The following is a 133,378-nucleotide window of genomic DNA, read 5'->3' as shown; positions in this document are numbered from 1 at the left end:
GTGCCACCATTGGGAATTCATTCACACACCGATGAACGCAGCATCTGGAGCAATTTGGGGTTCAGTATCTTGCTCAAGGATACTTCGGCATGTTGGCAACCCTTTGGTTGGGGGGCAACCCGCTCTACCAACTGAGCCACAGCCGCTTGTGTTGTGTTCAAAGTAGTGCTACAAATGTTTGACAGGCAGCACGAATTGCAGAAAAAAACCTTTTGTTTTCCTGTTTATAAGTTATTTTAATAATAAATTAATATAGTACATAATGTTCATCTCAGTGCATTTTTTTGTTATCAAAGCCTGAAAGTCTATTTTATTTGTTTTGGTTGTAGTTTATTTATTTATGTTTTATTTATCTAGGATATTTTAATATTTCTTTTCATCATTTCAATTCCAATGTTTAATATTCTCAAGATTTAAAAATTCATTGCTGTGGAAAAGGATGTACTTATTATGTTCTAATATCGTTACAAAACTAACACAACATCGATACAACAATACTATTGTTTATCTTGATAGTTTCTGGGAAAATATATCATCCTAACAAGTGTGTTATCATGACAGGCCTAAGCAAAAGTGTCAGTGTTTTGGCGCTAACACTGAGCTAACTGAATGAGTAATTTCTTGCTAGTGTTAGACAAAGTCTGAAAGACTTTGTAAAGACTTTCAGGCTTAAACAAACCTACAGCAGGGTATCATCTGCATACAGACAGCCATTATTGAAATGATAATTTAACCAAGGCAAAGTTTTTTCAACCAAACTGAGATAATATTGTCTTTGAGTGTGGGACCTTTAGTATCAAACATGAAACAATCAATCTTTTTTTTTTTTTTTTAAATTGCTGTTACTTCAGGATGGATTTGGATGGCTGGTGGTCATGTAAACACTTGTGAAATTGTGTTTGTTGTGATTTCACTCAGGTTTAATGTATCACGACAAATGGTTCAACCCTTTTAAAAGCTCTGCGCCTTTTCCCTTTCAACAAAATCCTGTGCAAGTTAGAATTCATAGGTGCAGTAGATTCTCAGAAAACCAACAAGACCCAGCATTTGTGATATGCAGCTCTTAAGGCTGTGCAATTGGAGTTGAAAGGGGTGTGTTCAAAAATATAGCAGTGTCTGCCGTTGACTTGACCACAAAACTATTTTGTACAAACTTTTTTGTTTCTAGGATTTAGCAATCCTGTGATCACTAAACTAATATTTAGTTATATGACCACAGTTTTTTTTCAACATGGAGTCAACCAACTTGTGGCTCCTTTCAGCTTTTATTCCACTCCAAGATTCTTTAACAACATTCCACAATTAATTTACATTTCTTGGTTTTGCTTCAGAAACACCATTTTTGATGTCACCCCACAAGTTCTCAACTGGATTAAGGTCCACTCCATAACATCAATGTTGTTGGTTTGGAACCAAGATTTTGCTGGTTTACTAGTGTGTTTGGGGTCATTGTCTTGTTGAAACACCCATTTCAAGGGCATGTCCTCTTCAGCATAAGGCAACATGACCTCTTCAAGTATTTTGACATGTGCAATCTTATCCCTGGTATGAGATAAATAGGCCCAACACCATAGTAGAGAAACATGCCCATATCATGATGCTTCACTGTCTTCACTGTGTACTGTGGCTTGAATTCAGAGTTTGGGTCTCGTCTCACAAACTGTTTGCGGCCGCAAAAAGAACAATTTTACTCTCATCAGTCCACAAAATGTTACTCCATTTCTCTTTAGGCCAGTTGATGTGTTCTTTGGCAGATTGTAACCTCTTCTCCACATGCCTCTTTTTTAACAGAGGGACTTTGCGGGGGATTCTTGTAAATCGATTAGCTTCACACACGTCTTCTAACTGTCACAGCACTAACAGGTAACTCCAGACTGTATTTATCATCCTGGAGCTGATCACTGGCTGAGCCTTTGTCATTCTGATTATTCTTCCATCCATTTTGATGGTTGTCTTCCGTTTTCTGCCACGTGTCTCTGGTTTTGCTCTCCATTTTAAAGCATTGGAGTTCATTTTAGCTGAACAGCCTATAATTGTTTGCACCTCTTCATACGTTTTCCCCTCTCCAATCAACTTTTTAATCAAAGTACGCTGTTCTTCTGAAAAATGTCTTGAACGACCCGTTTTCCTCAGGCTTTCAAAGAGAAATGCATGTTCAACAAGTGCTGCTTCATCCTTAAATAGAGGCCACCTGATTCACACCTGTTTTTTCACAAAATTGATGACCTCACTCATTGAATGCCACACTGCTATTTTTCTGAACACACCCCTTTCAACTAATTGCCCAATTGCACAGCCTTAAGGGTGTGCATATCACGAATGCTGGGCCTTGTTGGTTTTCTGAGAATCTACTGCACCTACTGGTACCTTGTTTGCAATGTAGCAATAAAAAATATACTAAAAACCTGACTCAGTGGAGGCACAGAGACCAACAGCCGAGCAGAGAGACGGCACAGGCAGATACCATGCAGAGTCAGTACACGATGTGGCCTGCCACACCCATCGCTCAGCCAAATCAGGATGTTTTCGTACAGAAACGGCTCCATTATCACCACAGCACACCTATCCATGTTCTTCATAAGTTTTCCCCTCTCCAATCAACTTTTTAATCAAAGTACGCTGTTCTTCTGAAAAATGTCTTGAACGACCCGTTTTCCTCAGGCTTTCAAAGAGAAATGCATGTTCAACAAGTGCTGCTTCATCCTTAAATAGAGGCCACCTGATTCACACCTGTTTTTTTCACAAAATTGATGACCTCACTCATTGAATGCCACACTGCTATTTTTCTGAACACACCCCTTTCAACTAATTGCCCAATTGCACAGCCTTAAGGGTGTGCATATCACGAATGCTGGGCCTTGTTGGTTTTCTGAGAATCTACTGCACCTACTGGTACCTTGTTTGCAATGTAGCAATAAAAAATATACTAAAAACCTGGATTAATCTGGTTAGTCACATTGGACTGATATTATATTGAACACTACTGTATGTCAAACATGTCAAACACATCAAAAGCAGATCAGAGGAATGACTTCCATTCAAAAATCCTCAAAGAGTGGAGAATAGTTAGTTTAATCAAGAAGACTATCTTTTCTGTTAATCTCTTTTTATATTTGGGTAATTCACTTTCACTCCTATGGGTTGCTCTGTTGGTCGGTCAACAAAAATTTCCCCTACCCTTTGGCCGCCAAAGTTTTTCGCCAAATTTGGCATGGAGGATAAGTAAGTTTGTGAGAAGATGTGTGTTTGTTTTAACGCCAATTGGCTAAATGTTAGTGTGAATATGGGAGCGGCCTATTGCAAAATGTTGCATGAATTCTAACTTGAACAGGATTTTGTTGAAAGGGAAAAGGCGCAGAGCTTTTAAAAGGGTTGAATCATTTGTCGTGATACATCTACTGCACCTACTGGTAACTTGTTTGCCATGTAGCAATAAAAAATATACTAAAAACCTGGATTAATCTGGTTAGCCACATTGGACTGCTGTTATTTTGAACACTACTGTATTTGGAGCTGAGTCCATTCAAAGGAATAACCCAAAGTGACAAAAGACAAAGTCATAACTCCAGCCAGATCTGCCATTCAATGCCTTACGATGCTAAACCTGCAGCTCAAAGAAGACACCAACCCCACATCTTCATATCAACAGCAATTTGTTTGAGCAATTCAAAAAAACACCCCCAGAACATTTAAACACGGGTCACTTCACTGAGAAAGCTTTGGACTGCATTGATGCACAATTTTCACCAACCACAAAAAGAAACTGCGAGGGAAAGTGAAGAGAAAAGAATCTAGGGGAAATGCAAGACAAAGAGCCCAGCGCAACAGATCCCAAACTCAGGTTCAACACACTAGCTGCAGCCAATCCACTGCATCCATTCAGCCCACTCGAATTCAGCGTTTCTTTTATCCCCATGTGACAATTAGTCTGGTGTCCGACAAAGGGTGGTATTTACATTCACAACAATAGTGTGACAGTATCAGATAATGGTATGAGGGTGTGATAATTAAGCTCAAGTCACAAACATACACGTGTGCATGCATATACACAGACACACACACCAGTACACACACACTCTGACCTCACCTTACTGAGTCCAATAGCTTTCTCTGCTTGGCAAGATGAGAGCATTGAGTAGCTACCAACCAGGCCACCCAGTAGTGACTGAGACCTGCCAGAAACACCCCCATCCACATGCCAATAGAGCTGAGAAGGCTGATATTGGTATGCTGAATATTAATACTATTAGAGACTGGTGCTAGTGTACCAGCATGCAAAGCAGCAACACAGACAGACAGAACTTTACGATTTGAATCTCAAAAAATGTATATTATTGGGTTCAATTTAATACCAAAATTCAAGCAATTCAATTGTAATTCTGATGTGAAATGGATCTGCAAACTGTTTTTTATTCATGCATTAAAAACATAAGAAAGTCTTACATCACATCGCTGAGTACTTGACACTAAACAAAGCCTAAAGTCATCAATAAATTCTGCAGTAAGGCTAATAAGTGCTGCAGAGGGAGCTGTTCGTTTGCTCATTTGCTTTGGCTGAGTCAAGCAGTCAACTCAATCAGATTCATCTGCTGTTCTGTTGAGTTGTTGACAAAGTACAACGTGTCTGACTCTCAAAAACTGAACATTCACACTGATGAGAACTTCCTTCTGCATGGAGCTGACTGAGTAAACAAGGAAAAACAAAAAGACTCATGCTGCTGCACATTTAAAAACATAAAGGCACTGCAGATCCCACAGGTGTTTTAACTTTTGGCTGATTAGACAGTGTCGGATAGAGCCAAACTTCATGTACTACATACAAACAACACACACTCATTTCATACACGGTCGCCCATAAAGTTGGGATGATTTTGTTTTCAGATATAATCCTCTCTTATTGTGGTTTCATTTCCATTGTGATATGTTTGGATTAATAAAATGTTGAGAAGAAAGTCACAATCACTTCACGTAAAGAGGTAAAAAGTATTTTATCCAACTTTATGGACGACCATGTAGTTTGGAGGACATGTTGAGTGAACTACCAGTGTTAAAGTCACAATACAAAACAGACACTGAGCCTTAAGGGAATATAATCACAGAGGCAAGCATAAAAATGTGAAAAGGAATGGACTGGTGAAGAGAGGGGCCGAATGGATGGGTTTCAAAACTGACATTTGGTCACAGAAACTTAATATTATACTGCTTTTCTGAAAGCATTGAGTGGTTCTATAAAGTCCATTTTCTCACAGAAATGCCAAATGCAGATGCAAGTGTCAGTATTGATTACTGTCACTTTCATTCACAGTCACTGGCTTGATGAGCTCTAAGGTAATGATTTCATTCAAGCCCTTCACCTTGCAAATTTCTCATGGGAGGCCGATAATATTAAACTTGATGTGCAATTATACATCCAGCTATTCTTAGCTCTATCTGTCTCCATACTCACCTGCCAGACAGCCTTTTGATGCACGAGCTGTTAGTACATCCTGGAGAGCAATGAAGCATGGGTGATGAAGACAAACTGGAGATATGGTATGAATGAATGGCTGCTTGTGGTCTCTTTCTCTCTCACTCCCACTGTCATCCATCCACCTGCCCCTCCCCAGCTCATCTGTACCTCAAGAAATGAAATGTCTGGGATATATGACACCCCCACGTCTTCCTCTGAATTTGTCATTTCACTTATCGCTGGCTGACATCTCAGTATCGACACAATGAGCAGGGGAATGTGGGCTTTTATACCTGTGAGGTTTAGAGGTGGGACAGTAATCACACACCTGTCCATCTGCTGTCACCAGAGGATTGAGTGTAATTGTGTCTCTGGGCGTTAGAGCATGCAAGCCCACATGTTTGTGTGTGAGTATGTGGTATGTGTGTTCCCAGGCTATGCATCTTATTTCATCTTATGACTTTGAATATATCTTTTACACCAATGGTGTTTAAGTCATGTGTCATCAAAGCCCAAGAGGTTTTCATTTTAATCCAGCATTTTCACAATTCTGCATTTAAGAGACTGTTGCAATAGAAGGGTCCACGGAGAATCTATCTCCATCCTGGTACACAGTAAAATCAGCATACCCAAATTAACACTGTAAGAGTTGATCTTAACACTTTTAAAGTGTCTATATGGGTCTACACCTCAGAGTGTTAATTTAACACTTTTTCGAGTGTTGGTACCTTTACACTGAGTTAGTGTAAATTTAACTCTTTTTGGAGTTAAAATTTAACACCAAAAAGAGTCAAATTTACACTACCTCACTTACTTAACAGTGTTAAGATCAACTCTTACAGTGTTAATTTGGGTATGCTGATTTTACTGTGTAGAGAAATAGACTGACTCAGTGGAAGCACAGAGACCAACAGCCGAGCAGAGAGACGGCACAGGCAGATACCATGCAGAGTCAGTTCACGATGTGGCCTGCCACACCCATCACTCAGCCAAATCAGTATGTTTTCGTACAGAAACGGCTCCATTATCACCACAGCACACCTATCCATGTGGTGGTTGGTAATCTGCAATCTCATGTTGTCCTCCTCTGTCACTTCACTTCACTTTAGTAATCTCCACCAGGATGGAACTGGATTTTCCACCGACCTGTCAATTGCAACAGTTGCAAATTTTATTATACAGCTCACAATGCAAGCAAACAATAAAGCAGAGTCAGGCAACAGTTTGTAGCCATGTTTTAGCACATGCAGAGCAACAATAAGCAACAGGACATAAATAAAATACAGCAATGATGACATTTATTGCATGCCACAGAGTTTTAGTCCTTGTTAGTAGGCGGGTTTGAATCCGGTTTGGAGCCTTTTCCTGCATGTCTTTCCCTCTGTTTCTCCCTTTCACTCTATATTTCTCAACTATCAATATAGATGAAGAACACCCGAAGAAAAAAAAATGCAGTTGGCCAATTCTTCCTCTCTTACGTCAGAACTAACCACATTTTTGAATATTCATGCAATAAAAGGTTTTGCAGGAGTTTTCTGACACTTCATGGCCTTCATCAGCAGACGGCATCAATATATCTTAATTTAGTTATCATGCGACCTCAATATGGACTTTAAGTTGAGTGATAACAGGTGAATACATGTGGAGAGAGACTGTAACCTCTGTCTATTATCAAGGATGGTCTCTGGCTTACTAAATGCCTGACTTAGGTCAAGTCAAACTACAACTTAACCATCTCCACGACAACTGAGACACTAGCTAAAAGCTAAAAGCTTTTGGAGAAAAAACAGGTAAATGGAAGTTATGATGGAATTTCTTTTAGTCAGCAGCCGGTATTCCCAAGGTCAAGAATAAATATTTACAGCACTGAATCACCACTGAACATTATTTTGGGGGGAGCAGGACATGGAGGTCAAACTGGAGACGTTTAAAAATTAGAAGTACAACACTTAGGTTTTGTTGTCCCCATCTGAAATGAAATGATAAAGACGTTTTTAGATCAGCAGGAAGCCTTAAAAGAAAGCAGATTCAACACCAATAATACACGTCTTATGTTTTGTGGTGATTTTGTCATTATGTCTGATAAGGATATGATTTAAGTTAAGCGACAGTGGTTACCAATCTGGGGTTCACAACTCTCAAGGGGTCCAAGTAAGAAGAATATATACATATCAACTGATTAAACTTCTCATTAAAGATTTTTTTCTGCATGTAATTCTTTTGTGTACACTGAATATTTCCCTCTCTTTGGGCCTCATAAAATCCTATAAATAAATTAATCTGAAACTCAAAGTCTCTTTTAGAGCTGCTCATGATCTAAATGCACAGTAAGGCTTGTCACAAGAGGCCACAAGTAGAAATTAATTTGTTTTAAAGGGTCACAAGCCCAAAAGGTTGGGGAAAACTGAGATACTATAGCAGGCTTGTTAGCATGAAGAGCTTTATGAATATTACACCGCAGATGACCCCTACTGGTCAAAACTCTTCATTGCAACGACCCCGCCAGCCCCCACTTCACTAATCTACAATGTCACTTCTTGCATTCTCCTTACATGACCTGTAGTTTTGTATTGTGTGAAATTACCAACATCAACAAAAAGGTTGAAAAATTTTGAACTATGAATGAACTCTAACATGAGCTCATGAGTCATTACCTGTTTTGATCGTGGCTGTGTTTTGTTTTGTAAAAAAAAAAAAAGTTTCAACCCTGCCCAAAAGGGGTGTCATATCTTTTTTTAGCTTGTGTGCAGAGGATTTACAGCCCCCAAGGTGTATTTGGGAGATAACAAGCCACCACATATCACCTTTGCTTTGGATCTACCGGCTACATAGCTGTGAGTGCCTTGAATGCAACGTGTGTGTGTTTTCCCATGTCATTCCCACAGTCCCATCCCCCCAACAGGAACCATAGTCTCCCCTTATCCCATTAAGACAATTGCCAAGACTGGCATTCAAAAGTGTGCACGTGTGTGTGTGTGTGTGTGTGTGTGTGTGTGTGTGTCTCTCTCTCTCTCTCTCTGTGTATGTGTGTGTATATGCGTGTACACACACACAAACTCACATATACGGACGAATGCACACAAATATACCAACCCATGCACACACTGGGCAGAGAAAGAGTAATTTCAAAATCAATCCTTTAGGAGAAAAAGAGTGAAAAAAAAAGAATGAGAGCCCCAAAACCTCCACCAGTGTTGGCTGATTGTAAAGGACTGTCAGTTACTGCAGCCTTCTATTGGGCCAAAGGGAAGCAGCAGGATTCAACTTGGGGCCCAATAAAGGGCTATTCTTCCTGGAAATCGGCCCTCGCACATGGACTTGAATGCACTCGGGCGCTAATCTTCCGAGCTGTGGGAGCCCACTCTAAATTCACAGGCTGTGCCACCCCAGCAGGCACAGCCGCGCATGCTAATGCTATTACACACACTACCAGGCTAATGCTAAAGCTAACACAGGGTTAATGCTAATGCACTGAAATCTTTGGATTTGGGTCGTTTTCCTTCAATTCTTCTTCTCGCACTGAATGAAGAACGCCAGTATTCATTGTGCATGCATGTACCTCTGCAGCAGCAGCATTTCATTTAATGATGTTTGTAGGTAAATGTCTGCTTCTGCATTTCTTACATAACTGATTAAAAGGGCCAGGACACACAAATTAAAAAAAACAAAACAGGTATTAATGTTGTTTTGTTGCAAAACTTTCCTTGAAGTTTCTTGAAAATGAATCTAATTTTGAATAAATTGTAGGGAAATCAAGAAAATGCACAATCAGTACCTATTAATTGAATGTAAATGACTGCTTGCATACAGATTTAGTCGCTGGACAGCAAATCAGCTGAACATGCAGAGAGCTGATATTTGCGCACACGCATACACACACACACACACAGGCTCAGTTTATAACTGTGGTTATGTGGTTCAAAGCAGTGAAAAGTGATAATCGACACTTATTGACCTACAGACAAACGGCATTCATTATGGCTGACCCTGTTTCCTCTACCTCATTAACAATGTTCTGAGCTGGTATCTATTTCTGCTCAGCGTGTGTTCAACCGGGTGGCAGTAAATTTATAACCCACATCTTATTTTGCAGTCATGGCTCTAATGTGAATAAGTAGCCTGCCTCTGAACCTTGGTCACTGCAAAATTGATCCTGATTCATCGAGCATTTAGTACCTGCCATTTGGGGTGAAAAATACAGTACGTGTCACTGGAGAGAGACCTTTACCTTTTTTTTAAATCGCCCTTCTGATGTAGTTCTAAGTCCCTGCTGGTTTTGGGATTTGGCGCTGCTGCAGCCGCAGCTCAGGCTGGATGTCTGCTTCAGGAAAATTAGCCCGCTGACAAACACTGGAACATTTAAAGAAATATTGATTAGTGTGTGTTACTTTATAAATAAAAAATAAAATGGCAATAACATATCACACTGTAGAGAGTAACACCTTAAGTTTTATAATAAAGATAATTTATGATTTACTTACTTACTTTAATACTGTTCATAAAGGTCTACAATGAAACTACAGCCCCACATTTAACTTTAATGCCGAAAATATTTATTTAATAAAAAATGTAAATGTATATCTTAGCATCATGATGTTTATTACTAAATGACCATTGTTCTGCTGAATCAAGCAGGTTTTTAGCCATTAAAAAGCTTCTTTTTTTTAAATAAATGATATAAAGTATTAACAACAATTAATGATGTTCTTTAACTTTTATTACATTGGCTTAACTTCACTACATTTAGGATACAAAGACAAACAACTAGTTTGTTAGAGCATCATTTCAGAAAGTTATTGACCCTTTTAAGGCCTTTGTGTTGTATCGAGTTACATAATTGTGTTCAATAAGACCTCTGAAACTATATGTTGAAATGCCTACCTTTGAAAATTCCACCAAACTGAGCTCTTATGTCTGGAGTGACTTTTTTTTACTAACTTCCTGTAAGGAGGGAAACTGAAATTATCCTGTTTAAAGTCACAGCGACATCTAGTGGCTATTCTTAGCACAACATACCTGCACCGAAAGGTAGATTTGGCTCAGTCAGGTTAAACACATTTTTTAACTGACACACATGGACCCCCTTTGCTTCAGTTTTGGACGTGTTGGGGACAGTGTGTCACTTTCTGCTGCTTACATGCTCAGTGGCTTTTCAAAATAAACCTCAGTGTTCACAGGATGCGGTTCACTTTAGGCAATGTAACCAATTCTATATGGTTAGGGTAAAATAATAAGATAAGGTTTAAAAACAACTACTTCTGCACTACCGGATGAAGTAATGCAGGTTGTCTCCAAACAATAACAATTCTGACTCGTGGTTTCACAAACTAGGTCTCCTGGGTTAGATTGACCCATCCATGGCGAAGCGTCGGTATCTGACGGGTTGGGAGTGAGACCGGACTGTTTCCTGAGTAGATGAAGATAATGGAATATTACTTTTATCGGCTGTTCACTGTTCTTCGTTATAGTTACGTAAAGTTATGCACTGTAATACATAGATAACCTACGTTATTGTGAATGAGGAGGCGCAGCTTTTTCTGACCTATAATGACAATTATTGTTCAGCGGCGACCTCTAGTGGCCGCAGCAATTATGACGTGAGTAAAGCAGGAATTGATAAAGTGAGGCGAGTTGAGAAAAAGACAGAGAAGCTCCATTGAGAGTGGATGGGAGGGTTAAAAAATACAGGACTTTGACCCAAGAGGCAGGTGTTTGTGCCCTTCGTGAACAACTTTCCTTTTATAAGTCAGTTAACTTCTCCAAGTCGACACATCACTGTCCATGTAACTGCTTATTAAAAACTCTAAAGTTTAAATTTTAATAATTTTAAATGGTTTATAAGGCTTTAAACATGGCCACTGCTACATTGAACTGATGTTTCACACTACAATGATGTCACAATTTCAGACACATTTCCCATTGTTCACTTCAATTTCAGTTTCTAACTTGTCACAGACAGTACACTATTTTTAAGTCTTCCCATTTCTAGTCTTGACCAACATTGATGTGCAACCTAATCAGGTTCTGGAAGCTGAAATGCTGCCCCGGATCTCTTATTCTATTACCCGTTCTGTTTCCTTCGAACCACTCTCTTACAATATAAGACAAAAGTGATGTTTGAGAGACATTTCACATGGATGCTCAGGGATGTAATGGTGTTTTCAGCTATCTCTAGTGAAATACTGCCCTCCAGTGGACATAGACATTTAGAATAAATGTCTTCTATGACCTTTCTATTATAAAACAAGCCCTATCTATCACTCAGATATTCAGTAATCACGTCTTCACACATTAAATTGTTCTCAAGAGGAGTCCATCTCTCGCTGATTTGCAAACAGTTTGGGCTTGTCAACACGCTCGAGTCTAAAAATCACACTGATACCGGCAGGCATAGTCCCATTTCAAATTAAATGGAAAGGAGATTAAGTCAGTGCTGTGATGTTATTCAGACACCATCACCCCCTCCCCATTAACACTGAAAGGGATCAAAATCTGTGCAAACCTACTTTAGCATGCTGCAGGCAGCAGCAGTTTTAAAGAAATTTGTCATGTCGATGTATTTAACCCAACGACAGCTCTTGAAAATCTCAGAGAAGCTTGCAAACGTGGCACAGGAAAAGTATAGTGAGTGTCATGATCACTAAAAATGGAGTCGCTACGCTGAGATGTGCAGCACAGTAACAGAAAACATGTTTAAAGAACAGAGCTGATCAGATAAATTAGTGATGAAAAAGTGCCCCTCACTCATTATAAAGATCAGCCTGTGGGTGTGAAATTATTAAGAGGATAAAAAAATAGAAAATAAATGATTTTGCTCCATAAAAATGTACAAATATTTTTTTCGCAGTGCAACTATGGACGGCAATGATGGTAATCATTTGGTCCATGAATCTGATCTAACTACAAATTTTCGATGAATTGCCATGAAATTTTGCGCAGACATTTATGGTCTTTTTGAGTCGCGACCCCCAATTTAACATGCATGTTGTCTGCGACCTGGACCCCTGCTGCTGCTGCTGCTGACCCAAGTCTGGAGCTTTTCTTTGCAGCCATCGTTCCATTTTTCCAGCATCAGTTATAGCTAGCAAACTGCAGCTGCAGTAAAGCAACAAGCGCCAGTTTTTTCCCGCTGTACTCACTTAAAAGAATCTCATGCGCACAGTTCAGATAATACAAACTCAGTTGATACGACGAATTTTGGACAAATAATGAAGCTGACAAGAACTAAAACATCTCCCTGTCTGAAATTATGTAATTTAATATTAATTTTGTGCATTTATATTTTTTCTAAAATGATTTGGCGACCCCCAGAAATCATCTCGCGACCCCAATTGGGGTCAGGACCCCAAGGTTGAGAATGGTTGCTCTAGAGGACAAATAGTCTGTCTTCAGTGATCCTCATTTAGTGCCATTAAGTCAATTTGTTTTACACTTGTGTTAAACACCAAACTATGAACATCCCCATCAGCCTCAGTTTTTCTTTGAGTTTTGTGCTAATAAGCAAACACTTGCATACTACAGTAACCTAAGATGGTGAACATGCTGCACACAAGCATCAGCGTGTTTGCATAGAACATTACAGATCCAAGACAAACTGAAAGAAGGGCGTGACTCAGAGGAAAAAGTCACAATTACAAATCCGTCTGCTACTTCACCTAACACATAATCAAAAATTCACAGCACAGTTCGGCTAATGATATTTCAGAGCCAAGAGATTCTAACTTTCATAAACCTCAGTCAGATAACGGATCAATGAACACTCTCACTCTCTGAGAGTGGAAACGGGCTCATCAGTCCTCTACTGTAACCACTTTACCTCCACACTTTGCTGGACTCCTTTTAAACAGTTTTTATACCAGTGTTGTAAGAAGACAGTACAGACAGAGAGAAGGGTGGGGAGGATAACATGCAACAAAATTCCTCAGCTGCACTTAATTCAGTGATGGTGTAATTACTGTACATGCCTCAAACCTCTGGGACATCGGGATGCCCCAGTAGTGCCTCATTTAAAAGGGCCATAATGTAACAAGATCGGGACACTGGTTTAAAAGGATAGTTTGGATTTTTTACAGTGGGTTGTATGATTTACCTAACCACAGACAATGTATTACCTACAGTCAATGGCAGCCAAAACAGCCCCATTTTGGAAAAGAAGTTAGGAGCTAAGCAAGCCTAAACTGCCATCTACTGAACACTGACTATGGATAAGTACAGTGGCGGACTCAGACTGTTAGAAGGGCAGGGGCGAAAAAATAAAAAGGGCACATTCTGCACAACATGGGGCCCCACCAGCATGCAAAAAGTTATGATGCATCATGTATGATGAAATATTAGCATTAAGTTAAAAGGAGACCCAGATCAAGGTAATTAATGATACGGTACTGACAATTAAAAGTATCGAACTAAACCATCTAGGGGGGTCCGGGGGCAAGCCGCCCGGGAGAAAATTTGTACATTTTTAAGTAAAATGCATCTATTTTGTGCACTTTGAGAGCTAAATGAGAGCAAACATCTCACATAACATTATTCACAGTCGGTGATACCGTATTATAGAATCTCTAGAGGGCACATCATCATAATTTATTGTATAAACGGGCACCCTAGAGGGCAATCAATACGTTTTTTCATGTGTAAAGGGCAGCCAATAAGGCACTTTCTCGCATTTTCACCACTCTAGAGGGCACTTTCGCGCGCCTTTTCAACCACGGAGGGACCAAACAGGAAAAAGGGCACTAGAAGGGCACTCATTAAGGCACGTTATCAAATTTTATTGCGCTAGAGGGATCATCATCATTATTTATTATATGAAGGGGCACCCTAGAGGGCACCAAATCATTTTTTGCATGTGTAAAGGGCAGCCAATAAGGCACTTCCTCTCGTTTTCACCACTCTAGAGGGCACTTTAGCATGCTTTTTTTAACCATGGAGGCATGAGTCCGCCACTGGATAAGTACCTCATAAAACCCCAATGTAAAAAATCACAACTATCCCTTTAAGGTGTAAGATATCAAGAGCTTCCTTTGCCAACCCCACACATTTACTATCAGCAGAACCTTTTGAAACAAACCAATGAAAATGGAGAAACAGTCAAAGTGGACACTGAAAGGTGAAGCACAACGAATCAGAACAGGACATGTCACACGGGGCCAGGACACACCATGCTGGGTCATGCTGCTCTGGGAGATTTATTTAGTGATTTTTCGTTTTTTTTGTTTTTATTATGTTTTTCACTTGCGCTCCTGTCAGGAGTGTGGTAAATGGGACAGTCAAGCAGCAAGAGTCACAGTTCATCATCATCATCATCATCATCATCATCATCATTATCCACATCATCATCATCATCATCATCACTGTCACCACCGTTATCATCACCCTCCTCGTGGTATCATAATAATAATTTTCATCATCATTTAACTTTTTCCTCAAGCTAGAAAATAATTTACATCACATTGTTTTTACTGACTTTTGAGACCACAAACATTCCAGCAACACACTCTAGGATTAAGGGTGGGTAACAATCAGAAAAGCATGACTTTTTGCATAGTATTAAATGAACAAAGACATTGAGTTCTTTATTTACAATTATTGTATAGATAAAAAAAATATCATAAAAACAAGATGAACACTTAAATCACTTACCCATAAATGGCTAAGTATGCCAAAAAGTTATCTGTTGGCATTTCTCTTTTTCTTTGTTCCACAAACTGCATGCTGCTAAATACAGTACATCGAGGCAGGTGAGAGTATATTGCAAGAAGTATCATTGATATCATCATCATCATCATCATCATCATATCATCATCAGCATCACCGTCGGTGTTATCATCATCATCATCATCATCATAATTATTGGTTGTTACAATACGTGTTATCATTTGGATGTAATCAAGATGTTTCTGACAGGAGCAGTGATTGATTACATACAGCCAAACAGCTGCGTTGGCAGTATGACTCGTTGTGGTGCATGATGGGAGACGTAGTCAAGAAGAGTTCCTGTTTTCACACCAGTCCGCATGGAGTTTCTGTCCTCAGTGGACTCATCGCTGTATTTACAAAGATTATTTTTAAACTTGTCGTCTTTGCGTCCTCTTAAAGCTGAATGTCCTCCTGGATGTGAAAGTAGTTGGAGAATGTTGGCTTAAGTCTTTTTTATATTATTACTGTTATTGAAAATGCTGTTGTTGCTGTCGTTATGTTTTTGTTTTGTTTATTGTTTTTTTTTATTTTTACAGACAAATAAACAAATAAATTGTCAAGTTAAAACACTGGAAAGGAAACAAAATAAATCAACAGCTTCTAAGCAGAATATCAGAATCCAGACTGTTTTTTTTTTTTTTTTATTCCCCCAACTTAAATAAGACAGATTTTTATATTCAAATGGTCCATGTGACTGTTTCAACACGCCTGAGCTGACTGGTAAAGCTTGTGCACCCTCTCCAGATGGACGGATCGACTGGGAAATGACAGAGGAGGAGGATAGAAAAAAGAAAAAAGGAAACTGTTCGGATAAATGATTGTATATACTGAAGTAGTGTATAGGATTTTTTTTTTTAGTTTAAGTAGAAAAATCGTCAATTTTTTTCAAGTTGCATAATGAGCCTCTCGCGTCATGCTTGCTTGACTTCGGTTAGTATTAGAAATAACGATATTACAGGCTAGTTAATTGGCCTTGTCCTTCTGAGTGCAATAAGACTGGGTAAATGTGCCTTCTGTATGTAACTTCTCTCTGGTAATGTCTGATTGGTCAAAGCACAATAAATAGTTTACAACTAGTGAGTACAGTTGAGATGCTAGAGTACTGTATATTCTGTGACGGCAGGAAGACAAGCTTGGTTAAAACACACAAAAGCACATCTAGAATTACACCACAGAAGTTTTCATTCATAACCAGATAGTGCAGAAAAGGATCGTCTTTTTTTATGTATAGAAAAAGAGTCAAAGCAACATTCCATGTTTGTTGTAATTTGTCTTTTTTTTTTTTGTCAGTTTTCCTTTTTTTTTTCTTAGATGTTAAAAATGCCAACAGCTTCATGGGGCTGCGTGTGTCTCTCTGCTAGAGGAAACGGAAATCCTTTAAACAAAAAACAAAACAAAAAAAATCAAAATTAAATAAAAAAAATAAACAACACAATATATCCCAAATTTTCAACAAAAAAAAAAGAAATCTGATTTCCATGCGGCACAGATAAGCCAAATATAACTCTTCTAATATGACTCGATTGCAGCCTTTTTGATGGTCACACATATTTTTAAAACATCAAGTCCTTTTGAACAAGCAGGTTTATCTAGAAGACAGTTCACTGTAAAGGTCCTGATATCAGCCTTTGACTCGAGCCCTGACCCCAGGCCAGCGCTGAAGCACAGAGGAAAAAAACACAATAAAAAAAAGAAAGAGAGAGAGAAGAAGAAGAAGAAGAAGTGAAAAAAGAATTAAATATTCCCCCTCTGTCACAAAAAGGAGGCCTCCGTTTAGAAAAGGCAAGCCACTCCAACTTGATCCCAACAATCATATAGAGTAATACTAAGATTCCACATTTACTACGTATCCGATTATATTTTGGTTTCTTTTTGTTTGTTAATCCTCTAAAAATATCTACAATATTTGAAAAGATAGCAGGCAAATTCCAGCACATGGTTTTTCAGTAATAACACACCAACAGAGCTCTGGCCCTTCTGAGCTTCAGCTTCGCCTCTCTCCTTCTACAAACCAGGAAGTTTATCTCTACGAGGTTGTAAACAAATTACATTCTCTTGAAGACATAAATAAGTCAAAGTATTTTGAGCCATTGAAGCAGGAACAAGGCAACATGCCGACAAACAAAGATAAACTCTCTCTAAATATATTTATATGTATTTATATTTATAGAATATATCCCATAAATGCTATCATCATCATTATTATTTTGCGTTCCTCTTTTCCGACAGGTGCAAAACTACTGTGCAAGTTGAGCCCTACCACCTCGTTACACATTTCTGTTTATGGATGAAATAAATTTTTACAGTCGGTTACATGTTCATGCCACACAGAAGAGGGAACTTTGCAGGCCAGGAACTCAGAGAAGCCGTCTTTAAAGTAGTAGTCCGCCGCGAGGCCTAGCCCATCAGAACAAAAGAACTCCAATAAAATTAAAACCCTTTTAAATAAAACTTGGGTAATGTACATTCATGCAGGAGCAACAATAATAATAATCAGAATCAGAATCATAATAATAACAATGTTTTTCAATTTAATTTAAACTATTATCAGTATTGACAATGTTATTGTTGAGGAGAGGGAGTGTAAGGGGAGTTTAGAGTCTGTCCTGTTTTGTGATTTCTACCACTCAGCAGTGTCTCTCTCCTCATCATCCTCCTCCCGGTGCCACTAAAGACGCAGTTCATACATAATGTGCAGTCAGCGGCACGCTTATACAGTACATGCTAACACGCATATAGTCATACAAACCACCACCGCCGCCGCCACCGTACACATACAACCACAAAAGCAGGATGGCTGTGTAGGTTTTGTGGCTTTGTTTGCGCTTTTTTGATTGTATGTTAAGTTTTCTTTTCACCTTGCCATATTACTTTAGATTTCCTCCGTTTCAAGAGGAGTGGAGAGCTTTAAGAGCTCAAGGTTAAAGGGGGTGGGGTGTGTGTGTGTGTGTGTGTGTGTGTGTGTGTGTGAAGATTTTGCCACAGGACCTGTCCTGTGTAGGTGAGTAAATGGGGGTGTTGGAAGATGACAATTGAGCTGAAAACTGGGTGACATTTTTTGGAAGGTGACAAGGTGTAAGGGCGCAGTTAAAGGTCTGGAGGAATCGGAGAACCCCCAGACTGCAAGGAAACGACTTTAGAGGTTAAAAGCTGAGGTTAGGATCAAGGTTAGAGGCTGGTCTCCAAGCTGTGAAGAGGGCTGGCGGGGCTAGAGGAGGCGGCTGATTTACTGGTGTCGATGGTGAGATTGATGCCACTGTCGATGGCGTTGTTATTCTTGTTGGGGGACGAGGGCTGGCTGGAGTACTTCCCCCTCCTCCGAGCGGAATCGTCGTCTGTGTCGTCGATGAGGGGGATGTTGGGCGTGGAGTCTTCTATTCTAAACTCGGGGTGTGTCATGAAGTTGTGGATGGATGATCTGGAGTCCGGTTTTTCCAGGCCTTCATAGAGGGAGCTACGGAATGCATTCACAACGCGGATCTGTCGTAAAAAAACAAAAAAAGGGGAGGAAAGAGAAGAAAAAGGATGAGAGACGATGCCAGAGATCAAATGGAAGGGTGGGAGGGACCCTCGGGATGAGAGAGAAGAGGGAAGAGGAGGAGAGAGGGACAGAGGGGAAGTACAGGGAACCTCTTATACTGAGGATAAAGAGGTGAAGAAGGAGGAGAAGGTGAAGGAGCAACAAGAGGAAAAGCAACCGCAGTCTGTGTTCTGCTTTCACAAGATGACTACAGTTCACAAGTCACTCAAGTTTGGCGTGCACTAAGAAAAGCCGTGAGGAACACAATCGTAAAAAAAAAAAAAAATCATACATTTCAAGAAAAACAAATACCAAAAGCAACACAAACGCTCGTTGTAAGTATACGCTTTAGTCCAATGTGCTGTATACCTAGAAACAAGCCACGTTAATAAATGGAATGCTCACAGAAAAAATTAAAAGGAGAATATCACATGCAAGTTTGAAGAAAATCTGGTGGACGAGGTCAGTAAGAAGGAAGGAGGTTAGATCTGAGAGATCCAAATCAGGTGGTTTAAAAACTTCTGGAGGTACCAGAGCACTGTCTGGGACAATATCCACACAGACTCTGAATGGGACACACAAACACACAAATATAGCACAGGGTGGGTAAAGCATGGTCCCAAACAGGGCAATGGAGAGAGTTAAACTCTGCATGAGGAGGTTGGTTCAACACGAGCATTGCAGTGTAAAACTCACAACGAAACAACACACCAAAAGAAAAAAAAAACAAAAGGAAAACGGTGGCTTTAAGAGCGAACACAGCAGGTTAAGATATTATGACCACGGGAAGTAAACAAGAGGTAAACACAAACTACATGCAACAAGACAACAGGACGGTGAAGAAGTGGACACCGGCACACAGACTGTGGACACGAAACAAATGGAAGTGAATGATGAAAATAATAAGTTTACTGTCAGAGGTGTGACAGCTTTCAACTCCATGCACATCTAAGTAAACACTCAAGTATAGGCCCCAAACAACTACAAGAAGCTTTAGTGAGGATGTTAACATCTGCATGTCAGTTCACTCAATTTGAGGGTTAAAGGGAAAATAATCAAAACCTTATGTGCACATACAGCCAGCAAAAAATGTTGACATTGTATATTTCTGCAAACCACAGATATGTTGATTTGTAAGGTTTTGTTGTCCAGTGACAAAGTAATATGAAGCTGCATAGTTGGCAGGAGGATGAGTGGAGGGGACAAACTAACTCAGGAGACTGGATGTCCATAATCAGTGTTTTTTAGTTTTATGCAAGTAGTTTTGGTTTTTAAAGTGCTATAAAAGGAAAATGCTTTTAAAAGGAATCTTAAAACCCATTTTTATTCACTGGCTTTTAACTCAACATGAGCCTTTGCTCTGTTTTTTTTTTTGTTTTTATTTGTTCTTTGTTGTTTTTTCAAATTAAGATTAATTTTAAAATTGAGATTAATTTCAAAATCCACTTTTATTTACTGTTTTTTTTTGTTTTACCCAGCATGAGACTCACTTTGTTTTAGTTGTTTTTGCTTGTTCTTTGTTTTTATTGTTGGTCTGTCCTGCCATGTACCGCACTTTGTATCAGCTAACACTGTCTTAAAGGGCTATACAAATAAAGTTGATTTGATTTGATTTGATATAATGGTCACATTTTCAGTGTGTTGAGTTTTTTGTCACTTTTGCAACATGTTTAAAGCAGCAGCCGTCACTTGTGAGAACATTTTCTGTGGTTTGAAGAAACGTACAATGTTAACATTTACTCTCCCAACTGGGTTGGCATGTGCAATATCAACAGATGCCAAATTTTAAGGTGTACATGTAACTTGATAGCTAATAAAGGACGTTGACTCGTGTCAGCACACATATTTAAAAGTTACAAAATTGCATCATCATGGTTGCATCTATAATGCTTTGTTACTTCTGCTGTATTATTCTGAACATTCTGCTCCCAAAACAAATACACGATATCCAGATACAAGCGTTTTACGTTAGGAGGCGGTGGTGCTACTGCTTTCATCTGCAGGGGCCGCTTAACTTAACACGAAATTGCTCATAGTGACTTTAAGTTTTCAGATGACCTGAAGATGAAAAATGCTCATTATTGTTTCCAAAATCTAAAACCTCACAGCACTTATAAATAATATAAATATATAAATATATAAATATTGATAGAAAACAGAGAAACACAATAAATCATCAGATTTGCAAAGTTGTAGCGAGTTAATGTTTTGTGTTTCTGGTTGATAAATTACAATAGCAATTAATAAATTATCAAAATTGTTTCTTATGAGTCCATTTAGCACTGAATAATTTGAATCCAAAGTCTACCTAAAATACTTTAGAATGAAAAAACAAATCTGTTAAGTGTTAATACAGAACAACATAAATATAGTATTTACTTTTCCATGGGAAGCTGCACTGAAAGACATTTACAGTGCCAATAAAAGCTACAAATACGCTTCATTTTTTTAAAAATGTATGGGAATACTGTATATACTGTAAATATTGTAGTAGCAACTGCGGTAGAGTTGGGTATAAGGAGACAAAACAGATAAAACAAATAATAAGAGGAGCCTGTCGGGATGAGTGCATGTGACAGGATGTCTGACAGGTAACACTGATGGGGTGTCAGAAGAGGGTGGGGGGAGGTTGAATTTACGTCGCTGGTGCTGCAGAGGATCTATGTCCGTAACTATGGCAACATGACAGTCAACTACACCGACAGTATGAAGCGACAAGACGGGATGAATTATTGGTGCAGTACTGCTTTATGGTGATTCTCCATTCCTGTCCATACAACCCTCAGCAGAGTTTTACATCTGACTTTCATCAGGTAGATAAAGATTAGAGACAGAGTGTGTGTGTGTGTGTGTGTATGTGTGTGAGAGAGAGAGAGAGAGAGAGAGAGAAGAAGAAGAAAGAGAAGATGGAGGTGGACAAAGCATGAAGCAGAGATAATCTCTGATCCTGGCAGTGCCCCCTTGTGGGTAGAGTTTAGTTGCACCATTTGAAATTCCCATTTTGTAAGTGGCTATTGCAGGTTTTTCTAAAGTGTTGCACACAAGCTGTTGCTCCTTTTGTGTTATTGCAGATGAAGTGTCAGCTGGAGAGTACATGAAATAGCATGTCAAATTTGCTTCAGCTCAATTCAGTGTGGTCGGCCTCATCAGCAGCAAACCCACAGATAGAATAAGACAACATTGCAACTTATACTTGAATGTTTACTCAGTCCCTTGGTGAGTTGATTGGATTTAGTTCACACTAACGTCTGTCAAGACATTAAAATGGAAGGGTTGGAGGATGGTATGATGGATGGGGGGATGAGCAGAGGGAGACAAACTCACAACCTGAAATGTCACGCCGTGGGTATCACCCTTAGTCCTGCGCTCCTAGCACTCTGAGGAAACAAACACACATTCACCAATGAGACGACAGTACACCCAAGCATGGGAGGAGATATCAAGATGAATTTGAAAACCAGTATGAACAGCAAAAAGACAGAAGAAAGAGAGGAAATGAAAAAAGCAGAGAGCGAGAAAGAAAGAGAGAGAAAAAAAAAAAAAAGAAGAAGACGAATCTTCAGAGATGCCAACCCCAAAACGGAGACTGTCATAGTAATTAGTTTTTAGGATAACATGCCAGATAATGTGCAGAGAAAAATTTGAAACTGAAACTTTTTTTTCATGACATGATGGCACCCCTGAAGCAAAGAGAGCAGAGAAGCAGACTGACAGAGTTCTGACTCACGGCCAGTAGTGGGAGGAGCAGTAGCAGCAGTAGTGCTTGTAGGAGAGGAAAGGGCATTGGACAAGGACACGTGACTAGGACTAGAAACATTGGTTACATCCTGGGTCTGGCTGGTGGTGGACGATTGGCGTCTCAGAGCCCCGGCCCCCTGAAAGGAGGTGCCACTCTTGAAGGTGTTGACTACGTCAATCTGTGGGAGGAGAGCGGGACAGGAGAGGACAAATGGCTGCTCAGAGTGACAGAGACCAAATGGCAACACAGGTTGACTGGCTGGTGACTTCGGTGGCAACGGGAGAACAAAGTGTCTCAATGATGACACGATGGCGGGGACAGCTAAAGGTCAGGGTGCAGGTTCCCCTCAAAAAATGGTCAATTTCACTCAAGGGGTTAGTTCGCACAAATTACAAAAATCTCATGTTGTCTTGAGATTTCTGCTCTCACCTAAATACAGCGGAGGGGAATTCATTTTCAGATATGGTGCTCACAGATTCCTTTAAAAAAAAAAACTAAAAAAACACAGGTGCTTCTGCCCAAAAAACAATGTCCCACTCTGCTTAACAAATAATTGACGGCCCTCATGAACTGTGAATTGTTTAACAACTATTTTGTACTGAGGGAGTCCTATGACACTACTGACAGTATACTGGATAGGTTTTCCAGATTAACGGGACCATTATTTCTGGAAAGATGTGTTGCTGATGAATATTTCAAGTGTAATTTTTCAATGTAATGTCTGCACCACAGAACAAAACTCCTTCACCTCCTTAGTATTTGGGTGCACAGAAACCAGACAGTAACCTAAAAACTAAACAAAACTATCTCAGGGCTCTTTCACACCTATAGCATTTTGTTCAGACCTTTGATCCCAACCAAAATTACAGGTGTGAAACCTGTAACCTAAACCTGATTTTTAGTGTGAAAGTATTTTTTGTATCTGTATACTGTATATTTAATGTATACAATAACAAAAAACATGAGCTGTCTTTTGGACTTTCAGGTGTAAAAAGACAAAATTAGTTTGCTAATTTGTGTGATCCAACCCTTTAAACGACTGGCTAATTATAAAGCATACAGATGCAGCCATTTACTTCATTCAAGGTATCTTGTTTTGTGGCATTTCCACCAATTCTTCAGCAATTAGAGAAAAACTACAGTTTAGAACAACTTTTATACAACGTTTTACTTTTGAAGCTCCGGCAATTGGTTCTGTTGATAATGATAAAATTGTACTCTCTAAATAAGTTTTGAAAATTAGGAGGGTGGGGACATGGAACAGGGCAACAGGCACAAGTGGTCAGATGACAGTTTGCCGTTTTATTTAAAAGCACTTTTTTTAAGTTAAAAGTGAAACTGAGTCAATCTACTGTAGTTGCATGTTGTTACTAATAATGTGTCATTACATTAGAAACAAATAAGTGTTCAGATCTACAGCAAGTTTAGTAGATTGAAGTTGTAATTAGTTGATCTGGAACTTGTGATGAATGTTTACAATGAACAAATTTTATATTTTGTCTTCTTTCTCTCTTCCAAATAATTCTGATGGTTTATTTAAAACCTGTTTGATCATCTGACCGCTCTTGTCTGTGGACCCATTGGACCTATTTTTATTTAATTCAGCTATTCTAGTTAAAACGAGCCATAGTCTTCCTTTTATTCTGAAATCTTGTATTTCTACTTTTTCTTTCCTCTTTATCTTTATGTTTGGCTGCCTCTGTAAGATGCTGGCCCCTGGTTAATGTCATGGGACGGCTTCACCCTGGACCATTAGTGACACATCAGTGAAATGAAATCAAATCCAACACACAAGCAAAACTTTCTTGAATATCACAGTGATAACGGTGTGCAGAGTTGGTCACAGTGAGAACAATTCAGTGACTATGTCCAGTTGTATTTAACCCCCCGAGGTGTGATCATCGATCTTCCACAGGTCCACACAGCTGATCGCCTCCGTCCAGCAAAAGAAAGCTGCATCTTCATGTACCTAAATAAACCATCTTGAGATAAAATGACTTTAAGACTATTACTGGCTAACATGAGGAACATATAAGCATATAAGCTCAGCTAATGTCTGAGGTGCTGGTCTTACTTAAAATGGATTATATGACAAAGATAGACAAAAAGTAAAACAAAGAGCCATGGTGTTTTTTTGCTGCTTAACAGACTACACAACATCTCACATTTTGATAAAGAAATGGTGACTAATGACTAATGAGAAGGACCCCATTTGAGTTTAAAATGACTATATATTGTTTCTTTTCAGACAGAATCAGCGCAGAAACATTTCTGTGAAATGAAACAACAAATTGCAAAATAGGAAATGTATCCTCACCTGAGTTTGAATGCGGTTGAGTCCTCTGAACCAGAGGATCTGTCCTCTCCTCAGCTCTCTCTCCGCGTGGTCAATCTCCTCATTGTCTTCATTTACGTCCTCCTCTGGTGACTCATCTTTCTGAGTTAACTGGCCTGCCCTCCGCAGGAAGCGCAACCTGCTATTGGGTATGCTGGCAATCACCTAACCCATAGAGAAGACAGAGCACTGGGTCAAAAGAGAAGTTGACAAGCAGAGAGCAGAGTAGAGTAGGAGAGTAAAACATGAACTAGAATAAAAGCAAGAAAACAGCAGGAAAGCAGAAAGAAACGGATGAGTTCGGATGTTACCTGTCCCCAGACAAGCTCTCCCAGCCCGAGGAAAACACACCACATCCACTTTTCCAGGTCCAGAGGTTGACAGCTGAATGGCTTCCCTCCAAACTGCACAATCACAATCTACAAAAGCAAAGCACAAGAAAATGCATCAAGAGAAAAAAAAAGAATGTACAGTACAGGCCAAAAGTTTGGACACACCTTCTCATTCAATGCGTTTCCTTTATTTTCATGACTATTTACATTGTAGATTCATCAAAACTATTAATGAACACATGTGGAATTATGTACTTAACAAAAAAGTGTGAAATAACTGAAAACATGTCTTATATTCTAGTAAGCAAAGGGTGGTTACTTTGAGGAATCTAAAATACAAGACATGTTTTCAGTTATTTCACACTTTTTTTGTTAAGTACATAATTCCATATGTGTTCATTCATAGTTTTGATGCCTTCAGTGAGAATCTACAATGTAAATAGTCATGAAAATAAAGAAAACGCATTGAATGAGAAGGTGTGTGTCCAAACTTTTGACCGGTAGTGTATATGTAATAACCAACCAAAAACAGACAAATAATAGAATCTAATATTTTGCATCTGCTTACCTGCATAGCAAAGGTGCCAAAAACAATAGTGCAGAAGATGGGGTTCCTGAAGATACCATCGAAGACGTTTCTCTCTCCGTGGATTTTGCGGGCATTTATCTCATTAAAGAGCTGCATCATGACGAAGGTGTTGAAGATGATGGTGTAGTGCTCGGATGGAGGAGAGTGAAGGGGAGCATTACGGCCGCTGTCAATGTCAAAGATCTTCTCACCTACAGGGGGATAAAAACGGGCAGTTAGTATGAAGCCATTAACTTGGAACTCAGTTTGTGTCACATCATTAAGGTGAAGAACACCCGGTGCACCGCAGAGCAAAATTATAGTCCGCACCAACAAAGAGCAGCGTGAAAATGATGATGAGCTGATAGACTCCATGTCCCAGGATGTTCTTTGTCATTGTGCTGGAGATGAGAGGCTTGTTGCGACCATATGGCTTTCTCCTCAGCAGAGACTCTGTGGGAGGCTCTGTCGCCAGGGCCAGAGATGCAAAAGTATCCATGATCAGGTTCACCCACAACATCTGCACGGCCTTCAGGGGAGAGTCCTGCAGAAATGCAAAGGAAATCACAATTAAAAACTGATGACTTAATACAACCAGGAATGGAAAGTAACTTATAACCAGGGGCTTCAGTACAGGACATCTTGTCTTTTAACAGACTGTTTAACAGCAGCACCACATAATACAGCACTGTTTGTACCACCAGGTCACTTTACTGATTTATTTATCTGCACTATCTCTGTTAGGCCTATATTAGGCCTTCTGTGTTTTTTCCAGTATCATATTTGTCATATACCACTTATACTGTACTGTCTTTATCTCTGCATTTATTAAATATAATTATTCATTGATTTTCATAGCCCTAAATGCAACAACCTATTTAACCTATTTAACATGCTAAAATATATTTTCTCCAATGTGCAATATCTGAAAAATGCAAAGTACTGTCAGGAAAACAAACAACACAATAATATACATTAATACTAATGCCAAATATCAGAAATGTATGTAAATAATGTGTATAGAATGTATGTATATTTCATATTTTTTATATTCTTATTCTTATTCTGTTCTGATATCTATGTGTCTGTATCTTGAGTTGCTGTGACAACTAAATTTCCCCACTGCGGGATAAATAAAGTCTTATCTTATCTTATCTTATCTCAGTTAAAGACATTTAGGTTGTAGGTTCCTTGTCCCAAATTGAAAATACCGGGACTGTTGTCGAAAATGCCAATGGGAAACAACATGAACACCAAAATATAATGACTGATCGGCTACTCACACTGTATGATAATACTGTACATTTCCAGGTTGAATTAATAAATGTATTAATGGGTTTATACTGAATTTGATGGAGGCCTGTTTCATCTACATGAAGCACTATGCTCTGAACAGTTTTTGAATGACAGAATAGACTGCAGTTATGCTAATATAACCCACATACACACAACGAATGAGCTCCTGACCTGTGTGATGCAGGCACCAGTGAAAGCCACAATGACGGCCACAACGTTGACAGTAAGCTGGAACTGAAGAAACTTGGAGATGCTGTCGTAGACATTTCGGCCCCACATTACTGCCTTGACGATGCTGCTGAAGTTATCATCAGTCAGAATGATATCTGACGCCTCCTTGGCCACATCTGTACCAGCAATACCCTGGAGGAGAGCAGAGAAGAGGTGCAGTCAGACAAAAACTAGGATCCATTACTTCATATCGGACTATTCCTCAACAAACACATAAAAAAATGAACTGATCTGTTTAACCCATAGGAACCCAGACCCAGTTATCCTTAAAGGATGTGTTCTGTAAGTGGACCACATAGAACACATTTCTGATGTTTAAAAAAAAAGAATACTACCCCTAAATGTCAAAGATCTGTAATGTGACATATACGTTACATTGGGCGTTTATGGTATTTATGTTTATGATATTTCTTATTTTAAAATAGAGAAAAAGACACATTTTTTGCTTACAGAGACAAAAATTTGAGTTTTTCTTTTGCATCTCCATAACATATATCAAAATTTGACTTTAATTTGTGCAGGAAATTTGGTCAGAACAAGTTAAATGCAACAAAAACAAAAACAACCTAATAACGGATTAGAATTGTTAAATGGGTTTAAACTTAACCTCATAACAAAAAATAAGCTTTTTGAAATTTTTCACATTTCTGTTTCCAGTCACAGCCATATTTTGGAGAAGTCACTTCTTGACCACCACACCAGGGTGTTGAATATACGTCATTTAGGGATTTAATGAGTTAAGGTGAAGCATAAAGCTGAAGATTCTAGAAGATTTAAAGTGTTTGTTACACGGGTGTCACCATGGGTTCTTATGGGTTAAATCAACTCTACTCTACAGCCACTGGAGAAAAAAATTGACTCTGGACACGACTCAGCTCTGTTGATGGATAATGATGATGCGGACTAATTAAGGGGTCAGTGTGTGTGTTGCTGGTTTGATGACGGGAGGCTCCATATTTATGGGAGGAGCAGGACAACCTCCCTCATATTCTCTCATGTTTTGTGACATTACGAGTGGCAGGGCACAGCACCTCATAAACAGAGCTCAGTTGTGGTGAACAGAATGCTACACGTGAGAACATGTTTGTCAGTTTGTTCTACTTAATTAAACCATGTAAGAGTGTTTCAGTTGGGTTGAAATATCAGCCTGAGGCAACAGAGTAGATGAATACACACACAAACATCAGGACAACACACTCTTACAACTTGCATCGATGATTCCAACCCCAGAGATACGATTAGGAGGTTCTTCTGCAGTTTCTAAAGGGTTTGTGGAACTGTGGATTAGCCAAGGTAATTAATAAGAACCCAATTCAACATGTGTTTGAATTATAATTTGAAATGAGGATGATCTTATGTACATTTATTGTAACATTAGCCAATTAAGTTGGGGTAGGCCATGTTATTTTGGCATTATTGTGCAAAAATTCCAAAATAACCTTTTTGCATATGGTAATGCAGTGGTCTGAGAGAAAAATAGACATTTGCACCTCCTCTTGGCCTCCTCTTTTTTTCCAGGCCAATCACAGGTTATTTCAGAGACAGGTTGTTTCTATTGGCTGTTCTACAAATGCAGATGCAACTGCACATCTCTTCGAATATTAAGAGCTTCATTCAATTGTGGAAAATCCTGCAGAAAAAAAGTTCTTATTCCACCTTTGGCAACAACTACTACACTGGAAAGCAACACAAAGGAAGATGGACTTGTCAAAAACAGAGTCTAAAAGAGCGTCTGATGATAAATGCAATAAAACACGTGCCACTAACAGCGAGCCATTTCAATCTCCCTAACAGTTTAGCATTTTAAGGCTAATGCAGCTAATTCATGGGGCTTTACAGGCCCCTAATGTTGCAAAGACAACAGGATGGTTAATCTCATAGTATTGCTGCTCTGTAACAGCATCTGGATCACAGTCACGATCAGGATGATTGAAATGAATGACTAGTCCTTGTACAGGTTACTGTATGAAGCATTGTATGAAGCACTGGAAGATGACATTTCTTTTTAATGGTTAGTAGACAAGTGTTATGTACTGCAGAGAAATTGTGTAGAATAATAAATCCACTAGGGGGAGCTCCTAATCCACACAGCCAGAGGCAAAGTGCCTGAGAAAATACCCTCAATACTGCAGAGGTGAAGAAGATATCTGCAGATGTTGACTGAGATCAATCTCAAAACAAAGCAAGCAAGGAGGAAAATGGTACAAGCAGATAAAAAGGAAAATAGAGTGTGCTCACCATGGCAAAGCCAACATCAGCTTTCTTAAGTGCAGGTCCATCGTTGGTCCCATCTCCTGTCACAGCCACCACCTGCCTCTGGTCTGCCATGGTGCTGTCAATAATGCCTGTCCAACACACAGAGCACAGACACTGAACACAGCATCCGAAATACAACGCCACCCACAATATGTGATATTGTGTGTGTGCAGTAATGGATATAAAATAGTGTAGTCAGTTCACCTTTGACGAGTGTGTGTTTGTCGGTCGGGGAAGATCTGGCCAGAACTCTGAGTTTAGGCCAAACCTTATCGATACGCTCCTGCTCCACCTGGACACACACACACACACACACACAGAAATAAAAGGACAGGTATTTGTGATTTAGGTTTAGAGAGGTATCTTCAGCCTCTCTCACTCTCTGGCTCACTCTGACAGTCGTTACTGTACCTCTCCTTTCTCATTGCGGATCCTCCTGTTGAACTCTTTGCCGTCGATGCAGATGAAGTCCTCTCCGGGGTGGATGATGCCACACTTGATGGCTATGGCCCTGGCGGTGTTTATGTTGTCTCCTGTCACCATGCGCACTGTGATGCCTGCACGCTGGCACTTCTGGATAGCATCAGGCACCTAAAGAGTGGTGAACACATCTCATAACATTAGTTTGTAGCCATGTTTGGGTCCTCCTCAGAATCAGAAACAGAAAGATCTTTATTGTAATTAACTTCAAGTACAATGGAATTGTGGATAGTTTCTCTCCATGTATCCTGATAAATATAGGTCCAATATTAACTCTCTTTTTAGCTCTATTTTACCCCAGGTGCTACACCATAATCCTAAAATATGACTAGCTGTCTGCCCATGTGATCCATTGTTATATAGTCGCTTTGTGAACATACCAGTAGCAAAAATACTTAAAAAGACGTGCAAAACAAATCTAACTCTGTTATACTTTTATGTTATGAAAACAGTTTTCTGTTGCCTTTGTGCCTTTTCGTATTAACGAGAGGCATATTATCTGAGCTCTTTTCCCTCCAGACGTTCGTCTAGTAGAATAACTGGGAGAAGTTACTGTATGGAGATTGATCTGCGGTCGAAACCAGCTGGCAAAAGCAGAGTATTAATTCAGAAACACATCATCTTCCTGACAAAGGTCAGTGTGGGCGAGCACTGCTCTCCAAACCCACACACAAACAAAAGTGTGTACATACAGAAACAGCAACTCACATCCATTTGCACATACACACAGGCCTGGGACTCGATCTTTTTCTCGCTGACACACACACACACACACACACACAAACACACACAGGCATACTGTACTTTTCACTTCACACTCGCAGAAGCTTGGGCTTATTGCACATACACATGGGAGCATGTTTGTACTCATAAACACACACACACACACCTAAGCAAAGTGCAACATGTGATGGGAGACCAAATTATTCCACCACAGCCATGTGTAAATATATTGGACATAAAATCCAGCTGCTCAAGCGTGTATATCACAAAAGATTTAACTCATTTGATGGGAGCGGATACAAAGTAAATCTATACAGTGGAGGAGGGCAGGGCTTTAATGAGTTAGAGGTTAAACAAACACAGACATGTAATTTCATCCTACTTGTTCTTTCACATTATGTAATTATAATGTATGGCTCATGGGCAGGTTTAAAGTAGGACTATACTTTTGCTCAACAGCAGCCATGTGATATACAGCAAAATATATATAGCAAACGCCATCATAAGCCATAAACCCGAATGTATAGAAGTGAGCATTGGTGTGTTTTATTGCTTTTTAATTCAACTTTTGTATTTGTAAAAGAAAATGAGTAAGCTCTACTTTCAAAAGTCACATAATCTCACTTTAAAGATCAGAAGTGCAAGAGTTTCAAAAGTACTTCAAGTTAATCGAACCGGATCAACTGCTTTAAAGTATTTCAATTTTCAGTTGATACCAGCAAAACCAATCAATATTTAGAAAAATACTTTAGAAAAATAAGCAGATATGCTTCAACTTAGATAATGACCAACAGCTAAGTGTTGAAAAAACAACAACAATGAAACCAAATTAAAACACTACATCAAGAAAATTAAATACTGACTATCATTTTTATTATCTAATTTTTCTGATGAGTAAAACGTCAAGGGTGTTGAACATATTCTGAAATTGACAACCACATAGATTACAAATGTGCACTTTTAACGTCAGTATATATATGTGTTGGGTTGATCATTTTATTAAAGTGGCAAATTTGCGCGAAAAAAGTCGAGAAGAGAAAAGAGGGAAAAAAAGCAACTTTTTTCTCCCAGATTCACCACTTTAAATCTCATAAATCTGCGCATTTTTTTCTCGTAGATTTGCCACTTTAATCTCGTAAACTTTTTTTCTCAAAATATTATTTTCGTTTGTTTTTTTTACACATTCTTGCGGTATGTAATACCAATATTCTCTACGGTTGAAATTTGGAATTTGCAAGTATTTCAATGAGTGCCCTATTAAGGGTTAAAGTGGTGAATCTGGGAGAAAAAAAGTAGTTTTTTTTCTCGTAAATCTGCGACTTTTTTCGCGTAGATTTGCCACTTTAAATCTCTTAAATCTGCAACTTTTTTTCTTGTGGATTTGCCACTTTAATCTAGTAAATTTTCAACTCTTTTCTTGAAGTTACTTAATGTTAAAAAAAACCTAGTTCTTTGCCTGATAAAGGGTTAATACAACAAAGAGCTACATTAATTCATTAGAAGTCAGTTTTGAGTAATACGATCTGACAAAATAAAGACGCTCTCTCAGTAAATATTGTGGTAAGTGGAGCAAGTTATTACACCCTGCCTTCTCTGCTCTCACCAAGTCATTGTTATCAAGATATCAAGTTCCCGTCTGCCTATCTGTCATCCCTGCTGTCTGTTTTACTCTTTATTTTTCTCCTTTGGATTCCCACTGCTCTAGTTGATTGGTCATCCGAAAGAGGAGGTGGAGAGAGGAGGAGAGGAGAAGAGTGGAAGCTTATTAAAAATACAATCGGGCCCGACAGAGGAAGAGGGTAGAAGGCTAGTGGGTGAGACTGGAAAACAAGCCTCTCGTGTCTCTAATACGGATACGGTTACACTCTCGTTTTCCTCCGTTTCTCCCCTTACCCGTCTTACTTCTCCTGTGGTCCGACATCCCTCTGACATGGATCTGATTTTGAATCTGTTTATCTTTCTCTGCTTCTATCTTTCCTTCTCCTCCTCCCGTCTCTCTCGGGGCAACCCTGGAGAACCTAGTTATTAAAAGAACATTGCATTCTGGAGGACGAAACTGGAGACTAATAAACAAACCAAAAACATGTTTACCACTCTGTGTGACCTTTTTAGCAGAGCGGAAAGTCATCTCATTTCCACTATTAGCCAGTCTTACGAAGAGACCTGGAAATATGTTAGTGGAGTGCTACAGTGCACTGCTTCTCCACACCAGTTATTGAAAATGTCAGATGTTAAGTGACTTCTGTGGTGGAATAAAAGGAAAATGCTGCAAAAGGGACAATTTTGACACCTAATGTGTGAATTAATAGATCACAGATGCTGTGGCATTTGCAGAAATCTGCATTCGTGCATGTCCAATAGGCAATATTCAGCTTTTGTTATATAGTTTGCAAAAATATACAATATGAAATAACACTGTGATACAAAAGAGGGTTTCTAGTTGGTTTGTCTAGTTGTTCCCATGGTTGTTGCAAATTCATTTTGAGACGATAGTTTCTCTTTTCCCCTTCTTTTTCTAAACCAAACTCAGCTTCAGAAGAAGAGATCGAAAAAGGCGTAGTGAGAGAAGAAGGTGAAAAGAAAGTCAAAAGAAAAGAGGGCAACTGGAGAAAGGCGAAAGTCAAACCCTACGATACGGAGAGAGGTGGAAACGAGAAAACACGGTGGGGAGAGGTTGAATGAGAGCTCTTGTTAGAGTGAGGAGGGGGATGGAAAAAAAAGATGAAAGGAGGAAGTTGAATAATGCAGTAGTCAGTTAGCTTCCTGCTTCCCTCTACCTGCACAGGAGCTGTCAAGTGAGGTCAGTTTCCTGCTGTACACAGGTATCTCTTTCCAACCGATTTTCTTTCACTTCTCCAATTATATTTCTCCTTTTGTTCAAGGAAAAATCATCACAAAAGACTTGAAATAATTCCTTGTTGTAGCAATTCTTTATATATTATAGAAATGGACAAACCGCTACAAAAAAAAACCTTTGGTAACACTTTACAATAACCATCTAAGTGATGTTTATAGATGGTTTATAAACCAATTATTATTAACCATTTACAAAATTCTATACATATTTATATATATGATATTTACTTTAAATGGTTTCAAGCAATTTCTTAAAGGTATAAGAATAATTTTGAAATCATTTACATACTTAATATGGTGTTAAAAATGTTAGAATGAGTGTAAAACTATTAATAAACTAATAATTATGTTTGTTTATGGTAAAGTAATCTATTTGGCATTTATAAATTTTAGTTCAACCGTATTACATTTTCTATTCACTATTCTAAATGGCCTACATATGGTTTATAAATGATGATTAAACATTAATAAACTATCTGTTTACCATTTATAAATGGTCTATTTACCATCTATAAATGATGGTTATTGTAAAGTGTTACCAAAACTTCCTTTACGGAGGTAATTAAGTCTCATAAAATATAGTAAAAGTATGAAATGGACATACTCAAGTAAAGGGGCAGCTCCTGTATTTAAGTTACGTGAATATGCTTGGTGACAAGGCCTTTTTTCAAGAAATTCTTAGTGTTAGAACATGTTCACACCTCAACATCGAGTACAGTATCTTACTAGCCACCTGCACAGTAATGTCCTGGCACTGTGTCTCAACCAGAAGGTGCACATTCGAAGATGTAAGGAATCAGTGTATTAAAATATCATCTATATGAGACAGGAAATTCAAGTAGCAAATGCAGCGTGCATTCTGTTTTAAATCAGGAAAATCTGATTGGCCCAGACCGAAGTGTGCATTTCATGAATCAATAATCATTTAGTGAAGCAATTGATCACATGCACACGCACACACACGAACGCACGCATGCACACTAATGATAAGCCTTTCAAATGATACATGATCCCTCTCTGTGGGATCAATGTGCAGGCTGCTACTGTCAACAGAGTCTTCCTACTTTGTTCACTCTTGTCCCCACAGCTTCACTTCTTTAGATCTGACATTATAATTTACTACAAAATACTGATTACATCAATAAATGTCTAACCATAAATAGGTGAGTTTTCTTAAGTTTGATACTATATACTACTACTTGATACTATGTTATGGAAGTGGATACAGGAGGGGAGCTGGTCTGATGTAACTGAAATCCATACAACTGTTCATGTGTTTAAATTCCTGGAGTTTTCCAGGAATGGATTAACTTTGCAAACTAAAAAGAGGCTTATTAACAAGGATCCCAGGATTTAAAATCCAGGAAAATTCAAGGAAAACTGCATTAAAGAGGCTGTTAAAGGTCCAGAATTTCATATTAAAATCTTACTTTGAACTGAGTAGTACACAGTAAACATCAAATACTTCCTATAATGACTTCTTATCCAAACTGTATATATATATACTGTATATAGTTGGGCAGTGAAGTCTTAAAATAGTAATTTAATTATTCAGCATCACACACATAGAGTTCTTTAAGAAGTTTATCTAAAGCAATTAGAAGGTTCACCTTTTAAAAGTAATTTAACGTTCTGCATGCTTCAATTTCCTCATTACAGTGGTTCCAACATTTGATTAAATAATTTTGATATTTTGCTTTCGTCCTCACTTAATATTGAACATATGAATTCCTCTCAGTGACACTCTCGTCTGTATCTATCCCTTTACCCTAAACTCTACCATTTCCTGCCACACACATTATTTATATGCTTTTGAACAGTTTGCAAAATATGTTCTATACTAATACTCAACAAATAAGATTTTCTTCAGGCCGTCTGACATACAGGATGTAATTCACTTCAATGTGTATTATTTCTTGGTTGTCTCTCAGATATTACTGAACTGTATGTTGAGAAGTATGAAAACTGTGAGCTCAGTTTAGATGGTGAATACAGTTGGATGTCAGAGGATAGATGGTTGATGTATAGTACTTATTAATTCCTGGGGCAGCATGCACAAGTAGCACAGTAGAGCACTTGAAATCTTTAAAATATTGAAAAGAATAAAGTGTTGAAAGGACAGAGGAGATCTCATAAATCTGTAAAACCTCAAGGTAAAAGTTAGGGCACACCAGTGTGCATGTACAGCCCACTGCTTTCATAATGTCACATATATATGTCACACTCTCCTACCTCTGGCCTGACTGGGTCCTCTATCCCAACCACACAGATGGCCGTCAGCTCATTGAGGATGTTGTTCTCTTCGTCCCAGGAGGGCTCGGGGTCACTGGGGAAGTCACGGTACGCCACGCAGATGGTCCTCAGGCCATCACAGGCCATGGGCTCGATCACCTTCTTCACCATCTCATCTTTGTCCCGTGGACGGAAAACCCTGGACTCACCCACCTCGTTCAGAATGAAGCTGCATCTGTGATCAAAGGTGGAGCGTTGGGATGATGGTATTTGGAATTTTGTAATTGTAATTTATGTCAAAATATAACATGGAAACCCCAAAATACTGTAGACGAACCCTTGCCTATGCACCTACTTCTCACAAAATGATCACCATCAGTGAGGACAATTTAGGAAATACACTAATTAGTGAGCAACCAATACGGGTTTTTCAATCGTCACTGCTGATATTTAGGTAGAAAATGAAGCCAAAACATCATGATTACCCCCTTGTGGCCGGCTGTTGGTTTAAGAAACGATTTGATTTGATATGCAGCAGAGTTTTCTATTAGCGAAGCACATGTTTTAACCTCAATATCACATTCAGTCCTGTTCATTTCATTGTTAGAACCGTGATCAAGATTAATATTCATTTAATTGTGCTGCCCTGGTATAAAACCCTGCATACGATGTTGAATTAAGCAGTTTGTAGCTGTATCTGTATGTTAAATGGGTTAAGTCCTCAATGTTTATTACAACTGAATGTTTCATTTTAATGTAAGTTTTTTTCAAATGAGAATTCTCCCCTCTTCCTTCAGAGGCGGCAGTAAGCTTTATATCCGTTATTCACTTGTTACGGTTCGGTTATTGTAATGTTCTGTAAGTTTCTAGTGGAATCTCAGCCCACTCTCACTGCCTGAAGAATAATCAATAAGTTATACCCTTCAGTACATTAAGTCCTCAAAATAGATTAAATGTACACTTGGTTAAAAAAGAAAAAAAGAGAGAAAAATCAGCACTTGAGTTCATCATATTACTGTACAACAAGGTTATGTGCTACTACTGTATCTAATTTAAAACCAGACTCACTTTTTGAGGACGATCTCAGACGCTCCTTTGCTGTACATGCGGAAGCTCCCATCCGACAGTTTGACCACAGTGCTCATGGACTTCCTGACAGAGTTGAAGGTGTAGACTTTGTAAAGCTTCTCCTCTGGGATCTGGTTTCTTATTGGCTGGTAATCGCGCTTCAAGTCCAAGACCAATCCCAGCAGGCCGCACTCTGTCTTGTTGCCCACTTGCTTCGGCAGGCCGCCTTCCTTATCTGGGGGCTGGAGAGGGGGAGAAGAAGAAGAAATTTTCGGATGTTCAATTTTATTTTAGGCCAAATATTTGCTGCAGTACAGTGATATATGTGCTTCTTTTCTACCTGTGGCTGTTTTCTCTTAACCTCTCATGATGGGATTAGATGATTAAAAGATATGGTAACACTTTACAATAACCATCATTTATAGATGGTAAACAGATAGTTTATTAATGTTTAATCATCATTTATAAACCGTATATAGGCCATTTAGAACGGTAAATAGAAAATGTATTAATGTTGACTATAATTTATTTTTTTAATAGATAGTATATTAATGTAAATTGATAGTTACTTTACCATAAACAAACAATTACATTATAATTATTAGTTGATTAATAGTTTTGCACTCATTATAACATTTTTAACACCATATTAAGTATGTAAATGATTTCAAAATGATTCTTATACCTTTAAGAAATTGTTTGAAAACATTTAAAGATTAAATATATATAGAATTTTGTAAATGGTTAATAATTGGTTTATAAACCATCTATAAACATCACTTAGATGGTTATTGTAAAGTGTTACCAAAGATATTTTATGATTGCTTTACCCCTAATTGTATATACTTTCATGCATATTTGATATAATAAATGGATAGTTGTGTTTTCTGATATAGCAAAAAGAAGAAAAATATTGGTACTGAGACTCTAAAGTCTTCAGTTGAATACACTGTTTGTTCTGTGATCCATTCAATCAGTAAGATTCTCTTTTCTTCAGCGCAGTGCGACCAATGTAAGGCTTGAAATAGCTGGTGGTGGTAATTAACTAGCTAGCAGGTGAAAGGGTTGCTCTGTGTGGGAGGGTGGGAGATGAGATAGATGGAATCAAATTTGGATGTTCTTATTTCAGGCATACGGCCCAACCCTTCGCAATCTGTAATTGTACATTTGGATCCGTGTTTTTCTCCGCTTCAGTAAACATCTCAGTATCCACATTTCTACATGACTACATGGACTGTGTGTGAACTACAACACAGCAGCTGGTGACATGCATTTTGCATTATTTTTAAACATAAAATGTGAAAAAAAATGGTTTGGATTTGATTGTTAGATTAAATATATTGCCAGTTTACATGCAGATTATTATTTTTATTCAGCAATCAATAATCAGTTTATAAAATAGCATGCTATCACATATCCCAGAGCCCAAAGAGACATCCTTTGATTACTTGTTACCGTGATACTAAAAAAATGAGCAGATTTTCTTTCTTTTTTTAAAGCTGGAACCACAGAATATTTGTCATTTTTGATTAAAAAACAATCTCTCTGTCGTCAAAAGTATTGCTGATGATCAATAAATGTGTTTTCACTGATAAACAGGGAAATATTATACAGTTTGTGATGTCAGAGGAGCAATTGCTCTCCCTCTATAAGCTAAAGTGTGTTCATTATCAGCCATCAGTGGAGCTTCTCACTGTGTGTGTGAATATCTATTCAGATCTCAGCACGTGGCTGTTCAGGTGCTACAGTATATACGTATGTGTTTAATTTGCATACACACTCACTGTATGTAAAAGTGGGTGCGTGTGGTCAGCTTGTGGAAGACTAAGCGTTCCCATGGTAACACTGGGCAAAGCATACTTGGAAGGAGAGACTTGGGAAAAGAGAGGGTGCTCTCTCTCTCTCTCTCTCTCTCTGCCACTTGGGGATTCTTACTCTTTGGCTCTGATTCTCTGACAGGATTTTCACTCATCTCACTTCACACATGTCCTCAAATCTTTCTGTGTCTCCCTTCTCATCTTCTCATCTTTTCCCAGTCCTTATTTATTAGTATTTCCCGCGCTCCAATCCATTTGTACACTCACTCTAATTTGTCAAATCACACAGAAATGCAAGCAATAAGGCATATATAATGTGACAGTGACTCTCTCTCTAAATGTTTTCTATTTCAGCACTGTGATAAGACAAATCTCATTATCGTCCATATTCTACACTCCCTCTCTCTCTCTCTCACACACACACACACACACACACACACACTTAACACTAGTGACACTGATGCTCATAAGTCCAGACACATATGAGAGTGTGCAGTCCTCACTGTCATTATTCATAACATGCGTCTTCACATAATCACACGCTCTTAAGCTGATATTCATTTTTATTTCATGACAGACGTGGAGATAAAAAGATGTTCGACTTCACTCTTCAGAAAAGCTATTCAATGAAAATGAGGCTGCAACTAGTAATTATAATCACTATTGATCAACCTGCTGATTATATTCTTAATTAACTGAATACTTGTTTGCTTAGAAAATGTGAGAATACAATGAAAAATGTCCTGTATAACCTAGGGGTGGCCATGATATTGATTAAACCATATCATGACGTTAGACAAGATATCGTTTTTAGATGTTAGTCATATCGTAACATGGCATAGGTGTTGTCTTTCTTCTGGTTCTGAAAACTGCATTACAGTAAAGTAGTTTTCTGAACTTTCCAGACTGTTTTTGACTATTATTATTCAAGCTATTATTTGCCTTTGACACTTAGTCATTATATCCACATTACTAATGATTATTTATCAAAAATGTTGTGTAAATAATTTGTGAAAGCGCCAATCGCCAACCCTACAACTCCACAATGTTGCAACGATATCAAGGTATTTGGTCTTATTGGTACAGAACTAAGGCTGAGTCTGACCCAGGACTCTTTCCTACATGTCTTTCCCTTTTCTCTCTGTCACTATCAAAATAAAGCTTAAAAAAGCAACAAAAAAAAGTGATATTTGATTTTTTTCCATATCGCCCAGCCTAAGAATACTTTAAAGCAGAGCTCAAGGTTGCATCTTCAAATACCTTATTTTATCCAAACATCACATCTAAGACACAAGGATATTCCTTTTACCATCACATATGCAATTACAAGAAGCAAATCCTCACTGTTGAGGAGCTGGAACCAGATGCACAAAGCACTTTACAATAAGGAAACATGACATGTCATAAATGGATATAAAATGAACATAAAAACAGGGTTATAATTGTTTCAGCTCTAAAAATATCAGCACAACTCGGGCACCGTGAATCAGATTAGTTGTATAACTAAACAATAGCAAGTAATAGTTATGTTGTGTTGTATTGTATATGTTGTTGATAATCAGTATTGTAGAGAAGTGTCCTGTTTGTTCATAGTTTGTTCACTATTAGCTGGCACAGAGCAGAAACCTTGTGTCCCTGGGGTCTCGCTATATAGGACCTTCAGTACACTTGACACCTACACTCATAGCTAAAGAACGGCATGGGTACACTCTCTTTAAAACACACACACACACACACACACCTTCAGGGACGCACACAACAACACAGCATGCCAAAAGCACACTGAACATAATGCATCTGACTTGCGGCTAAGCAGACACCTTCAGTCTGCGCTATTTGCCCCAAAATAGACTGACTGCAGGCTTTCTGTTCTATTTCTCAACAAGCCTCTAACCAAGATTAGATTTAAAAGGATAGCTTGTCGACTTTTCGACTTCTTGAATTTAACTCTCTTGTTGTTTTCTTCACTCAGCACTCAGCCGAAAATGTGTTGAGAAAGATTCTGTATCGACAGTGTAGTTAATCACATTAATGGCTTGCTGGAATCGGTGGCCTCGCACTCTCTCCGTCTAATGGACGCTCTTGCCCACCTGCTAACGAGGTTTTGATAGAGAATGCTAATAATGTGTTAATGTGCCTGACAAAGGGTAAAATATCTTTCCATGCAGTGAAAAGGACAATATTAACAAACTGCAATCCATAATCTGAACCGGGTCTCTAAGGAAGGATTGTACTCTATGCTGTAAAACCCTTTGAGGCAAATTTGTTATTTATATAATTTAAAATTGACGTAAGTTGGTTAAGGTAAAAATTGTCATGGTTTCACTTTTCTGTGTGTTTTGTACTTTTAGTTTCAACAAGTCAAACATTAAATCAAATACAATATAATGACTCAAAGAAAGAGGTGAACATGTGTCTGAATATTGCACACATCTTTAAAAGCTCAATTCATCTGTCTAGTGAATGATGTATCAGCTTTCAATGTTTGCTTTAGCAGCTCAATATTTGAAAACCACAATTTCTTGTGAAACAATGAATATTGATTCATTCAGGCTCAGACATACTTTACATGCAGCTGCTTTGAGCCAGGGTTTCCAGCAGCGAGAGGGTTAGAGGGAAAAGTCATCTAAAATCTCATTAATCATTAAAACTCAATCAGAGTACTGGACCATGTTCACCTAGTAATTGGACATATCTGGTTAATGTTCAGCTGTGTGTCTCACAGACACAGACAAGAGTATAAATACTTTATACTGAGTTTGTGGTAAATAACAGAATTAATGCCTTTTCCTAATGACCAATGATTACATCAGGAAGACACTGCCTGTCATTGGCTAATGAGGGACTGGAACAAATGGTGTCATCTGCACTGTCTGCTGAGTGTTTGGGAGAAGAGGCTCCCAGCAACAGAGAGACATCACACTAAATGACCGGCTGAAACCCATACAGGATGCATCAGAGTTTTATTTCATTATTTATACGTACGGCTTGAGTAAATAAAGGGGTGTTTGCTTTATAAAACATATTAAAATGATGCTAGGCATTGTTTTGCATTGTCTTTGCAGATATTTTTCAAACAGTTATTCAGTAGATTGTGGATCTACTGAATAAAGAAAGAGAAAAAAAAAGAACTTAAGTGCCAAACAAATGTATCTAAACAATAAATTAATAAATAAATAATGATAATAATAATAATAATAATAATACATATTTATTTGACATTAAGTGGCTATATATAGAGATACAATTTCTTATTTTTGAAGTGTTGAGTATCAGGGGATAGGCCTAGATAAGTATTTTATACTTCAGCCTACTCCCTTTTTTTTTTCGAACCAAAATGATATAAGGAAATGCATATTGAATATTAAGTTAACTGGTTTTTATTTCTATCTTATTACTTAAACGGGGCAGATGCATGTATATGTATAGGGCTTTATATACTGTATGTGTGTAAATGTTTATATGTTCATGTACATCTGTTTAATGGTGTCTATGTGAGTATGTGTATGAATATGTATATGCATCTAGCCTACGCTGTTGTAGTTTATGTTGGTTTTTTTTTTTCGGTTCGAAAAGAAGAATTAATTAAAAAAAACAAATAAAAAAACAAAACAAGAAGGGGTGTAATGGTTCTGAGACCTATGCCGTGTTGTGATCAAATGTGATAAATGCTTCACAGAGACATCGCTGCAACTGCACACATATTGCAGATGCAAATGCAACAAGTGCCGGCTTTAAGACATTGTGGAGACCTCGGGAGAATCAGTAAGAAGAAATAGAGAAGGGGGGAAGCATTTGTGAACAACAGGTGGTGTAACCTCAGGCACATTGCTCGTGTAATATGTCCATATGGTTTCTCTATCCGTGTTACAGAAAGCATCTTTAACCTGGATATGAAACTGTTAGCTGTGATTCTCTATCCCTATTATCTTCCTATGGAGCGTACATGTGATATCTTTGTTATTGTTTACATCCTATCGTCAGCTGGATTGTGATTCAGAATGATTTCTAAGAAGAGACATTGCTGTTGAGTTTCTCAAATGTATTTTTTGGTGCTTTGAGCCCCACCAGCTGACTGCCGTCTAGTTACATTATTGAGAGAGAGAGGGCCGACATCTCTACAGCAGATATCTCCCAACGCTCACACCAAAGCCAGATCTACTGATTAGCGCTACAGCTAAGGATGTATTTTGGTTTTGGAGGTGAACTGTCACTTAAAATTCCAACAAGAAAACAGATTTTGAACTACACATAGAAAGCACATGACTGTGTAGAGAAACCCAGAGACCCATAGCTGCTGCAAAATCAAAACAAAGATGGAGAAAATAAATAAAAAGCAGAAGGCATCACTAAATTCTCAGAGACTCCGTAGAGGTTTAGCTTGACATGAGTTTCTACGCAATAAGGACGTTGCTGGCATGGGAAGCCCAACGCTGGCATGAGCGGGCTATGGTTGGCACGTCCTGGCCTGGACGTGGCTAAGGACCAGCTGCCCTCTCCCTGGTCCTTGGGTGCTCCCGCAGGCAAGGACATATGCCAGAGGGAGAGCTGGCAACTTTACTTCCTATTCCACCTGGGGCTCTCCTTAATCCAACCCTCCTGTTCCTTCCCGTTCTCTTAATTTTCTTCCCCATTTCCTCCTTACACTCAACCCCACCCTTTTACTCCTCTGTCTTTATCTTTCTGGCCCCTTTATTTTTATACTTTCTGTATCTTTTTCATTCCTTTCTATCCATATCCTCCTTCCCCATTCAAGAAGACTTTCTCCTCTTCCTCACTATCAGTTTCCCTAGCGCTTTATACAAGGCAGCCCACCTCCCCCTTCCTCCACCTTCCTTCTCGTCCCCTCTTTGCATGTAGGAGTGGATGATATTCTTACACTCCACATGACTGTACCAGCCAACTGGGCTGAGGCCTGGAGGTATGCTGGAGGGCAGTAATACAGTCTTTCAGTCCATGATGAGGACACTTGTCACGTGAGTGTGGTTTGTCTCTCGTCTTCTTGTATAATTTTTCCATCTCCTTTCATCTTTTTTTGCCATTTATCTTTGCTTCCCTCCCCCACTTCCATTTGCTTTCATGTTTTTCCTTTATTTCCAAATAATGTTTATTTATGCCCTTTATTTGTCCTTCTACTGCAGACTTACAAAAATAATAGGACAAGACATAAGTCTCCAATTTAAATTCAAACTAAATCTAATTTCAAAATGTGAACAATCAGATCAATTTTTACTTAATAACATCTTTATTAAAGTATTGATGTTATCACTTTTAGTACAATTAGACATCCTGTTCTTTTCTGATGTGCTATCTCCTCTATACCAATGAGTGAGAGTTTTCATACAGAAAAGTGATCTAACCTGTCAATAATGCGAATAACAAAGCTAATTGTGTTGGTCCGTTTGCCTCAAAAGGGTGTGTGGGATTTAGTGACATCTAGTGCTGAGGTTGTAGATTGCAGCCACATGAATGCCCCTCCACCCACCCCACCCTTTTCCAAACCTACTGTTGCCTTCAGGTAACTTAAAAAGACGAAAGGCCCTCTCCTGAGCCATTGCTTAATTTGTCCATTTCTGGCTACTGGAAAACATGCCGGTGCAACAAGGTAGACACACATGCAGACACATGGAAAAGGACCCACTCCCTATATCAATATGAAGGGCTCATTCTTAACTAACTATGAAAACATAGATATAAATATTACATTCCATTTCTCCCAATAGGCCAGTTAAGCTTCCCTGCATCTTACTTTAACACCTTTATTTTGAAAAAATGTCAAATTCCGTCGTCACAGACATATGAAGCTCCACATACGGAATATTGCTTTATCCTGGATGTTGCCTATGATGTGTGATGGCCGTGTTATTAATTAACTAATCTGAGTTGATCATATCTCAGGCGTACTGATACCTTGTCAGCACTATTAGGTTTCATGTTGGAGGTGGTGAAGCTGCTCTGCCTTAAGGTGATTTCTGGTACGTTCAGAGGTGAACACCATGGTTCATGTGTTTTCATACCAATCACTACCACATGGATTATCCATGTGGGAGTTTTGAGGTTGTTTGAATTTAACTACAGTATTATTCCTTCTTTACTTTATTCTACATCAAATAGAAACTCCCACACCATCTGACATCTAGACTTGCATGAAGAAAATCTTTTCTTGTCTTTGCACGGTACATCACACGTGTATTTATCTACTGATATACAAAACTTTTTGCCTGGACTTGTGACTTTAATTCAGCTTTAATGAACCATTTCATAAATTCCACTTTGATTTATTTCTTCAAAGTAAACTCTTTCATTTACTTCAGGGGTTAGGGTTAGACTATCAGAGGTGTATGGTCACAAGGTTTTTAAAGGCAACAATTAGTCAACTAATCGACTGGTTGATTGACAATAAATGGCAACTATTTCAATAATCGTTTAATCCTTAGAGTAATTTTCAGGCAAAAAATTGCATGAAATGTGGTTTTCAGCCTCTCATATATGGACATTTCCTATTTTTAATTGAATATCTTCGGACTGAAAAAACAAGCAAAATCAAAGACATCACCTTGGACTTTAAGAAGCTGGGATGCACACTTTTCATACTTTTTATAAACGATTAATAGAAAAATATAATAGAGATCAATCGATAATAAAACTAATTGTTTGTCGCAGCTCTAATGTTTGATAAAATATTTCAACAGATTACACACAGTTTATTGCCACCGACCGCACATTCTTTCATAAATCTTCTGTGTATTAAATTTACACCCGTTCAGAATAAACTAGAAATACAGTAACTGAAAGCATGAAATCCATCATGTCATGTGTGAGGGAAATGCAGGGAGCCCATTAAGCTTTGTGCCTCTGAAACATCAAAGCATTGTCATTCTAATGTGATGACGACTTATTTTTCACTGCCATCTCAGCAACGCTGTCAAGTCTGCCAGCAAGTGCTGAATGCAGAAAAGAGGGAACAGGAGAAGAGAAGGACATCATTCTGCAGAAGATGTCTCTGTCTCCGCTTCCACCACTGATTCTGAGCCTTTTTCTCCTTCGCAGTGTCCAAAACTATTCCATGGGGACGCTGGGTGCTTCAAGCTAGAGACCTCCAAGACAGTCTCCTCTCTCCTCCATGTTGTGCAAACAAGCACGCAACGTCCAGATGACAAAAGCACTGTGAGCCAGAGCCAATTATAGCAGGACCTCACTACTAAACAAAAATGAGGCAGTTTGTTTTAATTACAAACAATAAAGTGCTCATTGTGAAGGGACAGATGGCCATTTTTTCCCATTTGACATAAACTGAATCTTGTTTTTCTGATGTCTATGTCTCATCAGATTAATTCTAACCGGTCTATTTTATTAACTACATACTGAGCTACTGTAACTTTCCTCAAGCACCTATCCCTCCCAACTGAAGCCATCTGTGTGCGTATATGTGTGTGTTATCCACCTCTCTTGTCCATGACCGGAATAATGACCCGAGCAGGTGGTTGAAGCAACATGAGGCCGAGCTCCCAGGACACTCACACAGCCATGCTAAACACATGCCACTGTGCTGCAAGAACATACACCTGTGATCTGAATAGCTCCTAGAGTGGGAGTATGCTTGATATGACAGATGTGTGTCTGTGCGTGCAACTGAGCAGTCTTCTAATAGATGCATATAGCATGCATCATACAAGATGAAAAAAACTGAGCGTGAAGTGTAAGCTGAAAGAAAAAGACAGAACGTACAGCTAATTCTACGGGCGACTGCTTGTTTCGGGGCTCTTGCTGCTGACGATGACGCAAATTCCTTAGAAATGACATCAGTATATTGACGTCACTGAATTCCGCTTACAAATTGCTCTGCAGCATGCTTGACTTGTCGGTAAGAGACATGCGAGGCAAACTGGTGTGCTTATTTGTATGCACATGTGCATGCACCCTTTTCAGAATATATGAATAAGTGTGCGTGTGCACATGGATACAGTATCTTAGAGCAGCATGAGTGGGCTTATACTGTATGTGTGCATGGATTCATTGTGTAAATGTGTGTGAATTTCTCCCTCGAGGATGAAGCTTCTCCACTTTAGAGTCGGTATATGCTGACGGAAGAAGCAGAGCCATACCACTGGCTGTATTATGAAGCCAGAGAGGCAGTAGGGGGACTGATATGGGTATCAAAGCCTGCCTCTTTGCCTTTGTGCCTTTGTGTGGTGGCCATCAAAGACTTCCATAGCCATCCTGGCATCCCACAGGATTGGCCTCTTATATAAGAACACACCAAGCAGCATACTGCAGGGCTGGGGTAGCGCTGAGGGAGTGGGGGCGGCTGGGGGAGGGAGAAGGGGATGAACCAAATATTCCTCAGAAATTTCCTTTTTGCACCCTGCTTTTTGGGTTCACTTCATTCCCTAATTACCCCTGTCCTTCTTCGTCTTTCCCTTTTGTGCCTTCCCTTCATTCTAATAAGAGCTCTCAGTAAATTAATGCATCCATGCCGACATGTTCTGTACGCTCTACAATTTATGGTCTAGATTTTGTGTTCCATACTCTATTATTCATCATTCATCATGTTCTGTGGATATATGCATGCACGCATGGATGAACAGATTTGGACGTATATATTTAACTGCAATGTCGTCAGCTGGGTAGCTAAGTACAGTACACATATGTTGTCAGTAATTACTTATGAAACAGGACAAGTATGTAAGCTGATATCATGTGAAGTTCACCCAAAGTTTAACTTCTACTTTGGTGCATGAGGTAACCTCTTTTATGAATGAAGAGATTATAAAACAGACTGAATGCGCCATTTAATCCACCAAGCCTAAACTCTGCTGTTGCTTGATTCCATTGAGCTAAGCAGCTATGAAGGTACAATAGTCTGATGTAATGCTGCAATGCATTCCTCCAGGTTTTTCACAAGGGATAACATCTTGTTAATGGAGCACAGCTTGGTAAAGACATGCTGTGGGAAGAGGGAAGCGGAAGTTACCTCATAACCTCCACAAAAACTAAACGTGGTCCGGTTGATATGGACAAAATCTTCTATCCCAATATATGTCAACTTGAAGGCATATTGCAGATACTGAATGGGTGCTGTTTTGTTTATTAGGCCACTTGACTAGGACTCAACCCCCACATTGACTCTATCTAACTTCATCTCAATACACGTTGATGTGTGTGTGATCAAGTCCCAATAAAATGAAATACATTTAACCAAGTTTTATTCCTGTGTCCCTGTTTTGATTTCCATTTGTCTTATGCCAAATATATGTAAAACATAATAACAAAAATAATCACTATCAGAGAATTTATAAAAAAATCCCTGTCTTTCGTTTCTTGCGCTCATGAGCAAAAGGTAATGTCATTAAATGAGAGGATGGGATCTCTATAGTCATATACAGTAAAATCACACCTTTTATGGGTAATAACAGCTCATAAGCTCATAATAACAGCTAAGAGCTGATGAAGAGTCACTATTTGCTATGTGGCATGTGGAATATAATAAATATGTCCAAAAGACAATATTATTTATCCTGATTGCAGATAGAGACTGCAGTATGTGTGGGGTCCAGTCAGATTTAACCTAGCTTTGACAATACAACCTCTATCCAAACATTTACATCCTCAGATGCTACAGATCTAGATGTTTTTCAAACAGGGAGAAGTAGGGCTAAATGGGAATAAATGCACTTTGCTGAGGAATTAAATGAAATGTGTTGCTGTTTTATATATTTAGAAATATGCTCTATGAGCAGACATTAAAATTCGATTTAAAAAATCACTATGCAAACTGGCATAAAGCCTGGGAGACAATTATGCTACGCGTGCAGTAACTGCATTGCTTAAGTGTATCTACTGAGCCTCAAAGAAACCAGCCTTAAAACTAGACACAAATATGTAGCTCTCCATCTTAGAAACCCAGTGAACCAACACTCTGTTTTCACCAAGACTGTGATCGTGCCTAGAGGGGTAGGAAGTGAAATCTGTGGGATCCTTCTATCGCAGATGTCCCGCCTGCTCAACTCATTCCCCATGCAAGTTCCATAAGGGCATTTGTCAGTTGGTCGGCCATCAATGAACACACTCTAAAGGGGTTTACAAGGATAGCGACACAGAGACAAGCACAAATGGTGTGTGTGGGTGTTAAGTGTGCAGGTGAGTATACATGGTCATGCCAGGAAAATTATTACTGAGGCATGTAGCTCTAACAGTCTGAAGACATCCTGATCTTGGCAATCTTTGCTTTGAGGATATTCATGCCAAACACTTTATTGTGAAAATAATGTTTCAGACCTGTGGCCTGAAGGAACATCCCTGCAAACAGGTTTCACATTCTGTAATTAAAACATGTTACAGTCTGTGAGTGAGTCCATCTATCTATCTATCTATCTATCTATCTATCTAACTATCTATCTATCTATCTATCTATCTATCTATCTATCTATCTATCTATCTATCTATCTGTCTATCTATCTATCTATCTATCTATCTATCTATCTATCTAACTATCTATCTATCTATCTATCTATCTATCTATCTATCTATTGCATACAGGTCTAATTGGCTTAGAAAAATCTCTCTTCGCTGCATTCACTGTAAACAAGAGACAATCTCCAGCACTTAGACAGATTGGATTCAATTACAGTCTGCTATGCTCTGAATATCAGATAAGACAAAATTACACAACAGTTCTCAAGGTGACAAGTTGAGTGAATGCCTGATGAATCTAAAGCAGCAGCCAAGGACACAGACTGCCAGCTTCGCCAAGAAGAAAGCACTGCAGAGCTGTCTCACTGTTTCAGGGCTGCTCTCGTCATATGGTTACACCGCTTACACACACAGGGAGCTGAGCTCTACGCAGATAACCCAAGATATTTAAGTTTCACTAAAGATGGTTAAGTATAAGGAATTATTGTAAATATTGCGATATGGGTTCATTGAGAGTGCCACAATTGATGTAAAGTGGACATATATAGTTTTTCAGATTCCATATGAAAGACTTAGAGAGATTTATAAAGTAAAGCTGGAGTACGGTAGTTTTTGTGGACAGTTTTGGCAATGGCTAGAAAGAGATGTTAATTTATATTCAACATTTTCTCTAGCTTTTATATATTTAGGATTTATGTGTTCAGATGCAGTAAAATATGCCCCCTTACTGTCATTTTCACTCTAAGGCCTGAACACTTGTTACTGTACTGAGTAATTTTGACCAGAGCAGTTAAGAACTGCTGCATGAAGTGGCTTTACAGGACTGACACACCACGAGCTATGCCACTACTTTTAGCAGAATTGGATCATATTTTATGGAGAACATGTTTTCTGGTCTTCCTGCTGATATCTCCGGCTGCTCTGCTTTGACTCTTTGTGATTTATGGATTCTCCTGATGGACAGAAAGCTTTACTTGTTACTAAGGTAAAGCTAACTGCAGCAGCGGTCAGCTAGATAGCACAGTTAGCCACGCTGTCAAAACAGAAGAGGACATTGAAGGAGGAAGCTAAGCAGGAAAAGTGAGAGATGAAGCAGGAGCAAATCACAGACTGGTTTTTAGGGACCTTCATTAAAAAAAATACTGTAAGACAGAACTGGACTTCTTGCTGAATATTTGCTGGCTTGCTATGTCTTGTGGTGTTGCACTTGCTTAATGTTAAGCTGTGCTATAAAAGATGAATCCTAATGTAATCCTAACTAATGGACGTGTACAGCTGTACACATATATGACAGCGTTATGGAAGTGAATTGCACTCTTAAACTGTAGAGGAGCTAAGTTGCAAAAATATGTGACGTTGCTTAAACATTCATGCTTAACCTCTAGAGTAAAGGGCCAGAAGTAACTTACAATAGCTTCCATTGGAGGTGGCTTACCAGTATCTTGGTGGTATAGGCGCTGTTGATGGAGATGGAATTGACCAGTAAGTCCAGTGATTTTGGTGGCAGAGTTCCAGGATCTGGGATTTCTTTGTAGTGCACATCTCCAACGTAACACTGCACAGCTGTCATGCGGTTGGTGGTTAGCGTGCCTGTCTTGTCAGAGCAGATGGCTGTGGCATTGCCCATCGTTTCACATGCATCCAGGTGACGCACCAGGTTGTTGTCTTTCATCATTTTCTGTTGGTAAGAAACATTATGGTCAAGTGTATAATCTTCTAAATGTTTCAACTATCAGATGGATTAAATTATCTTAACAGGCAAACTTCAATGGTTGTAATTACCACAATACAAAACAAATGATGCTTATGCTCACAATGCATGTTAAAATGCTTAAATAATTCATAGAAACAGTCAAAACATGCTTTCCAGACTTGTCCTTTCATCAGAATTTGATTCTCACAAAACTGCCAAAAAATCATCGATTTAAGAAACACAGCAGTGCCTCAATGATGTCTTCTACTGTTCTTCCTCACCTTGACGGAGTAGGCCAGGGAGATGGTGACAGCCAGCGGCAGCCCCTCCGGGACGGCCACGACCAACACAGTCACACCGATGATGAAGAACTTGACAAAGTACTGGACATAGATGGGAGTGCACTCTGGCATCCAAGGGAGCTTCTGCATCACAAAGTTGTCAATGGCAAAGTACAGGACAAGGATGATGACTGTGACGGCTGACATGAGCAAACCTAGAAAAAAAAACAGATACAAATGGTTATCAGCTGAGCAAAGAAATGTCAAGTCAAGTGTGAGTGTCATCAAGTGGGCCTTTAAAAGTGGAGCCACTTTGAGTGCCTTAAACCTGCTATCTTTCCAGTGGCCAGCAGGGGGCGGCTCCACTGGTTGCAAAAAGAAGTCAGATTGTATGAAGGACTTCTTACTTGATTTATTACCTCAGTAAACATTTGTGTTTACTGAGTTTATGGTCTCAATCTCAAGTTTAAAGTCTCCTTTAATGCAGCATGAAATTAATTTTATAAATCATGGTCATCTTCAGAGTAAAATAAATGATAAAGCATGGTGTGCTTTAGGGTGTGACCTTCCCTATATCACTCAGGATGGAGGCATAGTAATGCGTATCAGTTGCACTGTGTAGCCATACATTTGTCTTTGCATGTTGTCATCTTAGAACTGTGACCATAAGTTTAGGAAAGCTAACTGTCAGATTTTAGTCGTCTAAAATGTATTGTTCAGGCATTTGGTTTCAGGAAAAGACCCTATCAGGTGTCAGCATTTTATTCTGGTAAGTATTTTGTTTTAAGGCTATACCTTTCCCAGCTCAGTTTGTATATCCATACACAGTAGACCATGTTAAACTGCTTTAATACTGGCTGACACATTAACATATGCAGTGTAAATCCATTGCAAATGCAAATGCAATGACTCAAGTATATCTGGGGTCTCTATTTGCCCTCTGAAATCGAATGAGGCACACCTGGTGTCAGGTAGATACAGAAGTAAGGGTTATCATTAAGAGTTTGTAGAGAGAAGATACACTGCAGCAACTTAAAAGCACACATGAGGGTCACAGGCCCTGGAGTTTATAAAGGCCAAACATTTTCTGTCAGGCCCGCAGGAGACCATATGATACAGTGCTGCTTGTATGCTAATCCATCCACTGCATTTCATTGTTCTGACACCACGTCCTCATTCCATCACTCACACCAACAGTCTGATGTAACATCACACTCTAAAAACAAGGACTTCTTTAAGGGACACTCAGAAAAATAAGAAACCCTTCATTTTTGACTAAAACAGCTTCGATAAGAAAGCATTCGCAGTTGTTTTAACTTCCTAAACACCTATCTGTTAGGGATATTTTGAGGAATTCTAATTTTGTCCAGACTTGTCCAGAAACCCCTGCAATTTTGCATGAAGTATTTTTGGTATGCAATATTCATGGCTATCATTTGTTCACCAGTAATCCTACTGTGTTTCTGCTGTGAGGACACCCACAGTGTGGGCATAAATGGCATGTGGGCATCTGTTGCTAAAAATGCTCGCTGGTACAGACCCACTGCAAGTGTTTTAGACATCAGCTCCTTGGTGCCATAAATGGCTTTAAATTGGATTACAATCATTTGATTCTGGTATGGATTGTAAAATTGCAAAACAAGCATGATGAGAGGGATAATGCATCCTCGGTTGTTCCCACTATAATGATTCAGCAAGTCCCTCAAGGAAGGGTAATTTAGAAAAATATACTGAACAAGCTCTTCTGAAGTTCCATAATTGTCCTCAACTTTGTTTACTTAAAGTGACAACTGAGTCTTCTCAGTGCAACGTCTTATTTTGATGGACAGGATGATGGTTCAGAGCCTTGTTGTGCCTGATTTAGCTGCCTGACCTGAGTGATGGACTTTGTGCATCACCAAGTGCTTTGTGTCCGTGTGCAGTTTGCTGTACCTGCTTTGCCAATCTGGACAGCAAGTTTGGTCAGCTTCCCTTGGAGCACAGACTTCTCTTTCTTCGAACAGGACACCTTCTTTTTCTCTTTTTCATCGGACTCTCCGCCTTCAGCACTCTTTAGAGGCTGCATCTCCATGGCAGCTGCTCCATCCTGCTTCTTTACTGTAAACACCACAACAAGAAGAAAAAACAGACAGCAGAAGCATTAGAGATATAGATTAAGAACCAAGGGAGTGAAGAGGTGCAGGAAGCCAGACTCCAACACTCAGGTGTTGTACTAACTCCAGGACGTACAGTTGATATTAAAAACCAAGAACAGATCATGTGATGTCCCAAGACATAATGGGAATATAAAGGTGTGTATGGAGCTTTCACATACTTTAATAAGGCTTGTTTGTTTGTCCCTGCATTATCTTCTCTGTAAAATGAAAGAGACTGTGAACCATGTTCCTTTATAGAATATGAAAACTTAAAATTCATGATAATGTAGGTTAAGGGAAGCGCTGTGTTTCTTATCATTCTATTTTTTCATCACAAATGCATATTTATAGTAAGTCATGAATCATTCAGTAGCCCTACATCGAAGGTCCAAGCCATTTTCACAGAATATTTAGAAGCCTATATATAGATGCAAAACTTACACTCACTGTAGCACATTTCATCACACACAAGGAAAACTCACTGTACTTCACATGAAAAAAAAATAAAAAAAATACAAAGAACCAGAAAATAAATTGAAAGATTAAAAAAAGGAATAAAGAGATACAACTTTTCAGACCAGTTCCAAATAATCTTGGAGGTGTAGATTCAAATTCTAAAAGTTGGCCAGAAATATATTTTGGCCTTAAACTATTGAGTGATGATAGACACTATGATATATACAGACTGGGGGAAATTAAAGAAAAAATCGGAAACAAAAACAGTGGGGAAACATCAAATGCAGATGCTTCGGTGCAGCAGGGTTCACTGAATGGTTTGGCCAGTATGAACTCAACCCAGATGAACAGCTACGGGAGATTTTGGACCTGAACATGTGAGACAATGCTCTCCACCACCATCTCCCAACCAAATAATTTAATATAAAATTTTGTCTTCAAATCTATTTAGTGATGTCTGAGATTGTCTCTGATGTTATTTGTCCTTTTGTTATGTCTGGCTATGTTTGTTTTTCTTTTTCTATCTGTTGTACTCAGGCCTCTCTTGATCTAAATAAGATTACGTGATTAAATAAAGGTTGTGTATATACATGAGGGAGCATCTTGTGGAGGAATGATGTTCATCCCTCTGGTACAGTTCCACGGTCTTGGCCAGGAGCACTGCAGTTGTTTGGATGCGCACGGTGACCTTACACTTCACATGGATTTTTCCTTTAATTTGATCCATCTTTATATTGCTGCAATGCTTTACAGTGTAATAAAAAACAAATAAAAATAAAATCCGCATTGGTGAAAGCCCAACTCTCATAATCAAATGTATTGAAATGACTGCCCTTGTCTTCAACAAAAAATATCAACCTGGTCTCACAGGAATCCGTGAAATAGCCACGGATTTGCTTAACTCAAAATCCGTGGAATAGCCACGGAATCACTCAAATTTCCATGAAACTGACACGGAATTCGTTACAATGCAAGTTAATGACAGTCAGATCCCGTGGCTATTCCAACATACAAAGTGATTATGTACATTCACTGAGTGAATATTTAGAAAATAAAACATATATTTCTCGCTAGAAATGTGATCAAAATCCATTTTTATGCAGAAACTAAGTCAAAATATTGATTTTTTCACTAAAAATGAGAGAACTGTCCGCCATGTTTTTTGTTCTGACCGACGGGACCTTGAAAGTCACGTGACTTGGAACAAACCAACAGGAACAAATATCCATGGAATAGCAACGGGGTATGACTGTCATTAACTTGCATTGTAGCGTCATCCGTGTCAGTTTCACGGAAATTTGAGTGATTCCGTGGCTATTCCACGGATTTTGAGTTAAGCAAATCCGTGGCTATTTCACGGATTCCTGTGAGACCAGGTTCAAAAATATATATAAAACTGCATCCACTAATCAAAACGTCCAAATTCAAATGGTCGTTAATGATAATTTGCTATAATACACCGTAATATATGCATGTTACATAAATGTAAGCTATCTTTGCATGTTATACTGTAAGACCTGCTTTATAGTGTGGCAAAAACAAGATTTCCTACTTTCTGTAAAAAACAAACCAAAAAAATCAGTTTAGGCTGTAAAACCAATCCTCAATTACCTCACTCTGTCTCCATTTCTCTCCCCCGCACACACACATACACACTACAGTGCTTCTCTGTTAATGTAGCCCATTACCAAGAATCATTTCAGCCCAGTTTTCCAATCACAATGAGGCATGTGTTGATGCTCACAAAAGAAAACTTTTTAATGTGGAACATATGTCTCTCTGGTTGTGCATGTTGTTTTTCCACCCCCATGACACAAGATAGAAAGTGTCTGTATGCGGCAGGAGTACGAGGTTAAACACTTGATATTAATAAAAGGTCAGGACAAAGGTTCATCTCCTGAAAGCTGCATTATCTTCCATATTCTAGCGGTGCTGATGTAGACTGTAATCACTGTTAAGAGTCTTCTTTTACCCTTTATCCCATTTGCTTTCAAGACACTTTGACTTGCTCACCTTGTGTGTGTTATAAGTCTCATCATGCTTTTTTTGACATTACATGAATGCTAAGACTTGGTAGACAAATCTGTAGACTTGTTTGTTAAATAAACCAAACAGGTAGTGGTGAAAAGAAAAAGTAATGAGTTAATCAATCAGTAAAGAAAATGCATGTTTTAATTAAAGATGTATTTTTTAGTAGAAAAAAATGTATATGAGTACTGCAATTTTTCTGTGTTTTTATAGGCATGATATGGAGAAAAAGTTGCTTACTGTTCCTAAACACAACATTCACACTCAGGTCCTCCTCCCTGTCTCACCGAAAGTTAATGCAGAACCCCAATTCAATCTGATGTTGGAACAAGCTTTGTCAGCTAGGCATTTTGCCTCGACATATTTGCATTTTTTTGGCGCTTAATCTGCTATTTTTGTAGTTTGTGCCAAGAGGCTAACGCCCAGAAACATCCTGAATACAGCAAAATAAAAGATAAAACACAGGCAGGTGACAAGATCTCTGCACAAACAGAGACCTCTACATATATCTAGCGGGTCATTGAAAGGGACTATACAGTATTTTTATGGGAAAATCCTGCATAGTGTATCTTTAACTGTTTATCAGACACAATAAGATATTTGAAGGCATCATTCTGCCAAGCTGTGAGCATTTTTCAGCCTTTTTTATTTTTCACAGACTAAATTGATAGATTACCAATAATAAAAAAATAAACATTGCTGTAGTTGCAACCCCAAAAGACAGCATCAAAAACATCTCTGTATCTCTTAATCACAGACATTGCGTTTCAGGAAACAGTGCTTTGGTATATATATATATATATATATTGGGTACAAAGAGGACAGTTTTGGGGCATTTTTGGTAGAAAAGGGCAGTCTGAGTGAGGCAGACACAGTAGCTGAGGGACAGGTTTCTGTTCTCTTGTAGAGAACAAGACAAAGTTAACAACACAACAAGAACAACAACAGAACAACAGACCAGAGACAACACACATGTGACAGACAGAGTGAAGAAGAGGGATTTTCTAACCTAATATAACGGCAGGTAAAACCTGGGTCAAACACTTACATTCTCTGGGATTAACTTAATCAGTTAAGGTTTTGTCCCTTGAAATCTAAATGACCACTGCATAATAACTTGAGTCAGTGAGATAATAAGGTATTATTATAATCCAGAATTTACACTTTATACTGTATTAAATCTTTCTAGCTATTTTGAAGGTTTTTGTGTATTGTCCAAATATTTGATTATAATTTGTATTTTGTACTTTGAGACATTTTTTGCCAATTAAGATGAAAGGCTGAAATAAATAAAATAATGTAGGATTATTCGCCTTCATTCGACCCAGAGTCTACACCACACACCATAAAAAGGAAACAATGAGAAGTAAGAGAGAGAAGGAAGAGGAGGTGAAGGAAAAGAGAAGGCAGGGGTGGAGACAGTGAAAGATATGGTTTGGTTACCTTTAATCTGGTTGCTCTCCATATTGCCATCTTGCATTTTACCTATGATGGAGACATACAAGACAATAACAACAAAAATAACCAAGGCAGACAAGTCAACAAATTATCACCACAGAGACAGCACACACAGTGAGAACCAAAAATCACAAACAGGGAGACAGAAAAATGACTTTTAATACAACGTCTCTGTGACAGTCACATAGAAAGGCATGTGATATGTATGTGATGCAATGTAACTGGAAGCTACAGCTACTACGGACAAGTACTGCAGTATGCAGATTTACTTTCATTAAAGCTGGGGTAGGCATATTTTCTGAGTCATTTGGCAACAATCCCATAATGACCATTAAAACAAGACTTCTGCACCTCCCCTGGCTCTGTTTCCAGGCTTTAGAAAATCTATACTGAGATTGGAGACTTTGGCCAATTAAAGGTAATTTCAGAAAGGGATCGTTCCTACTGGCTCTCCTACATACAGATGCACCTGCATTTAAATGATGAAAGCCTGATTAAATGATGAAAAAACCTGCAAAAAAGTAGTTATATACTCATAGTAAATTAGTATTAAGCATTTTGGAGATGTAGAGAAAAAAATCCTAATAGTTGGCTTTTTTCTAACTGGAGTTCATGGATGCAGCTAATTCAAGTTAATGTTTTTGTAGCTCCCTAGAGCCTCGAATCATAGTATGTCATCTCAAAGGACTTTAAGGGCTCACAAAGAAAACAGGACGCATTTCACCTAGAAATGTCATTATATTATGGCATCAGCATCATGACAATCATGACCAGATGATTGAAATGAATGACGAGTAAATATCTCCATGCTGGTCAGTGGTGCATTTTCAAATTTATTTGCCTAGCCCAGCTTTAAATAGGGGAAATTAGGTTTTAATGGAAGATATTTTATTGCAAAAGCAAATAACCAGGTAATTAAAAATGCTTAATGGGAAAATATTTTTACATGAAAATATATTGTGTGCAACATAATTATGCTGAACTTTTAAAAAAAGTATTAAAAAAACTGCCCACTTTCCTCTGAATTTTTCAAATATGGTTCTGAATGAACTATTCACACTATGAGCACAGGTAATTTCACACACATTATCAACATTACGAGTCAAATCATTAAAGTCTAAAATGAGATATCAAGACATACAGTAGATACAGCATTACACTGAACACTGACAGTGGGGGAGAGTATACACCACAAACACACAAACACACACAGCACATACACATACAGGACACGCAAACAAGAGACAGCATGCATAAGAGGAAAATTCAGAAGGCACATGCAAGATCACACGCTTAGAGGGGAGCAGACAGGAGATGTGAACAATACAGAAAGAGAGAGAGAGAGAGAGAGAGAGAGAGAGAGAGAGCCAGAAGGAAAAGCCTCCCACATGGCGAAGTTACATAAGAACAACTGGAAGAAAATCGAAATCTAAGTTCAGGGACAGTGAATACATTATGCAGTTGGATTCTGCTTACACAAGGAGCGAACTCAGAGTGAACTTAATTTAAGTGTGTGTTTCAATGACACAATGTTGTTTTAAATTGCAGAATCAACTTGCTGGTAGGCTAACAGAACGGCTAAGAATAAACACAGTGTATATATATCATCTTGCAAGCTGATGAAACATAAAACTAAAAGTCACAAGGCTTTTGTGCTTTCAAACCAAATATACACACACAATGTTTACAAAATAAGACATATTAATTAAGAAAGCATTTATTATATGCTGCAGTGTTGATCCCATTATCTACCCAGGCTATAATTATAGAGATATGCACCGCTTGTCTCAGTGGTGGGAAGGCACGAAAAATGCAGCACAAAATCTGTCTTTCAGAGCTTTTGTACTGAAATGTCACCGAGAAAATTACTCAGGTATTGCTGGAAGACCACATATTCACAGAATCCTCGGCATGTATGTGGAGAATAAATGGCTTGTTTCACCTCCACCTTCACATTAGTCAGTTCCCTGGAGTCACAATAAAGCTGAAGATAACAAATGGCTCTGTTCCTGCCCAGGACAGCACAAGGTCATCATTACAGTGAAAATCATGCCCCTCTCGCTTCGAGTACAAACATTTTGTGGCTGCTCTCCAAGGGAGAAAGATAAGAGAGAACCCAGTGCAGCAATGAATGAACTTAATCTTTTGCATCTTCTCCATCTAAGACAGAAATGAAGGATTTGCACTAAGTGATCTCAGAGGACACCCAACTACAGGAGGTGGTCCTACAGTAGGATTTTGTCACCGTTCTTCGGCTGGCGTCTTCTCTACTGTCAGAAGTATAAATTAATATTATTTACTAACTCACCAAATATCAACCAACCATTTAACGATGTCTTTCTAAATTTTGGAAAATATATTCTATCAGAGAGTTAGATGAGAAAATGAGAATGTCTGTATGGCAGATATGAAACTACCACCAGCAGGCTGGCTAAATAATAAAGACTTGCATCATGGGAAACAGCAAGCCTGGCTTTGTCCAACTGACAAAATTTGCCTACCAGAACATCTAAAGCTAGCTTTGTGGGGATTATGTCCCAGGCTATTTCTTGGCCAGGAGCAGTATGTATCATCAAAACTCTCAGTAAGAAAGGGTATTTCCCAAAAATGTTCAACTGTTCCTTTAAAGACACCAAACCTTAATTTGAAAGAATTCACAAATGTGGCAAAAAAGCACATTTTTGCCTTGCAATCAATGTCTATGTCAACAACAACGGTCATCAATCATCATCTTGCATTTTTTTCCTTCATCAGCTATTGCCAAAATAACCACTATTGCTGCTATTAACCTGTTGTGGAAGTCTCAGATACATTGGAAAGCCAAACACCATCGTGTCTGGGGTCATAATATCATCTGGAGGTGCACACAGTTCAATAAATGTCATCACCTTCTCCAGGAACTGCTTCTGCTAATTGTTTTCTGAACAACAAGAAGTGAATACCGTGCATGTTCCTAATTCTGTCGCAGGATTTGCATCATTCATGTCGCCAAGTGCAAATTCTGCATGTACTTGTACTGGACTTTGTATAATTTGTATTGGCCCTGGTTTGAAGACAGATTCATCCTTTCTATCCCTAAATGAACATTAAAAGGCTCAAAAGCTTTCTGTAAATCTTAGCATCACAGAGACCAAATTATTATTATTTGTTTTAGATTTCATTTAAAGATGGACAACAACAATTTTCAAAAATCATTGCAAATTTTTCCCAAACAGCTACTGATGTACATACTTACATTCAAAGCATTAACGGACAAAATATAGCATGAGGAGAAGAAATAGAAACACCAGAGTAATTTCTACAACTACCAAAGGACGTGCATTGACAGCATGGATACGACAGGGTCCAACACAACTGAATGAAAAGTTAGAGTAGAGCAGAGAGTGAGCACCCATGGTAGGAGGTAGTGGAAGAATGGAGAAGGTAGGAGGAGTCAAAGGTCACGACAGAAAGATGTCAGAGATCAGAGGTTTTGTCAACCTACCATTAATTAGGCTGGCACTGCCAGGGGCATTAATGCCTGCAGCCCCATCCGTGGCTATAGTTGCGATGGGGTGGATAGGGGGATGGGAGCAGTCTAGCCAGTAACAATGAAGGCCGAACACGTATGAACAAAAACACACACGCACGCGCCCACACACAAACACGCATGTGCACACATAAGACAATGAACAGAAATAACATGGTTATAGCACATTTAAGAGTTTCAGCATATGTAGACTGTATGTGAATACTACAGTCTAGTTGTGACCAGTGTGGTTTAAAATGTATGTGTATAGTATCTACTATTTATGTAATTATATGTTTGTTATGTTATTTAATGAACGTTTTGCTAATAAAACAAACAAGTGTAACACTGAACAGACATGAAACCTAACATCTAAAAATAAAATATGTAGAAAAACAATATAATAAAATGTGAAACCACAGCTACAAAAATATTTTTTTTTAAATGTGTTTGGATATACTCAATGTTATACTCTATGTTATGTTATATGTTATGTTATATTGCATGTGAATTAAACAACAGTTATATACAGCATTGATTGTCATTCTTTAATTTGCTGCAATGTGAAGTTCATTTAAACCATGTTATTCATGTAATATCTGTTAGCATCACAAAATCATAATTTAAGCAGAAAATCTTAAACAAATAAGCTAGAATGTTGCATAGCCAATCTGAAGATAAACTGTCCTGCAAAGTAAATGAAACAAAAAAAGGGCCTATGTATTAGCCAGGGAAATCACATGTGCCAACCAGTTACAGTAAGTGATGGGGCTAATGAGAAACACGAGAAGGTGTCTGAGTTTTTTGCCTGAGCACCCCCTGTGGTTATAGTTATGTTTATCAGGATATGACATGGATCTTGTAAGGATTTGTCTTTTGACAGCAGTCACAAAAACTATCATCACTGAAAAAAATAATAATTAAATTGAAGATCAATAATTGTTTTCCTGTGTCCTTTTGGGTTCCATGCCTAGAGTTAATTGTTAACCAAAACACAATTATGTATAGTAGCTTTGAAGTTTTATCGCAGCTGTACACTTCATTTATTATTTCATTGAAAAGCAATTGCTTTCTTTAATGACACAGCACCCCACAGATTTTACTGCAAATTATTGATGTGTTTTGTCAGAAAATTCATCTGAATTTTACAGCAGTCAAATGATGTTCAAAGCTGCCCATATTAATCCTATGTTTTTTACAAGTTTTATTTAAATAGTCCTAGCTTTTGTCAGTTGTTAAAGTTGTACTTGTATGGTAGAATGTTTTTGTAAGATCTTAACAAAAATTTCTAGCAATGAAGCTGCTATACTGGATAACTAGGGTAACTTCAATTTTGGACATTTTAAAGGTACTATGTGTAACAATGTACACACTTTGTATCGCCAATGTGCGAAGGGATTGTAAAATCATTTAAAACTGAGACCTTTCCCAATATTTCTGGTTGCCTATAACAGTCTGTAGACTTTCTATGTAAGGGACTTGGGGTGGTGTAATGTTAATGCAAGTTGTGATGAGTTGCATCTTTTCTCATTTCAGCTCTTTACAGCTTAGAAACTGAGTTTCCTAATGTAAACAAATAACTGCCGTACCCACCACAACACATAGTCCAAAACTAAGTCCATGTAAACACAAAAAAGTTTTTCTAGTGAAGCTTGTCTGGGGGATGAAAACCGACTCCAAGCAAGCTTTCCTAAACAAAAAGACTGAAGGAACTTATTTATTTTTTTACTCATTAACGTTATCACTTGCAAACAGCGAGATAGTTAGCATCATGGATCAACATGATGACATTTACATGATTTTAACTTAATGCCAATCAAGTTAAGTCTTGTTTATTTCACGTCACGCATACAGAACACAAGCGAGGCAACAGGATACTGACTTGGTGTCATTAATAACAAGGATTAACTAACACTTCCACACAGTACCTTTAAATCAAGGATAAAGGAAGATCATGTATGTATTAACATAAATGGTTTTTCAGTTAATGTTATGTTACATTTTAGAGTGAATCTGGATAGTTTAATGACTGCTTCACTCAGCTCAGATTATTTGTTTAATTGTACTGTTTGTTGTTGGTTTATCAAACACCTGGGATTATTTTTGACAGAATTTTTCCTGTACTGTTAAAGCACTATCACAGGTCAAAAGAAGAATGTGTATTAGATGTTAGAGTTCTTAGGAGTGGAAGAAAGTATTATCCATAGAGGAAGACATGTTTTACTCTTATACTATAGAATGCAAAAATTCTGAGACAGCACTGAAGCAAAATGCTTCAAAACATAAAGGATGCTATACATTCACGCTACTGGAGTTCTTGCTCATTGAAACTACAGGGCTGTCCAAAGAGGCACTGGTAACAGTGGCAAAAAACCATTACTTATGCTATATGTATATAATAAGATGTAAAAATAACATCTTGCATAAGCTTATACTGTCTACTTCACTCTTTACTGCTGGTACATGTGCTGTACACCTGCAAGGCTGTCGCTCTCATGTCATTGTTCCGTAATACAGAAATGAGATGAGTCTGACAGCCTTTGTTTACTCGAGGCATTCAATACGTCTTTGAAACAGGACTGATGTTGAATGCTAGCTAGTTAGTTTGATGAGTGCAGTGCCTGTTATATGGGGAGAGGATTATGCATTGTGAAATGTGTCATCTGTCAACACTTAAAAAGATGCAGTGTTGTGAGGATGAGGCTTCTCTTTTTAAGTGAGGAATTAAACTGGGGGAAGGGTGCACGGCTACAGAAAAAGGGGTGCAGAGTAACGGTGATTTATTGGGGATCATTAGGGGTTTAAAGGTCAAAAGGATCAAGTATCACTCCCAGGGGTCAGAGAAAGGTGATACTCTACCTGTGTTCTGGTGTCCGTCTTCCACTGCCCCTCCTTCGAGGTGAATTTGGAAGGATAAGAGAGTAAGGACAATAATGCACCTGAACCCACAGAACCTGGATACTGCAGCTCACAAGTGTACCACCAATACTCAATTCACACAGTATTTAAACACATTCAGCAAAAAGGCTTACTGCCAGATACTGTACTACGATATAGGTTCATATAGTTCCTCTGAGTTTAACAGGTGGACATATGTTAATTTGTTTATCGTTTATAAACCTTCCGGTAACAAGGACAGTTAAAAACACTGACATTATGCAATGAGTGCACACAGTTAGACTTTCAGGACATGAGGTAATGAAATGACAAAAGCTTTATACAAGGGTACGTTGCTGAGCAACACTGACAAAAAGGAAACTAAATTACCTCAGTACTCCTGAAGCAACTGCAGAAAAAATCTTGCATGTTTAAAGAAAAAAACAAAGAAGATTATTTCATGATATAATGATCTTACCTTTCTTTTCTTTCTTCTCTTCTTCCCCTTCGCCGGCCCCCAGCAGGGTGAAGATGATCCCAGTCTGAGAGTTAACACCCACAGCAGTCACCACCATGCGCCCTGACCCTTCCATCACATGGGTGCCTGGAGAAAGCGCAGCAGGGTGTTATCATAGGAAATTACAGCTAGAATAGATTAGGGATGTGCTGATCTAGTGCTTTGTTTCGTTACCCCTTTGTGTCAGGTATTGGTCAGAAACACTGAATTGGATATTGAAGGAAAAAAGGATAATCCGATACGATTCATTAGCCTAAAAATCATGTTAAGTTATGGTCTACATGCAACCTTTATATACAGTCTGTGCAAATTGTTTATAGTATATATATATATATATATATATATATATATATATATATATATATATATATATATATATATAATTTATAATATTTGTATGTGACTATATTGATTATTCATATATATATATATATAGATATAGAGACCTGTTAAGGGGTAGGACTCGATACGTTTTTTTACTTCTTCCTACTCCCTTTCGAGCTTGCAGAAAGTGTCTGTTTTCTCAATTTTTTTTTGGCTTTTTTGTTTTGTTTTTTATTTATTCATCTATTAATATTTAAACTTGTTTTTTTTATTTGCTTGCATGTTTGAAATAAAGACAATCAATCAATCAATCAATCAATCAATGCATGCAACTGAATGTTTGCTTTGTCACTGAGGTAAAGGGCATTATTTCAATTAAATACCTTTTAAATATATTCTCTTTCTATTAGATTTTGTTGTACTGTGTCATACTCTGCTGTAATGCTACTGCTTTGTGTATTTTGCACTCATTCAATAGTACAAAATGTTCTACTATAATAGCTCACTCTCATTTAAAAACTCCTGTGTGTGACTCACATGTTCTTATAAACATAAACGTCTGATTTTGCTCTTTTTTAATGGTTGCTATGGTTCTATATTATTATTTCAAACACTGTTAAAGGCAATAGTCAGTGCTTCACTCTCATTCACTATGTTATTTTAAACTTTATGTGCTGGAGCGGAGAACCGAAAGCAGTCAAAATGTGTCAAATACGTGTAGACTGCACTACACTTGGACGTGTATACACACACACGCAGAACATTATTAACCTTTGGGAGACTAAGTCGATGTGGGTGAATATGAGGCTAATTAAAGAAGGCAGCAAAAAGGCACACAGCTAATTATCCACAGGAAAAAATACTGAGATGTAAGATCAGATTAACCCACGTTTCTGTTGTCACTGATGTTCTTCAAGAATCCTACAGCTGCGAATTCTAGTGTCACTGCTGCAGCAAACCAAGAAAGAGGAAAGTAGATTTAAAGAAGTGTCTTCCAGGCTGTCGCCAGTGTCTTCTGCATGGATATTTAGATTATAATTAAGAACATTTTGCCTTCTGTCCAAGGTAATGCCATGCCTGTGACTTCATTTGGTTTTTATAATAGCTTCTGCAAAAAAAGAGCTATGCAGACCAAACCTAATCCCTATAAGTAATGGCAGGAAAACCTCAATATATGAAAACCTCAAGACATTTGTCTGAGGCTTTTTAGTTTGCTTTCAGCATTACATGATTGCCTCTGATGTAAAAAAGTAGAAAGTCATGATTATTATGTAAAGATCTAGTATTTGAACTTCTGTAATGTATTTGGAGGCAGTGAATGGAAGTGAAAAGGTTGTGATAGCAGGTTGGTGGGTGTAATAAACCAACCCACTTTATTTTCTCATGTCAAGTTCTGGTGAAGGAAGGGAAATTTGCACTAGCCCACTGGGTGAAATGTTTTTAATTGTGGGCTTGTTTAATTCTAAAACGCTTTCAAAATAATAAAATAAATCAACATTTACATTTAATCCTTGTGCCTAGCTTTTAGGATATGATATGATTCTTTTTTCTCTTCTTCTTTTCTTCTTTAACATATAGCACTCCTGTAGCGATGACAGTTAAGCTCTTAAAGTTATGTACTTACTTGATTCCTGTGGTCTAAGTCTAGTACCATCAGGTTGAATGCACTTATTGTAAGTCGCTTTGGACAAAAGCGTCTGCTAAATGACACGTAATGTAATGTAATGTAATGTAATGTAATATTCATTTGGCAAAAGTGTAAGGTTGTTCGGTATTAATTGAAATGTATTTATTATCTGCCCTGTTTCTTTTTTACTTTACTTACTTCTATTGGTTTGCCTTTTTAAAGATAACTCTGAGATACTCACAAAAAGTCCAATGTACCAGAACTGCAACGTACCTGTGAAAATGGCAATAAACTCTATTCTATTCTGTTCTATTTTATTTTCTTATTTATTTAGAATTGTGGAAATTCAACCATGGTTCCCATAATAAGTCTATATTGAACTGTGTAGCCAAAATAGAGACACTTTGCCATTTCCACATTAAACCCATTAAAAGCCCAATTTTCCCTCTCATCCCTTCTCATCAACTTTACATGAAGAGGAAAAGCAGTGACATGCGGTATAGTATCTCAAGTGGAAGCATCGACTGGCAACATACCAGACAGCAGCATGGGGTCCTTGTCTGTATTCTTCTTGACGTGGTCAGACTCTCCAGTCAGTGATGACTCATCAATCTTCAGGTCATTGCCCTGGATCAACACTCCATCAGCAGGAAGCAGATCACCTGTAACAGTAGAAATGACAGAGTTGCTTTCTGTGGTGGATTTATTTCCAATTTATGTAACTGATTGATATTGCCTTACATACCAAAATAATTCAGGTAACTTTAGCTGATTTAATAGTCTTGGTACATTAAAAGTGGATGTGCATGTAATTCTCCAAGTATGGGTCTGTCTGCAGATAATTCATTTCTCAACATTAACATACTGTTGCTTAAATATATTTAATTGCTTAAGGTAGACTTCATAACTTTAATCCCCCTCTGGAAATGAGGTGGAAGTCTGATTTCAGCCACTGAACCATTAAAATTACTTTACAAAGAACAATGGAGAAGACAATCAGTGGGCATGTCCGACTACTAAAGTTAACAAAATGTTCAGGAAAGTTTAAAGAATTTTAGTTCACTCACAATGCTTCAGTTCAGAAGTGTCACCACTCGGGCTCTTCCAGCTGTAGTTAATATTTTTTCACTTAAGATTTATACAGACTTGGTGATTTTTTTTTTTTTGCAAAATTGGGACAAACACCTTTTTGGACTTCTACATTTAAAACCCACACACCAATATTAACACAACAATTTTGGGCATCGAGTGTAGCTGCTAGAAATGTAATTCCAAAAAAATGACTTAACCCAGACAACACCCCATTATAGAGGGCTGGAATTATATCACTTATCAAATCTTTGTAATGAAAATAATCTCCTTCTTCATGAGGCATGGTATTTCAAAATTTGTTATCCGGATCAGGATAATCCGGATAACAAAATCCTCCTTTTCTCAGTCATGGATCAAGGTGATCCTGCTGACTTTATCTGAGTATTTCAAAACATTGGCAGAGTGGATCACCGTGACGTCGATGTGGGCGGATCTGGATTTCGAGATCTCGTCGTGTCTCCGCCTCTGGGATCATAATTTGTCTCCCTTATATAGAAGGCGCTCACTAAACATAATTATGGTAATTTATAACAAAATAGCATCTGATTTGATGAAGTAAAAGAATCAGTTTGTACACAAACACCTTACTGCATGTTTGAAAATCACATTCAAGCTATTTCCAGACGTTTTTAAAAGTGCACTTTTAAGTTTCTGACAGAATTTGTCTTCAATAATCAGAAGCATGAAAATATACCTTGAAAATGCTTGGAAAGTGCTTCAATGTGCAGCATTATATATTTACAGCAGATTCAGAAAGTTGGGTCAAATATTTTACTATGCTTTAAATGTCTTTCAATTAGGCTACTTTAATTATTAAAAGTAGAACACTAACACTTGATTAAGTGTAATGAACATCTTGAGTAAAAATATCTAGGAGAAGTGGAGCTGAGACTTTGTCAATCTAAGTGAAATCCACCTCTGAGGTGGGATCAGAATGATCCTGAAATTTTGGTATCAAGTTGATCCAGATATCTCTGAGTTTTGAAATACCCAAATCCAGCCTTTTATCTAGATTCAAGGGAGGATTGGATTACCGGACCAGGATCCTGATCTTCAGGATCAGGATTATCTGGGTCCATGTTTGAAATACCCAGTTTTCAGATCAGACCTAGATTTAATCCTATCTGACAACTTTTGAAATACCGGCCCCTAAATTTGAAGAAATGTCGGAGCAGTTTAAAATATATGCCGCCTGAAATATCTTGAATCTATTTTATTATTTTCATCTTCCCAAATAAACAAAAAATCGTCATTACAAAAATAAAGAGATATAACAGAGAGTTAGCATGACTGAATGTCTTGCACATTGCTACAAAATAATGTATAATTGTGATAGATAGATAGATAGATAGATAGATAGATAGATAGATAGATAGATAGATAGATAGATAGATAGATAGATAGATAGATAGATAGATAGATAGATAGATAGATAGTCACTAGCACTTATTGATGCACTAATAGCTCTTATTGCACTATACCTTGATTGTTTGCTTTTACTCTTCCTGTTAGTTGCTTTGGATAAAAGCGTCTGCTAAATGACTAAATGTAAATGTAAATGTAGATAGATAGATAGATAGATAGATAGATAGATAGATAGATAGATAGATAGATAGATAGATAGATAGATAGATAGATAGATAGATAGATAGATAGATAGATAGATAGATAGATAGATAGATAGATAGATAGATAGATGGATGGTTGGTACCCAGAAAACTGACCATCTCCTCACACCTACCGTATTTGATCTGTGCAATATCCCCCACCACTATGTCCGACACGGGCAGCTGTATGACCTGGCTGCCGCGGACCACCTGGAATTTCTGCTCCTGCTCGATGCGGCTCTGCAGCCCACGGAACTGCTTCTCCTTCGACCAGTCGTTGAAGGCCGTCACCAGCACCACACACACCACAGACAACAGGATAGCTGCGCCCTCGATCCAACCAGCATCGGCCTCGCCCTCGTCCTCTACCCCACCTGCCCCCGCACCGCAGGCTGGGAACGGTAAAGGAGAAGAAGGAAGTTAAGTATAGATGTCATACATTTGCAGTGTTGTCATAGACTACGTATTCTCATTTTTTGTACACAAGTAGGTATAGGTAGGGTTTGAACATTTTATAATAAAATACACACAAATGGATTTAATTAAAACTCAAACTGGGCGCGCTTGTGCAACGTCTTTGCCTATGTAGCATGTATCCAATATAAAAGACAACTTGACAAACAAAATAAAATGAACTCTGGCTGAAACAACCTTCAGAGAATTCACTTCTCCTCGCCTCTTCATTCATTTGCTCCACTTCAAATGAATGCCCTGCAGTTGACTGGCTGTGCACTGACAGACTGGGGTGTATTTGGGAATTAAACAAGGCCTATTCCCAGTCCTCCTCGAGCTGCTTCATGTAATGCTCTGAGAGCCATTGTTCCCTACACTCCTGGTTAGCTGACTTCAAAAGCACCCGGTGGGGTGATTTGCCTTGGACTATAAACCACTTGCAGCTCACAAGGGAACTAGTGCAGACCCCATATTATGGACATTACATATGCAGGGTCCGAATTAACCAAGAACTAGACTGCAAGAAACTATTTGGACTTACTGTTACTCTACAGAGCAATCAATATTACAATTGAAATTAAAATTGTGCTGCCCTAGCTTGAATGCAATGGACATCCATTGTAAAAGTCTTGCACTCTGGCTTTTTAAATTGTATTATCTAATAATTCTTAATTTCTTACATAATGCAGTGATTATTGTTCTTTGTATGTATTTCATTGTTTTTTTTTCTTTCAGTTTGTCATGTTTTTCATGGAAAATGAGTTCCTGATTGTGAAGAGAGACAGCTCAGTATTTATAGATTCAGATTTGACCTCTCTCCTTAAAGATTATGCAACGGTTTATTCAGACTGGCAGGAGTGTGATAACTGGAGCCATTTTATTATCTTGCATAAAAAATAAAAAAGTAGAAAAACACAATGGTTATATAGCCTCTTACTAGGAAGCCAGGAAAGAACAAATTGTTTATAAATCCATTTATTAAGGTTACTTAAATAACCATACAATACATGAAAATTAGTGCAGCATATTTTTTCTATTACAATTTAGCTGGATGAACTGTCCTGCTTGGTCAGTGATTCAGTGAGTGTAGTTGCTCTCCATGGTTCTGACTGTGTAGCTCTTAGTATTAAGACATGTATATGAGTGCACAGTTCTTGTCTCTCTCATAGAAGGAGAGCTGTCCACGGTGCTGAAGTGCCCAAATTGTGCAACACCCAAGCCCAAAGCACATAATATAAAAACTAAAGCAGCTGATTGACAATCTTTTATGACTGTTGGAGGTGTAAATGAAAAAAATAAATGTGTAAAAGCTTCAAAGGCACTTCATCAAACCATGCTTCTGAAGAATGTCTACTTGCGTTATTTATTTATTTTTCAGGGCTTTGTGTTGTTGCATGTTCTGTGTTTGATGCAGACGCAATTAAGAGCCTCCTCATTCAACTGCAGCCAGGCTGTTTCATATGTAAATGAGAATTAAGTCATCCCACCACCTTCTATTTCTGGACTGTTGAGCTTTTTTTGACCTATTAGGAAACAAAACAATAAACCACCATTGAGAGATATGTGCTTGTGTATACATGATAATGGCTATTTATACTCATTCTCTTTAATGATTTAATTTAATTACTAATTGGGTTTACTTTCATATGTAACATTACTATCATTTAGTTACATTTATAATTCTAAGATAATCCCTTTAAGATGTGTCCACCCTAAGTTAGCCATAAAATCCCATCCAAGCTGCAACTCTTTAACAGCCAAATTGAGGGAACATTGCCAGAAATGTTTGATTATATGAAAAATTAGTGTGAAAAAGGAGTGAATTATGTCCGTCTCTCCTCTGTTACACACACTCCATTCGGTGTTTTTCTGAATTAGACGATTCAAAGTACTATGCATTCATATCTGTCTGAGCTGCTCTTCTATTCATATTTATTCATATCCGCAGGAGTTTATGCACTAATTTAGATTCATATATATTCATATCATTCAAATATGAGAAGAGACTTGCATATTGGCACCTTTTTTGCCGCGAGTTAAAGGGAAGCTTGATTCTGTATCTGCAGATGGACGCAGTTATTAGCATAATGATTCCTCTGGCCATTCTCTGCTTTATTTGGTGAGCTCACTAATGAAGCAATGCAGCTTAAAGAAAATGCAAAGAAAAAAGTACGAAGGGCGATTTAAGATCAAATTCCAATTAACCAATAATTTTACTACCTGAGTATTTGGCTGACTGAGTAAATCATTAATTTACTCAATCAATTAGCTCCTCTTAATCATAACCAACCAACTACAAAATATATTAACTGAGAGATTATCTGATTAACAACCCGTGCAAGTCAGATGGTGGCAACCTTTTCTTCTTTCTCTGGTACCATCATGAGACTTTTTAAACCCTTAAAAATGATGACTGGTCCCTTTGGCAGGGTAACTGAATTCCATTACAGTGATAATGCTCGGCGCAATGACTGATGTTGCTGACTCAGCACCTCGTTATGGTCTCTGTCTTCATTTCCTGTTTCACGGCTCACAGGGCTGATGTATGGGCACTGGGAGCTCAAGGTTATTTCTCTACTCAACACTTCATTAACCTTCCGCCTACCTCTCATATGCGCGTTTGACATGTTCACAATGTGCACGCACACACACAGACAGACACCCAGACCACACACACACACACACACACACACACACACACACACACACACACACACACAAACACAAATGACCCCTGTCCCCAATGAGTCACTTGATCTCTTGAGGCAGGTCACAAACAAAGTGTGACCTGCCTCACCAATTAAAATGTGTGTGCGTGTGTGTGTGTGTGTGTGTGCATGTAAGTGTGTCAGCAAATTCCAGTAATGTCACAGGAAGTGATGTCAGTGGACCAATGCAATCATCACTGTGCTGTCCTGTGTAATAGTAGAGATACCTGTCTGAGTTCATCACCAAAACATTCTCTTCCACCTCCGCAACATCTCACGTCTTCATCCAATCCTGTCCTCCTCCGCTGCCGAAACACTAATTCATGCGTTCATAACCTCCAGACTGGACTATTGCAACAGCATTCTCTACGGCCTCCCCTCCACCAACCTTCGAAAACTACAATACGTCCAAAACTCAGCTGCCCCACCTTCTGGCTCCCTATCCAGCACACAATCCACTTCAAGATCCTGCTTATCACCTACAAAGCCCTCATAACCTTGCTCCCCCATGAACCTCACAGATCTGCTCCAACGTCACTCCCCCACCCGCAACCTCAGATCTTCAGACGCCAACCTACTGACCCCCATCACCAGGACCAAACACCGCACCATTGGCGACAGAGACTTCTCCACTGCTGCTCCCTACTCACATCCGCAATTCCGACTCCCTCCACACCTTCAAAAATCAACTCAAAAACCACCTTTTCAAAATAGCTTACAAGACCTGAACTTAAAATGTCTCATCTTTGTTTAGTTGGTTGTTTTTTTTCTGCATTTTGTGTTTGCGTGTGTCTAATTTCTGTTACGTTAAGCGACTTTGAGTACCTTTAAAAGCACTATAAAAATGTAATGTATTATTATTATTATTATTATTGAGTGTACAGGTAAATCTCAATAAATTAGAATACCATAGAAAAGTTTATTTATGTCAGTAATTCAAATAAAAAAGTGGAAATAACACATTATATAGATCCATCACACACAGAATGAAACATTTAATGTCTCAATTTATTAAATTTCTTCTAATTATAATGATTATGGCTTACAGTTAAAGACCTAAAATTCAGTGTCTCAAGAAATTTTAATATTACAAAAGACCAATTTTAAAAAGTATGTTTAATATGGAAATGTTGGCCTCTGAAAAGTATGTCCATCTATATGACTCAATACTTGTTGGGGCTATATGACTTGAACTACTGGAAATGGACTTTTCCATGATATGCTAATGTATTCAGATGCACCTGTATGTGCTTGTGTGTCCATCTAAAGACAGGAATAATGGAAAAAAAAAAAAACTAGTGTGAATTTTACTGAACTCACATTCTCCGCCGCCACTTTCTCCAGGAGGGTGATAGAAGGAGAGTCCTAGGGAGATCAGGGCAGCGATCTCCAGGATGATGAGGGTGACGTCCTGCAGGGCCTCCCATACCAGCTGCAGGAAGGTTTTTGGCTTCTTTGGAGGTATCAGGTTTCTACCATATATTTCTTTTCTCTTGTCCAGGTCAGTTTGGGCACCTGCGAGACCTGAGAGGGAAAGACACAGAAAAAAAGTGACCAGGAGAAAAACTATGACAGCAACAAACAATCTGCCAAATCACCCATTATTACCCCCACAAACACATTAAAGTATTCAAATGCACGGCAAACTTCAGATGAAACTGCCGCCTTTTTAAAGCTTCAGGACATTTTTTATTGTGATCTTTAACTCTAAAATCAATCTTTCCTCTTACTTTCTTTTTCACTCACACCACACACAAACCAACCCTAATTACCAGTTTGAGTCATGGTGGGCCACGGCTCTGCATTCCTTATATAATTCTGCTCAAGAGACGAGGGCCTTGTGCTCTGACCTCATACACCTCCTCATACACCATGAAATATATAAATATCGTTGGCTCTTTTATCTGAAGAACTTCATACTGGCTCCAGGGACAAATTACTTTTAGAATACTGTCCAGAAAATTATTCTCATACAGTAGTGAAAGGGTCAGTTACATCAGATGCAGTGTTTCGGCAAGAGAAACGGTTGAACTTTAATGCATTTAGCATTAACACAGATGGACAGGGGTGTCACGATTCTTCAAATTCACGATTGTATTAGACAAAAACTGGATCAAAAAGTAATTTTATAATTACTTCTTGCACACAACCACATTGCAAAAAAGGGGGTGGGGGGTTTAAACAAAAAAAGAGAAAATGTTGTATTTTTTATTTATTTATTTATTAAAAAAAAAAAAAATTTGCACTGTGATCCTTGCTCCAGGCAAGCTGCAGCTTTTATTTAAGATATTTTATTTATTTATTTATTTGAATGTGCACTTTATGGAGCTTTGATTTAAAAAAAGGTAATCCTGTTGTTGTACAGTATTTATGTTCACTTAAATAAACAGTTTCAATAAAAAAAATAAAAAAAAAAATAAAAAAAAGGGCCTATGACAAGTGTGTTCTTGATTAAAATGACATATTTTGCTGGGTGTGAATATATATATATATATATATAATATATAACAATGTATATAAAATATATAACAAGTATAGTTGTTTTTAGACATTGTAATGTATAATCTTAAATATACTTTTAAGGTCACGACTGGATTCAATGTATGTATTTATATATACACACTTGTATATGAAAGTAATGCCCACTCTTTTATTATTTTGTTTTAAATGCTGTTTTTTTCTGTGTTGGATATGAGAAATGCAATAACTATGAATAATGAAATAAATGTTCATATAGTGAATTAGATTTATTATAGCTACAATACAAACCTGTATCACAGGTGTGTGAGACACTGCTATGAACTGTAAACTCTATCTTCAGTAACCTTCACAAAGCTATAGAGTTAGAATCAAGAGGACAGCGAGGCAAATAAATGCTCTGTATCTTATGTAAAAAATGATTCATAAAAGATTTCTATCTAGCTACATTATTGGTTTCTATCCGGCTGCTTTTTAGTGTAGTATCATTATCTGGTTGCTGAGCGCACACACAGTGAGTATTCACGGTCTCTGTGTCTCTGTGTCTCTCTCCCTCACCACCACAGACATTACCACAGCATTATGTCATGCATGGTGCGTCACTGGGTCTCCCAGGAGTGGCCCTGGATTGCACCTGATAACATCGCTGCTGCATGACACTGTTTCACATGTGAATGCAAATGACTGTGCGATGACTTATTAACATCTGCAGGGAATAACTGATGATCCGTACAAATCCGATGTCGGAGAAAGAGGAACAAAGAAAGACAACGGCAGAGTTTTTCTGTACCAACACACATGAGAGAAAATAGATCATTTTTACTTTCACGCTAAAAAAGAAGAGGTAGAGCAGGAAAGAGAAGGAGAAGAAGAGGACAGAAGGAGGGCAGGCAGAAAAGAGAACAGCTCCTACGTAGGAGAATGCCCTGGTTACAAATAGATCAGTCTATAAATAGCCTCATTATCCATTCTCTTTTAATTGTCTCTGTGAAAGAAACCTAGCATGCTTTCTCATTGATCTCCACAGCACCCTGCCTCACATCACACACAAACATGTCTGTGTGTCCATGATTGTGTGTGTGTGTGTGTATGGGTCTGTGAGTCGTGACTGCCTGCACGTGCTCCGTGTGTGTGTAATAAGGCTGGCTAAGCATGCCGGCAGTTGCTTGCACTATCACACGGTAAAACTGGAGCTCATATAATCGGGCTTTAGCTAGTTCCAGTTGGTTAGGTACACAGATACACACGCACAAATATGCACACACTGGCAAATATGCACATATTTATACACATCCACATTCAGGCTGTGTAGAAACCACCCTATCTCTTTTAAGCTAGGTCAGCTGCACATCATATTCAACATTCACATGTATTTCTAACCGAAGCTGCATCTACAGAATTTTTTAAAAACAACAAATACATATGCTAATCCTTCTACTGCACATTTTTTTGCATCCGTCCGAGGCAGAGGAGCTAGTTACAGCATGCAAATGCACCATTCTGCATAAGTGCAGCAATCATTTCATATTTATACACAACGTACTGCATACTCTTAGCCAGAGCCCGACTGATATGGGATTTATTTTAGACCAAAACCGATTTTAGAAGGCAAAAATTCACTGAAGAATATTCAACAGTAATATTTATTATTATATATTTATCATTAGTTACTAAATATAATTATATATTACACATACTATGTCTTACATTGTCAAGTTAGGCTAGAAATGGACACTGAAAAATAATAAAATAAAATAAATAGTTAAATCAACATCGGTACTTTATGTTTAGTATCAGTCAATTGCTGTCTACAAATAAATAAATAGCTATAACTTCTTAACATGCATTATATGGTTTGTAGAAAAAGTTTTCACATCAGTGCATAAACATACAGTATAATAATTGATACAAATATATCTGAGATAGGCCAATATTGATAAAGTGGTCCATTTCTGCCATGTGATGGGTCCTCTGTGTATGACATGGTGCATCAGTTCAGCGTGACATCTAACCGTGTTAAATGCTTCAACTCTTTAAACGCCCTTGAGACGTGAGCGATGCTGTAATCAATCTCCCTAATCATTAAATACTCATTGCTTCCTGAAATCCTCTGCTACATTATCATTCCTTCCTGGAAAGCTGATTGCAATGCTGCTTAAGATTCATTTGCCAGATTATGAAATATTGTAGGCTAAATACTGTCAGCCCACCTAACTGCTCTGGCAGTGGATTTTGAGGAGGCAGTGAGAGGGCAGGAAAAACTGTGGCGATGCACAGATGAGTCACAACAATCTCACAGAGGATTAAGGGTGATTGCAAAGGAGTCTTTGTGCTACGGTCCAATCAGAAAGTAGCGAAGCCTGAACAGACTATATAGGAAATGTACACAAACATAAGATGGAGTTAAGGATAAGGGACTCCTGGTACTCTGTGATGGGACATTTATTTGATTGAAGCTGATTTTAATTGTTCTGTAAAAACAGTAAAAGCCTTTCTTGAACGGAAACTTGAGTCCACCTATAAACATTAGATTAGAGATGATGCACTATTAGCGTTACATTGACTTCCTTTTGAAGTGGTCGGCTTATGGACTTAAAACAAACAGTGGGCACGCTGATGATTCAGCAGATTAAGTAAAAGCCATTTACTGTACTAGAAATGCATCCTCTGTTTTAATCTTACTTATGAATTTGGTTGCATGCCATCAAATCACTCAGTTTCAGTCACTTTGCTCTGAAAACTTGCTAATTTAGCAAGCATGCTTAATAGTAAAACACATTTGGCCATATTTGACCGTGAGATGGCTACAGTGACAATTTCCGATGCCCATTAGAAAAGTTATGATTATGGTATTAATCATGAAGAGGACTGCACCATAAATAATCAGTATGGGCTTCTTTCACTGTCTGGGTTCAGGGCCAAGAAGAGCTGCCTCTGCTGCTGTGACTCTGTAATGAGCCTCTCCACTCTAAGCTCATTTTAGAAACCTGACCGGAGTTTGGAATAGGGACAACACTAATGTAATGATAATAAGATACTATATCATTAAAAATACAATGATTCGATTTTGATTTCATCCTAAGACTCTTTTCTCCATTAATTAATCTCAGTATTACTTTTCTGATTTTTCATATATTGTATGGTGTATATACACAGTCCCCCATAAAGTTGGAATTAGGTTGTTTTTTTTAGACACAATCCTGTTAGTCGTGATTTCATCTTCATTGTGATATGTTTGGAAGAGATTGATTACGAAAATATACATTTCTGTCAAGAATAAATCACATTGTCACAATAATTTCATGGAAAGAGATAAAAAAAATATTTTATTCTAACATAATGGGCGACCGTGTATAACTTTTTTTTAAGTGAAAAAGTTATTTGATCATAAAACATTTTATAAAGTGAAAAATTGAGACATCTTTAAATCTGTTTGTTTTGAGGGCCTGACAATCCAAAAAACTAAAGATACCTCAGTAAAATATGACATAAAAAAGATACATTCAGAAAATGTTCATATTGAAAGGCTTAAACCTGCAAATCTATATATATTTTTTTGAGTGACTGATCAAAACTGCTGTCAATTAACTTAATTTCAACTGACAAATTGCACAAGTGGATTACAGAAATAAAGAGATTTAGAGGCAGCCTTTAAAAACTCCATGGTGATAAAACCTTGAATTACTCTCCTCCTCTTCTTCACTGTTCTTTCTCCATAATTTATGGCTGGTAATGTGCTGATCTATCAAACACAGCAGGATCTGTGATTCAAATCTGCTTTGACAAATGATACCTTCCTAACATCCTGTTTCCAAATAGACAAGACAGGGACATAAAAAAAAAAAAAAAAAAACTTTATGCCCTCCTTTCTGCAGGAGAGGAAATGGGATTTTTTTTTCAGTCAGAAGGAACATGACGGCATATTTTAACAGTTGGCCCTTTTTTTGCCCATGGCTAAAAATAGATCTCCATGGAAACACTATGCATCCCACTCGTAGTGTGGAAATACCCGCAACTCTGAACCTTGGAGAACCTGTGTGAATATATAAGTGTGCATGTGTGTTTATGTGTGTGTGCTGAGGATCATGCATGTATGTGTATATGTGTGCACAGGTATACGCAGTACATGTTCCAACAAAGAAAAGACAGGAAAGAATGAAATGGCGTGATGACCTCCAAATGTCCTTGTAAAACAAACATGTCACAGTGGAGCAGCAAAGAAATTACATTTATATAAAAAAATCTAAATCTTCAGAAAAAAATAAGTAAACAACATTTAAACATGTCTGAGTGAGTCCCTGCAGTATCTGATCCCCGGCGTTTGGTTTCACATCTTCCTTCCTCTCTGCCTGAACTTTATTTTCCCTCCTAACAACACTGTGTGTCCAAAACAAGTTGCCATGGCAACAGGGTTCTACGATGATGATGATGATGATCATCATCATAACGACGCAAAAATATTGATGCTTTTTTTTCTGCAGCGAATCAATAGCTTCAACATGTATTCTCAGCTTTCACCATTTTAAAAAAGAGAGGGGGGGATGAAGAGGGAAGACAGAGAGCGGGTGAAGTGTGACTCAGAGAGAGAGAGTGAGAAAAAAAGAGAGAGAGAGAGAGAGAGAGACGGGGAACGAAAGAGAGAACAAGAGTAGGCTGCATGTAGAGTAACTCTATGAATAATAACCCATCAGCGGCTAAAAGGTAGATAATTATCATGCTCTTATTAGAAGATGGAGTGATGGAGAAATGTGTCACAGTGTCCTTGAGAATGACCTCCATAATAATGACACCATTTTATGCCATAAACTAAGAGAGGTTTGTTACTGTGCGTACCAAGGCAGAATATAGCAGGAATAGCTTCTTGAGGATGACATAAAAAGAGAATGTACTATGTTATGTGTAAGTAAATGACACAGATAGGAGGAGGGAGAGTGTGAAAGGATTCAGACAGGAACAGGAAGCAGGAAAGACGAAGCAAATTTTGAGCTAAATTTTGAAATCTCGCCATCAACTGGTTTAGAGCAAATAAGCAAAGTTGCATAAACGTACTTTCATCAAAAGCTGGCAGTGTGATGTATTGCTGTAGGCTAATCTGTCAGTAAACAGTAGAAGAAGATGAGATTGTGCGAGAGTGAAAAACAAAACAAAAAAAAAATGAAGAGGTTGCTTCTTGGACAACTTTGGCCACCCACGAGAGAAAATCAGAAATTCAGAAATCAGATTAAACTTATAACTGTTCTTTAGGGGCGTCCCGGTGGCTCACACTGGTAGAGCGCTTACCACATGGCCTTGCACGCTCGATTTTGTTTTGAACTGCAAGGCAGTATGGTGTCCATGGCTGATTCTTAGCCCTGCTTTTGGTATCCAATCAGAGAACGGGGAGGGACGGCAAGACGATGACGTGTACTATTGGACAGACGGAAGCTTGTAGTTTGCTTACGGATCCAACATGGCTGCAGTAGACTCCAAGCTCTCTTTTGATCTAGCTGTAGACAGTGTTCTAGATTGTTTAGAGCAGAAGTTTTTAAAAGAAGAACAACGTTTGAGAAGAACACACTCCTTTATCACGACCAAAAAGGATGTTTTAGCCTTTCTTCCAACAGGATTTGACAAAAGCCTAATCTACCAACTAGCCCTTTTAGTGGCTAAGCTAATGAGGTTAAGCGAGACCCCGGCCATTGTGGTCGTCTCGCCATTGATCGTTGTTTTTTTTTGAAAAATATATATCTGAAGAGTATGTATATATCTTGCACAAACGGCAATAATCGTTCAGCGCCATCGTGTAAACATCAGTCATCTTCTTCCTCGATGCTTCCTCGTCAAATTTCTGTCGCTCTACATACGTCATCTGGTATAACTGATACAATTGGCTAAGAGCTATGTACAGACACTGATGATAGACATTCGTAGCGCCCAATAAACGGCTCTGGACGATCATAATCCACACCTCCTCTACGGACTATATCTCATTTGTGATATAGTGTGGCGTTAGCCAGGCTAGCTCATCTTGACTGGCAAACAGCTGATCAGTATTTCTACCTCCAGTTTAGTGCTATTTTTAATTTATTTAAAACTATTTTTTGAAGCAGACAAAAACCACCTCAGACGAACGTAAAAACCTTTATGTGCATTTTTTAAAGTTTTAGTGAATTTGGGTGTTTCCGTCAAGCTTTTCTCATGTGAATCTTCAAAATGTGCATAGAAATTAATTGATGGAAACACAATGAATGACAAGTAAAAGGAAACTAAACACAACCTTGAAACCTTCTTGTGCTTTTTGAGTATGATGGCGGTGGGCTTGTGTCTGTCATGTAGAACAAATATTACAGCACTATTTACCGTACATTATTTCTGTGGTGCGGGGAGGAAAGAACACGATCCTTTTACAACAGCTGTGTACTTGTGTGAGCTGTATGACTATGTGTTTGTTCCTATACAGTTATAGTTGGCAATCTACATAAGTACAGATAGAAATACTAGAAACCAGAATTAAATTCCTTATATGCTTAAAAATAACGAGTACAGTGGTTCATAGTTTAATGATGTGTAATATTTACTTTTAGTTCAGTTTCCAAGGTGATCCATTTTGCTCAGTATACACCCAGTACTTTAAAGGCTTAATAATAAGAAATAGACAAATAAAAAAAAGCTTTAAAAACTAAAGTGTAATTAAATAAAGAGCAAAATTAAAATGAGGGGCTTCATCACACCCAAGAAAGAGATAGAAGTACGAAAAACAAACAACCAAGCAATTCTGTAAACTTTTAAGGTGTAAATGTGCTGACCCATGTCACACACTGCACTCACACACTTCCATCAGAGACAGGACACAGGGATTCACCACAAATGGTATTTAAAGCAAGCAAGATAATATAGAAAGCTACCAGTATGTACCTGGGCGAGGCAGCAATGTGTGAAGGAAATTTAATTCAAGCTACTGGATCAGATTATAGGTTGAAGAAACATTTCATCAGCTCTTGAGCTTAGCTGGAGTAGGCAGGTTTTTTTCTTTTGTCTTTATTTAAGCGGTCTGAGAGAAAACTAGACTTCAACTTCTTCTTGGCAAATTGGAAAATGCCCCTGTACGTCCCTTTAGATGGTAAAAGCCTGGCTCAGTTGCATAAAATCCTGCATAAAAGTTGCTATTGCAGCAAGTTTGCAAAGAAATAAAAAAACTACCTTCTACAGCTTAAAAACAATAGTTGGGAATATAACCAAATTGAATTGGGGGGCCACACCCAGCAGCGCAGCAGGTCCACCCACTGTTAAATGAAGACATAATTAGAGAGAGGAAATTCTCAATTAAACACAGTTGGGTTAGATGTTTTTTGGGAAACATCAGGGGATTGATGTTAGTGTAGCATTTAAAAACAGTAGGGATGGGGTGTCTCGTGGTCAGGAAGAGTTTCTCTAGTTCAAGAAAGTTTTGTTTTAGCACTGCTGTCGAATTTAGTATTGTCTTTGCTTAAAAGATTGGGCTCTTTTCTCAGCTTACAAGCTTACAATGTGGTTCTGCATACTTTGGTTCTCTTTGTGTCTCACGCCCTATCAGGATTGAGAGGCAGAAGGCAGAAGGCAGGCTCTCTCTGTGAGGACGAGTTGATGTGACATGTCTTGAGTGCAGCAAAACAGGCGAGCACAAATGCTGCACTGCATGTAAACAAACAACTGAGCAAATGCATTCTCTCATTTCATGAGGAGTCACAGGGTCACGCTAACACACATAGATCTATCGTTCATTCCCCTACAGACAGCCCCATCTGAAAGGTAATGGACTGGAAAGTGACACTGAGCAATTTCTGACACCATGCCTTTCTCATCACGAGTGCACAGCATGTGAATGTGTGTGTGTGTGTGTGTGTGTGTGTGTGTGACACACCATGCTACAACCTATTATGGTATGTTTCTGTTTGTGTGGACAAAATTACATCTCAGTCTCATATTGCAGGTGTACTGTGAAACCAGCTCCAGCAACAGGATCAGTGGATGATCTTCGTCTTTATCAGGCCACAGAGAATTAAGAAGAGCTGCTGCTTTTATAGGAAAATAACTTAGAGGAATATTGAGACATTTTCAGGAAATCTGCTACTTTACGTTGTTGCTGAGAGTTTGAACAGAAGAATGATATCACACTTATGTCTGTACATGAGTGAGGGGGGCACGTGGTGGGCAGTTGCTAGGCAACCAGCAAAGACTCAAGGAAGTTACTGGTCCTGGCCAAGAAATAGTCTGACAGGTAACACCCCCCTCCTAAAAAACAAAAAAATGTTTGTCCTATTTGTGATCTAACGTGTTAATTAGAGAGCTTAAGAGGTGCTGGCAGCCAAACCTTTGAATGTGACGCACGCTGTTAAAGATTAATATGTTTCAATATGTACAAGCTGACGACCAAAAACACCTTTTGGTCTTCGTATTATATCTCTTTCATGATTAACATGACATCGACACTGAAGCCACTGCGTCTAAACATTTCCTCTGACGCCACGTAATTTGTGTTTTCTATAAAAAGGCTCAAATGCCAGCGCAGTTTTCAACGGTTTCCCAAGAATCCAAATTAAATGTATGTTGCAATGCTGAAAATAAAATATACAATTGTGTGTGAGTCTGTGTATGTGTATTTGTGTGAGTCTGTGGGGGCAGCTGTACAAGTGGGTGAGTTTTTCTGTCACGCACTGTGCTCTATGAGTCTGACTCATGCGAGAGATGGCAGAGTGGAGTGAGAGAACACAGCTCACAGCTCTCTTTCTCTCTCTCTCACACACACACACACACACACACACACACATTAACACAAACACCAGTCACTCCACAGCAACCTAACTGATTACTACTTAGTATTCCTACTTTATAGTATATATGCTGATAACTGTTGCGGGGGTGGTGGTGGGGGTCTTGTCTTTAAGACTGGATAATGCATCCCACTTTAATTCTATAGGCTATTATGTTCTGACCCGAAGTACACATGCTCTTTTGCTACTATGATGATAATTCTTGCACTTTTTTATAATGTTTTATAAAGCTGATTATGTACTGTTATGCAAGAAAAATAAACCAAAAAAAACCCATAGATGTGGTCGGTGTATGTATGCTGCTCATATCACAGACTTTGAATACCCAAAGGTTTAATTTACACCTCTTAGAAATCTTTTTTGGAAGCCTGGTAAGTAGCACATCAGGAGCAGCTTGGAGGAGAAAAAACAGAAACAAGCTGACAGTGACTAATAACGGTCCTTATCAAGATTCATGAAAGTGTTTGCATTGTGTGAAAATCTTGTGCATGTATAGGATCCAGTTGAAATTAAGGATGCATAGGTCTGAACGGTCCGGGGAGCATGTGATTGACATTGTAAAAAATCGTATGTATATGAATTAGGGTTTGCACGATTAATCGTATTAAGATCATGCCTCCATGCGATGTCGCTCTTACGTGACAACTAATTCCCAGATTTACATTATTGTGGCCAAAAGAATTCACATTGAAGACATTATCACAATACAATAATGGATGTATTCTTTAAATATCACAGTTATAGTTTACTGTGAAACCCCTAGTGACAAAAAAATCTATCATGAGATCACTTGCATTGAACCAAGCCCTCTATATGTCTCTGTATGCTGGGTGACTCAACATGACAATCATCGGCGATTCTTGACAATCTTCGAGTACTGAGCACACTGTAAAAAATGTCTGTAGATTTTACGGTGAAAAACTGTTAAACCATGACAGTAAAAGACAGTAAAATGATAAATGGGTTAATTGTAACTACCAACAACCGTAAATATATATATCAGCCAAAACAGTATTTTTAATTTTTTAAAAATACATTACCCCACTGTAAAATACACTGGCACCGTGTTTGTAGCAAAAATATACTGTAATATATATACAAGCCATCATTTTTGCATTTATATTTTAAAATACTTTTTCTCTCTTTTTTGTTAAATGTACTAAACACCATATCTCTAACAGAAATATAATTAAATATTTAATGGTAAAACCCTTAATTCATGCATCATTTATAAAATATTTTCTTATCAATTATATGGCAGAACAGCGTTTCTTTTGATGGAAAAACGTTTTATTTTTTACGGTAAAATATGGAATAAAATGGCAATCTTAAATGGGAAATCAACAGTGCTAATATCATTTTACCGTAATATTACAAAAAGTTGCACCGTATTTATTACGGTAAAGTTCTGGCAACCACAGCTGCCAGTTTTTTACCGTAAAAACAACATTTTTTTTTTTTTTAACAGTGCACAACATCGTGATTTAACTCCCCGTCCACACCAACAGCAGGGTGTGGGTTTGTGAGGGCATTAATAATATTCATTTCATGCTAAATAAGTAACTGTTCTGATTTATTGACGGTGTAAATGAAGCTGAACACCAGGTCCATTTGGATTTAAATTCCAAAGTGTGTTTAAACTAATTCAATCAGTTAATCAATTAAAATTATACTAGAGGCTCAATTAATTGCTTTTAACTACGTGTTGACAAACGGATGACATCAGTCTTGAGTATCCTGCGGTGGTTTGGATCGTTGGTTGTGCACATCCGCAGAAATTACAGTTAGGAGCAGTGCATGGTTTTATGGTGATAAGAACCCCAATCTATTTGTCATATAGGCAAAACAAAAGACACATACTCGCCATTTTACTCCTGTATTTGGTGTGGGGGTCTTATGTACCATTCCCCTTTTATGCCGCCATGATCTGACAATTAACACCAGATCACCTCCTCGAGTGTCGTCATGTTTGTTTACATTCGTAAGCTCTACTTCCGTGTCCTTACGTGGGCTGATTTATGTGGTGCCCCCTCTAGAGGAATCCTCCATTAACACATATTGTGCATAGGCAAGTATGTAAAACAACAATATCATCATCCATTGTGATGTTTCACTGTGGACATCTTCATATGCCAATTTGGTAGACATCGCCAAACCCTAATGCAAATGAATCAAATGTGCGAGACACAGAAAAGTAAAACGTGGCGCGTGACACTTTCTACGTAGGAACAGAACTGTGTCAGAGCTGAGTTAACGCTGTGCTGGTACTGTAAAATAGTTGTGCAGTCTGCTGTGTGGGACCAAAGTCATAGACAATGATGAGAGTTTAAAGCACCCACAGTACAAATGTGCTTATTCAACCTACTGCAGTGAAAAACAATGAAACAAATATGAGTCTCTTACTGAATTTATTACTCATTTAGTGTATCTGTTCCACCATCTGAGCCTCAAACATTGTAATGTAAACTGGACCCGACTGCCCTAGATGTGGACCCAACATTAATGAGACATCTGTTTACAGCCTCTGTGTGTGGGGAGGTATGAGTCTGTGTGTGTGTGTGTGTTTGTGTGTGTGTGTGTGTGTGTGAGAGAGAGAGAGAGAGAGAGAGATGGTAAGAGTGTGCGAGCATGTTTAGACACAACTGGTTAGTGATAAGGGCAAAGTGTAATGGGGTCAGTAACTTCATCCTGTAATTCCAGACTGTTCAACCATTCATTCAATCAATCAATCTACCAATACATCCCTCCATTCTTTCTTCACCCTTCCACCATGACTCTACTTTCATTCATCTGTCCGTCTTATTCAGGTAATTGTCAAATACAATTCCTACAATTTTTATCCTCTTTCTATCATCTTTATTTGATATACTTTAAAGTAATTATTTTTCCTTCTTTATCTATATATCTGTATTTATTTCTGTCCTTGTGCAGCTGCAACACCTGCATTTCCTCTCTGGGGATAAATAAAGTCTTATCTATTGATGAACTGTCGTTGGTATTGAATTCTTACTTACCTCATTGACACTGCGATGAATAATAAAGAGCTGCTGCTATCCAGTAGCTGTTACAGCCAGCCTTGCTTTTTTCATCCGTCAGTCTCTGAATTTCTCTTTTACACATGCATGCTCTGATTCCACTTACACACCTGTTCCCTACTCTTCTCATGTGTGACGGTTATAGTACATTTGATAGTAACTGTATGTGTGACTGCAGCAATAAAAGACCATTTTGACAGGTTCTACACTACTAAAGATTGGAAGTTATAAATGACTGTAGACTCCCATTGACTGAATCACAAGTTAATGGTTTGTTTTGAATAAGTCCCCAGTGAACTAGGTGGACAGAAATGGGTTTCTACTGTGATGCATTGGGGGGGAAAGCAAGATTGGAATAGTGCTATTTCAAATAACCCTGACACAGTCATTTTAGCTCTGTGGCATCAGGCAGATTAAGAGCTGTTGTATTTTCCCCTCATGCCCACATACTTGCATAAATGCAGTGGATGCACACTCACACAAATCAGCAACCCTCCCCCCCTTGGGAGTGAAAAGCGAGAGCGTTCAGGGCCAAGAGGCTGAAAGGGAGAGTGACAGTGGTCTATCTGCTGTCTCCCATCTGGGTGTCAGTCTCTGGTTTCGCCAAGGGGCTCAGATAAGCTTCGGACACAATAGGGACAGCTATTAAAATTCAAACTACCAGAGAGAGTCATGAAATAGTCATGACAGGTAAGGGAAATCTACACACTCAAATGTGCTCCCTATTGTCTGTCTACAGCAGGGAAAATACAATGTTTGAGGTACAGCAAGAGAGGTGCTGATGATTGCATAGGGATAACTAAATTAAATGTAAAATTATAATTATAATAATAATAATAATATGCCTTTACTGATGATAATAATGATAATAATTTGGCTTTACTGAATATAATTTAATACATATATTTGTACATTACTATCAAATATATTTTTGATGGATTAAAGCATATAAGAATAATATTTATATATAATAATATATTGCAATAGGAGTTTACAAACACCAGCACTGGGGGGAAATTACAGTGGAGAGTTGAAAGAGTATTGATCTCTGCCTGTGCTATGCAGTCGCACTTTGACTGAACTGTAATGTGACTGCGCACATGAAACCCCATCCAAAAGTTCCATCTGCTGCAACAAATGGATGCATCTCCTTTAATATTCCTGACATGGAACAGATGTACTTACACAGTATTCAACACAATTGATTTTTCCACATGCCACTAATGCAAGGTTAGTCATTTAGAATGGGCAGGGTCATATTTCTGCACTGTAAAGGCTACCAAAATACTACTACTAGTAGTGAAAGTAAGATTTTCAATGGATGAATTTCACTTATAATGAAGTATGTGTCTGTTGGTTTGTCAGCAGGATTACAGGAAACTACTGGCCCAATTTTCATGCCAAGGTAGAACCCATTAAATGTTGGTGTGGATCCTAATGAAAGAGCAGGTCATAGACTGTAAATAAGGACAACACGGCTGCACTTCCTATCATTGTACAAAAATGAAGCCAAAATATCCCTGATAGGGGAGCTGCCATGTTGCATGTTTTGAGCAGTGATCTGAAGTTGTGCTCCTTCACCTGGCGAACCAATCACAGCTGTCAATCATGCCATTGTACTACAAACAAAATAACTAATCAAAACCAAACCATTCCTAAAATATGAACACTTGAACAAACATCAGCATGATGACAACTACCATAAATGACAGAAACCATCTTTGGGAAAAGTGTATTACTTAGATTTTTTAGTGTGGCTCACGTCCCATCAGCTAACATGCAACTAACTGCAGTTAATGACTTATACTGCAGTGAGTCACAAGGGGACAGTTGACAGATTTTGGCTTTACTTGTGGGGAGCTTCAATACCATCCATCTGTATATACAGTCTTTGGGGCAGATACATGAACTATTTTTGTCTTTAGTTAACATGGCAAGATATAGAGCCTGGTACTTTTACTTCTTAATACTTCTTTCACCACTGAAGGTTTGATCAAAGGTTATGTAAACAATCCCCAAATGAAAATTCTGCTAAATGAGAAGCTGCTGTACTGTATGTATTGGCTGGATAAAATTGCAATCGCTGACTAACACTGTCATGACAGAAGCGGTAAATTAGTGAACTACAGAAGCTGAAATGATGTGTTTGCACATTAGGCAGTGTTTGATATTGATACTTTGATCCATGGTAAGTGTGACTATCTCTGTGGCAGTATCCATATTCCTCTGGGCAAAACTAAACAGGCTTAGTTTCTGCTTCCTTTATGCCCATGGGCAAAACATGGTATTTTAAAGGTTCAGAAAAAGGTAAAATTCAAAGTCAGACCAAGACAGTATCCGTGTTCTTATTCCTCTTTTCTGCTGCTGCTTGGATGTTATGGATTATTCTCAACAGGATGTGTGAACTCAAAGTTAAAAGATAGCTGCTGTGTGCCCTTGAGCAAGGCAGGCCTGGATCAGGTCCAAGACTGTATCTGTTTATGTGCCCTTGAGAGGGAAATGCTGTCTGTCTGTGTTGGCAGCTGTGGTACCACCCTTGTTCTGCCCCACAGCGGGAGAAGAGGGAGCAGAGAGGTCAACTCAGAAAAAGAGCTGACATGGAGAGAAACAAGCCGGTTATAGCCCGGGACTCTGCATATTCAGCTAAAAGCATCACCACGCCTGTCAACTCTCTATCCATACTCTCGGCTTCCAGCAGCCAGTTCAGATTCAGGACATTTCAGAGGACAAGAGCTGAATGTAGATATATGACAGCGACCTGGGACAGAGAAGAACTCGCAGATTGTCACTTTCTGGCACTGTATTTTTGAGTGATGCTCTTATCTAAGGACATACTTTCCAGGCAGGCAGGAACTAGGGTAATGAGCTGGTCTGGTGGCATGATGGTAAGATGGGGGTGGCGTCTGAGGTTCAACAGCCACCTATCCTGGGCCTCAAGAGCCCTGGAGCAAGACACTACTCCCCCACCTGTATCTCATTGTACATTGCTGTGCTGTCAACTCAAATGTATAGTTTCAAATGAAAAATAAGAGTAGAGAATGTAACTTCACTATGAAGAAATTTGAAAAGAGCTAATTTATGTATAGGGGCTACATGGTAGTGGTTAGCACTCTTCTCACAGCAAGAGGGTCACCGATTCCACTCTGGCCTGTGACTCTTCTGTGTGGAGTCTGCATGTTCTCCCTGTGTCAGCGTGGGTTCTCACCGGGTACTCCGGCTTCCTCCCACAGTCCAAAAACATGCACTAGTCATGCATTAGTGACTCTAAATTGCCCGTAGGTGTGAATGAGAGTGTGATTGTCTGTCTCTATGTGTCGGCCCTGTGATTGTCTGGCGACCTGTACAGGGTGAACCCCGCCTCTCGCCCAACGTCAGCTGGGATCGGCTCCAGCCCCCACGACCCGAGTGCGGATAATCGGTTAACCCATTGAAGCCTGGAAAGCGGATACGTTGTTTTGTAGTATTTGTATAAGCTCTCAAATACTTTTTGAATTTAATTTCTATCTGCTACAGAGGCTGAAAAAAATCTATTATTTAGTAGAAGAATTGACACTTTTACAGGTTTTACAGGCGTTTCAGGCCTCAATGGGTTAAGAATAATGAATGAATAAATGAATCATTTATGTATAGCCTTGATAATAATGTTTTTGTTTAGATCCTGGGCTGTGACGGCATACAGTTTTTTACTGCACCATCAACCAGCATTCCCTCATGCTTAAAAAAGCAACAAAGAAGATATTAACATCTTAACAGTCACAATAATCTGTAATCACAATGATGATATCACGTGAAGTGATAACTGGGTTACTGTTCATGAGAATTGAAAACATAAAAGCTTTAATATTTGTACAATCCATGGTTCAAAGTGTATCATGTTCTTGTTGGATGTACTGTAGATGCTTCTTTTACATAAGTTTCCAAAGAAAAGTTGAGTAAAGTTGTGTTTATTCAGCAGTGGGCTGCTTTACAGTCAGTTTTATATCTGGAATCTAGCAAGCAAACCATATCTATTTTTTACATTTTGCAGTCATGCCTACTGAGTGCCAATCTGTACACTAGTAGTATACACTCACACAGCAAAGGCAGACATACTGTATACTGTTGTGAGTCAGCGCCAGGCTCCATGGGAGCAGGCCAGTAGAGTCTGGTTTTTGGCATCTGTCCTCTTAATTCAGTCAGGCATCTCTTGGGACAGCTGACTTCACTGCCGGCCATGTCCAGCGTGTGTGTGTGTGTGTGTGTGTGTGTGTGTGTGTGTTTGCCTACATCCCCCCGTCATGGTGTGATTAGATAGAAGAAAGTTCAATAAAACAGTATCAAAAAGAATAAAGGGTACATACAGAAGCACATTCAAATAACTGCTCTTTGCTTTGGTTAGACCAATATCTTCAAAAACATGACAGAAATATCAATAAATACGCTTAATGTGCTGCACAAGTCATTGGGAGTGCTTTATTATACAGCTGCAGCCTTTTTTGCAGCTGAAAAGTGTTTTAAACCTCCTTCTCCGGCCCATCTGATCCTCCTTCTATGGTATTTTTTCTCATGATCAATCAATATGATATACGGGCTTTTGAGGTGATATGCATAACTGAGAAGAGGTACAATTTCCAAAAAAATGTTCAAACAAAAATTAGGTTCGCTCTAGACTGGGGATGCATTTCAGTACAGACATCTAATGGATATAAATTTTGTTTTAGTCCAAGACCTTGTTTAATCCCTGTCTGGGAAACCAGCCCACAGTGTATTTCTCTAGAGACAGTAATCAAACCCTGCTATAAAAGCCTAAGCATTTGAGAAGTGATTGCACTTCACGACACATCCCAGCGGAAATGTTCACATGCCATTATTATTTTTCACCTACACCTGCTCATGTTTTTGTATTATGCTGCACTTATGAATTGGCACAACTCTGCAACGAGGCGCACTTTGTCCTAAGGCGTATAAAAAGGCTTGATCAGTTGTCACTTAAAAACTTTGTCAGTGGCACATTTTTTAATTACTAATGCTTAATAGATGGCAACTTCATGGAAAAAATATCCTTTTAAGTTGCCAGGTTGAAGAAGTTTTCCTGGCTTTTTTTATTTAATGGCGAGAAACTCAATCTGCAGTTAAAACTGTTAGTAAATCATAGATGAACGCTGCTTTTCACCGGGTTTTTTTCAGTACAGTAAGCTATAAAGCTTTCAGATTCAAATGGTAGGACAGTAAATCATTCTTCAAAGGTTATTTGTAACAGTCGGTGGAATTGGTCCTTTATGACTTATTAAAGCTGGAATCTGCAAACAATATACTGTTATTGTTATATGCATCTCTATGATCAACTGCAATGAAACGCACACCGCATTGTGTTAACTTGCAGTTAATTTCACATCTAGCTTTCCATAATAATATATATTTAATATAACTACACATACACATAGCTAGATTCTTCATCACCTTGCTATACATGCAGATACTACAGATACTATGCAGATTTAAAGATCAAGGCAAAAAAAAAAAACCTGGGGTGGAGGATAAGAGATGCTATTTTACATTTGTGTGTACATCCTGGCAATGCAAAATGTCTTTTTCATTAGATTATTGCTTATAAGTAATCTCGAAGCACCAATAAACCTATTTTTAACCATGAATGAAATCAGCCTTTTTTTAAAGACATGCATTAGCTGAACCGTTCCTCAAGACTTCAGCACATTCCTTTCCCCAGTAAATCTTCTTAATATTGCATTTAGAGTGCTATTTCAGAGTGATTGACCACTGTGCCACAATACTGCTTAAGCACTGCCTCAAGGTCACTGCTACTACACTGCAGCAGAACACCTGTGTGAGTGCTAGTGTGTATTTGTGTGTGCATCTGCCCACGATGTGGTTTTGCTCCCTTGCAGAGCAAAATGGCTGTATATCATTTATAATCTGTCCTCTGAGAGCCAGTTCTCTCTCTTCCTCACTGCCTCCTATTTCATTCTCTCTCTTCTTTTACCTCTTCTATCCCTTTTACAGAGTCACAAGGGGAAGGCAGGGCCGAGAGGAAAGGAGGAGGAGAAGGAGGAGGAGGAAGAGGGGAAGGAGATGCAGAGCAGGAGAAACTGTCCTTATTAAAGAGACGACTGCTCCATGTGAGAGATCCCTTGTGGGACAGGGATTAAATAGACTGCGTCAGAGGGGAACATGCTTGTGGTGCTGCGACTGGAGGAGGCGATAAGTACGATCATCGGGAAGGAAAGGAGGAAAAGAAAGGGAGCAAGGTGGAGAGGTGGCATGAGGGACAAATACATAAGGGGAAAAAGAAGAGCAGGAGAAGGAGCAACAGGGTTAATATTAGAGGAGGAGAATGTGCAGAAATGTAGCAGCGCACAGACTGAAATGTGGACTTTATTTCATGGGAGGGATATAAAAAGATTAGAAGGAAAACAGGGAGGAGGTGGGTGTGAATGAAGGAAAACGAGAAAGAAGGGAGATGAAATGGGAGAACGGGAGATGTGATTTAACCAAACTCTGCAGTCACAGAGAGGATGGAGGGAGAGGGAGAGGGAGAGGAGGAGACAGAGAGAAGGTGAGAAGAGGTGGATGACATATGAGCAGGGCAAACAGTTCCCTGAGTTATGTATAGAATTCATAAAGGCCTCGTCATGGGAGCGAGAAGAGCATCGCAAGTGAGATATGTGCGAAGAATGAGAAGATTGATAGCAGCACAGCACCGTCTTGATAAATCAGAGGGAAATTGCAATTAGAGATGCACATGCACATTCAATCATTGACATTCACCAATGGCAGTGGCCGATGTTTATCTGTTGTGTTGCATTAGTTCAATGCTGGTTAAATATTATGTTGGTTGTTTTTCACTGATTCGGAGAAGAGACCACTGGCATTGTTTTCTGTATGGAAGCACAAGAGGTGAAATATATGTCTAATTACTTTGACTTTTAATCATGTATGTTTCAAAAAAAAGTGTTTTGAAAAATGTTTTTTTTCTTGGGCTATGCAAGTTTAGAAAAACTATCAATTGAGTAGGTAGTTATCAAGCTAAAAAAGGCTTTTGAAGCAGATCTTTTTTTCTCGAAAAAAAATAATCTTAATTTGAAAAAAGACTGCATTAAAGGCTGTTTGATCAATTTTTATGATTTAATTTGGCTAATTTAAAGATAGATAATGAAATGCTGAATGACTTTGAAGCAGCGGTTATTTCTGTGTGATAATTCCTGGGTATAAAATGGGGAATCGGCATCAGCTTTCGGAAAAACTGCTAGTTAGTTAGTTAGTTAGTTAGTCAGTCAGTTAGTCAGTTAGTCAGTAAGTCAGTTAGTTAGTTAGTAATCACCCTGAATTTCAGTAGCATCCCTAATTAAAATTATATTTATGATACAAGACGTACAACAGTATTTGCAAGAGGACGTAAAAGCAGAATACAAAAAAGGAAAGATAAATAGATAACTGTTTAACATTTCTGCCACACTAATACACAGCCTTACATCTGTGTCCTTGACATCAAGACAATGTCACTAAAGAAAAATGGAAGCAAACGTACAAACCACTAGTTACAGATCAATAGATTTATATAGTATCTGAGACACTATAATAGGGTCTGGTGTTACTTTGTGAGTGTGGCACATTCAATCCCATTCAGATACACAAGTCAAGTGTTATCCTCAGCAAGAGAACTGTTAACACAAGAACCATTAACAGCCTCCTCCCATGAGAAATTTGGCCACAATCCACCACTGTCATTACTGCCACAAACAGCAATGCAGGTGCATTCCCCTCAGGGACCTACTATAAACTGTCCTCCAACAACTGATGCAGTTTCCTGCATTTCTGCCAGCCATTTTTTCCCACTAGTCAAAGCCTGCTGTGCTCTATGTAACCCAAAGTGAATGAGCTCAATGACAAAATAATTGTTTCTGAGTATTATTCACATTTCAAAGAAAGATTTTTACTTAAATATCAATCAAAAATCAAGTCTACATTCTGGTAATATTTTTTGCCATACATATGGCATATATATATATATATATATATATATATATATATATATATATATATATATATATATATATTTATATATATATATATATATATATATATATATATATATTTTGGGACAAAAGAAAGTGGAGAAATGGTGTGCTACTTTTCCAGCACAATTACATTGTTACTAACTCAATAAAAAAAGTGAGAGTTGATGAAGGTTATAGATGTAGAGCAGGTCTATTTAGGCTACGCTGTACACCAGCCCACTGGGATACCAGCGACCGACCAGCACACCAAAATAGAAATGGGAGCAGAGAGAGAGAGAATGGAGGAGAGGTAAGGTGTGGTAAGGGGTAAGGTAGAGAGAGAGAGAGAGAGAGAGAGAGAGAGAGACAGAGAGAGAGAGAGCGAGAGAGAGAGGGCAGGTGGAAGGGTTGATGAAGAGGAGGTCTGGAGGGGACAAGAATGAGAGGAAGTAAGATGACTTAATCAAAACACATCTATAACGGAGTTGTGAAAGTTGGAGGAATATTTCTCCTTTTTCTTTTTCCAGCTGGTTTAGGTAATTTAAGAGTTTGGCCTGTAAAATCCAAATAATGTACAATGATGATTGATCTACTTCTTGATTGAAAGCTTCTTGTTTGATAAGTAGATCAATGCCACTTCCATGTCCGTATTATAAATATGTACAGAAGCTGGAGCCTGCAGCAAGTAAGCTTAGCTTAGCATAAAGACGGGAAAGGGGGAAAAGGCTAGTCTGGCTCTATCCAAAGGTAACAAAGTGTGCCTTCCAGTATCTCTAAAGCTTAATAATAAGCATGTTAAATTATAGCCATTAGCCTCAACTGCTGTTGCTATGTAACAGAGGTCAGTCAGTCATGAATCACACCTGTACCAAATTCAAAATGCTTTTTTTGTTCAAAGCAAAACATCAAACTGATCAAAAACTGGCCCAGGAATTGAAAGTGAACCACTCTTTGCTGCAGAAAGAACAGTGTTTTCTGGTTTCTACAGACAATATGTTTTTAGTGGCATTAGGAGCTTAGACCTTAGACCTTTTATTACAGATCAAGATATTTCATAACACAGATGCTTATCTTTTGTACTTCACTGTACTTAAATGCGACAGTTTCATGTCCATCCAAGCCTGACAACCTGCCATTGTCTATGGAGAAAATTAATGACACTTTAAAGAGATATGCGTGCCTGAAATAACTCTTCCCACTTAACAATCCATGGAGTGAAGAGTAGAAAAAGGTGACTAATGGTGTTGGTGTCAAAATTATTAACGTTGCATGGACAGCCATTACCATTTTAGTCATGATACAGATTAGATGTATACATTTTATATGAGGTAGGAGATCATTACATTTTAGACCTTTTTGTGTGAATAAGATTTTGGTAACAATCTGGTATAGACTTAATCAAAAACTGCTGGTGTGAAACGGTCTCTGGAGGTTGGAGGAAGGTGATGACGAGGGAGAGTTGCAGGTTATGGAGGTGAGGTGTGTGTCTATGCAGTGGGAGGTAAATCAGTGTAACAGACGTCCAAGGGGAGATGGACAGAAGATGCAGGTAGTAAAAAGACTGAAAAGGGAAGTGGTGATACTAGAGGGCAGAGAGGGTTGACGATAAAGATATTTTGGCTATTTATTTAAGTTAGCTATAATAAAAGGAATTAAAAAAGGAAAAATATTGTTGAATTTTAGTATTGATTTTTTTTTTATTTCCTCTTGCCTATTCAAAGTTCCTGCTATATTAATTAGTATTTATTGCTATTTATTTTCTGCACGCATAAGATAGCACTTAATTCCATCACGTTGTTGTGTAAAGCAGTAGTTCTCAACCTTTTTGAGTCGCGGCCCCCAATTTAACATGCATGTTGTCCGCGACCTCCACTCACTGAACAGAATCTCATATGCACAGTTCGGATCACCCGAAAAAGAAACAAAATGACCAAAAAAGACAGAAAATGACCAGAAAAGACAGAAAATGACCAAAAAAGGAAACAAAATGACCAAAAAAGACACAAATTGACCACAAAATTATTTAAAAAAAGACAGAAAATGATCAAAAAAAGACACAAAATGGCCTAAAAAGACACAAAATGACCAAAAAAGACACAAAATGACCAAAAAAAGACACAAAATGACAAAAAAAAAAAACACAAAATGACCAAAAAAAGACATTAAGTGACCAAAAACACATTAACACATGAACACTTTAACACAGTGGAGACAGAGCTGACTTCCAAAATGATTAGGCGACCCCCAGAAATCATCTCGCGACCCCAATTGGGGTCCCGACCCCAAGGTTGAGAATAGCTGGTGTAAAGTAATATGGGTTGACAGCTCAGCAGACAGCCACCTGGAAGTTATAAAAAGGTTACCATGGCAGTTATGTGGCAGACCTTTTAGGGGTGCTGGTGGATGCTCTGCTTTGGATGAAAAAATATTAGGCGTAGTCTATGCAGCTAAAACATCACAAAACTGATTGGTGTTGCATTAAATTTATCTCAAGCTTGTGGTGATGCTTGTTTTTCACTGAATGTCCAATGTTGCATTATTTTAGCCAAATATACAGTCATATTTGCCTGAAAAGCTAACCTCTGTAGTTTTGTAAGGTGGATAGATAGACTCCTTTTACATAATGTGGTTTCCACACGTATCTATATTTACTCCTCTTTTCCCGCACGGTCTCGCTAAGCACCCTCCTGCCCTCCCTTTCTCACAACATCAAAGACTATTGATGCCCTAAGCACCTCTTCATCCTCCCAGCCCTCGAGGAATGGCTCTGCCCTGAGCACTCTCACAATTCCTTGCTCCTTACCCAGGAGGACCCACAGACATGTTGCAGCTCTCTCCAGTCAACAGTACAAAAAAATAGTTACACTGTGAGCACCTACCAATCGTCTTGTCTTCTATCGCAAGAGAAGCAAGACCCTTCTTGCAAACTCTGCTGTAGTCTGACATCCCATCTGACCCCTGAATGACTTATGCCATTCACCCGCTGGCCGCCTAAGGGAAATGGTAGCTTTTTCACCCCGCTGTCACCTACAGGGCAACACATAGGTAACTACATCCTGTGTTCAGGTATACAGTTCGAGGAAGCAGGCTATCGAGGAAATTAAAGGTTAAGAAACCAGGCGTGTTGTAGAATAAGATGTGCTCCTAAATCACCATTAATCATCAGCATCATCATATTCTATCAAAGTGTATACACATCGTGGATCTCATGCAAGTTTGATTTGAAAAAAGGAATTTCACTGCCTGCAGATGTTTATGTTTCAACTTCAACTCGTGCATTACATTCTTCCACTATGGGTTTTTAAAATTGTACATCCATTGGGGTCATTAAACCTTTAATAATTGAAAAAAACATTAACATAATGATGCCTGAAGAAATGTGTAAAAGGAAGCCTCTTTTATTTCCCTGAAACGTTGTAACAGCCAAGATATGTTTCCCCAAAGTAAGGCTATTGTATCGTATGTCCTATTCTCTTTTTCTTTACAGCTATCATGTGCATAATGTGTATCGTGTGTTGGAGCTATTGTAGCAGCTCTCAATCTTTTATGTATTCTCCAACTACTCTGCTCGGAAATACAGTGAGCGCTTTATACTCTGACCATCAGTCATTTATAATTCATATTTATTTTATTAAATAAATGTTTTTAAAAAACAGCCTCTCAGCCTGCTGCTGTTTGTGTCTTTTTTAAATGTATTTTACAGTTTCCTGTACTGTAGCGACAATGTAACAGAGGCCTGGCGACTGCTGCATGTTGTTGAGAGTGTAACCTCTTCACTGGTTGCATTTCTATACTAACAGAGCCATTATGCATTCATGCTGCATGATGGGCTACAACCATTCATGAACAGTTAGTATCATGTGAAATGGATGGGTATAGGCGATAGTATATGGGGCTAATAGGTCAACCGTGCTCAGGGCCTCTTACCATCAAGCGCAGTCCCCAGGGACACATACACATTACACACACCACACATGATGACAGCAAGCAATAGAGAATACCTTCAAGGATAATTATTACCATGATCATATTTCGGAGGTAACATATGTTCTGTGGAGCAACCACGCACCACTCAAGGGGACCCACACATAAACAGCATAAACATAGAAACACCTGGGATCACTAATGCAAATAGCACCAGATAGTATACCATTACTCAGTTTCCATTTAGTGAACGTTCCAGTGAGAGATAATACAATTCATCATAGCAATTAATAATTATAACCAGTGATGAGAGAGGAGGAGTGTTGTGCTTGTTAGCAGCAAGGCAGGACATCAACCAAAACATGGCAAACTTGTTAAATAAACTTGCTCCCCGTTGAAAAATATATGGAAACACCTAATTCATCCAAACAGAATAATGCACCAAGATACACAATGCATTCTTGTGAATCCAGTAAATGCCAATATAATTAATAGCACACACACACATTTATGATTGTGGTGTTTTGAATAATCCAGCTGGCAGAGCATGGCATTTACATAAATTTTGAATTGCTCCTTAGAGCCACATATTTTTCATTTCTTTTCTATCTTTTTATGAATATTATTCTACCCACTGGACATATTAACAAGGGGGAATTGTAATTTTGCACTGTGATCCAGAGTAAAGTCAGCATGGAAGTCCTAAATTAAAATATAAAAATGCACTGCCAAACACTAACTATGAGACTCATCATGTAATTGCATGTTTCTGTGTAAAATGTGCCTTCCTCTCCATGTCAGCGACAGTGTTTCATGTAGTGACACTGGGGAAAGGTTCAGCAAATCAGATTACGCATAAGAGAATGCACAATAATAATTACAATACTCATTTTTTGTATCATAAGTTTAATTACTTTCATTTCAGTTTTATTGCAAGTCTGCGGGCTGCGATCATGCGTTAGTGTTTAGCGCACTGATAAAATGTAATGTTTGCGCATCTAATCAAGATGCTCATGAGAATGGGGAAATTAAATTATAATTTTATGTCTGATAATTTTTATTGCTAGTTCAAATTCAGTGTCATTTCTCTACCGCTGTAACACTGCAGGCATTCTTTCACACTGATGTTGCAAATATGGTGACGAGCATTTGCACCGCATCCCTGAGTCAGTGTTCATCAGTGCTTTTATTTTATTCAATCACAGTTTGATTTGCTGCTTATTTGGATGATTCTGTGACTTTATCCAGTTTACTCTGCCGTTGTTTTTGCCGCAGGTTTTACCACCAGCTGACCTAGGAAGTGGTGCTAAGAGATGAGCAGAGCAGGGAACGCAATCTTCTGTGACTATCTGCCTATAAGGTTACATCTGATATCACACAGGTGGCACTACATGAACACTGATCAATGATCCCTTCATCAGGGGAGGTGGAGGATTTGAACACTGCTATAAATATTCAATGCACAGATGACGCCATTAGAGAAGTCCGTTTTTTTGTATGCCTTCTGTACTGTAGCTGGTGACGAAGCAAAAGAAAACTCTACTTTTCTATATTATGAGGATAAAGTAAAGGTTGTGCTGTATAACAATATATGTCTGCATACATATTTAAATAACCTGAAGAGGTCATAATGATGCTGTTAAGTGCTAAGTAAATGACTCACCTACACAAAAAACAGAAAGGGAATATATCTTGCATTTACACTTTAGAAACTAAATATTCACTACATTTTTCAGTTGTTTCAGGTAAAATAAACAGGTGCTGTACTTGTTTCCTATTTATTCATTATTATTGCGTTTTGCTTTCTCATTCCACTCATGTCCAGTCCATATATGCAGACGCCACAGTACATCCCACGTGGCCAAAACCTCTACCTCTCCCAAAGTCCTGCTGCTTAATAAGGCTACGGCAGATAGGCTGAAGGGATGGGGAGAATGACAGAGGGGGGGTGGGTGGGGGGACTTGTATAGAGGAGGGAGAGTGAGGAAGGCTAAACTGTCCAGAGAGATTTCTATGCATACTAAACAGGTCTAACACTGGCTGGCTGAGAAGAATTTCATTAGTCCCTTCAAACAGGACTCCCTCCCCTTTCTGCTGTTCTGATGCTGTGCTTACGCATTTCTCCAGGTGTTTTACAAGGATGTCTGTGCTTTTACCAATGATTTGTATATCAAATAAAGCAGGTGGAAATGAAAATTCACCATCAATCTTGAGATAGGCTCAACTTGCAGTAGTACAACACTTGGATACACCTCAAGATGACAACCTTCACACGATACACAGCAGTGCACACATATTGACATACACACCCATGCACATACAGACAAGCACTGGGACTCACCTTCTGTGGGTGAGGTTTTCAGTCGTTTGCACAGTCCCTCTACGCCCGTGTAGTCCTCCTGGAGCTTGACCACCGCCTCTGTGCCACGCAGCTCCATCAACGAGCGCAGCTCCATGACCGAGCAGCCGAAGCCTGCCGCATGGTTCTCCTCGTTTCTTTGGTTCTTGGCATAAAAATCGCTGTTGGACATGTCCCCCATGATGTCGGCTTGTCAAGTCAGTTATATTAGTGTTTGTTATTGCTTATAGATCAATCAAAAAGCTTGCACAACAGAGAGATGAGCTCAGTCTCATCAAAAAAATCCAAATTAGGTATCAGGCAAGCAACAGCAACCGAAAATGGGTGAGGGGGGGGGTGCCACTTGTAGGTAAAGTAGGCAGATAGAGAGATTAAAAAGGGGGGGAAATCCGAGGGGAACAATCGACGAGCAGCTTCTCTGTTTCAGGAAAGACTGTCAGATATTGGCGGACCAAAAAACCATCAAAGAGAAGAAACAGAAGAAGAGGAGAAAGAGCAGCAGAGAACGAGGAGAGGAGGGGGTGACAAAACACGAGTGGGGAGCATCCAGGTGAGCGTTGGACAGCCCCAGTGGTCAGGTCCTGAGAAGGGCAATGATGGTGGTTTCAAGTCCTGTAGGTCTCAGGCTCACCACGGCTGCAGTCCAGACCCGCTCCATGTGTGGCTTCCCATTGCTGCTATTCTGCTGTTGCCTCCGCTGCCTCTCTGTCTCTACATGGTGGTCTTCCCCATCACTGCTACAGAGAGAGAGAGAGAGAGAGAGAGATAGAGAGAAAGAGAGAGAGAGGAATTCGAGAGATGAATTCGAAGAGGACAGAAGGTGAGGGAGGAGGAGGGAGGGAGACACAGAAAGAGCACAAGGATGAGCGCTGCGTTCTCAGAGCAGGGGTGAATGCAGCAGGAGATGGTGCACAGCTGAAGGACAGCTTCTCCTGGCTGCTGCAGTAACTGGGGCTCTGCTCTCTCTATCTACTGCTGCTACTGCTACTGCTACCGGTGCTGCTAACCTCATTCTGAGGACAAGCCGACTGCCAGAGAGAGAGAGAGAGAGAGAGAGACAGAGACAGAGAGAGAGAGAGAGAGAGAGAGAGAGAGAGAGAGGGAGAGGATACGAACGAGAGGGAGGGCGGAGAGAGCAGAGGATGCTCCTTTCTGGTGCAGAGCGGAGAGGAGTAGTGCGCGGGCGGGAGGCTGGGGCTGCTCTGACGACAAAGCGGAGAGGCAGCACGTAACGCTGCGCTGTCACAGGGAGGATGGGCTGAGCTGTGGAGCTGCTGCTGCTATCTCACCTCTAGTTCTCTCTCATTCTACAGTAAGTGACCTCTCTGATGCAGTCACTCTATCTTAGTGATCCCTCCCTCTCTGCCTGTTGTCTTGCAATGCCTTGCAGTAATGATCTCACTCCAAGTCTCCTGCCCTCTTGCCTGAGGACTACACACAGCTCAGAGAAGTGATGTTATGTTACACTATCATTTACTGGATTTAGATCATTCAAATCCTCTGACCAGTTTTTACACAAATTACAGATAAATAACCAACACAATCCACATACTTTCCCTAGAATGTCAGTGGCACCCCAAGCATTTATTCCTACTGGCGATGTAAATATTTACAACAGATCATACATACAGCTTTACAAAAGAAACGTTGCATTATTTCTTTAAAACCAACTGAATCAAAATTGAAATAATAAACAGTGGCCAGGTTCATTGCAATAATGTAACATGTCACTCAGTGCAATAGTGTGGCTTATTGCTGTGATTTTAGAGGTCTTGGACAGCAACAGAGGTCTATAATAAGCAGCAAAAGCAATACCTGTTAATGTAACCAGTTCATCATTAGTCTTTAATGTGAAATGTGTTGACTACAGAGGAAATATAGAATATTTTGCCATCCTATTCCTTTAGGTCACCAGTTAGTCACAATCTACCGACCTCCACAAAGACATGACATATAACAAAACAAAGCCCACAACACTATTGATCTGCAACCAGCAATTTACATGTGTGCCTCCATTTTCAATCAATGACATCAGAGACCATTTGGCTTACAGCTGCCCTACATCACTTCCCACTCACTCAGAGGAGAACTCTATTCAGGTCCACTGTATTGTATGTACTGTATGTAATCACGTTAGCCTAAGTGCTGCCTGTAAATAATCAACCTCCAACTGTTTGATCTAGATTTGGCCAAGCAGATATATAGTCAGAAACAACAGTCGTCTGATGCTGCTATATAACTGTACTGCAGCAGCCTCCCACTCGTGCTAACATTAGCTATCCATCAGTAGCACCTGTCACCAGCATCATTTAGCATTTTACCACACTGGCAGTGAATATTCACGTATCTTATGTGCCTCAAATCTAAGTGTGAAAGCCTTGGTTAAAGTACTACACAACAGCTTTTTCCAGCATTTTCCTGTTTCTATCCTGCTGTAACTGAGTTTCTTTCCCTCAAAAGAGAACACAGTATTAGTGATGACGCAATGCTAGTGTGGTTTCAGCTGTAGTCTTCCTCTACCTGAATATATATCAATATATTCAGTTAAAATCAGCCATAATTACAACAATAATAGTAAGGCCAGTCACTCCTTTAGTTAATATGAAATCATACAATGACTAATTAGGTAATTCACTCTCTGGAGGTCATTAGTGTAGTCGGCCCCACCTTTGCTTTATATCACACACCAAATTCTGTTATTAAAAAGATCTATCTTAACTTACTGAATCTACAATATATAAAGCTGAGTCTGTGTATCATTTTAAAAAACTTTTAAAAACCCACTTGTACAGACTGGCATTTGTGCAATGATTTCTAACGTCTTACACATATTTTAATTTTGTACCCTATTATTTTTGCTTGTTCACTGTTTTTGATGATGTTCTGTTATTTTTGTTTTAACTGTTGTATTGCCTCCGTGATAATGTACTTTGTAAAGCACCTTGTAACCCTGGTTTTGAAAGGTGCTATAGAAATATAGTAATAAATAAATAAAGTAAATCAAGGTAAATCAAAAGTGAAACCAGGCTCAAGCAAGCAGCTAAATTATTAGATTGAGAATTTCTTTTGTTGAGGTAAAACATGTCTCTTGTGAATGCGAGTGCCATCTGTGCTATCTTCTACATGAGTAAATTACAACTACAGTAATGGAGATACCTGCTCTTGTGTTTTTTAAGTTGTTTTGCCATGTTGTTGCTATGCAGAAAACTTGTTGTAGAATGGCCAGGTAACATGAAAATGAATACAATATTTATGCCGCTCTCTGCCGGGAGATGTTTTGTTGTAAAACCACTCGCCAAATCTAGAAAACATGTTGATGCATGAACAGTTGGCACACTTAAACATAAGTTAGCAACACAAGGTAGCATATTACAAGAATCAGTTTGTGTATTAATTTGTTGCCTGTTTGGAAATAGCAATACGAATCAACAGAAAGTTTACTTAGCAGCAACACTGAGTTTTATCACACTCAGATTCTCGGTACTGTTTACGCACTGGTTAATTCAGCCAGACTGACACAATCAGCAAGGTGTCCATATCAAGTATGATGATACAGATGGGACTAGTACCAGACCAAATAGTGTGCTTGGGACCAGCGGGGCACCGACCTTGTCACAGTAGGGTGGTAAGAGAGGCTGCCAACAACACGTGAATACACATCTGTAACTCCACAGGAAGCAGTCCAGTCTGTTAATGAGCTCCAGCCCTTACCAAAGTGACGAAGTTAGACAACATTGGCAATGTCACCTGGACAGGTGCGACCTAATAAACCTGCTAAACATTTCTATAAAGCATTTCTAATGAAGGCTTATGTTTTGTTCCATGTACTGATTAATATGTATATTCATAAGTATCATATGAGGAAAATCTAAGGAATCCATTAGTAGCAACCATGTTGTGATATTGTGACAAGAAGTGGGAAAAATGCTGCAAAGTAAGGGGTCCCTTGACATCTGACCTCAAGATATCTGGTCTGAACATGGGCTGTACAGGTAGCCAGGAATCTCCCCTTTACTGACATGACCTCTTTATGCTGATTACGCCTATTGGTATTTTAATATTTCTGCATATTAGAGTCCCTAAATAGTCTTGGAATTGCAAAAAATGGGTATCATTGGAAAGCAAAGACATGTGGATTTAATGAGCCCAATTTTATTCATGTGTGATGTTAGTCCCATAGTAGCCGTTTCATTGCAAGCTGGACCTAAGTGTATAAAATGACCAGTTGTTACCTCTACGATAATCACCCCCTCATAAAATGTTCCGACCACAATTTATAGACTTAGAGCATTTACAGGATGCATGGTGGTCCTTAATATATTGAAAATTCTTGGTTTCTGTGTGCTCGCCATCCAATCATTGACAAATGCAATTCATGCAGAAATCTCCCAAATGTTTTGGTATCATCGTTTTTGTTACCAAATCACAGCATGGATTTTTCTGTGTGCCTTAATGTGGTATTTGAAGGAATATCTACTGTGACATATGCTGCTGACCTGCTATCTCCCCCTAAAGATATATTGTCCCCCAACCCAATTCTCTATAAAAGGATGCGGAATGTTAAGGGGTTAAACAGAAAAAGAACAGTATGCGGCATGACTTCGTCTGTGACGACCAGATCCCAGATTTAAATGAAAGCAAACAAATGCTATCTCAGGGAATTATACAACTGTGTGTATGCATTTGTGTGCCTGAATGGTTAATGAAGTGGCTGGCAGAAGAGAGAAACTACATAAAGCAAGTAATTTTGGTTGCCATTATCACCAGTCATACAGTCATAACACCTGTACAGCAAGATTAATTCTGGTTTTCAATCATAGTAGCTTGTCTTTTGCAGCTTATCCATTAATCAGTCACATGCTGTTACTAGGCGAAATAGAAACCAGCAGGTAGATCTTAGATCTTAGGTCCTATAGATTGAAAACCTGTTGAAATTTGATCTGACAAGGCACATAAAGAGAGGAACCAATAATGCTGATGCTGAAAGACAAAATTAAATAAATGCATAATTAGATGCCAAGATGCATTACCGGAGTATTGATTAATCATTATTCAAAACACGCCAGATAAGGTTAATCCTGTCCATCATACCCTCGAAAATGTGTAACGTAAGACAGTTTAAAATACATAAATTAATTAAAAAAAAAAAATCTTTTAGGGAAAGCAGCATGAGCAAACTATGCTGTGTCATTCATACTGAACAACTTTTCGGCATGTCATTCTTCCAAACTTTCCAGTAATTTTCTTGTTTGAAAGAAAAAAATATTGTGAATATAAGTGCATTATTTCATGACTAATTCACAAGAATGTCGCTGCAGGTCCCTCCACAACATCTGCTCATTCCCGACCATTTAAGGCGGTGTGTTTCCAGCTTAAAATGATCATGTTGGTGATGTAAGTGACTGGTGGCGGCGGTGGGGGTGTTATATCCTGCTGGCGTGTAGCAGCCTATCTTTAAATTACGATGACATGTGCAGGAGTGGAAAGATTGAGATGTGGGAGGAAGGGAAATTATGAGAAAAGAAAGGGGAAGAGGGGAGAGGGAGAATGTTGGTAGCAAAAGATGATAGTTCAAAGAGAGAGGAAGGCGGAGACCAAAAGAAGGGTTTAAAAGAGTAATACAGAATTATGGAATAAAGAGGCAAAAGCATAGATGAACAAGGGAAAAGGTAAGACGGAGGTGAAGTGAACTGCTGAAGTCTGAGCTGAGTAACTTCAAAGCAAACAATGTTCTCCTTTTTATAGATTGTAAACAAACATACACACACACACACAATTGATTTCCTCTTTTCTTGGAAAAGGAGGGCAGCTGTAAGAACAGCTATTGTTGGTGTTTCATATACATTCACTGATAAAACCATGATGAAGGATGATGAACTTTATTTTCCTGTAGTGTTGGGGATATGGACTTGATGATTTTAATAGCATCTTGCAAAAAACCTTCCTTTTTTCAACATTTCCATCACCGACACCTCCACCACTCCTAATAGTCTGTCGACTTGTCTGTCTGAATAGTGTCCCACCAGTCTCTATGCTGTCATCCTGCTCGCCCGTCTATCCGTAGCTGACTAAAACACTTTGCACGCTGCTGCGCTATTCTTCTGTCTACCTCCCTGCCTACTTGCCAGTCTGCCTGCATAATTGTTGGCATGCACCCCGTGGCTTGACAGTGAGTAATGAGTAACATATGATCAAAGACTCAAGGAGAAAGTGTAGATTTTGCAATAATTAACAGCTTTTTTACCTAAAGTGCGAGAACACTTAATTGGACTTCATGAATTTTTTTAACACCATATGGGAAACATGTAAAAACATGAAGTTACATAACCAGATGCTAAGACCATCTGACCACCATACTGTACAGTGTTTGAAGTATGATGAAACTATTGAAAAAAGTCTTCGATAGCTTTGATACAAATACAGCTATTTACATAAAGCCAATGCAGCAAAACCAAACAGTCTGTGCAGCCAAAAACACAAGTAAGTTTTTGACTATCACATTATTATTTTTTGGCAAATTTATAGATAATGTCCATTTAACAGAAAGAAAATGTGCAACAATGCCATAGACTGACCCTGTGATACATATTCTATAACAGTGTTATTGTGGGTGCAAGTGACTGTAAGTGCATCATATACTAGCAGCCTCAGTCAATAATTTGTAAAATAATATAATAGTATATACACTCAACTAATCCATCACCGTCATTCTGTTTAATTATTGTCTTCCAATAATATTTGAGGTTTTAAAGGCTTGAAGATCTGGTGTTAGGGCATTCAGCTTATGGCTCACTTTCAACAGTTTAGTTTACAGTGTTGTTAGGCAAAAATATCCCATTCTGCAACTTTATGTAATTGTGTCTTGATGACATCATCAGTCTGTCTCTCTCTATTCATCTTCAGAAGAGGCTTCAAATTCAAACATTATGCACAATATAAAATGGTGCCTTTTATCTCAGCATCTATTTTACCTTTAATTCAAATTCCTCTACGCATTTTGCCCAGTGAGTCGTCTGCTGGCTCTTTCTGTTTTGCGCCGTCATTATAAAGAACAAGTTAATGATGACACGGTGCTCTACAACAATCGCCGCTTTCTCTTTGATGAGAAGTTCCTGGTCTGGCATGCAGCGGGGAGTTTGCTGTCCTCCACAGTGAAGCCATGCGCATTCTCTGTGTATCTGTCTCAAAATGTCCTTGAGCACAGAAAGGCAGAGCTGAGGTAGGAGCTGTGCCCACTGCACCACCGCCAGCAGCAGCACTGGCATACAGCTCCCCCTGCCTGTGACCGAAAATAGTGCAGATCACTTATCACAGTGCTGCTCTGCACACCTGCACATCTGTAAATATCACATTATAATTTCAGGTTCCCTTACACTTATGGTTTTCTGTCATGACTTGAAGAGTTTCATTTCAAAATATGCTCAAAATAGGTGATTAGAGTGTTCATGTGGGAGGGAACAAATAAACTCCTTGCAATGTGATGCAATCAATACAACACCACCACAAACTACAGCCTCAGAAATGACAATCAGCAGCTCACTTATTAGACTGTGGATAAGCTTATAATAGTGCATCCACTCCATGTATGCTGCATCATTTGCAAAGGAAGGGACTCACTGATAATTTCAGTAACTGATTGGTTCTTGGTGTCACAATGCAAAAGACAGAGATCAGAAAAACTAAGACCTACTTTTTGTTCGAGCACATACTGCAGATTTGTTTCAATGCTTCTGGGAAGTTTAATGAACCCAATGAACTCTTGAGAAAAAAGTAGCATTACTGTTTAAACATACCATGCACATAACCTGCATGACACTACTAGTTTTGTTTGAGCACATACTGCAGATATGTTTCAATGCTGCTGGGAAGTTTAATGAACCCAATGAACTCTTGAGAAAAAAGTAGCATTACTGTTTAAACATACCGTGCACATAACCTGCATGACACTACCAGTTTGTGTAATGAACCATTCATGAAATTGTATTTGTCTAAATCAACAACAAAAAAATGTGGGGAATTAAATCATAAATATCAACCAAGCAGCAGAAGCTGTGACACAAAGAACTGGGAATCCCCAAAGCCCCCCCATCCTCACATGCATACACACATTAGAGAGCAGCTGCATTGCAATACTGCACTGCAATATCCAAGCACATGTGCACACACCCAGAGAGAGAGAGAGAGAGAGAGAGAGAAAGAGCGAGAGAGACAGAGAGAGAGAGAGAGAGAGAGAGAGAGAGAGAGAAAGAGCGAGAGAGAGCGGGACAGAGAGAGCGAGGGAGACAGAGAGAGAGCGAGAGAGAGAGAGAGAGAGAGAGAGAGATCGGGAGAGAGAGAGAAAGCCACGTTAACTGACATTGTCTCTGAGGTGAATTGTTACATAACAACCACACGGAGTGCCTTCCTCCAGCCACCATCAGTGCTCTCTAATTGGGCTGAAAGCAGCTGTCATGCTAACTAAGCGCAGCAGACAGAGTCTGATGAAGAAAAAGGTATTTTGGAAAAACAATGCAGGAGCTCAAAAGAGGACCGCAGCTCCAACACATTTCAGGAGGAGGAGAAGAAAAAGCATCGAGTCAATAAAGGAGATAGAGAGTGAGGGATGAGTCAGAGAGAAGGGGAGAGAGAAAGAGACACATGCCAATAGATACGACCGTACGTATGTGTGTGCTTAGCCTGTCGCAGCTTATAGATGGTGAGGGGGTTTGGAAGAAAAGCAGTTGGCCAGGCAACCCTGACAGCCGCAGGGGTTGCTGTGTGTCACTGCAGAGTGAGATTGAAGGCAAGAAAGTGAGAACAGGTAATGATATGCTATAGCTGTGAGATGACTGGGTCAGAGGACAAGACACTGAGAGGTGTAAGGCTTTTGATCTAAATAGAGAAGCCCAAATAGACCCTGTCTTTTACATTTATAAAAAAATCCTCCCCTAAAGAGGACAAACAGTTCTTCAAAAATATGTCAAGGTGTGCCACTGTGGGCGACTCCATCTCTCCCCCTCGCTCTCCTCTTCAGTTCCACCTGCCTCCTTTGCTTTTCTGCTTCTGCGGTACAGATGTCACCTTTCCTCTCGCTTTGGTGCTTTCTATTCAGCTGCCCGCTCACTCTCACACATTCTTTAATGGACCATTTTTTTCATTAACATTGCTTCATTCTTTCAATAACTGCCTTTTTTTCCCTGTCCTTGTTGCCGTTGTGACGAGCTGTGCTGTATTCACGGCCACCTGAATGCCTTGCCCTGGGTGTTCCTAGTGAGCATTATACAACGTAAGCAACACTGTCAGGCTGTGGAGGGAGATATGGAGATGGAGAGTGTAATCCTGCCTGAAGCAGCTGTGTGGATGCACATTAACAACTGTAACCAAATAGATACTGGCATTTTATTGCCAAGCGTATTGAAATGTAAAAAACAAATGTAGCATGAAAGTCATCATCATTGAAAAATAGCTAACTCAACTTTTGATATTTGAACATAATGTTTTAATAATAAATAGTGGTTTGGTGTTTTCACATGCTGTGGATTTGTCTCTGTAGGAGATCATCTTATAAATGTGGAGTTTTGCTATATGCTGATGAATTCTCCAATCAAATGTCTCCCAGCCCGATATCTCCTCAAGCATGGTCTCTAGTTGTCAATCACCTTGTACCGGAACTCAGGGGATTCATGATTAATTATAAAATATGGGGGGTGGAATAAAGTGAAACTTGTTTTTTCCCTGTTTTTAATCGTAATGGGAATTGAGAACCAGTTCCCATGGGGAACTGGCTCCAAATTGTCTGATTCATTGGAATGGTTTGTCTTCAAGCTTATAATTTTTATCTAATTAGGTGATACTACTGTTTATGGTGACCTCATAAATAATAAACAGTTGGAGAGTATCTATCGTTTCAGATAGACTATCATTAACATTGACCTTATGAGCTTCTCTGGGGGAAAATAACAACAACATCCGAGGTACAAGCTGTTTTCAATACTTGGTAGTCAGTAGAATATCTATGTTACTCCTGTAACGAGTGCCAAGGCTTAAAACAGTAAAACAATCATACTCCAAACAGCAAACATCATAAATCAGAGCCAGCACAGGATAGGTACATGGAATTAACCAAGACTCCATGCTGTCTCCTCCAAGAGAAAACAATGCGACAACAATGCTCCACTAGTTAGCAGAACAATATGTAATCTTCAATCAACAATCAAAACAATAGCAAGACAGAGTCACTATTCGTCATTCAGCGAGTTTTCACTGGGAGTTGAATTATCTATTGTCTCCTCCTCTACGGAACAAATGAAACCAGTAAAAACACTAAATGAAGCAGTTTCACATTAAAAATCTGTGTTCCTCAAACACTGTTTGGCACATTGGCGGAGGGTTTGAAGCTGAGCTGCGGCTAACATTTACTCACCTTGTTTGTTAAAACAAAATTACCAAGATATAAATCGCGTATCATAGAAAATTTAGCTTAAAATTGGATGAGAACCAATGACAGCTTCTGACAGACAACCCAAACGTTGACACATGTGCGAAGGACGCCATTGAAAGGTGACAACGACCAAATGACACAGATCATGACGTTGATTAAAATCACAGATTTCTCTGCGTTTGAACATTGTTGAAAACATTAGGTATAATGTAAGTTCACATCTCAATCAAATATACAACATTATATTGTGGAAATGTTAAATAATATACTTCTGAGTTAAGAGAACGACTATTTGATGGATTGCCATGAAATTTGATTCAAATATGTGTGGTGCTCAGAATATGAATTTGAATTACTCTTAACATTTAAATTTGTTTTTTGAGAGAAAGAAACTAATGACATAATCCTCAGCCAGGGATGTACTGTGATCAGTACTAACTATCAGATGTAAGCATGCTCAGTTTGCTCACATGCTCCACTGAGATGTTGAAGAGATGTTGTGGTAAATATTACCTACTAAGCATGTTAACATGCTGATAATAGCATTCAGCTCAGAGCACTACTATTCTTAAGTGCAGTACTGCCTCAAAGGGCTGTAAGTCTCCAAATCTTGTTTCTTAGTTACAACCTTTGTGGACATTCCCAGAACAATGTCATGAACACAGTGTTTGGTAGACTCAGTTAAAGACTCTGCCAAGAACACAGGAAAATTGTAGTTGTGTATATCTTTTCACTAATGACCTTTCTAATGATTACAACTTTTACGCCTTTCAAGCTACATGCACCCTACCCAGCTTTAACATAACCTTGGGTCTGTTTTAATCAGTTTCACCACCAGATTCACTACCTTCACAGAATAATGCATCCAACAAGTGGATGACACATATGCTCGTGGGGATTTTACTAATCCACACACTGCATGAGACATGGTGCAGTCCACATGTAATGTGTTTCGCAGAACTCAGAGTGACACTTGCTTAAGAGGGTTTCTCAGCATAAAAGGTCCAGCAAAACATACTGAGTCATCGTCACTTTCAAGGTTGAATTCTCTAAAGCTTGTGTGTAATGAGGCAGAGACTGTGAATTTAACCTTGTAAATTCTCATTTTGGGTGAATTCTTATGCTTACTAATGCCACTGAAGCTTGGACTTCGTCTATAGCATGTACATATGGGTTCATATGAAAAGTGGTATATGTCTCGGCCTTCTCTGCCACATAGAGTGTGTTGTGCAGCTGGAAAATTGTATTTTAGACAAGGTTATAAACAGTATGTACTGATGGAAGACGAGGGGAGAACTTCAGCAATGCTCTCACCTCTGTAAATGTCACAGAAAAAGAAATCTGCACAGTCATACAAGAGACTACTGGTGTACACCAGCATTTTGCATACAAAACAAAATGTTTTCAAATAACATTCATAAAAGACTGGTGTCAAGAGTCTGAGGATTATTTATTATAAAGATGATGATAATAATTGCCATGTGGTGAGCATTTAGTCGACAAATAGGTGTAACAAGATTGTTCATGATGCTTCCACCTACATGTATAGTAATTAGTTAGGGCAATTATCTGTGCCAGCAAAAACAGAACCCAGTTGTTATAAACTAAATGAGTTTGACCCCAGTCTTCTTCCATTTGTTTCCCTGTGGGCAACGTCCTGACCTCAGATTACTCATCTGTTCCTAAATTTGTAAGCCTTTTTTAATGGAAGCACTCTGTTGCTTTTCAGCATTGCAAGCTGCTTAATCTGTGTCCGTAAAACACCGTAGATGAAAAAGCATGATACAGCTTCTTACAGAAGTCCTCTCTGTGCAACTAAATGGGAACACATGGTTCAAGGAAAACTGAGGTAGATAAAAAGGCAACAACTGCTTTGTCATTTCAAGGAAGTGGATAATAGAATAGAATAACAAATTTATTTCGACCATGAAACAATTAGTGCACTGGTTTAACCCATTGACGCCTGAAACGCCTCTGGGCGATTTTAAAATAAGCCCCTAAAATCTGAAGTTTTTCTGGAAATTCAACAGAAGTGTGAACGCTTCTACTAAATAATCGATTTTTCAGACTCTGTAGCAGATAGAAATGAAATTCAAAAAGTATTTGAGAGCTTATACAAATACTACAAAATGACATATAAGCTTTCCAGGCTTCAATGGGTTAAGAGTAAAAAAGGTACAGACCAACCAAATGAAGTGGCTAAAAAGATGGGTTGAAGGGGACACTTAACGGGACGGGATGAAGAGACACTTAAAATGTCCCACTGCTTGGCTGCCACTGATAACTTAACATGTACATTTGGCCTTGCCCCATCTATTTCTGTTCAGTGTTGCATTAACGCCATCTCCTGAACTGTACCTTGCCCCATCGATCGATTCTGGCATTACCATGTCGAAAGACAAAAATGTTCCTGAAACTAGTAGATGTGTCAAAGTAAAAAATCACTAAGGGTCAATGACAAGTTATCCCTGCAATTTACCAGGGAACTATGTGTGAAAGAGGCTAAATTGTCTCAGCTGCCATACAGAAACAGACACAGCTCACACTTGAGGATAAGTTTGATGTAGCGAGTATACATGTGTTGACAAGGTGAAGATGAAGATTACACACCTTTTTGAGTTCTAACTCCTGCACCATCTCCAAAATCTCACAAAAACAAACTCTTGTGGTGCAGCTAGAACATATAAACACAAACAAACATGGAGGTGAAACACCCATCTGCTATGTTTTTCTTCCTCTTTCAAACACTCAGCAATCCTTGACCACTTTGAGCCAGTCTACATTTGGATTTGACTTCTAAGTATTAGTACATTGATACTTTAGGACTTGCTTTAAATTGTAGAAAAAAAAATGTCCCCAGATGGACTGAAAAGCAAGTGATAAATAAAGCCTTTAATCCACAAAATTAAAAGTTAATTTATGCCAACTGTCTGTCATCGTTCTAAACTAATGCAGGCTCAGTCTGATCCTGAACATCATTCATAATAAGCAAAACATGACTAGAATTGGCCTAACAAATCAGATAACATTTATATTGTCTGCTTTGTGTTGTAACATCAATCATTCCAGAGGGAGTGGGGCTAAATCAGCAAGACATTTTTGATCATTCTTGCTTGATGCTTAGAATTTTTGCCCATTGATCTGTTTCTGTCCCTCTCTAAATGGATGTCTATAACTCATAACTACTCTACATTTTTAGATGTTTCTCACTGTACGCTGCCTGCCTTTTCACCAGTGGTTCATTATACAATGCTGGAAGTCTTCCTACAGGGGGACATTTGGATCAAGGATTCTATAGTGATGATGCATCTGTGCCATTGTTTTGGGAGAACAACCATTGGTTCAGACACAGAAAGAAAAGGACTGACACTGGTGTTCCAGGTTCCACTAAAAAGTAGGCCAACAGGCATCAGGCCCAGAGAGATAGACTAGAAATAGACAGTTTTGTTAATAATGGTAGGGATGTTATTCTAGCTTTGAATTCAGCTGTCTACAGGGAGATAAGAAGGAACAGAAATGGTGTAACATTGGCCACAGTGGGTGCGCAGTAGAGCACATCATATCTAAATGTTAATAGGACAAAAGAGAGGGTTTACAAAATATTCACCAGTCCACCAGAACACATTTATCCCATTTTATACTGAATTAGCACCAGCTGCACATTTTTCAGACGCTTCAACACAGAACTGAATGAGCATATTACAATGTGACAATGTGTTTGTATGTTTTAATTAAGTATAATCAAGATCACAAGTTAGGCATTCTGAAGACTGACGGAAAGCAAAACTTACTTGTCTTTTAAGGGGCAGGGTATACCGATAAAAGCTTTAATTACATCAAGGGTTATAGCCATTCATACATTCATGGATTTATATTGATGTATTCACTTTGCTTTCCAATAAACATATACATGTGTGTGCACATTCCAATGCCCAGACACACACACACACACACACACACACACACACATTAACTTTCTGCTGCAAGGTCACGGTAAGACAAAAAGAAAAAAAAAGACTGCTGTGGACCTCTCCTTGCTCCAGATGAGCCTGTAGAAATCATGAGGGAGTTATTGGTCTAATTAAATTCAACACATGCAGGCTAAGTGTGCTAGAACAGGACTAACGACAAAAGGAGGAGAGGAGAGGAGAGGAGAGGAGAGGAGAGGAGAGGAGAGGAGAGGAGAGGAGAGGAGAGGAGAGGAGAGGAGAGGAGAGGTGAATGAGTAATAACAGTCTGTAAATCTAGCTTTGTTGTGCATAACATGAAGCCAGGAAACTAAGCTTGATTGTATTTTTTCCTCATTCCACATATCATCTTATTTGGATATACTGAAACTAAGAAGCATATCTCATGTGTTATATGTATATGTAATTGTTGGTTTTGAAAATTCAGGATTTTGGTGCCCCCAGTGGTAGTATTAAAACAAACACTGTGGCAAAGAAGCCTTCTTTTTGTCCTCAACCCCAACACCCCCTTTAACACCAAAATCCACACGCAGGTTTAAAAAAAGCATGTTTTCCTTGATTTAAAAAATCACCAAATTTGGCCCATTTATCATTTAAAGTTTCTCAAGAAATTAAGTGTTCGAACAAAGCCGATCCTGTAGAAAAACATGACAAACGTGACAAATCTTCAGTGAAAATCCGGCTGAACTGCAGGCTGTTTACGCAGAGCAGATAGAAGAGCGCAAGAAAGGTAAAAGTTGTAAAAACTGTAAACAATTGTAAATCAATATGGATAGCTTGTGGAGCTCCCATTAATACTTGTAGGCACTTGAAAGATGTTGTATTTATGGATCCAACTTTTGTTAAATAATTTTGAAAATAAATTCAACTAGGGTTGTTATTCATTTTATTGATTTATGGCACTATAAATGTGATATACTGCACAAAAGACATCTTTAAGTTCTCTCTATTTCGAGCCATGATTAAACCGTTTCCATAGAAGTCAAGACTTGTATACTGCAGTGAAAATGAGGCCACAGTGAGCAACATGTGACAAGAACAAAAAAAACGCCCTAACACTGCTTGGCATTCAGGGTGTTAATCTCATTAACCATTGTATTTGATGTACATTTCAATGTTTACAGATAAAAATTGCATATCAAAGTAAGAGATGTGTGCACCTCCAACAAATAGAACCAGAAAAACTGCTCTTTGAAGATGAATTTTGAAATGAGAGGGTGTCTAAGCAGGTAGAAACACAAGTGCAGTTTCATGATGAAAACGAGTACCAAAATTGCACGATACCATTTGATCTGCATAAACACAACCTTAGCCGTGACGCTCCAGAGACATCTATCCATGCTACAAAATGATCAAACATGCCGACATGCCCACAAAACACAACCCTCCAACTCCAGCAAGCTCAACAAAAGTGCCCAGTTAGGTTAATCACCCATGGTTTGACTTTCTATCATAACAATGTGAACAAAAAAGAAGTTCTGAATCAATTTGGTCACCCTCATACATTTTATAGTTTAAATCTGACAAACAAATGGAAATTAAAAGAGTGTTTAACGAGTCCAAGCTCGACAGGACACCCTCTAAAAAGCTTCCTCAACCAATCTGCAGGCAAGACACGAAGAATATAATGACTGACAGGTCACAAATAGAGAAAGATAAAAGCTATTAATTACTGCCTCTTACTGAGTCACACACATACACACGTGTCTGTGCACAAACACACTCCATGCTGTCAGATTCACACATAATGGGTGACTGGAACTCAAAGTCATTTCATCTGGATAAGATTAATAAGAAAAACCCAGATGCTTGTTGCTGGACCCAGCAATGTGACATTACATTAAAAGCGAGTGGGTGTCAGTGCCAAGTGACTGCCTGCAGGAGTTTAAATCTTGCCTTACAACCTCTCTTGTGTTTATTAGAGGTACTTTTCATGAGGTTGTCTCAAATACAAAATAGCATTTTTGACAAAACCACAGGAAGCAAGCAAGAAAATAAAGAAAAACATCTAAAACTGTATAAGTAGTGTCATTATTGTATTATTCTATTGTAATTTTCATTTATTTCTCCCCAAATACCAAAATTATTATCATAATTATAATTTTTACAGCACACTGCCACCCTGCATCCTTAGACCATTTGTTCTTTAACAAAGAATTAAGGCCCCCTTCTTGCATTTGAATATGGGGTAATAATTAAATTTAAACTATACTCAAATAGCATGACAGCACTATCCATCTCAGTTGCTACCTACACTCCCCCCTCTCTCCTTTTCTTTCCTCTTCTCTGTTTTCTAAGAATTCCTCCACTGGTAGACAACCTAACACAATCAAAATGAGCTATTTATAATACTACCATCATTTCCTGTCATTTGTTATTACCAACAAGACAAGAATATATAAATACATACTTACTGTACCTGTCCTTGGCTTAAGTCTCCTATTAAAGATTGTTTTTTGTAGAAAAATGACACGTTTGATTTAGAACTGTGTTTGTCGCTATGCTATACAGATGTGATGATGACACAGCAAAAATCAAATGCACTGCGACGCCAACAGATTCTCTCTTGACTATATGGGACATGACAGAGCACAGCAAGGTATGGATTTTCTCTGTAGGATGTTTGTTTTCTCTTGTGCACATCTGTCGTTCTACTGATTAAATCACATTTCAGGTTTTGTGACAAATCTCAGGAGCATGAAGAAATTCTATAAATATATACATACTTTTTTGTATGTATGCATGACATTGGAATTTCCAGACTGCAAGACAAGAACTGGTTCAAGTCCAAATGGTGACTTTACATTTTAGTAGACCTGTATTATTTAAAGTAAGATACGAGGAGTAGTGGAATATGTCAAAATTTTGTTTAACGGCAAGAAGTTTCAGAGGACAATGTACCCTCTTTCCTCCATTTTCAGTCTGTGTGCACATTTGTGTGCACTTCTCTTCGTGAGTGTCTCTTCATCTATATGTTTTGTGTGTCCAAAGGGACATACAGAGATGGGGTGAAAGAAAGAGTAAGGGAGAAAAGGAGAGAAAGAGGACTGACACTCTGCTTCTGAGCTGCCTGGCTGTCTTGGTGCAGTGGAGCTGATGGTTGAGGTCACACAGACATCCCAGCCCCAACAGAGACACAGTCAATTTCCTGTGACAGCCTGTCTAACAGCGTGGCTGACTGACTTCAAATAACCGACTTTCTGACTGAATAAATGCATGAATGACTGAACGACTTGGTGGCTAGGAAAATGGCTGACTGGTTGTTTGACTGACTGCATAGCTATAATGACGCTTCTCTGAATGGTTCTCTTTTTTTTTTGGTGCACACTCTGACTAACTGGCTGTCTACTAAAGTGACTGACAAGTCAGCCAAGCAGACAACAAGCCAGTGACCCTGTCTGTCAGTTGGTGCGATGATCAGTCAGTTGATCAGACAAGCAAAGAAAACATTCAACTACCCGGTCAGTCAAATTACCAATTCAATGGCCACTGACTGTAATCAGCCACAGAGCCGGCCACCCAGAAAAACAGACAGCCAACAGATCAAGGAGGAGAGGTGATAATGTTCCCTATTAATTCAGTCACCATGCCAAATAGTCACTTAGCTAATGCAGAGAAGACAGCTAGCCAGCAAACACACATGATCAGTTACGGCAGCAAAGCCTGCTGCTATGACAGAACCAGTCAGTAAGTGTGACAGAGAAGAGAGACTGCAGACTCCATGCAGCCAACAGATGGCCTGACCGAGTGAGGAGGTGTGCAATAAAGCATCTTCATCTAGAGAAATTACAAGACAAGGGGATTTGATTTCTCAAAAAAAGAATCAGAGCTTGACATAGAGAATGGAAGTAGATAACATGCATAATATCTATCTATCTGGCTATCTTTCTATCTATCTATCTATCTATCTATCTATCTATCTATCTATCTATCAATCTATCTATCTATCTATCTATCTATCTATCTATCTATCTATCTATCTATCTATCTATATAAATATATATGTATATATATATATATGCACACAGATCAAACAGATCTCCCGACATGCATTGATTCTGCAGGAGAAATATTTCTGTCAGAGATCATGCTCATCTCTTCTCCTCGCCCTCTCTAATAGATTACCTGCTTCCTAATTACCTTGCCTACTAATACAGGGCTGCAATATCATCCATGTTCTGCACACCCACAAACCACGGGCACACATGAAACAGATAAATATTCACAGCTTCCGACAAGCAGATGATTTACGCCAACAGAATCAGAAGCAACTAACCAAACCGGCAAACACAGATAAGCTGTTAATTCATTCACATTTCACCACAAGGAGAATGTATACTTACATGGCAGCAAGCTTATCACCACCATCACCGTGACGTGAAAATCCTCCCACCTAAAAATGATATTGCAACGGCACATGCAGCAGCGGACTAACCAGACCACAGCGGTGTGCAGTATGTGTGTGTGTATGTGTGTGTGAGTGAGTGTAGGTGTGCGTGTGTGTGTGGAGACTCGCTAAGCTGCACACTCACTGCTACTGCCTCAGCTGGGGCTGTCTCAATGCACAGCCTGTACCATGTCGGCAGGCGGCAGGGGTGGGCGTGTGTATGTGTGTTTGGTGTGTGTGTGTGTGTGTGTGTGTGTGTGTGTGTGTGTGTGTGTGTGTGTGTGTGTGTGTGTGTGTGAACAGTGCTGCATAGCAGAGAGGCTGCTCTTCACTTGACAAAGCTTTTCCCTGACTAGATAGAGAGATCAAGATAGATAGATGGAACTGATGGATGGGTTGATACAGAGAGATGAGAGGTTGGAAGCATGGATAAAGAAAAGAAAGAAGGGAACAGATACGGCAGATATCCTCTGCATCTCTCTTTCTCTGTGGCTCTCTCTTTCTCCATCTCTGTGACATTTTGCCCTCAGAGCAGAGCAGGAGGTCTACTGTAGACACGCACGCAATCGCATTTCAGAAATGACTGGAGAAGGGAGAGAGACGGAGAAAAAAGGATGCGAGGGACAGAGGGAGATAGAAAGAATAGAGAGATGAGGGCGCACTGGGACAAGAAAGGTAAAAGAAGCAAGAGAAAGAGGGATAGAAAGAGAGGTCAGAAATATAAGTGAAGGGGGAGAAAAACGGGGAGGCAGTAAAGGCAGAAAGAAGAGTGAAAGAAGGAAATGGAGAGATGTGAGGAGGGGAGGGGGTAACTTTCAAGGACATGGATTGTTGTCAGGCCCATTCTTGTCTTCTGCAGATAGGGATACCCATACAACACATGCAAACTTGCATACAGCTCACCCCAGTGGACATGATGGCTGCAGGACATAATTCTTTTGTGTGCCAGTGTGTGTGTCTGGCTCATCCATCCACACACACAAACACACACACACAGAAACACACCTGTTCTGCCCCAGCCAGTCATCTGGCTATCCAACAAGTCGGCCTTGACAGCAGAGGATAACAGCTTTGTGTCATGTTGCCGTCACGTCACTATCCCACATCTCATCCTGTCACAGCTTGCAGGGAGAGAAGGGGAGGAGGAGGGGAGAACCTTACTGTATCAACCTGCTACCTCTCTCTCTTATTTGTCTTCTGTTTTTTCCTCCTGGCTTTGTCAGTGTCGGATTTTCTGTGTCTTTCTCTCACTGTGTAACACCCCCACCCACCCACCCCACATTGTGTCACAGGTGTATTATGTAAATATCAGATGTTGGACAGCACCAGCATCACTAGTAGTATTCCCCCCACTTTAGGTTATTCCCACTAGGATGAATACAGGTTAAAACGAGCTGAGCTGTGCACATTCAGGCCGGGGCTGGGACAGCTGATACAATACACTGCATGTGCTGACATACCTACAGTATTGTAGAGGTCTCCGTTTTTTGCATGCTGTACAGCAGCACTATTGCTGCTCAATTGTTCCACTTGAGAAGGAGTACATCCTCGGTTATCTGACAAGTTTTGAGTCACAAAGTGAAGCGTTCAGCACAAAGTTTGCAAAAAAGAGAGAAAGGCGGCTACTGTGTGGCTGTTTGAAGAAAGACTGGATTCTGTCATGGTTAATGTCAAGCTATCAGGCCTGCTTGCTTGCTTATCAGGCCTTAAATACTGCAAACATCCCATTGTGGTCAGGATTAATCTGAGACACCATGTCTTGCACTGGACTTGTACTGCAGAGGATCCCTTTAGAAAAACTCAAACTTCAACCAGCTTACTAGAGTTGCTAACTGAAAGAAGCTTGCCTGTTGTTGATGTTGCTTTTTGAATTTTTGAAGTAACAGCCGCAATTTCAAAGAAGTTGGGATGCTCTGTAAAATTCAATCAGTTTGAACATTAACCTCTGAACTCAAGGGCCAAAATGCATGTGGGAGGCTTCATTTAAAATGAATCATCTTTTAGCTTCTGCAACTGTGCTTGTTTAGCATGTGGCTCAAAAAAACAAAACTAACCCTACCCTTATCTGCTTGGTAGCTGGGTGTTAAGGGGTAATGATTGCATTCTGTTTGATTTACGTTTCTAGACTGGATTCCGGGTTGTAAATACTGTATATTTTCTGTAAAGTGTAGGTGAATTGGTCTTATTTAGGACACTGCACATTTTTTACACTCTAATCTGATGAAATGAAAAATTCAAATCACAATCAATTTGGGGAGGATGGGAAAAAAGGAGATTATTCATCAAAGCAACAGCTTGACTACAGCATTACCAGGAGACATTTACCACAGTAGCTGCAGCAATGCAGGTGAAGACAGGTGGAATAGAATAGAATAGAATAGAATAGAATAGAATAGAATAGAATAGAATAGAAGTACAGGTGACACATAGCCCTTTATATTATTGAGATGACTGCATAACTTTGTACTAACTTTGAGTATATTGGTTCATATATAATGATGTAGTTTTTTGTGAAAGTTTATGGTGGGGTGTGGGCAAGTTTTAAAGAACAACTGTCAATACCATTTATCTTTGAAGGGGCAGGGAAGGAGAGAGGGAGTTTGTGAAGGAGGGAGCCAGAGAGAGAGAAAGGAGAGAGAGAGAGAGAGAGAGAGAGAGAGAGAGAGAGAGAGAGAGAGCAGTGATGGGGATCAGAAACAGGCCCTGAATATCAATGCAGCACGTCTGAGAGAATTCAGCGCTGCAGTGCACCAAAACCTGGGAGAAAGAGCACGAGAGGACAATAACATCACGGCAGCCAGAGCTGGGGGGTACCTGTCCTGCACAGCAGAGACCACCCATACACAATCACCATCTTCTGCCACCCACATGAATCATGACACATCATGACATTCCACTAATTTTGATTTCCTATTTGATGTCACATGTAAAAGGATTCTTGCCACTGTAATTCTAGGTTTCGATAAATAAAATAAAAAAAGTTTGTGTCAGATGTACTGCTGTACAGCTTTCCTGCTAAAAGTAAAATGCCTCACATCATTTTTAGTGAACTTAAACTATGGCACTATTGTCTCATTAATATAAAAGTCAGCTTTTCCCCACCCCAAATCCTGCAGGTAGGCCAATTTTAAATGGATGCTGCAGGAACGCCTTCGCACTCAAGAAAAGACACACACATGTATTTAACTTAAGAGAAATTTATGCCATCCATCTTAATTAAATGACAGTCATTCAGGCAGCCTATTAGACACATTAGTAAAAGGCTCCTCATCCTCTTTGTCCTTCTCTCTAAAAATGGCTTCTTCCCTCCTTCCCATAAAAGCTCCATTTCCTTCCAGAGGGGATGTGTTAACCCATAAAGTGCCATGTTTACCTCTGGTCAATCAGACAGCTCATATCCTGGTCACCAGCCACCAGCCAATAACCATTAGCCTTATTAATTGCGGAAGCCTTGGACCATCTCCTGAGTGCTGTAGTAAAAAAAAAAACATGCACCGTGTCTGTGTGCGGGCACGCACACAAGCATGTGGTTAATGAGATGACTCCCAAAGGTCTCTAACCTTTCTCTATGAGAGGTCACCATCACACACACTCCTTCTTATCTAAGACGTTACTCACACACTGCATGTCTGCACTTCCTTAAAGCAATAATCTCTGACAGTTATTAAGAGTGAAAGCCCATTGCCAATTCCACAACTGTGAGCTCAGAGTCTGGGGCCCGTTTTACTAAATGTGCAACATCCAGGCTGTGAATTACAAAATCACATTATTTTCTTTCATGTTAATTTTGACTTGCTTCAGATAAGACAAATGACTAGTGACCCATGCATAAGCATTGAGAGGAGTCCCGCAGAAGGAATACATTTATCTTTACCTTGTGAAATCAGCCTATGAAACACAAGAATTTTCCAAAAAAATTGTGTTTTTACATACGCACGACATCCTTGTTATTATCCAGTTTTGGAGCATCCTTGTTATGTGTTGCACATGAAAAAAACAGTTTCAGAAGTATAGACATTTGGTTATGCTACATAGAGTACTCAAACAAATAATGTACTTCATTTCAGAAAAATGTTAACTGCTTGTCCTATCAGTACAAAACAAGACACAATTGCACCAAATCCAAAACCTGGTTACCGTCAAAATCATATTTACAGGAATATCCTGAAAAAGGTCTTTACCTAGGCTTTTTTTTTTGTATGATTAATTTGCACGTCAACATATTTATTCGAATTATCGTTTTTTTGTCAATGACATTCTGAAAGTCAAAGGCCTTTTTAAAATATTAAAACAGTTAACGTGAAAAACTAAATATTCTGCATGTGACTTACTGCATCTCCACTTTGTAAATCACTAATCCAATCCTAAATCATTAAAATAAAAATAACTAGCCTCTTCATATTACTTGTTGTCCAAAGACTCTTATCATATACCTACAATACAGGGATTTTTTTATGGCACTGAGCCATCATGCTCAACAGTAATGCCATCAATCAACTTCCACATTAGGACTGCAACTAATGATCATTTTCATGATGATAAATATGCCACTTATTTTCTTGATTAATCTTAGTCTTCAAGTTGCTTTTTTTGTCCAGCCAACAGTTGAAAACAGTTGTTAAGTTTACCATCCTAAAAGAGAAATAAATGGGGGGAAAAAATCGGAAAAGTTCACTTTGGAGAAAAAAAACAATCAACCTAACTATTATTGACTAACTAACAATTAGATTTCTTTTTAGGATGCAATTTTGGCATCAAATCTTCAAAGATTTGATGATAGAACCATCCCACACACATAAAATAAATCTGGGTATTTAATGTTAATGTTGGCAATCACACTGTGACTCATACAATCACAACCAGCATGGCAGGCAATACACTACTATGAGGGCCTCATCATCTCATCCCATTTTCCTCTCATACACCTCTCTCTACAGTGCTTTGTCCCTTTTCTCTTCTCTCAGTCCTTGTTCCAGGAGTGATGGAGAGCTTCATCTAACTCCCCAAGGACAGCTATAAGCCATAAGACTAATGGAAACACACCGCGCGCACACACACACACACACACACACACACAAGCCTGATAGTCACACAAGAACGGAGACACCTGCGTCCACGTACACACTCCTACCACAGAGCCAGCAGACAGGGAGACGTCGTCCGACAGTTGGGGTGAACTCAGTCAAATTTTCTTCAGCTAAGCTTCCTGCATACCAAACCCAGAGGCAAGGGTACGCAGAGGAGAAGGGGACATTACACAATGACGGATGGTGCAGGCGCTACTGTATGTAGCAGCAAACAATCACCTCACCTTTTCCACAGAGTCCAAATACAGAGTTCTGGCAGAAAGATCAAGTTAGAATTCTTGTGTTGATGTGGGAGAGCCGTCTTTAGTTTCCACCACGTAGCTCAACACCCCTGGTTCCAGTCCCATGTGGGACTGACCATCCATCTTCCCTCATACTTCTGGTAGCTTGTCACTGATAATTTCCTCAAACCAGTCTTTGCGGCAGCAAATCCCCTCTAATGAGTTCATTCATGAAGCTTAACAATGCATTAACATAACAACAAATTTGTATTTATAACACAATTAGTTTAGACAGAAACTCAGTATATAACAATGGGTGGTCAAGGTAGTTTTGTAGTTTTGACATTAATTTGCAAGTGAATGAATCAACATGCTCCAAAATATAAACAGAAGTTACAGTAGGTATACAGACAGACAGACGTAGATACTTTGATTAAATCACATAATATGTACAGTATCTTGACAATTTTATGCACGCAAGGTATCAAAGAATAATACCTGGAGACTACCGTTGCAAATTAACAGGTGTCAATTTAACTTTCTGATTATTTGCCATATGTCAAATATATGAGTGAGAACTGAACACTATTATATATATATATATATATATATATATATATATATATATATATATATATATATATATATATATAAGCAACAAAAATATTGTTTATTTTTGTTCAAGTCCAACAGACCAGTGCAATTTTTGCCATTAAGTGTAGCAATAGCATATTTAGAAATATAGTACATTTCATAAAGGGTAGCCTATAGGTAGGTAGACCTTCTGTAAACTAGAATACTTTGGTTTTTTAAATAAAACACGCTAGCTACCACACTAGCCGCTTCATGTTCACTGTGGTTTGTTGTTGTCTGAACTCATGAACGCTAGTTGGTGCTCCAGTATAATCTGTATATATATCTTTCATTATTTTCTGATTTTAGGTATTTTACAGATTAGATAAATCAGGCAGTATTTCTTCCTGGCCCAATCCTAGTATGAAGTACAGTAAAAGTTACTTTTAATACAATGTTTCACATGTTTGCTTTGTCTTTTTTATAAAGCAGATTTGTGAGTGTCACTGACAGCCAGACCTCAACCATCACCAGGTAGCTGAATAAAATAAATAAACAATTATGATCTAATCCTTACTTGACCAGTAAATCGGAACAAAATGTTCAAAGGCTAAAAGGCAGTGCAGAAACTGTGCAGAGAGGCTGGGGGCTCAGCTCTTGTGGTGCTGAAATATTAATGAATGACCACATGGTCCATTCTTAACACCTAACTACAAGTACAAACACAGGGGGTTGAGAAGGTTGTAAAAAGTGTGGTGAGATGTAATTGTATGTGTGGGTAAGATATGTGCAATTAGTAATACATTGCCGGTTGTGATTTTCGGAGGCAATTTTGGTTGTTATTTTTTTCTCGGGCAGACGCCTGGTAGAATCTAGGGTGAGCCACTCTGTGAGATTACTCAGTGACAGACTCTGATTCAGCAGCATAAACTCAGTAGCACAAAGAAGTCAGTTGAGAGAGTCAATGGTGTAGAGACAACATATTTTTTACATCTAACTTGAATTATGTTACATCTGAACGTAAATTAAGGGTTTACTTCAAACTGATCAGAGTTGGTGATTGTTGGAACAGCGGAGAGACTAACAGAGAATGCTTTGGTGAGTTTTATTCCGTTTTTATGTTGAGTTCTAATGAAGGTTGTTTGCAAACTAGCAGTTATCTTAAGTGTTGTCTAATTTAATTGTGTGCAATTAAGCTCGTCTTACTTGAGTGAAAGAGAAAACTTGAATTCAGAAGGTGTATGTAATATTTATCCGTTTAAAAATAATACCTTTCTTTACGTTTGTGAGTTTATTATTTTTTGCTTTTAAAATGTAGCTAACTCAACACATGAACACATCTCCCAGCTGATACTTTTGGGGAGGAACATATGAGACATACAGGTCAAGCTTTTATTTTTCCACCTTCCCATGCCGGTAGCACATACCAGGTTGCACAAAGAAGCTGTGATTGAATTAGCTAGCTCTCTACTTACAGTTGGGATTCAAACAACTCATATTATTTTTCTTTCTCTTTTATTTGTCATCACTTATACAAAGATAGATAAAAAAAACAAAGTGTTTGGATTGGTCACGTGATTGCTAAAAAAATAAAATAATTTTCTTTTAACTATGGTCATTACAATCTAAAACTCTTAATATTCTAGTAATGTGGAAATCCACAAGATTTAAATTGTATTTATCCAAACCACTGCTACATGTACAGTAGGTTTGGATGGCAGTAAAATTTCATCCCCACCAATTCCTGCAGGGGAAACCCATCACCTTGCTGATGGGGGTCTTTGTTTCTGATTGGCTGACCTGTGGGAGCAGAAATTCTTCTTAATAAAAACACATTGTTGTACAGTTAATCTAACAAAGCTGCCTGCCTCTGAAATCTGTTCAACTGGGAGGGTATTCAGTGAGGTACAGATGAGAAAAGCTGGGTGTCCAAAGCCATTAATCTACCCCAGCTTTTTCCTTTTTTTTCTTTTTCATTTATCTCCCTCCCTCTCTCCCTCTCGACACATACACTCCCTCCTAAATAGCCATATATTCAGTTCTTATTCCCCCATTTCCAGGGGAAATTAATGCCTGGTTGAGGTGAGGTGTGAGGATTAAGCTGTGGCAGAGGATTAATCAGTCTTGCATGTCTGTAAGCTGGACAATTCCACAGTTTATAAAAAGACTGGAACATGCATATGAATAGATACAGCCAATTGTGATTGAATATAGTTCATTCTCAGTTGAATACAATAGTCTTCCCAGCAAGACAGGACAACTTGTATTATCTTTTGAATACCCTTTTGTCTCAATGCTTTTATACATTATTTTCATTATAAGGACTAATTACATAATTTCCTTGTTAAATGAATATTAAAACACATTATCAGATAAGGATTCTGACACACCTACAGACTATTTGCTCCGTAAGGATGTATATGACTTGAGGGTTCTTGTAAAAAAAAATGTTATGCTGCTTTTCTTAAGGAAAAACAAACAGAACTAATTCACTTGAAGGCGTCAGGTTAATGTACATGTCCCTCTATGTTATATAACACATCTGTTCTGCTGATGACAGCAATGACATGAGGAATCTGAGCCAGTGGCAGGAGGGAGAATAATGTTATTATTTGTTAAAATAATGCAAATGCAAATAGGGCACGATTGCATACAAAGTCATTGCAAAGACATGAGTAGATGTGGGAATCATGCAAGGGCGACACAAATGACCCGAATCCCATTATTCATTTGCATATTTGCACAGAGTTGAAATTTTTTCAACGAGTGAAAAATTTGCATGAAGACGTATCATGAAAACCTATCAGCATTGAAACGACCCTGTATAGCACAGCCCCTAATCCAACTGAACTCCATTGAGAAAAACAGCATTTTAAACGCTGTGTGCTTGTCTGTCTTAAAGACAGATCTGACATGCATGAATTCTGACTTTTTATAAATCTGCATCATGGCGTAGTTATTTCTGCATACATTTGATCCAATTAATGCAATTAAACACAGCAGAATCTGTTAATTTAGGTTCATAATACTGTAGACGCCTTCCACACACAGTTCCTAGAGAAGGCTGTGAAATTTAGGTTTTCCAATGTATTGGGGACTTCAACAACAGGTAAAAAGCAATAGTGGCAGCAGTAGTGGTTACTTGGACCATAGTTGATGACAGAAAACAGTGGAGGCACTGAAAATGAAATGTCCAGTCATCCATATGTGGTCTGTATTGCTACTGTAAAATATACTATAGACCAGCATTTTCTTTATTAATTTATTTAATTTATTACATCAGTAGATTGAGAAATAGTTCTCAAGCAAGTGAGGTTAATTAAATTGCCATTTTTTTTAGTGATGCTAGCAGCATGTCTCTAGAGATGGCAGTGTTGGCACTCCACTTTGGTCCACAATAAAACACCACTATGAGACTGACATTTGGGGATTTGGATTAACTTTGTCATCTGTAAAAAGGACAAACGTATCCCCTATGTGTTCTAAACAAGGCCAATGTTAGACAATTGCTTTGGGTAAACACATGCTTTATTTATGAGGCGATGTGTCTTGAATATATCCCAAATGCATTCTAGTGAGAAGCCCTTATTTAACTCAGTCCAGAGTGGTTAAGGTTTGTTTAAATAGAGCATTTTATAACTCATCTGTAGAGTGTCCTAATGCTGCAAATAATCACACTTGACCGCAAGAAGGGTCGAAAGAGTGTGTTCTGTACAGAGTACAACACTTTGGAAATGGCTCAACCTCCTTGTCTAAAACAATTAACAAAAGAACACAATGTGCTCACTCCCCACGAATAAACACTGATGCACTTTCACACTTCAAACTCCATCTAAAATTAGTCGTTTTAAGGTGAGGGGGACTTTTCAAGGGCCATGTTCTCTCTTTTTTTTAAACAGCCAATTAATCAGAGCCAAGTAGTGACACAGAACGTTTGCCAGCTCTTTCCACCGCAGGACAGGACAGCAAAGACGGAGAGGAAGAGGAAGAGGGAAATAGGAGAAGTGAAGAAAGGAATGCTGACAGAGAAACAACACTCCTTTACAGGTTGTCTCTGACCTTGAGTGGGGGAAAAAGAGCTGGAGACAGATTATCTGAGTGCATGAAGAAGACACCTCCACCAATGGCTGTCTATGGTGCATACAGTATTGTCTATTGCTTGCTGTCTGTCTTTGTGCCTGAGCCAGAAGAACCTTACAGTCAGAGACCATCTGCAGTTTATTTAAATCTTTCTGCCATCCATCAGCCTTCCAGATTGTCAAGCAGATTACAAATTAAAGCATTAATTATACACAAATAATAATGTTTAGAGAGATAGAAAAAGAAGAAATGCCACCTTTAGTGTTGCATGGAAAGGTAATGAGGTGTTTCAAATCCCCGGTGTTAAACAAAATTATTTCAATATTTTGTCAAAATCAAATTTATATGGGATCAAATATCCGGTGAGATTTTCAAAACAAAAGCCCCTTCAAACATTGTATTTGTGTCTGATCAGCAAGATCCAATATATTGAGCATGACATATACACAATTAAACAAACATTGCATTCCCCCTTAGGCCACTCAGTGTAATTTAGAGAATGCCAGAAATGAATAACGGCATGCATTGTTCCCTAGAGGTGTCTTAAAAGTTGATTAGTGGCATGTCAGCTTTGTGTGTGACAGATTGATGGGCAGACAAGGCGATCTATAGCCCCTCCCCCAATTTTTCATGTAGGGTCAACTATGTCCTATTGCTGTATCAGTAATGTGGTGTGCCTTGGTAATATATGTTACAGTGAGAAAAATGGTTTAAAGCCTGCAGTAAAACTGTACACAACATGTCAAAAAGATATGAAACATATGACTCATTAAAATATACAGACGCCAAAGACAAACAGCAAATTTACAGCCACACAACAGTGTCTAATCCATCATTGCAATATAGTGCCAGTCTTATACATTACTCAAATGGCTGATGTGTGAAAGTACACCAGTGTAGATGGTGACCATGCTACATTATCTACAGTATGGAACTCTACTGCTAGCAATGCAAAGAGATATGCACCTGTTTATTTTCATCTGCATGCTACGATGAGAATGACTCTAGAACTAATTTATAGATTTTTTTTAGGCAATTAGAAATTTTGTAAAAGAGGAAATTATCTGTGAACGATAGTGTTTTAGTGCAGTATTGCATCCTGTCTCTGTATTTTTTCCCAAACAGAGAACAAACCAATATTCCCCCTCACACGTTTTCCAGAGATAAGTCCATTTCTGGATGTGTTTTATTTGAAATATAAATTGTGTGCCTCGTAGATTTGAACAACAGCTCTGGTGCAGGAGTAGAAGAGTAAAGAGGAGACAGCTCTATTTAAGCTGCTGTGCTGCATCCAGACGCTGACAAGAGAGATTTGCTGACAATGTGGCAACATCCCTCACCCTGCACTCTGAATTGTTCAGGACATTTGAATTTAGATCAAACATCTCAGTGAAGTAGACGTGCATAATATGGACTATAAGAGAGAGAGAGTGAGAATACTGGTTTGAAAAAAAAAAGCAGAGGAATGGAAAAGCTGGGGCGGAAAAAATCTGAATAAAAAGTATTTTAAGTCGTAATATGTTAAGTCAATGATTGAATCCTCACAAGCAAAAAGGTTCAGAAATTAAATGATGGGAAAACAATTAGCCAATGCAAAATTTACTCTGCAGTTGATCTAGAAATGTGCTTAAAATAGTTGTTAATAGAAGAAAGAATCAACTACAGAACTGCTAGGAAAACATTATTAACAAGAAAGAGCAACACTAACTCTCAGCACTATAAAGAAATAATAACTTGTAAAGGAAATATAGTAGTCATGACAACACAGCGTACAAAACACATTTCACATACAGTAGTTTGTGTTTAAAGGTGACTTGGTGTCACATTAATAGCTAACAGTGTCAGCAAGATTATATATTTGTGTTCAGCAACACAAATATGTTTATAGAAAGATGTAAGAACAAGTAAGGAAAGAGACAGAAATATAAAATTAAGGTTTTTTCATGCTGTTTGCTGGTACTTTCTGCAAAGTAATCCTGGTCCTTGTCTGTTCTAAAAGTTTAGTAACGAAACATTGAATGCTGAACTAGTGACAAATTAATACTAAGAGCTAAAGATACATGGGACTCATGGTTCTCACCTTGATGACCAGTTGTGTGTATGCAGAAGCATTCACAACCTTTGATTTCTAAAAATGTAATAATATTTGGCTGTGTTTTTTCCATCCAAATGCTTTTACCTTTTTTTTTCTTTTTTTTTTAAAGAAGGACCTCATTCAAACATCAAAATGTTCAGCTCAGTTAGGACATTACATTGTTATTAATTAAATGTATCACTCATACCTTTTATAAAGGATCTCAATTCAGTTGGATGAAATTAAATTGGAAATAAAACATTTACATGTCTTTCATCCATTTTTAACTATTATTCGCTCATTCATACTCTTTGTTAAAATTTTGATTCAAAATGTTCCACATCTTTCATACAAGTTTCAGGTTAAACGTCAGCGATCAAGTTTAACGTCAGCTTTTCAACAACCAGCCTTTACGCAGCAATATCTTCAGATAACACACTTTTGGCTGCTGGGGACACCCATTTTGAGAATCTCCAATGGCAGTGATGGAAATAAGCCTCCAGTGACAAGTCATTTTAGTGTAACCGCACTAGATATGCAAAGAAGGTTTTTATTTTTCACACCCTACCAAAAGCCCCAAGCACTAGCGTGCTAATGAAACACAGGGCAGTGTGTGAGGAGCCCTGCAATGTCATTTTGTATATCATCATCATCATCAGCTGGTCAATCTCACAAATGAACAGTAAAGAGAGGGAATAAGAGAAGGAAGGAGGGAGATAATCTTGAGCAAGAAGCAAGCATGTAACTGAATTCTGCTCGGAGCTCTGGCACCAGTCAAAACACACATGCACAACCTGTATGCATACATACACAAGTCCTATAGGCATGAACTCTACAGGATCATTAATGCAACTTCTTACTGCAGCCATTTCTGCAGCTTTACAGTACAGAGCATCACTTTAATAAATCCTGATCATACACCTACAGGAACATGCATGAACACGTTTTCAAAGTATGCCAACTAGCTGCATGATTTCCAGTACAATATTGTTTAAATGACAATAAAACAATTTCCAGAGAATGTTGGACATTATTTTGAAAACGATGTTCTTTTTTAAAGGTTAGACAGCTTGTCTAACCAGTTTGGAAACATGTGCTTCTGCAGTCTATCCCACTGTTTTGTTAATTTTAATTGGCATTTGAAGACTTAATGTTACCATTATTTCTGTTCCAGTATGCTTCAGCTGACCTCCTTCTGCTCTCTCAAAGTTTGTGTGTGTCTCTCTCTCTTTAACTGACTTTTGTTAACATTAAAACTAACCTAACCGTTCCCTCAAGCACTTTGAATATGTAAGTTAAAAGTGTACAGTACAGTACTTGAATAAGAAGTTTATGTATGCAGAGAATGTTTACTTATATGGTAAGAGACTAATATACACACAATCCATCAAACATTCCCATCAGTAAATTAAAAAGCTTTATTCAACAATGTCCTGCTGCTGAATATCACCTAAACTGCTTGAAGTGCATAAACGGTGACATTTATACAAAAATTGCTGCAATAATGAGCGAATGGTTCTCATTCTTGAGGATGTCACAATTTTTTGGGAAATAAACCCACCAGTCATTATATTAGGTACATCTGTGCAACTACTCATCAATGTATATATCTAATTACCAATCACTTGGCTGCAACTCAATGCATTTAAGCATGTAGAAACGGTCAAAACGACCTGCTGAAGTTCAAACCCAGCATCAGAATAAGGAAGTAGGGTGATTTAATCGTTGGTGCCAGATGGGCTGGTCTGAGCATTTCACAAACTGCTAATCTACTGAAATTTTCATGCACAACTATCTCGAGGGTTTACAGAGAACGGTCTGAAAAGGAGAAAATATCCAGTGAGATACAGTTCTCTGGGCCAAAATGACTCGTTGATACCAGAGGTAAGAGGAGAATGGCCAGACTGGTTTGAGATGATAGAAAGGCGACAGTAACTCAAATAAGCACTCGTTACAACCAAGGTCTGCAGAAGACCATCTCTGAACACACACCAAGTCCAACCTTGAAGCAAATGGGCTACAGCAGCAGAAGACCACACTGCCACTTTATTAGGTACACATACAAGCAAGTGTCTATTGTAACTCTCATAGTTAACCATGTAGTGCCACGTGAAAGGAAATGTGCATTATTGACACTAGTGACAATTTCCAGCTGTCATGTGATGTTCTGATTTTCAAAGTTATACATGAACAAGATCTTCTGCTGCATTTCCA

General features: G+C 38.7%; 1 protein-coding gene across 4 annotated transcripts; it reads right to left on the bottom strand.

The window, feature by feature from the left end:
- Nucleotides 1-14,585: 14,585 nt before the first annotated feature.
- On the bottom strand, nt 14,586-119,235 carry atp2b2 (ATPase plasma membrane Ca2+ transporting 2). Of its 4 annotated transcripts, XM_059328459.1 has the most exons (25): nt 119,086-119,235; nt 100,337-101,091; nt 73,096-73,299; nt 68,749-69,006; nt 66,452-66,577; nt 63,926-64,051; nt 63,430-63,462; nt 60,547-60,639; nt 57,048-57,089; nt 52,918-53,082; nt 50,986-51,200; nt 50,447-50,689; nt 36,782-37,023; nt 35,714-35,948; nt 29,834-30,013; nt 29,627-29,714; nt 29,405-29,511; nt 27,107-27,298; nt 25,970-26,183; nt 25,640-25,851; nt 25,051-25,158; nt 24,722-24,904; nt 22,393-22,582; nt 21,993-22,042; nt 18,487-18,625 (listed from the first exon to the last, which is right to left on the bottom strand). In XM_059328459.1, exons 2-24 carry the CDS (start codon nt 100,533-100,535, stop codon nt 22,035-22,037), a joined length of 3,663 nt encoding a protein of 1,220 aa, XP_059184442.1. In that variant the 5' UTR covers nt 100,536-101,091; nt 119,086-119,235; the 3' UTR covers nt 18,487-18,625; nt 21,993-22,034. The 4 variants fall into 4 exon arrangements, with proteins under 4 accessions (XP_059184443.1, XP_059184439.1, XP_059184441.1 ...); XM_059328460.1 differs by lacking the exon at nt 21,993-22,042 and having other exon boundaries at nt 14,586-18,625; nt 22,490-22,582; XM_059328456.1 differs by lacking the exons at nt 21,993-22,042; nt 22,393-22,582 and having other exon boundaries at nt 14,586-18,625.
- Between the last annotated feature and the right edge of the window lie 14,143 nt (nt 119,236-133,378).

The sequence above is a fragment of the Centropristis striata genome, chromosome 3, assembly GCF_030273125.1.
Source record: "Centropristis striata isolate RG_2023a ecotype Rhode Island chromosome 3, C.striata_1.0, whole genome shotgun sequence".
Taxonomy (NCBI): Eukaryota; Metazoa; Chordata; class Actinopteri; order Perciformes; family Serranidae; genus Centropristis; species Centropristis striata.
Note: the sequence above shows the minus strand (reverse complement) of the source record. Positions and strands in the feature narration are given on the sequence as shown.

Coding starts and splice junctions, on each gene's coding strand:
- atp2b2 (XM_059328460.1), bottom strand. CDS start 100,535: ATGGGGGACATGTCCAACAGCGATTTTTATGCCAAGAACCAAAGAAAC. Junction 50,690..50,985: donor CCCTGGCCTACTCCGTCAAG/GTGAGGAAGAAC, acceptor TCTTACCAACAG/AAAATGATGAAAGACAACAA. Junction 27,299..29,404: donor CTGATGTTGGCTTTGCCATG/GTGAGCACACTC, acceptor GCTCTCCTCCAG/GGTATTGCTGGTACAGATGT.